At 41.4% G+C, this 120,052-nt stretch overlaps 9 protein-coding genes across 9 annotated transcripts; all 9 read left to right on the top strand.

The window, feature by feature from the left end:
* Positions 1–3,413: 3,413 nt before the first annotated feature.
* Positions 3,414–7,463, top strand: LOC132592970 (vomeronasal type-2 receptor 26-like). The gene is made up of 4 exons (XM_060281277.2): positions 3,414–4,268; positions 4,969–5,196; positions 5,942–6,068; positions 6,562–7,463. The coding sequence occupies exons 1-4, from the start codon at positions 3,432–3,434 to the stop codon at positions 7,461–7,463; spliced, it is 2,094 nt and encodes a 697-aa protein (XP_060137260.2). The 5' UTR covers positions 3,414–3,431.
* A 10,891-nt stretch (positions 7,464–18,354) lies between these two features.
* Positions 18,355–24,126, top strand: LOC132591135 (vomeronasal type-2 receptor 26-like). The gene is made up of 4 exons (XM_060281276.2): positions 18,355–18,501; positions 19,514–19,741; positions 20,721–20,847; positions 23,225–24,126. The coding sequence occupies exons 1-4, from the start codon at positions 18,355–18,357 to the stop codon at positions 24,124–24,126; spliced, it is 1,404 nt and encodes a 467-aa protein (XP_060137259.2).
* Positions 24,127–30,216: 6,090 nt separating this feature from the next.
* Positions 30,217–38,662, top strand: LOC118095642 (vomeronasal type-2 receptor 26-like). The gene is made up of 4 exons (XM_035136887.3): positions 30,217–31,053; positions 32,321–32,548; positions 34,169–34,295; positions 37,761–38,662. The coding sequence occupies exons 1-4, from the start codon at positions 30,217–30,219 to the stop codon at positions 38,660–38,662; spliced, it is 2,094 nt and encodes a 697-aa protein (XP_034992778.3).
* Positions 38,663–42,780: 4,118 nt separating this feature from the next.
* LOC132592969 (vomeronasal type-2 receptor 26-like) lies at positions 42,781–53,140 on the top strand. Its single transcript, XM_088655644.1, has 4 exons — positions 42,781–43,626; positions 44,135–44,362; positions 45,968–46,094; positions 52,239–53,140. The coding sequence occupies exons 1-4, from the start codon at positions 42,781–42,783 to the stop codon at positions 53,138–53,140; spliced, it is 2,103 nt and encodes a 700-aa protein (XP_088511770.1).
* A 2,424-nt stretch (positions 53,141–55,564) lies between these two features.
* Positions 55,565–67,775, top strand: LOC118095332 (vomeronasal type-2 receptor 26-like). The gene is made up of 6 exons (XM_035136501.3): positions 55,565–56,008; positions 57,563–57,740; positions 59,845–60,696; positions 61,471–61,698; positions 62,056–62,182; positions 65,593–67,775. Exons 1-6 carry the CDS (start codon positions 55,788–55,790, stop codon positions 66,492–66,494), a joined length of 2,508 nt encoding a protein of 835 aa, XP_034992392.3. The 5' UTR covers positions 55,565–55,787; the 3' UTR covers positions 66,495–67,775.
* Positions 67,776–68,644: 869 nt separating this feature from the next.
* Positions 68,645–76,502, top strand: LOC132593142 (vomeronasal type-2 receptor 26-like). Its single transcript, XM_060282239.2, has 5 exons — positions 68,645–68,932; positions 71,975–72,832; positions 73,496–73,723; positions 74,992–75,118; positions 75,604–76,502. Exons 1-5 carry the CDS (start codon positions 68,669–68,671, stop codon positions 76,500–76,502), a joined length of 2,376 nt encoding a protein of 791 aa, XP_060138222.2. The 5' UTR covers positions 68,645–68,668.
* A 6,273-nt stretch (positions 76,503–82,775) lies between these two features.
* On the top strand, positions 82,776–91,115 carry LOC132593141 (vomeronasal type-2 receptor 26-like). Its single transcript, XM_060282238.2, has 4 exons — positions 82,776–83,630; positions 84,381–84,608; positions 89,967–90,093; positions 90,217–91,115. Exons 1-4 carry the CDS (start codon positions 82,794–82,796, stop codon positions 91,113–91,115), a joined length of 2,091 nt encoding a protein of 696 aa, XP_060138221.2. The 5' UTR covers positions 82,776–82,793.
* Positions 91,116–95,778: 4,663 nt separating this feature from the next.
* LOC132592968 (vomeronasal type-2 receptor 26-like) lies at positions 95,779–101,703 on the top strand. The gene is made up of 4 exons (XM_060281274.2): positions 95,779–96,633; positions 97,677–97,904; positions 100,567–100,693; positions 100,817–101,703. Exons 1-4 carry the CDS (start codon positions 95,797–95,799, stop codon positions 101,701–101,703), a joined length of 2,079 nt encoding a protein of 692 aa, XP_060137257.2. The 5' UTR covers positions 95,779–95,796.
* A 4,950-nt stretch (positions 101,704–106,653) lies between these two features.
* On the top strand, positions 106,654–117,459 carry LOC132592967 (vomeronasal type-2 receptor 26-like). Its single transcript, XM_088655493.1, has 6 exons — positions 106,654–106,775; positions 107,727–107,904; positions 108,778–109,638; positions 112,156–112,383; positions 114,008–114,134; positions 116,558–117,459. The coding sequence occupies exons 2-6, from the start codon at positions 107,761–107,763 to the stop codon at positions 117,457–117,459; spliced, it is 2,262 nt and encodes a 753-aa protein (XP_088511619.1). The 5' UTR covers positions 106,654–106,775; positions 107,727–107,760.
* Positions 117,460–120,052: the final 2,593 nt, after the last annotated feature.

Raw genomic sequence — 120,052 nt, 5'->3', positions numbered from 1 at the left:
GCATGAAATACTGTACCTACGGTAGATTTCTCCTTGGTTATTAACAGGTCTATGATTAAATCTGCTCCTCCTCAAAAATCCCCCAGCAACAAGAGAGAAGTGATCTCACTGGCAACTGGCAACATAACACAAAGGATACTGCAACTTAACCAGAATTACTTAAATAGTGTCTGGGATACTCCCAGATTGCATCCTCTCAGGAAACTTAACTACGATCCAAATGAGACAATTTTTATCGTGGAGAAGCTGATAATACTATTGCCAGAGAAATCATGGTTTCTGTGTAGAACAAACAGTTGCCCTTGTATGGATGCTGCTTTTAATCGTCTTGCTGCTAGAACTGATTTCTTACAATGTATGTCAAACTCACATAGCAAAATGCAGGCACCAAAGTCCACACCGTCCACTTCACATGTATCATCAGCCAGGAGAGTTCCTCATTGGTGGCATTGTTTTCCATGGTGGCTTCATCTCCTCTCCAGCAACATTCACTGAGGAACCCCCACCAGCGCTGCCTGAAGAGCTTGTGTAAGAACTAAGTCACTCATTTATTACTGCAGAGGAATGATCACGTAGAATTGCAGCCTCAGCATAACAACTTAGACTGCAAGCTTCTACCGATTGACCTAGGGATAACCACTTTTGATTTCATTGGGACATATGCTGATGTAAAAATACATAGGAATGTCTTCTGAATTAAGAGAATACTCTAGAAGATCCCATTTATTGATAGGGAAATGAATATAAATGTATTGAAATGTATACTGGTACATATCTATGTGTCTGAGATAGCCCTTTTAAACAGCCAATTTTGATAGACTTTATCTGAACAGGAGTGTTAGTGAGAATGAATTAAAAAGCTTTATAGAAGCTGAATGCTCATATTGTTTCATTTCCTGATCTTAGGCTTATAATATGAAGTATAGAATTCTGTGAATTGCAACCACCATCTCTGCCTCATTAGTAAGGAAGGGGTCATTGCAGGAGAGAGCTCAGAAACTTTGTAAATGTCAGAAAAAGTCTTCAGATGTTTCAGGGAAAGACCCCAGGAGTTCAAAGTTCCTACGGGCACCACATTAGCAACCCTTGGTCTAGAAACCATTGGCCTTACCAGAATGGAGAACTGGGACAAAACTAACAAAATGAATTTCAGTAGGGACAAATGTCAGGTTCTGCACTTAGGCAGGAAATACCAGCTGCACAAATATAAGATGGGGAACACCTGGTTTGCCAGTAGTACCTCTGAAAAGGGTCGAGTCTGCATCAACAGAAGCATAGTGCCTCAATAAAACAAAACAAAAAACCCAGAAGAGATCTCTTCTGCATTGCGCAGAACACACCTAGTGTATTGTGTTTCGTTGTGCTCAGCAAAATTTAAGAAGGATACTGAGAAGCTACATGTGCAGAAGAGGCGGCCACATATGATCAAGGGTCTGGAAGCGAATCCTTATGAGGAAAAGTTGAGTGGGTTTGATATATTTAGCTATGAAATTAGAAGACTGAGGGGATATAGGATAGCCATTTTCAAATATCACAAGGGCTGTCACCAGGAAGATGCAGCAAGCTTGTTTTCTCTTGCTGCAGAGGGTAGGACCAGAACCAATGGATTCAAGTTGCAAGAAAGGAGATTCTGTGTAAATATCAGGAAGTACTTGCTGATTATTAGAACTGTTCAGCAGTGGAATGGACAGGGAGTTAACTCCACTGAACTCTGTAAGATTAACTATTCCTAATCATATCTGTTCCTTCTGATACTGTTTTCAAATCTCATTCTAGGGTGGTGCCTAAGCTTTACCAGCACATCGTGGCCTTGGCATTTGCAGTCAAGGAGATCAATGAAGACCCTCACATCTTACCCAATATCACCTTGGGGTTTCACTTATATGACAGCTATAAAAATGCAAGGAGCACGTATCTTGCCACACTGCTGCTTTTATCCAGGGTGAAGAAATTTGTCCCAAATTATATATGTGGTGTTGAAAATAATCTGGCTGGGGTCGTTGGGGGACTTGATTCTGAAATCTCCTTTTATGTGGCAACAGTGTTGGATATCTATAAGATTCCACAGGTAAGACACCCATGTACAATACCTCTCTTAGCTTGCATAGAGAATGAGGCTGAATTCACAGCACCAGTTCAGAGTGTATTCCCACTTCAGGGCGAGGATGAAATTGGGGGCAGAACCATGCACTCCACCCTCACCAGCCAGTTTTGGATATGAAGCATTTCCTGCTTAATGAAAACGGTAACTGAATTGAGTTGCAGGGGAAGCGGGGGAATTGCTTACAGGATAAAAATTCACAAGGAAGTCCAAGAAGAATTATTATTCCTCTTCAGAACACCACACCCAAAATGTGAATCTTTAGGGGGAAAGGGCTTTCAAGTTAAACATACTCTGGAGTTATGGCAAATTGCAGATACCGTCCAGTTCTGCAGGAGAACATCAATAGTTTTGAGCAGCTGGTTACAAAGTGAAATAAGTGTTCCTAGACAAAGTCTAAGAAGTCTTGAAAAAGAGGAGGCAGAAATGAAATCGTGAAATAAATGTTCATAAGTGAAGTCTGAGAAGCCTTGGGAGAGGAGGAGCAGAAATGGAAGTCGTGTCAGTTGGGGTATGTGCATAGTGAAGACAAAAGAAGCTTGAGAGAAGGAATTTGTATCCAACCCAAGTTGCAATTCTGACATGGCTACAGTAAATAATGTCTCATGTAGGGGTAGGCAATCCTCTGTTTAGGGTATGGTGTGTCCCTCCAATCAGTTTTATCCATTATACAAGGTAAAGGTAAAGGTAAAGGGACCCCTGACCATTAGGTCCAGTCGTGACCGACTCTGGGGTTGCGTGCTCATCTCACATTATTGGCCGAGGGAGCCGGCGTACAGCTTCCAGGTCATGTGGCCAGCATGACAAAGCCGCTTCTGGCAAACCAGAGCAGCACATGGAAACGCGGTTTAACTTCCCGCTGTAGCGGTTCCTAGTTATCTACTTACATTTTGACGTGCTTTCGAACTGCTAGGTTGGCAGGAGCTGGGACCGAGCAACGGGAGCTCACCCTGTCACAGGGATTCGAACCGCCAACCTTCTGATCAGCAAGCCCTAGGCTCAGTGGTTTAACCACAGCGCCACCTGGGTCCATTATATCCATCGTACAAGACCCTGCCAAATTTTGAAAGTATGCCCATTTCGGGTCAACAGAACAAATGTGTAAAAAACAGGAATGGGAGATGATCCCAATTTCCAGACCATATGCATGTTTGTCATTTATGTAAATGAGAGAGGGCATGCAATGCCTGGTGGGTGGCCAAGGGCATATCTGACTAACAGGATTCACTACATAATGTATATGAGTAGTTTGAAAGAATTCTGCAACTATTACTTTGTCTCTTCTCTTCCTCCATTCCCGCTTTAGCTCATTTACGGCTCTGCTCCAGTGATGAATGATAAAAGCCCAGGGCTTCGCTTCTACCAGATGGCAGCCCCAGAAGCCCTTCAGTATAAGGGAATTCTCTCTTTGCTTCTGCATTTCAGGTGGACGTGGATTGGAGTCATTGCAACAGACAATGACAATGGAGAAAGATTTGTGCAAACCATTTCCCCAATGTTTACCAAGAATGGTGTCTGCTTTGCATTCCTAGAAAGAATCCCCAATTTTACTTTTATTTCTGAAATTTTTGGCATGGTAACACAGGGGGCAATAATAAGCAATAAAATTTTTAGCAGCAAAGCTAATGTAGTGGTTGCCTCTGGAGAATCTTATTCCATGGCAACTTTTATGGTCCTTTCATACATATCAAACCATGATGACATAACAAAGAATGTAAAAAGTAAAGTATGGATAACAACAGCCCAGGTTGAGTTTGCTTCATTTGTCTTTCAAAGGTATTGGGATTCAGGAATATTCAATGGCGCTATAACCTTAGAAATTCACTTCAGAAACCCACCAGGATTTCATCAGTATGTTCTGCACAGAAACCCTTCCAGCACAGATGGGGACGGTTTTATCAGGGACTTCTGGCAACAAGCCTTTGAATGTGTACTCCCAGATATCAGTTCAGACAAGGTTGAGGTGAATATGTGCACAGGAGAAGAGAAGCTGGAGAGCCTTCCTGGATCACTTTTTGAAATGAGCATGACAGGCCACAGTTACAGCATCCACAGTGCTGTCTATGCCATGGCCCATGCTTTACATGCCATGTCCACATCCAGACTCAGACACAGAGTAATTGCATATGGAGGGAGTGGGAAGAATCCAAATCAAGAGTTTTGGCAGGTAAAGGCTGAACATCCTCAACTTGCAGAGCCCTGTTCCTTCCTGACAATGTATGGGTTCCCAAAATGCTTTCAGCTTGCTCTTTCCTCTCAGAGGTCAAACACTTGCACTAGTGCATGAGGAAGAGGAACCCAGAATTGAATTTATAATTCTGAAAACAAAGTAAGAGGTGGCACTGATATGATAGTATCCTAGAAGATTCCCCGTATATTGTTCGGCTTGCAAATGGCAGTAGACCCTATGGGAAAGGGAAATGATGGTTGTGTCCTTCTTTGAGCAGGTACTGCCCTGTGTTCGAGCAGAAAGCATTGGTATGAGGGAAGCTTTACAGCCCAGTGAGGTGCCACTGCATTCATATATAGGAAGTAGTGGTAATGGTTGAGAGAGATGTTCAGCATTCCCTCCATCCCATATCAACAAAATCCTTCCTTAGAGCTGGTGGATACACACCACTGCCGTGTCTTCCGAGATGTTCGGGGGCGGGGGGAGAGAGAGAGAGAGAAAGAAAATTGATGTGTGAGAGAAATTGTGTGAAAGAAAGTTTATTGACTCTCTCCATGCTTGGACCTGAATCCACTGGCAGTTGATGGAATCACACACACACCCATTTGTTGTAGGTTCTTCCCACAGAAAAAAGAACTACTCCATCCTGGAAGCTGCAATCTTTTCCAAACCCTTGTCTTTTCTGTTTTCAATCTAGCTCCATCACTTTCTGAGAAATATCTCATTTAACAATACGGCAGGAGATGTGGTCTTCATCAACCAGAATGGAGAGGCAGCATCTAGCTTGGATATTATGAATTGGATTATATTTGCTAACAAAAGTTTGCAGAGAGTGAGAGTTGGGAGGATAGATCCGCAGGCTCCACCAGACCAATCATTATTCCTTGATGAAGATGCCATCACATGGCACAGTTGGTTTAACCAGGTAGAGTTGCATTGTTTGCTAATTCAAAAGAAATTCAGTATTGAATAAGCAATCATTATCCACTTGCAGGTCTACTCACTGTCTTGAGTCGTAAATTGATGAGTGGTGTATGACCAACACATCCAGGTAAAGATTAAGAGCCAAAAGCTTACTACTAGAAGCCACACACAGATTCAAGGCAAATATTTTATTAATGAGGATACAAAACATTTTACTACCGTACAAAATGCAGTTAAGCAAGGCTAACAGTGTAAATATTCCTTAGGTTATCCTAGTTCAAATGAAAATAAGAAAAACTAGATTACCTCACCTTAATCCCAAACATTTGCAGACCCCACTACAAGTGCATCCATGAAAATGTGGGTTTTGCATCACAAAATTCTTCATTTGAATGTGGGTCATTAGGTCCAGGTGAAATATCAGTTTTTCTATGAAAACGCCTGGAGACAGGAGGGCAGGTTTTCTTCCAGTCAAATGGAGCCTCTGGGTTCATTTCCCCAGCACAAGAGGCTATACATGCTCAGAGACCATGAAACTTTGAAGTGGATTTGGAACACTTTCCCTGGCAGCATCGGATGGGTCCTAGAAATTGCTAATAATAATAAGAAAAGGAGCAATGGCTCTTTTTATAGCCATTACATATTACTGAAATGCTGTGTCAGTTTGGTAACTTAGAGAAAGGACCAAGAACATAAAGGATTAAAAGTCTATTGTTGAACCTTCTGCTGTTTCATTTATGCATTAGACTCAGCCTCTTTCGGTCTGTACTGAGAGTTGTCTTCCAGGATCCAGCAAGAAAGTGAAGGAGGGACAGCCCCCTTGCTGCTATGATTGCATCCCATGTGCAGAGGGGAAGATTGCAAACCAGGATGGTAAGAGAAATAAATATATTAAATAGATTCAGACTCAGCACTTAGCATTAAAAGGTGCTGTAAGGATGGCTGAGTTGAAGATTCAAAAGAGGAGATGATCTACTGTGTGTGATCCTACCTCTTTGTGATCATTGCCCTTCAGATAGTCTAAATATGTTAATCATATGAGAATGACTATGCATTGAGAGTAGACAGGTGATATGTGATTCAAATCAAATGTAGAAGGGGCTTTACATTCTTTGACTTACAGAGGCGGCAACCAGGCTACTGTAATGATATGTTACAAAATCAGGTGGAGGAATGACCCTGGCTCTGCAGTTTATAGACCAATAGCTCTGAACCAATTATATACAACAATACCACATTACAGAGTATCAGACATTATGAAATATGTGTTTTAATTTGAGCAGAGCTCTTTTCTTCTCAGACAGAAAGTCAACATCGGACCCAACAAGGTGATATGAGCTAAAGACCATTTCCTTATTTTCTCCAGATATGAATGACTGTAATAAATGCCCAGACAAAGAATATCCAAGCAAGAACCGGAATGCATGTCTACCCAAGGATATCAGCTTCTTGTCTTATGAAGAACCTTTGGGAATCAGTTTAGCTTGTTTCTCTCTTTCCCTTTCCTTGATCACAGCTCTTGTACTAGGTACATTTATGAAACACCACGACACACCCATTGTCATTGCAAACAACCGGAACCTCACCTACGCTCTCCTCATCTCTCTCCTGCTCTGCTTCCTTTGTGCATTGCTCTTCATTGGCCGACCAGAGAAGGTGACCTGCCTCCTCCGACAAACAGCTTTTGGCATCATCTTCTCAACCGCTGTTTCTTCTGTCCTGGCAAAAACTTTAACTGTGGTTTTGGCCTTCCTGGCTACAAAACCAGAATCCAGGATGAGGAAATGGGTGGGGAAAGGACTAGGCCACTCCATTCTCCTTTCCTGCTCCATGGTTCAAGCAGGGATATGTACTGTGTGGCTGGCAACCTCTCCCCCATACCCAGATGTGGACATGCACTCAGTGACAGAAGAAATCATACTAGAATGTAATGAAGGGTCTGTGACAATGTTTTACTGTGTCCTCATCTACATGAGCTGCCTGGCAACTGTAAGTTTTGCTGTGGCTTTTCTCGCCAGGAAGTTACCAGACAGTTTCAACGAAGCCAAGTTCATCACTTTCAGCATGTTGGTCTTCTGCAGTGTTTGGCTGTCCTTTATTCCTTCCTATCTGAGCACCAAAGGAAAATATATGGTCGCTGTGGAGATCTTCACCATCTTAACCTCCAGTGGTGGGTTGCTGAGCTGCATCTTTGCCCCCAAATGTTTCATAATCATTCTGAGGCCAGAGCTGAACAATAGGGAACAGCTAATTAGGAAGAAAAATTAAAGAAATAATAACCTGCACTTTGCTGTATTTTGTGCTTTTCTTTTTATGTGCAGTAGGATATTTGCAAACAAGTGTTCAGCAGTTGTGTTATATAATTTTTTCTAGACATGGTCATTAATGTTAGCCAATCATAAATATTGTCTATTGAATTCACTCGGGAGCAGGAAGGGAAAAAACGCTCCCAGATGCAGGAAGGGAAAAATGCTCAGCTACGCTCCCAGATGCACCCCTTCCCACCAAAAGCCTTTGCTAAACTGTAAAGCAGTTAAAAGGCAGAAAATGCCCAATTAGGAAGTAATCAGCAAAGAAAAAAGCCTCCGAAACAAGACCCCCCCCCCACAGGTACAAGCCCTGATCCCCGAACGTTACCACTCCCAGGGAGAAGGAACCTATTCCGCTTCTGTGGACAAACCAGGAAAAGCCGAAAGGGGCGAGCGGCGAGGTGCTGCCGGCTCAAAGCCCAAGGTAGTCAGCTGAGCGAAGGAGGACTGGAGGCAATAAGGATGGATGACTCAGGGCTGCCGTGGCTGTTTGAATGCAACTAAACCCCGCCCCCAAGCCAGCCCTATTGGCTGGGTGCAGTAGGCAGGGCGTGGCAGCTGGGACGGCTAACGCAGGGAACCGGCTCCCGCTCACAACTCCCCCCCTTTGAGAGGCTTTGCCGGAGAGACAGCCAGGGAGGGAGCGGGGGGGGAGGACGGGGAGCCGCTTTTGCCATGCTTGTTTTTTGCTTCTATTTTTTGCTCCGGCCCCGCGCTGGGTACGCCCATGAGGGGGTCTGTGATCTGCTTGTGTGTATACAGTCTCTCTCTCTCTCTCTCTCTCTCTCTCTCTCTCTCTCTCTCTCTCTCTCTGTGTGTGTGTGTGTTCATGCATATGTAGGGTGACCATATATACTACTAATTCACATACTGTTTCATTATCTAGTCTTCTTTTACACACCTGTGAAATATGATATTACAAACTATTTTTGAATGGGATACTGAACTGAAAAGCAGTCAATGTTATTGTCTGAAGCAGATGAACTGTAAATGTGGCATGTAACTCTCAATACAGGGTGCTGACTCACCTCTACCAGCACATCCTGGCCTTGGTATTTGCTGTAAAGGAGATCAGTGTAACTCCCCAGATCTTGCCAAACGTCACCCTGGGCTTCCACATTTATAACAGCCATTTCAGTGCAAGCTGGACCTATGAAGCCTCAATAGAGCTTCTCTCCAGAAGGACCAGGGTCATCCCGAACTATAAATGTGATGCTGAGAACACTCCAATAGCAGTCATTGGGGGACCTAATTCTAATGTCTGTCTTCACATGATACCCATCCTGTCTACCTACAAGATACCACAAGTAAGATCTAAATGCATTCACATCAGAATTTCACAGAATTTACATGCAGCCATTCTCTGAAATTCAAACTTACCCTGATTGTGGAACGCATGTATTCAGTCAAACAATGTGTCCAAAAATGCACAGATTAAGGTAAAGTGTGCATAAAAATGCACATTTGTAAAAATAACATTATTTTGGTGTATTTGCAAAAATGTGCATATAAGGCAAAAATAGTATATAAGATTTGTATTTTAGTCAGTAATGAATTTTCATGAGGTTTTAAAAAATGCTAGTTGATGTGATTGTATGGAGAATTAAACATAAGATTTAAAAACACAAAACTGGGATAAATATTGACAGATCCATGCACACATCAAACACAGGGAGAGAGCAGTCAAGAAGGAGTTGCAAGGACTTTGCATCAGATTCAGTCAAAGCTAATTTGGGTGGAATGAGATGAGTTAGGTAGAGACAGTCCCAGATTCAGTCTGGCCCCCAGGAGTGCTCTCAGGCTTTCAGGGACAGGGTCTTGGGTAGGAAGATTTGTCAGCACGTGACTGTACCAAGCAGTTGACTGAAACACACATTCAGATGGAGCAGTAGAATCCCCTAGGCAGAGCATCTGGTGAGTTGAGGATTCAGTCCTGATAGTTGCAGGCGCCTGCTTCACCAGTGTGTTCTTTGCAGGGAATGCACAGGGAAAGTAGACCCCGGCAGGTAAGCAGAGAATTCAATCCTGCAATCTGTAGGATCTGCTTCACCAGTATGGTCCCTGCCAAAAATGAAAAGAAGGTGACCCTGGCAGGATTGTATCCTCTACTCACCATTGGAAAATTCACTCCTGCAGCAGCTATTTCTGATATTTTGAATCACTGTGAGTTTGTACTGTTGTTGTTGTTGTTATATTACAATCACAATAACAACAACAACAACAATGCTGTCATTATTGTGAGCAGCTTCAAGATAAAAATTTGTTCCTTCAACACAAATTTTAAAATGCGCTGCTGTCTCTGTTTGGAAAGCAAATGCGAATATTAGTTCAAAATCACAAGTCAAATAAATATGTTCCTTCCAGGGAATGTGTTGGCAAAACAGTTTCCAACAGGACTGAATCTACTGCTGTCTGCAGTGTCATAGTTTTAGTTCAGCCGTGCCTTTGTGTGATATTGCCTCTCACTGATAGAAGCAATGGGCCTTCATTCACATTAATCCCCCTTATATAAGCATTGAAGGGTAGATTGGATTTCTGTAGATGTTTGGATATAATCACAACACTTTGAGAAGCCTATCATGAAAAATTCAAACACAGAACACAAATACGCACAAGCAAATGTTTTATATTGAGAATCACTTTCTCCCTCTTACTTCTTTTTAAAAATCCTCAGCTCAGGATTGAATTCTAAAATTCCCTTGCACAAAGCTTTCATGGGATCATAATCCTGAACCTTGGATGTATTTTCACCATGTTCTATGATAACATAATTAGAACATTTATATAAATTTCCTTTTTATTTATATTATTTAGCTCCACCACATTCTCAAAAGTATTTCATTTAACAACAGTGCAGGAGAAAAGGTGCACTTTGATGAAAATGGCAAATTACTTGCTGACTTTGACATTATAAACTGGCTCATGTTTCCAAATCAGTCCTTTCTTAGAGTCAAAATTGGGAAGATAGACTCTCTGGGTACCCAGGAAAAATCGTTCATCATTCATGTGGATGCCATTGTATGGCCCAACCAATTTAACCAGGTGGGTTCTCTGCACTTTTCAGGGTTCATTCCATCACCTGCCAAATGGTCAGGAAGAAGATAGTTACCCAAACGGCTGTTTCTCAGTATTCTGTAAATATAGTGAGCCTTGTTCAATCTGAACATTCATATGCCACTTAATGTTCCTTCTGCACTTACAAGGATTCATTAATTCAGAGCGGTAGCACCAACATTCTAGAACCCACCTCCAATTAATATTAGGCATGCTCATTCACTGTATTTGTGGGGGGGGGAGCTAAAACCCCATTTCATTCATTAAGCATGTGATGGCAGGATAGGCAAGTACCAAGTCTCCACATTGAACACTACTGTCAGCTGATTGAAGTGGGTGGCACTGTGGTTAAAACCACTGAGCCTCTTGGGTTTACCAATCAACACGCCAGTGGTTCAAATCCGTGCAATGGGGTGAGCTCTTGTTGCTTGGTCCCAGCTTCTGCCAACCTAGTAGTTCGAAAGCATACCAGTGCAAGTAGATATATAGCTACCACTGTGGTGGGAAGGTAAATGGTGTTTCCGTGCGCTCTGGCTTCCATCATGGTGTTCTGTTGTGCCAGAGGCAGTTTAGTCATGTGGCCAAAGCTGTGGATAAACGCCAACTCTCTCGGCCTGAAGCGAGATGAGCATCGCAACCCATAGTCTCCTTGACTGGACTTAACCATCCAGGAGTCATTTACCTTTACCTTTTTACCTACACAAATACATGAGAGGGGGGAGAGAGAGAGATGGAGCAGAGGAGAGGGAGAACTCACTACTCACACATTTAACATGTGGGCACTCAGCTTTATGTGCTTGGCAAAATTAATAAATAAAATTTTTAAAGGGGGTGGAAGTCTTGGGGGGGGCATCCCACCCACCACTGAATCCAATATGTTATTATTTAACCAAACCAAACCAAAACCCTCTTATTTATCACAAAGTGCCCAGAGTTGTTGAGCTTGGGGGTGTGTGCAAAAGTTGCTTTGCTTTTGGGGGGGATACCCCAAAGCTGTTGCGCTTTTGGGGGGGGGAGAGAACAGAATTAAATGATGAATAATACCTTCGCTGGAACTAACACGCAGCACCAACATATTCTGACAAAGCGCCAAAAAAGCCAGCACAGAACGGGTTAAAAAACGAACGCTGTTACACCCAATCATAGTCTGCCAAAGCGCATGGGGAAAAAACAGCACAGAAAGGGTTAAAAACGATCTTTGGCTACCAGCAACAACAACAACAAAAAAGGATCCTGGTTTTAACAGCGGAGACAAGCTCTAGCGGAGACAAGCTCTAGCGGAGACAAGCTGTAGGAGGAGCGGAAGAACAAATGGGGGGGGAAACAACAACAGCGCGAATGGGCCGATGGGGCGTGTGTCAACAGTGAGGGCTCTGTGTCTCACGTCTGACACGTGTGTCATAAGTTCGCCATCACTGTCCTAAGGAAAAGTGGGACATTTGGGGATCAAATCAGGACATCCCTGGAAAATATGGACGCTTGGAGGGTTGTAGTCTGCTGAGATTTAATTGCATTCCACCAAAATATTGAAGTAGTTTATGAAATGTGCATCTATCTGCATTATTTCCACAAATATGACATTGAATGAGAGATATAGGGGGGAAATGTGGACTAGGGCCAACAGACACTTGCCTTGTGGGAAGGAAGAACAGAGCAAAATACCACATCAGCGCCTGGTTTAGTTGGGTAAAGACAGAGCTAACTGAACAAAGAAACATTCGGTGCTCACTGCTGTTTCAAGGGGCTGGTAGTTTTGCCTTGTTTTCTAAATATTGTTGAATGCTTTGAAGAGTCAAGTAAAAAATGGGATATAAAACAAAAAAGCCTTTCCCCCTACCACCACTGGACTCTAAAAGTCTTCAGTAAACAGGTTTTTGTTTTGTGTTTTCAGACATGGACGACTGTTTTCAATGTCCAGAAGATCAGTACCCAAACATTGGCCAGGATATATGTCTTCCAAAAGATATAAGCTTCCTGTCTTACAATGAGCCTCTGGGAATCAGTTTAGTCACTTTTGCTCTTTTATTGACTTTCACTACAGCTTTGGTTGGTTTTGTTGTTGTTTAGTCATTTAGTCGTGTCCGACTCTTTGTGACCCCATGGACCAGAGCACGCCAGGCACTCCTGTCTTGCACTGCTTCCCGCAGTTTGGTCAAACTCATGTTTGTAGCTTCGAGAACACTGTCCAACCATCTCGTCCTCTGCCGTCCCCTTCTCCTAGTGCCCTCAATCTTTCCCAACATCAGGGTCTTTTCCAGGGAGTCTTCTCTTCTCATGAGGTGGCCAAAGTATTGGAGCCTCAGCTTCACGATCTGTCCTTCCAGTGAGCACTCAGGGCTGATTTCCTTAAGAATGGATAGGTTTGATCTTCTTGCAGTACATGGGACTCTCAAGAGTCTCCTCCAGCACCATAATTCAAAAGTATCTATTCTTTGGCGATCAGCCTTCTTTATGTTTCAGCTCTCACTTCCATACATCACTACTGGGAAAACCATAGCTTTAACTATACGGACCTTTGTCGGCAAGGTGATATCTCTGCTTTTAAAGATGCTGTCTAGGTTTGTCATTGCTTTTCTCCCAAGAAGCAGGCGTCTTTTAATTTCGTGACTGCTGTCACCATCTTCAGTGATCATGGAGCCCAAGAAAGTAAAATCTCTCACTGCCTCCATTTCTTCCCCTTTTATTTGCCAGGAGGTGATGGGACCAGTGGCCATGATCTTGGGTTTTTTTTTATGTTGAGCTTCAGACCACATTTTGCACTCTCCTCTTTCACCCTCATTAAAAGGTTCTTTAATTCCTCCTGCCCTCGTATGGATGGTGGTTTTAGTGGTCTTGCTGCTGAAACTGATTTCTTACATGGGACTAAGCTTCCATGGTTTTTTTAATCACTTGTAAAATATGGTGAATTTTACAACAATATCTTTAGTAGTTCTTTGAATTAAAGGAGGAATTAAAGAACTACTAAAGATATTGTTGTAAAATTCACCATATTTTACAAGTGATTTTTTAAAAAAACCATGGAAGCTTAGTCCCAAGTAACTGCTACGCGTAGGTTTGCAGTCATGTTACGTGGCTGGTGTGAATCCAGGTCTGCTCAGTCAAATCCCAGGATCCTGACTACACCATACTACATATCGGTTTCTCCATTGGATACAAGGTCTTCTATGAAGAACTTCTAACTTCACCAATACACCACTGGTCCCTTAATATGTAATTAAGGAAATTAAAAATAACAGTCCTGAATATGCGACAAACACATTTCCTTCAGCTATTCCACAGGGAATCCCTAGCAATGAATACCTAGATTCCTCCTTGGTTATTAACAGGTCTATAATTAAATCTGCTGCTCCTCAAAAATCCCTCTGCATTTTCACTGGCAACTGGCAACATGACACAAAGGATACTGCAATTTAACCAGGATTCCTTAAATAGTGTCTGGGATACTCTCAGATTGCATCCTCTCAGGAAACTTAACTATGATTCAAATGAGACATTTTTTAACTTGGAGAAGCTCATTATACTATTGCCAGAGAAATCATGGTTTCTGTGTAGAACAAACAGTTGCCCTTCTATGGATGGTGGTTTTAGTGGTCTTGCTGCTGCAACTGTTTTCTTACAAAGTATGTCAGGCTCACATAGAAAGATGCAGGCTACAAAGTCCACACCGTCCACTTCAAACGTACCATCAGCCAGGAGAATTCCTCATTGGTGGCATTATTTCCCAGGGTGGCTTCATCTCCTCTCCAGCAACATTCACTGAGGAACCCCCACCAGCGCTGCCTGAAGAGCTTGTGTGAGAACTAAGTCACTCATTTATTACTGCAGAGAAATGATCAAACCTAGAGTTGCAGCCTCAGCATAACAACTTAGACCGCAAACGTCTACCGATTAACCTAGTGATAACCAGTTTCGATTTCATTGGGACATATGCTGATGTAAAAATACATAGGAATGTTTTCTGAATTAAGATAATTCTCTAGAAGCTCCCATTTCTTGATAGGGAAATGAATATAAATGTATTGAAATGCATACTGGTACATATTTATGTGTCTGAGACAGCCCTTTTGAACAGCCGATTTTGATAGACTTTATTGAAACAGGAGTGTTAGTGAAAATGAATGAAAAAGCCTTACAGAACCGGAATGCTCATATTGTTTCATTTCCTGATCTTAGGTTAAAGTTTGTTTCACAATGATGACATATATTATGAAGTAGAGAATTCTGGTAATTACAGCCACCATCTCTGCCTCATGAGTAAGGAAGGGGTCATTGGCAGGAGAGAGCTCTGAAACTTTGAAAATTTCAGGAAAAGACTTCAGATGTTTCAAAGTTCCTATGAGCACCAGATGAGCAACCTTTGGTCTAGATACCATTGCCCTTAACTGAATGGAGAACTTGGAGAAAACAAAGAAAATGAATTTCTATAGGGACAAATGTCAGGTTCTGCACTTAGGCAGAAAATACCAGCTGCACAAATATAAGATGGGGAACACCTGGATTGCCGGTAGTACACCTGAAAAGGGTTGTGTCGGCATCAACAGAAGCATAGTGCCTCAATAAAACAAAACAAAAAACCCAGAAGAGATCTCTTCTGCATTGCACAGAACACACCTAGTGTATTGTGTTCAGTTGTGCTAACCAAAATTTAAGAAGGATACTGAGAAGCTACAACATGTGCAGAAGAGGCGGACACATATGTTCTAGGGTCAGAAGCCAAACCTTATGAGGAAAAGTTGAGGGGGGTTGGTATGTTGAGCTATGAAATTAGAAGACTGAGGGGATATAGGATAGCCATTTTCAAATATCTCAAGGGCTGGCACCAGGAAGATGGAGCAAGCTTGTTTTCTCTTGCTTCAGAGGGTAAGACCAAAACCAATGGATTCAAGTTGCAAGACAGGAGATTCTGTGTAAACATGAGGAAGAACTTGCTGATTATTAGAACTGTTCAGCAGTGGAATGGACAGGGAGTTAACTTCACTGAACTCTATATGATTAACTATTCCTAATTATATCTGTTCCTTCTGATACTGTTTACAACTCTCATTCTAGGGTAGTGCCTAAGCTTTACCAGCACATTGTGGCCTTGGCATTTGCAGTCAAGGAGATCAATGAAGACCCTCACATCTTACCCAATATCACCTTGGGGTTTCGCTTATATGACAGCTATGACAATGCAAGGAGCACATATCTTGCCACACTGCTGCTTTTATCCAGGGTGGAGAAATTTGTCCCAAACTACACATGTGATGTTGAAAATAATCTGGCTGGGGTCGTTGGGGGACTTAATTCTGAAATCTCCTTTTATGTGGCAACAGTGTTGGATATCTATAAGATTCCACAGGTAAGACAGTACCTCTCTTAGCTTGCATAGAGAATGAGGCGGAATTCACAGCACCAGTTCAGAGTGTATCCCCACTTCAGGGCGAGGATGAAATTGGGGGCAGAACCATGCACTCCACCCTCACCAGTCATTTTTGGATATGAAGCATTTCCTGCTTAATGAGAAGGGTATCTGAATTGAGTTGTGGGGGAATTGCTTACAGGATAAAAATTCACAAGGAAGTCAAAGTACAATAATTATTCCTCTTCAGAACACCACACCCAATATGTGAATGCTTAGGGGGAAAGGGCTTTCAAATTAAACACACTCTGGAGTTATGGCAAATTGCAGATAGAGTCCAGTTCTGCAGGAGAACAGCAATAGTATTGAGCAGCTGGTTCCAAAGTGAAATAAATGTTCATAGACAAAGTCTAAGAAGTCTTGAGAAAGAGGCAGAAAGGGAAGTGTGCTAGGATATGTGCATAATTAAGACAAAAAAAAAATCCAGCAAGAAATGTGTATCTGACCCAAGTTGCAATTCTGATGTGGCTGCAGTAAATAATGTCTAACAGATTGAGGTTGAATCCTGACAAGACAGAAGTACTGTTTGTGGGGACAGGAGGCGGGCAGGTGTGGGGGACTCCCTGGTCCTGAATGGGGTAATTGTGCCCCTGAAGGACCAGGTGCACACCCCGAGAGGCATTTTGGACTCACAGCTGTCCATGGAGGCACAGGTCAATTCTGTGTCCAGGGCAGCTGCTTATCAGCTCCATCTGGTACGCAGGCTGAGTCCCTACCTGCCGGTGGACTGTCACGCCAGAGTGGTGCATGCTCTAGTTATCTCCTGCTTGGATTACTCACTCTACATGGGGCTACCTTTGAAGGTGACCCGGAAACTGCAACTAATCCAGAATGCGGCAGTTAGACTGGTGACTGGGACCACATAACACCTGTCCTGAGAGATCTACACTGGCTCCCAGTACATTTCCAAGCATAGCTCAAAGTGTTGGTGTTGACGTTTAAAGCCCTAAATGGCCTTGGCCCTGTACACCTGAAGGAGCGTATCCACCCCCACCGTTCAGCCCGGACACTGAGATCCAGCGCTGAGGGCCTTCTGGTGGTTCCCTCATTGTGAGAATTGAGGTTTCAGGGAACCAGACAGAGGGTAGCAGCACACGCCCTGTGGAATGCCCTTCCATCAGATGTCAAGGAAATAAGTACAGTAGCTATCCTAATTTTAAAATACATCTGAAGGCAGCCCTGTTTAGGGAAGCTTTTAATATTTATTGCTATATTGTTTTAATATTCAATTGGGAGCCACCCAGAGTGGCTGGGGAGACTCAGCCAGATGGGCAGGGTATATATAATAATTATTATTATTATTATTATTATTATTATTATTATTATTATTATTATTATTATTACTCTGTTTAGGGCATGGTGTGTCCCTCCAGTCAGCTTTGCCCTGCCCAATTGGGAAAGTACACAAAGGGGATTTCTTTGTTTTTTTAAGAATATAATAGGGGAAATGCCCCTCTCAGGTCAACAGAACAAATGTTTTACAAGCAGGAATGGAATATGACCTCAATTTTCAGCCCATCTGCATGTGTGTCTTTTGTATGAATTGGAGAGGGCATGCAATGCCTGGTGGGTGGAAAAGGGCATATCTGACTAACAGGATTCACTACATAATATATATGAATAGTTTAAAAGAGCTCTGCAAATATTACTTGGTCTCTTCTCTTCCTCCATTCCCACTTTAGCTCATTTATGGCTCTGCTCCAGTGATGAATGAGAAAAGCCCAGGGCTTCCCTTCTACCAGATGGCAGCCCCAGAAGCCCTTCAGTACAAGGGGATTCTCTCTTTGCTTCTGCATTTCAGGTGGACGTGGATTGGAGTCATTGCAACAGATAATGACAAGGGAGAAAGATTTGTACAAACCATTTTCCCAATGTTTACCAAGAGTGGTGTCTGCTTTGCATTCATAGAAAAAATTCCAAAATATAGTTTATTTCTGAAATTAATGGAATGCTAGAACAGGGTGCAACAATAAGCCAGAATATTTTTAGCAGCAAAGCTAACGTAGTGGTTGCCTATGGGGAATCTTGTTCCATGGGAACTTTTAGATGGCTTCCTTACCTATCAGAACATGATGACATAAGAAATAATGTAAGAAGTAAAGTATGGATATCAACAGCCAAAGTTGAGTTTGCTTCATATGTCTTTCAAAGGGACTGGGATTCAGGAATATTCAATGGTGCTATAGCCTTTGAAATTCACTTCAGAAACCTACCAGGATTTCATCAATATGTTCTGCACAGAAACCCTTCCACCACAGAAGGGGACGGTTTTATCAGGGACTTCTGGCAACAGACCTTTGGATGTGAATTCCCAGATATCACTTCAGACAAGGTGGTGGGGAATATTTGCACAGGAGAAGAGAAGCTGGAGAACCTTCCTGGATCACTTTTTGAAATGAGCATGACAGGCCACAGTTACAGCATCCACAGTGCTGTCTACGCCATGGCCCATGCTTTACATGCCATGTCCACATCCAGACTCAGACACAGAGGAATGGTGTACGGAGGGAGAAGGAAGAATCCAAATCCACAGTTTTGGCAGGTAAAGGCTGAACATCCTCAACTCACGAAGCCCTGTTACTTTCTGACACTGTATGGGTTCCCAAAATGCTTTCAGCTTGCTCTTTCCTCTCAGAGTTCAAACAGTTGAACTAGTGCATGAGGAAGAAGAACCCAGAACTGAATTTATAATTCTGCAGACAAAGTAAGAGGTGGCACTGATATGATGGTATCCTAGATGATTCCCTGTATATTGTTCTGCTTGCAAATGGCAGTAGACCCTATAGGGAAGGGAAGTGATGGTTGTGTCCTTATTTGAGCAGGTACTGCCCTGTGTTTGAGCAGAAGGCATTGGTATGAGGGAAGCTTTGTGGTCCCATGATATCCCATTCCATTCAAAGATTGGTTTCTGATCATCTCCGTTGCCAAACGTTTCAGTTCCCAAACATTGAAAGCGCAGATTAAGTGTTCCGGTTTACAAACCGGAATTGAAAGAACCAATAGGTATGACTCGGAAATCAAACATTTCAGAAGTTGAAAGTCCTTCCAGAACAGATTACATTTGAATTCCAAGGTTTGACTGTACCATCCTGTGTGTGAAGAGAAAGCATTTGTATAAGGGAAGCTTTACAGCCCAGAGAGGTGCCACTGCAATCATATATACTAAGGTGAGGTAATGGTTGAGAGAGATGTTCAGCATTCCCTCCATCCCATATCAACAAAATCCTTCCTTGGAACTGGTGGTCACACACCACTGCCGCGTCTTCCGAGAAGTTCAGTGAAGGGGAGGAGGAGGAGTAGAGAGAAAAACCTCGCTACTCACACATATTTAACTTGTGGACTTTCATAGGTAGACGGGTTGTAAGGAAGACTGAGAAAGAAAATGTGTGAAAGAAAATTGGTTGACTCTCTCCAAGCTTGGACCTGAATCCACTGATAGTTGACTGAATCACCCCATATCATTTGCTGTAGGTTCTGCTCATAGGGGAAAATGCTCCTCCGTGCATTCAACTGCAGTCTTTTCCAAACCCTTGTCTTTTCTGTTTTTAATGTAGCTCCATCACTTTCTGAGAAGTATCTCATTTAACAATACGGCCAGAGATGTGGTCTTCATCAACCAGAATGGAGAGGCATCATCTAGCTTGGATATTGTCAATTGGATTATATTCACCAACCAAAGTTTGCAGAGAGTGAGAGTTGGGAGGATAGATCCACAGGCTCCACCAGACCAATCATTGCTCCTTGATGAAGATGCCATCACATGGCACAGTTGGTTTAACCAGGTAGAGTTGCATTGTTTGCTAATTCAAAAGAGATTCAGTATTGAATAAGCAATCATTATCCACCTGCAGGTCTACTCACTGTCTTTTGAGTCGGAAATTGATGAGTGTTGTATGACCAGAGCATTCAGGTACCAGATTAAGAGCCAAAGGTTTACTGCTAGAAGACCAATATTTTATTAAGGAGGTTACAAAACAGAAGAACCCTTTTATTACAAAATAAAGTTAAGAATGGCTAACAGTGTGAATAGACTTTAGGGGGATCCTACTTCAGATGAAAATAAGAAAAGCTAGGTTTTCTCTCCCTAATCCAAACCATTCACAGACCCCACTACAAGCTGCATCCAAGCAAATGTGGTTTTTGCATCACACAATCCTTCATCTGATTGTGGGTCATTAGGTCCAGGTAGAATATCAGTTTTTCGGAACTCTACTCCAGGCAGCATCTGATGGGTCCAAGAATAGGTGTAGCCACCTGCACCAAAATCAGTTCTAGAACTGTCTACTCAAAAGTATCAATTATAACAAAATTAACAGGGAAACTACTTCAAAGTGTACCTTAATACAGTGTTTCTCAACCTTTTTTGGGCCACGGCACACTTGTAAGTGAAAAAAATCACGAGGCACACCACCATTAAAAAAGTTAAAAAATTTAACTCTGTGCCGCCCTGTATTATAATTATGACTGTAAGAAACACTTGCCAAATATTGCTTTCCGGCAGGTTAGTGTTGAGTATTGGCGGCCGCCAGGCTCGTTTGCACTGAGCTTTGGTAAAGAGGAGGAGAAATATTGCTTTCCGGTGGGTCAGTGCCAAAGTCACGTGACAATGTAAATCGCCCTTCTTGTCGCTCTTTGTATTGCAATTACACATTACTGAAAGTCTGTGTCAGTTTAGTCACATAGAGAAAGGCCCGGGATCATAAAGGGTTCCAAACTCATTAGTCTCTTGATGACCCTTCTGCTCTTTCATTTATGGATTAGACTCAGCCTCTTTCTGTATGTACTGGGAGATGTCTTCCGGGATCCAGCAAGAAAGTGAAGGAGGGACAGCCACCTTGCTGCTACGATTGCATCCCATGTCCAGAGGGGAAGATTGCAAACCAGGATGGTAGGAGAAATAAATAGATTGAGAGGTGTTTGGGCATTGATTCCAATTATCAAAAAAAATTCACCTTGTAATGTTATCTGTATAGCCATCATTCTTCCATCCTCATCTTTAAATAACTGTTTAGCATTGCATATTCCTGTTGCATAAATTACCACACATCATTTTTTGTCTTGTCTAATGCTATGAAATCCATCCCGAATCTTTTATTTATCAATAGTTTTCTATGTTTTCTTGCAACATGAGTTTCTTGCAAACCAGTAATATCCAAATTTTCTCCTTGTAATATGTGTTCAATTTTATTCCTTATTAATTGATTCTTAGTCCATTTACATTCCAGGTTAAGATTTTCACATTCATTTTTGGTTTTATTTAAATATTTTATAAACAGTCAATTGATATCTTGTTGCTTATCTTCTTCCTGCCATTCTTCCTCCTTTCCAGTCGAATCTGTTTCTCCTCCTCCACCAAGTGCTTCAGGTTTTTTCCTTCCCAGTTCTTTCTCATATTTCCTCCAGAACTTCTCCATGTCTTGTATACTTTTACATCTTTGTTTTTTCCCTTTATATGTGAAAGAGACACCTTCAGAGAACTCCCATCAGTATGTGATCTTGTTGGAGAAGGTTGTATAGAGAGAGTAGTGAGAGGAAAGGATTTGTACTGTTTATTGTTTTTCCAAAGATTCAAGTTTGTATATATTCTGGAGACTGCTGTAAATAAAGTTGTACATAGTGGCAGTGAGTTCCTGCGTCCATTCTACTTGCCAACCTTTTTTGCAGCCAAGAACCTTCCTGTGTATCTGCGCATACTCTGCTGTGTCCAACCGGTTTTAGTTGGCAGTTTACATCAGGTTCAGCCTTGCTGGCCTTCAACAATCTCTGATATAATTCTCTCTCTTATGTCCTCCTCCTCCTCTGGGATCCCTCTATAACGTAAAAACAGCTCCTTTTGCTGCATCTCCATGTTGCCTCCTGTTTTCAGTCATATACTCTTTTATCTTTTCCTGTTCCCTTTTCATCTTTTTTCCTTCTGCTTGTGTCCTTTTTCTGGTTTTCTCTAAGCCTTGGGGTTTTTCCCCTTAACTCTGGCATGGATTTTTGTTAAATCTGCCATCTTTGTCATAAATTGCTTAATCTGTCCCATTAATCCCTCCACAGTCTTGGTGTTCTGTTCTATTTTCCCAGACATTTTATCCAATTGGTCTGTATTTTCTCTTAAATCTTTTCCCCCCCCAAATCCATCAAAATGTCTGCAATAGCCACCTTTGTTTCTGTCTCTATTGCAGATCCCCTTCCTGTCTGTGTGGTCACTTCCTGACACTGATTTTGACTTTGATTTTCAAAAAGAAACTTTTTTTCTTATATTAATTTCCCTTAAATTATTTTATGCATTTACTCTTATGTTTCCCTCTTTTCCTCTGGGACCCCTGCTTCCCCTGTTTCAGTTCCTGCCTTCCTCTCCTTTGTTTAAGAGAGGTAAAGCAAATTCAAATGGATATAGCCAGGGAAAAAACAACTACCGTATTTTTTTTCCATTCCTGCAATTACTTCTTTTCACCACGAGATGTCCTCCTTTCCTTTCTTCTCCTCTCTCCTCACCCGCTCCTCCCTCCTTTCTTCTTTCCCTTTCCTTTCTGCTTCCATTGTTGAATCTATATGGTGTTTCCTGTTAATTAGTTAAGTGAGGTTATCCTCTAAAGCGGCTTAGACTGCCACCATTGGTAATCCGGGGGGGGGGGGGGGGACTGAAGCAAAGGGTAATGAAGAAAGGGGAAAATAAAAAAAAGGTCTCAAAGTCAAAATATTCTTCCGCTTTCTTCCCCAAGCCTAATCCACCGTTGCTGGAGCCTGAGGCTTCTCATCGGGAGTTTGTCATCATTAATAGTGCTTTTCGCTCAGACTCGACCCCACCCCGTTCACATCTTTCAGAGCCTCAGAAAGAGTTTGGAGAGCACAAAATTCAGCGCCACTGAAACCAGTGCCCAGAATTCCCTTTTGAGCCTCTTCTAGGGGTTCACAGTGCCTTTGTGTTTCCCCCTTTCACCCCTTGATGATCAAGACCCGCCCTCCGCAGCCATTTGCAATACCCTGGAAGTCCTAGAAGGGGCTATTTCAATCCTTATTAATGAATGAACACAGGCTGCACCCAGGCTAGTGTAATGATACGTTACAAAATCAGGTGGAGGAAATAGCCCTGGCTGTGCCATTTACAGACCAAATAGCTCTGAACCGATTAAATCCAACAATACATTACAGAACATCAGACAGTATTAAACATGTGTTTTAATTTGAGCACAGCTCTTTTCTTCTCTGACAACTAGTCAACATTTCAGGAAGCTGACATGATATGAGCTAAAAGTCATTTCCTTATTTTTTTCCAGATATGAATGACTGTAATAAATGCCCAGACAAAGAATATCCAAGCAAGAACCGGGATGCATGTCTACCCAAGGATATCAGCTTCTTGTCTTATGAAGAACCTCTGGGCATCAGTTTAGCCTGTTTCTCTCTTTCCCTTTCCTTGATCACAGCCCTGGTACTAGGTACATTTATGAAACACCACAACACACCCATTGTCATTGCAAACAACCGAAACCTCACCTACGCTCTCCTCATCTCTCTCCTGCTCTGCTTCCTTTGTGCATTGCTCTTCATTGGCCGACCAGAGAAGGTGACCTGCCTCCTCCGACAAACAGCTTTTGGCATCATCTTCTCAACCGCTGTTTCTTGTGTCCTGGCAAAAACTTTCACGGTGGTTTTGGCCTTCATGGCTACAAAACCAGAATCCAGGATGAGGAAATGGGTGGGGAAAGGACTGGGGTACTCCATTCTCATTTCCTGCTCCATAGTTCAAGCAGGGATATGTACTGTGTGGCTGGCAACCTCTCCCCCATACCCCGATGTGGACATGCACTCAATGACAGAAGAAATTATACTAGAATGTAATGAGGGGAATGTGGCCATGTTTTACTGTGTCCTCATCTACATGAGCTTCCTGGCAACTGTAAGTTTTGCTGTGGCTTTTCTCGCTAGGAAGTTACCAGACAGTTTCAACGAAGCCAAGTTCATCACTTTCAGCATGTTGGTCTTCTGCAGTGTTTGGCTGTCCTTTATTCCTTCCTACCTGAGCACCAAGGGAAAATATATGGTAGCTGTGGAGATCTTCTCCATCTTAGCCTCCGGTGTTGGGCTGCTGGTTTGCATCTTCTTCCCAAAATGTTATATAATCCTTCTGAGGCCTGAGCTGAACAACAGGGAACAACTAATAAGGAAGAAAAATTAAAGAAATAACAACCTGTCCTTTCCTGTATCTTGTGCTCTTTTCTCTGTGTACAGTAGAATATTTGCAATTACGTATTCAGCAGCTGCCTTATATGATTTTTTTTCTAGATGTAGTGAATGATGATAGCCAGTCATAAAGATAGTCTATTGAATTTACGCTGGAGAAAAGTGTGTGCAGGGAATTAACCTCTGGTGCTCTGAAAAAGTCATTTTCTGTGTTAGGAGACCAAGAAGCTGTCAGCTCCCAGGAATCCTGACAAAATTAAGTGACATTAATTTCTCATCCCCAAAACACGTAAGAACCCTGATGGGCATGGGGTTTGCAAAAGACTCCCTTTTCTAACTATCTCTGTGGTGGCTATAATTTATGATTGAGAAAAGTTTCTCTGTTTGCTGGTGGGAATTTACATTCTGTGATTGAGCTGCTTTATGGCTTTTAATAGAAGGTAAGGGAAGTCAATCATTAATGGGCTGAAGTCAGAATAAAATGTATTCTGATCAGTGTGGTGCAGTGGTTAAGAGCGGTAGTCTCATAATCTGGGGAACCGGGTTTGCGTCTCCGCTCCTCCACATGCAGCTGCTGGGTATAGGTGTCAAGTTCTCCCTTTTCTTTGGTTTGTTTTAACATGCGTTATAGATTTTAATGACTATTTGTGATTTCATTTAATAACATATATACAGCTGCATTTATGTTGCTCACCGGTTTGGTGGTCTTTGATGATGATCTAAAAAGTGTTATATAAATAAACCACACTGTGCCATAATGTGAGCCAAGGACTCAAGTCATGGTGGAGGTTCCAAAAGTTCACTGCATTCACAATACTCTCTAGTGCTCATGATATTACCTAAAACATTATATTCTAATATTTATGGACAGACCACCTCTATTGTTTAATGCACATTCTTTTGGTTTATTTTAAAATATGTTATTGACATTGTTCAACATATGGCAAGTACAAGTCATCAGCTCCTGCCCTGGAAGGCAAACATCTGAATATATTTTTATATGCTGATGACATGGCTGTCATGGCACTTACTCAAAGGGGTCTACACAGCATGCTGGAGGGGCTCGCAGCTTATTGTTCCCAAAACTCTTTAAAGATAAATTATGACAAAACAAAATGGTGGTGTTTACTAGAGCTCGCCACACATTTAGATGGTCTTTAGATGAACACATAAATGAACAGTGTCCGTTTTTAAAATATCTTGGTATTACTTTCCAAGCTACATCTAGCTGGCTTGCCCACTTCAAGGCTGTAACCCTTCTAACACGTAGGACAATCGGTACTTTGCTCAGTTTTTTTTAATACGAGGGGAGGGCAACTGGTGATCCCGGCACTAAAAGCTTTTGTTGGAAAAGTGATTCCCCAGATGCTATATGGGGTAGAACTCTGGGGATGGAATCAGAAGCTGCTGGAACGGCTTGAAATCTTCCAAAAAAATTATCTCAGAAGAATTCTAGGCCTCCCTCAGGGTACTCCAGCAGCTTTCCTAAGAGTGGAAGTAAAATTACCTTCTGTGTCTGCCAGGGCCCACTTAAGATTTCTGTGTTTTATCACCAACCTCACAGATGCCTCGAACACCTCATTGGCTAAACAAGCCTTTGTATCTTGTTTAGGATCTTCATCAAACACAAAGAAACTCATCAAAGCCAACAATCGGACCCTCACCTATGTTCTCCTCCTAGCCCTCATTCTCTTCTTCCTCTGTCCTTTGCTCTTCATTGGCCAGCCCACAAAAATAACCTGCCTCCTTTGACAGACTGCTTTTGGAGTCATCTTCTCAGTAGCAGTGTCTTGCATCTTAGCAAAAACAATTATAGTGGTTCTAGCCTTCATGGCTACCAAGCCAGGGACCAGAATGAGGAGATGGGTGGGGAAACATGTGTCCATCTCTATTGTTCTTTTCAGCTTCCTTGTTCAAATGATTATTTGCAGTGCCTGGCTGATAGTTGCTCCCCCACTCCCTCATTTAGACAAGCACTCAGGGACTAAAGAAATTGTACTGCAGTGTAACGAAGGATCAGTCACCATGTTCTACTGTGTCCTAGGCTTCATGGGAATCTTGGCCATGGTTAGTTTCAGTGTAGCCTTCCTAGCCAGGAAGTTACCCAACAGTTTTAATGAAGCCAAGTTTATCACCTTCAGCATGTTGGTTTTTTGCAGTGTGTGGCTGTCCTTTGTTCCTACCTACCTGAGTACCAAGGGAAAGTATATGGTGGCTGTGGAGATCTTTTCTATTTTGGCCTCTTGTTTTGGATTATTGGGCTGTATCTTTTCCCCCAAATGTTATATCATTTTGCTAAGGCCAGAGTTAAACAGCAGGAGACAGTTTATTCTAAGAAAGAATTATTCTAAGAAAGAATTAAAGCATGAACAAGTCAATAGAGCAGGTCATGTAGCTTGTCTCCCTGACAAAGTACCCTGATACCAACAAGGAACACAGACAGCTATGTGGGCATGAACCATAGCAGAGCCACTCTTCATTCTTCTCTGAATTTAATGTCTCCCCCTCCCCCCATACTAAAGTTTAAAAAGGAACCCTTAGGAACAAATAATTTAAATTTTGAATGGAAAGCTAAAGGTTTCATTTCAGACTACTAAAGATATTGTTGTAAAATTCACCATATTTTACAAGTGATTTAAAAAACCGATGGAAGCTTTGTCCCAAGTAACTACTATGCGTGCTGTTGCAGTCATGCCACATGGGTGTGGTGAATATAGGTCTGCTCAGCCAAATCCCAAGATCCTGACCACCATCCTAATTTTTGGGATCTCCATTGGATACAAGGTCTTCTATGAAGAACTTCTGACTTCTAACTTCACCAATACACCACTGGTCCCTTATTATATAATTAAGGAAATTAAAAATAACAGTCCTGAATATGTGACAAACACATTTCCTTCAGAAATTCCACAGGGAATCCCTAGCACTGAATACCTAGATTCCTCCTTGGTTATTAACAGGTCTATAATTAAATCTGCTGCTCCTCAAAAATCCCTCTGCGTTTTTACTGGCAATTGGCAACATAACACAAAGGATACTGCAACTTAACCAGAATTACTTAAATAGTGTCTGAGATACTCCCAGATTGCATCCTCTCAGGAAACTTAACTACGATTCAAATGAGACTTTTTATTGTCTTGGAGAAGCTGATTATACTATTGCCAGAGAAATCATGGTTTCTGTGTAGAACAAACAGTTGCCCTTGTATGGATGGTGTTTTTAGTCGTCTTGCTACTGGAACTGATTTCTTACAATGTATGTCAGGCTCACATAGAAAGATGCAGGCTCCAAGGTCCACACCGTCCACTTCAAACGTACCATCAGCCAGGAGAGTTCCTCATTGGTGGCATTGTTTCCCATGGTGGCTTCCTCTCCTCTGCAGCAAATTTCACTGAGGAACCCCGATCAGTGCTGCCTGAAGAGCTTGTGTAAGAACTAAGTCACTCATTTATTACTGCAGAGTAATGATCAAACCTAGAGTTGCAGCCTCAGCATAACAATTTAGGCTGTAAACGTCTACCAATTAACCTAGGGATAACCACTTTTGATTTCCTTCAATATACGCTGATGTAAAAATACATAGGAATGTTTTCTGAATTAAAATAATAATCTAGAAGCTCCCATCTCAATAGGGAAATGAATATAAATGTATACTGGTACATATCTATGTGTCTGAGATAGCCCTTTTCAACAGCCGAATTTGATAGACTTTATCTGAATAGGAGTGTTAGTGAAAATGAATTAAAAAGCTTTACAGAAGCTAAATGCTCATATTGTTTCATTTCCTGATCTTAGGCTAAAGTTTGTTTCACAATAACGATATATACTATGAAGTATAGAATTCTGTGAATTACAACCACCATCTCTGCCTCATGAAAAAGGAAGGGGTCATTGCGGGAGAGAGCTCAGAAACTTTGTAAATGTCAGGGAAAGACTTCAGATGTTTCAGGGAAAGACCCCAGGAGTTCAAAGTGCCTATGGGCACCACACTAGCAACCCTTGGTCTAGAAACCATTGGCCTTACCAGAATGGAGAACTGGGACAAAACTAACAAAATGAATTTCAGTAGGGACAAATGTCAGGTTCTGCACTCAGGAAATACCAGCTGCACAAATTTAAGATGGGGAACACCTGGCTTGCCAGTAGTAAATCTGAAAAGGGTCAAGTCTGCATCAACAGAAGCATAGTGCCTCAATAAAACAAAACAAAAAACCCAGAAGAGATCTCTTCTGCATTGCGCAGAACACACCTAGTGTATTGTGTTCAATTGTGTTCAGCACAATTTAAGAAGGATACTGAGAAGCTACAACATGTGCAGAAGAGGCGGACACATATGATCAAGGGTCTGGAAGCCAAACCTTATGAGGAAAAGTTGAGGGGGTTTGGTATGTTGAGCTATAAAAATAGAAGATTGGTGGGATATAGGATAGCCATTTTCAAATATCTCAAGGGCTGTAACCAGGAAGATGGAGCAAGCTTGTTTTCTCTTGCTGCAGAGGGTAGGACCCAAACCAATGGATTCAAGTTGAAAGAAAGGAGATTCTGTCTAAACATCGGGAAAACTTACTGGTTATAGGAACTGTTCAGCAATGGAATGGATATGTAAATGGATATATCAGTTCCTTCTGATACTGTTTACAACTCTCATTCTAGGGTGGTGCCTAAGCTTTACCAGCACATTGTGGCCTTGGCATTTGCAGTCAAGGAGATCAATGAAGACCCTCACGTCTTACCCAATATCACCTTGGGGTTTCGCTTATATGACAGCTATGACAATGCAAGGAGCACGTATCTTGCAACACTGCTGCTTTTATCCATGGTGGAGAAATTTGTCCCAAACTACACATGTGATGTTGAAAATAATCTGGCTGGGGTCATTGGGGGACTTAATTCTGAAATCTCATTTTATGTGGCAACAGTGTTGGATATCTATAAGATTCCACAGGTAAGACACCTACGTACAATACCTCTCTTAGCTTGCATAGAGAATGAGGCTGAATTCACAGCACCAGTTCAGAGTGTATCCCCAGTTCAGGGCAAGGATGAAATTGGGGGCAGAATCATGCACTCCACCCTCACCAGCCATTTTTGGATATGAAGCATTTCCTGCTTAATGAGAAGAGTTCCTGAATTGAGTTTCAGGGGAAGTGGGGGAATTGCTTACAGGATAAAAATTCACAAGGAAGTGCAAATACAATAATTATTCCTTTTCACAACACCACACCAAATATGTGAATCCTTCCAGTAGCACCTTAGAGACAAACTAAGTTTGTCATTGGTATGAGCTTTTGTGTGCATGCAAATTTCTTCAGCACGAAAGCTCATACCAATGACAAACTTAGTTGGTCTCTAAGGTGGTACTGGAAGGAATTTTTTTAATTTTTTGTTTCAACTACGTCAGACCAACACGGCTACCTACCTGTAACCATTATGTGAATGTTTAGGGGGGAAAGGGCTTTCAAATTACACACACTCTGGAGTTATGGCAAATTGCAGATACAGTCCAGTTCTGCAGGAGAACAGCAATAGTATTGAGCATCTGGTTCCGAAGTGAAATAAATGTTGATAGACGAAGTCTAAGAAGTCTTGGAAAAGAGGAGGCTGAAATGGAAGTTCTGCTGTGTGCTGGGATCATGAAGACATCATGAAGACAACAGAAACGCCAGAGAGGAAATGTGTATCTGACAAAAGTTGCAATTCTGATGGGGCTGCAGTGACTAATGTCTAACACAGTGTTAGGCAATCCTCTATTTGGGTCATGGTGTGTCCCTTCATTCAGCTTTACCCTGCCCAATTGGGAAAGTACACACAAGGGGGTTGTTTGTTTGTTTAAGAATATAATATGGAAAATGCCGCTCTCGGGTCAACACAGCGAATGTTTTAGAAGTAGGAATGGGAGATGACCTCAATTTTCAGCCCATCTGCATGAAGGCATGCAAGGCCTGGTGGGTGGAAAAGGACATGTCTGACTAACAGGATTCACCACATAATGTATATGAATAGTTTAAAAGAATTCTGCAAATATTACTTTGTCTCTTCTCTTCCTCTATTCCTGCTTTAGCTCATTTATGGCTCTGCTCCAATGATGAATGATAAAAGCCCAGGGCTTCCCTTCTACCAGATGGCAGCCCCGGAAGCCCTTCAGTATAAGGGAATTCTCTCTTTGCTTCTGCATTTCAGGTGGACGTGGATTGGAGTCATTGCAACAGACAATGACAAGGGAGAAAGATTTGTGCAAACCATTTCCCCAATGTTTACCAAGAGTGGTGTCTGCTTTGCATTCATAGAAAGAATTCCCAAATTTAGTTTTCGTTCTGAAGTTATTGGAATGCTAAAAAAGGGTGAAACAATAAGCCAGAAAATTTTTAGCAGCAAAGCTAACGTAGTGGTTGCCTCTGGAGAATCTTGTTCCATGGGAACTTTTAGATGGCTTCCAAACCTTTTAGAACATGATGACATAAATAATAATGTAAGAAGTAAAGTATGGATATTCACAGCCAAGGTTGAGTTTGCTTCATATGTCTTTCAAAGGGACTGGGATTCAGGAATATTCAATGGTGCTATAGCCTTTGAAATTCACTTTAGAAACCCACCAGGATTTCATCAGTATGTTCTGCACAGAAACCCTTCCAGCACATATAGGGATGGTTTTATCAGGGACTTCTGGCAACAGACCTTTGAATGTGTATTCCAGGATATCACTTCAGACAATGCAGAAGGGAATATTTGCACTGGAGAAGAGAAGCTGGAGAACCTTCCTGGATCACTTTTTGAAATGAGCATGACAGGCCACAGTTACAGCATCCACAGTGCTGTCTACGCCATGGCCCATGCTTTACATGCCATGTCCACATCCAGACTCAGGCACAGAGTAATTGCATATGGAGGGAGAGGGAAGAATCCAAATCAAGAGTTTTGGCAGGTAAAAGCTGAACATCCTCAACTGGCAAAGCCCTGTTACTTTCTGACACTGTATGGGTTCCCAAAATGCTTTCAGCTTGCTCTTTCTTCTCAGAGTTCAAACATTTGCACTAGTGTATGAGGAAGAAGAGCCCAGAACGGAATTTATAAGTCTGCAGACAAAGTAAGAGGTGGCACTGATGTGATAGTATCCTAGATGATTCCCGTATATTGTTCTGCTTGCAAATGGCAGAAGACTCTATAGGGAAGGGAAGTGATGGTTGTGTCCTTTTTGAGCAGGTACTGCCCTGTTTTTGAGCAGAAAGCATTTGTATGAGGGAAGCTTTGCAGTCCAATGATATCCCACTTCATTCAAAGATCGGTTTCTGATCATGTCCGTTGATCAGAAGTTAAGTGATTAAGTGTTCCGGTTTTCAAATCGGAATATAAAGAGCCAATAGGAAACAAAGCCTCAGAAATCAAACATTTCAGAAGTTAAAAGTCCTTCCAGAACAGATTACATTTGAATTCCAAGGTTTGACTGTACTGTCCTGTGTTTGAAGAGAAAGTATTTGTATGAGGGAAGCTTTAGTGCCCAGTGAGCTGCCACTGAACATTTCTCTCAACCGTTACCACAGCTTCCTATATATGAATGCTGTGGTAACAGTTGAGAGAGATGTTCAGTATTCCCTCTATTCCATATCAACCAAATCCTTCCTTAGAGGAGGTGTTGCACATTAATGCTGTGTTCTCCGAGATGTTCAGTGAGGGGGAGGAGGAGTAGCAGAGAGAAGAACTTTGCTACTCACACATACAGTGGTACCTCTACTTACGAATTTAATGCGTTCCAAACACACATTTGTAAGTCGAAAAAATTTGTAAGTCGAATCCCATAGGAATGCATTGGGAGAAAAAATTCGTAAGTCGAAGCAACCCTATCTAAAAATTCGTAAGTAGAAAAAATCCTATCTAAACCGCATCCAAGATGGCGGACGGAGCTCCATTCGTAAGTAGAAACATTCATAAGTAGAGTTATTCGTAAGTAGAGGTACCACTGTATTTAACTTGTGGGCATTCAGAATGAGAAGGGTTGTAAGGAAGACTGAGAGAGAGGCATCCGTGTGAAAGAAAATTGGTTGACTCTCTCCAAGCTTGGACCTAAATCCACTGGCAGTTGACTGAATCACCCCTCACCATTTGCTGTAGCTTCTGCTCATAGGGGAAAATGCTCCTCCCTTCATTAGACTGCAGTCTTTTCCAAACCACTGTCTTTTCTGTTTTCAATCTAGCTCAATCAATTTCTGAGAAGCATCACATTTAACAATACGGCAGGAGATGTGGTCTTCATCAACCAGAATGGAGAGGCAGCATCTAGCTTGGATATTGTCAATTGGATTATATTCGCCAACCAAAGTTTGCAGAGAGTGAAAGTTGGCAGGGTAGATCCTCAGGCTCCACCAGACCAATCATTACTCATTGATGAAGATTCCATCACATGGCACGGTTGGTTTAACCAGGTAGAGTTGCATTGTTTGCTAATTCAAAAGAGATTCAGTATTGAATAAGCAATTATTATCCACCTGCAGGTCTACTCACTGTCTTTTGAGTCGTAAATTGATGAGTGGTGTATGACCAGAGCATTCAGGTACCAGATTAAGAGCCAAACGTTTACTGCTAGAAGACCAATATTTTAATAAGGAGGTTACAAAACAGAAGAATCCTTTTACTACAAAATGCTTAACAGTGTGAATAGACTTTAGGGGGATCCTACTTCAGATGAAATTAAGAAAAGCTAGGTTTTTTCTCTCTAATCCAAACCATTCACAGACTCCACTACAAGCTTCATCCAAGCAAATGTGGTTTTTGCACCACACAATCCTTCATCTGAATGTGGGTCATTAGGTCCAGATCAAATATCAGTTTTTTCTATGAAAAGGCCTGGAGACAGGAGGGCAGGTTTTCTTTCAGTCAAATAGAGCCTCTGGGTAAATTTCCCCAGCACAAGAGCTTGAAGCTCAGAGACCATGAAGCTATCATCCTCACAATCATTTTGACCTTGAAGCAACCTTATATCAAAAAGTGGACACAAGTGGTAAATTGGACTAATTCAATGGATTAATCTTTCCCCAGCTGGAGGTCTTTAACCAGAATCCTAAGTAGAAAAGAAAACTATTTTAAAATAAACCAAAGAAATTGGGATTGCTTTACACTTATTAAATACTGATTTCTGACAGTGAAAGATAATGTATGAATTGATAAGCTCCGGGACATTGAATTTCTTGCTAGAAAGTTGGGGAAAGGAGGCATAATAATACCAGAGGAAGAAACTGAGAACAGACAGCAGCAGGTGCAGGAGAACACTCATCTTCTAAGGGTGGGGGTGGAAGAGGTGGAAGGAGGAGACGTGGTGGAGAATGAGAGATTGAAGGAGGGACCTGAGGATTAAGGTGTGAAGAGCAATCGACTGAGCATTAAGAATGGATGCATCAGTCTTTTTAAAAGAGTGATCCCAAACTATGTATTCAAAAGTATTTTTTTCTTCTTAACATGCTCAGAATTGTTTGGCGAGGAGTGTCATAGGTCTTGCATAGCTTCTTTCCAATTCATGTATTTGTCCAGAATATATTTGTATTAGAATTCACAATGATAGTCTTCCTCAAAAATTAAAAACAAGAACAACAATAATACCATCCCCAATCTCGGTGGGGTTTTCCAGCCACTCTGGGTAGCATTTCCGGAACTGTGCTCCAGGCAGCATCTGATGGGTCCAAGAATAGGTGTAGCCACAGGCAACAAAATCAATTCTAGAGCTGTCTACCAAGGGGATGAAATACTCAAAAGTAACAATTATAACAAAATTAACAAGGAAACTACTTCAAAGTGTACCTTAATAGACAAAGCAATCTTTGCAGAACAGATGGGGCACTGCACATCCTAGAGCAATATAGAGGGGATATCACATGATTTCAAACATTACTACTACTAATAAGAAAAGAAGCAGTGACTCTTTGTATTGGCATTACACATTACTGAAAGGCTGTGTCAGTTTAATAACATAGAGAAAGGCCCAGGAACATAAAGGGTTCCAAACTCATTAGTCTCTTGATGACCCTTCTGCTCTTCCATTTATGGATTAGACTCAGCCTCTTTCTGTATGTACTGGGAGATGTCTTCCGGGATCCAGCAAGAAAGTGAAGGAAGGACAGCCCCCTTGCTGCTACGATTGCATCCCATGTCCGGAGGAGAAGATTGCAAACCAGGATGGTGAGAGAAATAAATAGATTAAATAGATCCAGACCCAGTATTTAGGATTGAACGGTGTTGAGGCATTGATTCCAATTATCACAATTTTTCACCTTGTAATGTTATCTGTATAGCCATCATTCTTCCATCCTCATCTTTAAATAACCGTTTAGCGTTGTATATGTCTGTTCCATAAATTACCACACCTCATTTTTTGTCTTGTCTGATGCTATGAAATCCATCCCTAATCTTTTATTTATCAATAGTTTTCTATGTTTTCTTGCAACATGAGTTTCTTGCAAACCAGTAATATCCAGATTTTCTCCTTGTAATATGTGATCAATTTTATTCCTTTTTAATTTATTCTTATTCCATTTACATTCCAGGTTAAGATTTTCACATTCAATTTGGGTTTTATTTGAATATTTTATAAACAGTCAATTGATATCTTGTTGTTTATCTTCTTCCTGCAATTCTTCCTCCTTTCCAGAATCTGATTCTCCTTCTCCACCAAGTGCTTCAGGTTTTTTCTTCCCAGTTCCTTCTTATATTTCCTCCAGAACTTCTCCATTTCTTGTATACATTTACATTTTTGTTCTTTCCCTTTATATGTGAAAGAGACACCTTCAGAGAACTCCCATCTGTATGCAATCTTGTTATTCTTCATGGTGTCAGTCAGGGTTTTATAATTAGATCTCTTTTTCAGCAATCTCATCAGAATTTCCTTAAGGATTCGTCTCTATTACTCGCTTACCATTCGTGAATTAAAAATTACCAGGCAGTCCCCTGATAATTTATTTTTCTTTGTGTAACTTGATTTCACTCTGAACATTTTATCAATTGATTGCTGCAAATTATCTACATCCAATCCCAACCAATGTGTCATCTCTGTTGGGTTTTTAGTGTGTACATGCAATTCTGCAGCTCCTCACATTGAGCAATTAAGAGTTGGCTTATAACCAAGAAAAAGTAGGTCAAGACAAACTATCTCTAATCTGCCTGGAGATAGCCTTAGTAACAACTTGGTGATTGGTTGAGGGGCCAATAAAGGCAGGCACAATCATGACTCTTAGTGTTGGTTGATAGTGGTTGGAGAAGGTTGTATAGAGAGAGTAGTGAGAGTAAAGGATTTGTACTGTTTATTGTTTTCCCAAAGATTCAAGTTTGTATATAGTCTGGAGACTGCTGTAAATAAAGTTGTACATAGTGGCAGTGAGTTCCTGCGTCCATTCTACTTGCCAACGTTTTGCAGCCAAGAACCTTCCTGTCTATCTGCGCATACTCTGCTGTATCCAAATGGTTTTAGTTGGCAGTTTACATCAGGTTCAGCCTTGCTGGCCTTCAACAATCTCTGATATAATTCTCTCTCTCATGTCCTCCTCCTCCTCTGGGATCCCTCTATAATGTAAAAACAGCTCCTTTTGCTGCATCTCCATGTTGCCTCCTGTTTTCCGTCATATACTCTCTCATCTTTTCCTGTTCCCTTTTCATCTTTTTTTCCTTCTCCTTGTGTCCTTTTTCTGGTTTTCTCTAAGCCTTGTAGTTTTTTCCCCTTAACTCTTGCATGGATTTTTGTTAAGTCTGTCATCTTTGTCATAAATTGCTTAATCTGTCCCGTTAAACCCTCCACAGTCTTGGTGTTCTGTTCTATTTTCCCAGACATTTTATCTAAGTTGTCCGTATTTTCTCTTAAATCTTTTTTATTCAAATCCATCAAAATGTCTGCAATATCCACCTTTGGTTCTGTCTCTATTGCAGATCCCCTTCTTGTCTGTGTGGTAATTTTACTTCCTGACACTGATTGTGACTTTTTTGTTTCCATGTTTGATTTTCAAAAAGAAACTTTTTTCTTATATTTATTTTCCCTTAAATTATTTTATACCATTACTCTTTTGTTCCCCTCTTTTCCTCTGGGACCCCTGCTTCCCCTGTTTCAGTTCCAGCCAGGGGGAAAACAACAACTATTTTTTCTTTCCTGCAATTACTTCTTTTCACCACTAGATGTCCTCCTCCCCTTTCGTCTCCTCTCTCCTCACCCCCTCCTTCCTTCTTTCTTCTTTCCCTTTCCTTTCTGCTTCCATTGTTGAGTTTATATGGTGTTTCCTGTTAATAAGAAAAAAAGGGTCACAAAGTCAAAATACTCTTCAGCTTTCTTCCCCAAGCCTAATCCACCCTTGCAAGAACTCCACCAACATCCACAACAGAACTTAAAAGTTAGGAGAACAGGGGGTTTCCATCTGTATTCTCCCTGCCCCCTTTAACTGACTGGTGGGGGGAGCTTTAATTGGGAACAAAAAGTAGATAACCCATTTCTTCAGCTTGCACTGAAGCCTAATCCAAATCATTTCTTCAGATTTAACACCAAGTACAACCCCCTTCGTTACAGTTATATTATGACAGCAAAAAAAGTATCTTCCAACAGAAGAAAAAATATTTAAGCTCTGAGACTGAGGCAGGGACACAGTTCCCCACTGTTCTTTTTCTTACATACCAAAAAAGGAAAAAGGGGGAAGAAAGAAAGGAAAACCAAATCCTCTGATTGCTGTTCCTCCAAGCGTCCAGTGACAAAAGTTAAAAATTAAAATGTATGAGGAAAAGCCATTGTTTTAACTGCTTTCCTATCAGAAAGTTCAGTTCCAGGTGTGAATATTTCCCTCTACCCCCCTTCCAAACCGGTTGGGGGGGGTTCGCAGTCCCATTTTAAGACAACTGCTTGTCTCACTCTTGCAGTTTATTTCGCAAGATGATATTCTTTATGATTTAAAACATGGTCTTCTCGTTTAGTTGCAAGTTGTCCCAAGCTGGGTAAATGAGACCACAATCCGGGTGAACTTTCTTCATATCAACCCATTTCTACACCAAATCATCCTAATTTTTCCAAATAATCCTTCAGATTTTAAAGTACTTTGCTTTAAATTAATATAAAAGGTTACCGCATCCACGTCTGGAGGCTGAGGCTTCTCATCGGGAGTTTGTCATCATTAATAGTGCTTTTCGCTCAATCTCTACCCCGCCCCCTTCACATCTTTCAGAGCCTCAGAAAGGGTTTGGAGAGCACAAAATTCAGCGCCACTGGAACCAGTGCCCAGAATTCCCTTTTGAGCCTCTTATAGGGGTTCACAGTGCCTTTGTGCTTCCCCCTTTCACCCCTTGATGATCAAGACCCGCCCTCCGCAGCCATTTGCAATACTCTGGAAGTCCTAGAAGGGGCTATTTCAATCCTTATTAATGAATGAACACAGGCTGCACCCAGGCTAGTGCAATGATACGTTCCAAAAGCATGAGGAGGAATGGCCCTGGCTGTGCCATTTACAGAACAAATAGCTCTGAACTGATTAAATCCAACAAAACATTACAGAGCATCAGACAGTATTAAACATGTGTTTTAATTTCAGCAGAGCTCTATTCTTCTCAAACAGAAAGTCAACATTTCAGGAAGATGACATGCCATGAGTTAAAGGTCATTTCCTTATTATTATTTTCCAGATATGAATGACTGTAAAAAATGTCCAGACAAAGACTATCCAAGCAAGAACCGGGATGCATGTCTACCCAAGGATATCAGCTTCTTGTCTTATGAAGAACCTTTGGGCATCAGTTTAGCCTGCTTCTCTCTTTCCCTTTCCCTGATCGCAGCTCTGGTACTTTGTATATTTATAAAACACCACAACACACCCATTGTCATTGCAAACAACCGAAACCTCACCTACGCTCTCCTCATCTCTCTCCTGCTCTGCTTCCTTTGTGCATTGCTCTTCATCGGCCGACCAGAGAAGGTGACCTGCCTCCTCCGACAAACAGCTTTTGGCATCATCTTCTCAACCGCTGTTTCTTGTGTCCTGGCAAAAACCTTCATGGTGGTTTTGGCCTTCATGGCTACAAAACCAGAATCCAGGATGAGGAAATGGGTGGGGAAAGGACTAGGCCACTCCATTCTCCTTTCCTGCTCCATAGTCCAAGCAGGGATATGTATTGTGTGGCTGGCAACCTCTCCCCCATACCCAGATGTGGACATGCACTCAAAGACTGAAGAAATCATACTAGAATGTAATGAAGGGTCTGTGGCCATGTTTTACTGTGTCCTCATCTACATGAGCTTCCTGGCAACTGTAAGTTTTGCTGTGGCTTTCCTCGCCAGGAAGTTACCAGACAGTTTCAACGAAGCCAAGTTCATCACTTTCAGCATGTTGGTCTTCTGCAGTGTTTGGCTGTCATTTATTCCTTCCTACCTGAGCACCAAGGGAAAATATATGGTAGCTGTGGAGATCTTCTCCATCTTAGCTTCTGGTGTTGGGTTGCTGGTTTGCATCTTCTTCCCAAAATGTTATATAATCATTCTGAGGCCTGAGTTGAACAATAGGGAACAACTAATAAGGAAGAAAAATTAAAGAAATAGCAACCTGTCCTTTCCTGTATCTTGTGCTTTTTTCTTTGTGTACAGTAGAATCTTAGCCGGTGTTGGACTGCTGGTTTGCATCTTCTTCCCAAAATGTTATGTAATCATTCTGAGGCCTGAGCTGAACAATAGGGAACAGCTAATAAGGAAGAAAAAATAAAGAAATAACAACTTGTCCAAAGTTAAGTGACATTAACTTCTCATCCCCAAAACACATAAGAACCCTGATGGGCATGGGGTTTGCAAAAGACTCCCTTTTCTAACTATCTCTGAGGTGGCTATAATTTATGATTGATACAGTTTTGGTGCTTAGGATCTTCCTCAAGCACAAAGAGACTCCCATTGTGAAAGGCAACAATCAGACCCTCACCTATGTTCTCCTCATAGCCCTCATTCTCTGTCCTTTGCTATTCATTGACCAGCCCACAAAAATAACTTGCCTCCAAACTGCTTTCCCAGTAGTAGTGTCTTGCATCTTAGCAAAAACAACTAAAGTGGTTCTAGCCTTCATGGCTACCTAGCCAGGTCCAGAATCAGGAGATGGGTAGGGAAACACGTGTCCATCTCTATTGTTCTTTTCAGCTTCCTTGTTCAAATGATTATTTGCAGTGCCTGGCTGATAGTTGCTCCCCCACTCCCTCATTTAGACAAGCACTCAGGGACTAAAGAAATTGTACTGCAATGTAACGAAGGATCAGTCACCATGTTCTACTGTGTCCTAGGCTTCATGGGAATGCTGGTCATGGTCAGTTTCAGTGTAGCCTTCCTAGCCAGGAAGTTACCCAACAGTTTTAATGAAGCCAAGTTTATCACCTTCAGCATGTTGGTTTTTTGCAGTGTGTGGCTGTCCTTTGTTCCTACCTACCTGAGTACCAAGGGAAAGTATATGGTGGCTGTGGAGATCTTTTCTATTTTGGCCTCTTGTTTTGGATTATTGGGCTGCATCTTTTCCCCCAAATGTTATATCATTTTGCTAAGGCCAGAGTTAAACAGCAGGAGACAGTTTATTCTAAGAAAGAATTATTCTAAGAAAGAATTAAAGCATGAACAAGTCAATAGAGCAGGTCATGTAGCTTTTCTCCCTGACAAAGTACCCTGATACCAACAAGGAACACAGACAGCTATGTGGGCATGAACCATAGCAGAGCCACTCTTCATTCTTCTCTGAATTTAATGTCTCCCCCTCCCCCCATACTAAAGTTTAAAAAGGAACCCTTAGGAACAAATAATTTAAATTTTGAATGGAAAGCTAAAGGTTTCATTTCAGACTACTAAAGATATTGTTGTAAAATTCACCATATTTTACAAGTGATTTAAAAAACCGATGGAAGCTTTGTCCCAAGTAACTACTATGCGTGCTGTTGCAGTCATGCCACATGGGTGTGGTGAATATAGGTCTGCTCAGCCAAATCCCAAGATCCTGACCACCATCCTAATTTTTGGGATCTCCATTGGATACAAGGTCTTCTAGGATGAACTTCTAACTTCTAACTTCACCAATACGCCACTGGTCCCTTATTAGCTAATGAAAGGGAATTAACAATAACAGTCCTGAGTATGTGACAAACACATTTCCTTCAGCAATTCCACAGGGAAAACCTAGCACTGAATACCTACTTTCCTCCTTGGTTATTAACAGGTCTATGATTAAATCTGCTGCTCCTCAAAAATCCCTCTGCGTTTTCACTGGCAACTGGCAACATAACACAAAGGATGCTGTAACATAACCAGATTTACTTAAATACTGTCTGGGATACTCCCAGATTGCATTTTCTCAGGAAACTGAACTACCATTAAAATGAGACCATTTTTATCGTGGAGAAGAAATAATGGTTTCTGTGTAGAACAAACAGTTGCCCTTGTATGGATGGTGGTTTTAGTGGTCTTGCTACTGGAACTGATTTCTTACAATGTATGTCAGGCTCACATAGAAAAATGCAGGCTCCAAAGTCCACACCGTCCACTTCAAACGTACCATCAGCCAGGAGAGTTCCTCATTGGTGGCATAGTTTTCCATGGTGGCATCATGTCCTCTCCAGCAACATTCACTGAAGAACCCCCACCAGCGCTGCCTGAAGAGCTTGTGTAAGAACTAAGCGACTCATTCATTACAGCAGAGTAAAGGTCACTTAGATTTGCAGCCTCAGAATAATGACTGAAACTGCAAACCTCTAGCCATTGACCAAGAGATAACCACTTTTGATATCATTGGGACATATGCTGATGTAAAAATACATAGGATTGTCTTCTGAATTAAGAGAATACTCTAGAAGATCCCATTTCTCGATAGGGAAATGAATATAAATCTATTGAAATGTATACATATTTATGTGTCTGAGATAGCCTTTTTGAACATCCGATTTTGATAGACTAACAGGAGTGTTAGTGTAAATGAATTAAAAAGCTTTACAGAAGCTGAATCTCATATTGTTTCGTTTCCTGATCTTAGGCTAAAATTTGTTTCATAATGACTTTGTAAATGTCAAGGAAAGACTTCAGATGTTTCAGGGAAAGACCCCAGGGGTTCCAATGTTCCTATGGGCATCATATTAGCAACCCTTGGTCTAGATACCATTGGCCTTAACAGAATGGAGCTATTTAGCTATGAAAATAGAAGACTAAGGGGATATAGGATAGCCCTTTTCAAATATCTCAAGGGCTGTCACGAGGAAGATGGAGCAAGCTTGTTTTCTCTTGCTCTAGAGGGTAGGACCCGAAGCAATGGATTCAAGTTGCAAAAAAGGAGATTCTGTCTAAACATCAGGTACAACTTGCTGATTATAGGAACTGTTCAGCAGCGGAATGGACAGGGAGTTAACTCCACTGAACTCCACATGATTAACTATTCCTAATCATATCTGTTTCTTCTGATACTGTTTGGAAATCTCATTCTAGGGTGGTGCCTAAGCTTTACCAGCACATTGTGGCCTTGGCATTTGCAGTCAAGGAGATCAATGAAGACCCTCACGTCTTACCCAATATCACCTTGGGTTTTCACTTATATGACAGCTATAAAAATGCAAGGCGCACATATCTTGCCACACTGCTGCTTTTATCCATGGTGGAGAAATTTGTCCCAAACTATATATGTGATGTTGAAAATAATCTGGCTGGGGTCGTTGGGGGACTTGATTCTGAAATCTCATTTTATGTGGCAACTCTTTTGGATATCTATAAGATTCCACAGGTAAGACACCCATGTACAATACCTCTATTAGCTTGCATAGAGAGTGAGGCTGAATTCACAGCACCAGTTCAGAGTGTATCCCCAGTTCAGGGTGAGGATGAAATTGGGGGCAGAACCATGCACTCCACCCTCACCAGCCATTTTTGGATATGAAGCATTTCCTGATTAATGTGAAGGATACCTGAACTGAGTTGCAGGGGAAGTGGGGGAATTGCTTACAGGATAAAAATTCACAAGGAAGTCCAAGTACAACACTCCCAATATGTGAATGTTTAGGGGGAAAGGGCTTTCAAATTAAACACACTATGGAGTTATGGTAAATTGCAGATACGGTCCAGTTCTGCAGGAGAATAGCAATCATATTGAGCATCTGGTTCCAAAGTGAAATAAATGTTGATAGACGAAGTCTAAGAAGTCTTGAGAAAGAAGAGGCAGAAATCGAAGTTCTGCTGTGTGCTGGGATCCGTCATGAAGATGACAGAAACTCCAGAGAAGAAATGTGTATCTGGCCCAAGTTGCAATTCTGATGTGGCTGCAGTAAATAATGTCTAGCGCAGTGTTAGGCAATACTCTCTTTAGGGCATGGTGTGTCCCTCCAATCAGCTTTACCCTGCCCAATTGGGAAAGTACACAAAAGGGGTTTGTTTGTTTGTTTGTTTGTTTGTTTGTTTGTTTGTTTGTTTAAGAACATAACAGGGAAAATGCCCCTCTCAGGTCAACAGAGTGAATGTTTTACAAGCAGGAATGGGAGATGACCTCAATTTTCAGCCTATCTGCATATGTGTGTCTTTTGTATAAATGGGCATGTCTGACTAACAGGATTCACCAAATAATGTATATGAATAGTTTAAAAGAGCTCTGCTTATTTTGTCTCTTCTCTTCCTCCATTCCCTCTTTAGCTCATTTATGGCTCTGCTCCAATGATGAATGATAAAAGCCCAGGTCTTCCCTTCTACCAGATGGCAGCCCCAGAAGCCCTTCAGTACAAGGGGATTCTCTCTTTGCTTCTGCATTTCAGGTGGACGTGGATTGGAGTCATTGCAACAGATAATGACAAGGGAGAAAGATTTGTGCAAACCATTTTCCCAATGTTTACCAAGAGTGGTGTCTGCTTTGCATTCATAGAAAGAATTCCCAATTTTAGTTTTATTTCTGAACTTACTGGAATGCTAGAACAGGGTGCAACAATAAGCCAGAAACTGTTTATCAGCAAAGCTAATGTAGTGGTTGCCTCTGGAGACTCTAGTTCCATGGCAGCTTTTAAATGGCTTCCAAACCTATCAGAAGATGATGACATAAAAAATAATGTTAAAAGTAAAGTATGGATATCAACAGACCAGGTTGAGTTTGCTTCATTTGTCTTTCAAAGGAACTGGGATTCAGGAATATTCAATGGAGCTATAGCATTTGAAATTCATTTTAGAAACCCAACAGGATTTCATCAGTATGTTCTGCACAGAAACCCTTCCAGCACAGAAGGGGACGGTTTTATCAGGGAATTCTGGCAACAGGCCTTTGAATGTGAATTCCCAGATATCACTTCAGACAAGATGGAGGGGAATGCACAGACAAGATGCACAGGAGAAGAGAAGCTGGAGAGCCTTCCTGGATCACTTTTTGAAATGAGCATGACAGGCCACAGTTACAGCATCCACAGTGCTGTCTACGCCATGGCCCATGCTTTGCATGCCATGTCCACATCCAGACTCAGACACAGAGTAATTGCATATGGAGGGAGAGGGAAGAATCCAAATCAAGAATTTTGGCAGGTAAAGGCTGAACATCCTCAACTGGCAAAGCCCTGTTACTTTTTGACACTGTATGGGTTCCCAAAATGCTTTCAGCTTGCTCTTTCCTCTCAGAGGTCAAGCATTTGCACTAGTGCATGAGGAAGAAGAACCCAGAACTGAATTTATAACTCTGCAGTCAAAGTAAGAGGTGGCACTGATATGATAGTATCCTAGATGATTCCCCCTATATTGTTCTACTTGCAAATGACAACAGACCCCGCCTTTTCTTCTGAGAGCTTCGGGGAGGGGAGGGAGGGGGGAACCTCACCACTTACACATATTTGTGGACATTCAGAGGATTGTAAGGAAGGTGTAGAGAGAGAACTGTGTTAGTTGACTCTCTCCGTGCTTGGACCTGAATCCACTGACAGTTGACTGAATCACCCCTCATCATTTGCTGTAGGTTCAGCTCATAGGGGAAAAATGCTCCTCCCTGTATTAGACAGCAGCCCTTTCCAAACATTTGTCTTTTCGGTTTTCAATCTAGCTCCATCACTTTCTGAGACGTATCTCATTTAACAATACGGCAGGAGATGTGGTCGTCATCAACCAGAATGGAGAGGCAGCATCTGGCTTGGATATTATCAATTGGATTATATTTGCCAACCAAAGTTTGTGGAGAGTGAGAGTTGGGAGGATAGAACCGCAGGCTCCACCAGACCAATCATTGGTCCTTGATGAAGATGCCATTACATGGCACAGTTGGTTTAACCAGGTAGAGTTGCATTGTTTGCTAATTAAAAAGAAATTCAGTATTGAATAAGCAGTCATTATCCACCAGCATGTTTACTCACTCTCTTCTGAGCTTCAAGACCAAAGCATTCAGGTAGCAGATGAAGAGCCAAAAGTTTACTGCTAGAAGCCACACAAGGAAACAAGGCAAATATTTTATTAAGGAGGTTACAAAACATAAGAACCCTTTTACTACAAAATACAGTTAAGCAAGTCTAACAGTGTGAATAGACTTTAGGGGGATCCTACTTCAGACGAAAATAAGAAAAGCTAGGTTTTCTCAGCCTAATCCAAACCATTCACAGACCCCACTACAAGCTGCATCCAAGCAAATGTGGTTTTTGCATAACACAATCCTTCATCTGAATGTGGGTCAATAGGCCCAGGTGAAATATCAGTTTTTCTGTGAAAAGGGCTGGAGACAGGAGGGCAGGTTTTCTTTCAGTCATATAGAGCCAGCTCACAAGAGTTTGAAGCTCAGAAACCATGAAGCTATCATCTTGATGATCCTTTTGAACTTGAAGCAACCTTATATCAAAAAGTGCACACAAGTGTTAAATTGGACAAATAAAATGGATAATTTCTACCCCCATTGGAGGACTTCAACCAGAATCCTAAGTAGAAAAAGAAAACTATTTTAAAATAAACCAAAGAAATTGGGATTGCTTTACACTTATTAAATACGGATTTTTTTATTTCTGACAAGAGTGAAAGATGATGTATGAATTGATAAGTCTCAGGACATTGTCTTTCTTCCTAAAAAGGTTGGGAAAGGAGGCATAATAATACCAGAGGAAGAAACTGAGAACAGACAGCAGCAGGTGCAGGAGAACACTCATCTTCTCAGGGTGCTGGTGGAAGAGGTGGAAGGAGGAGAAGTGGTGGAGAATGAGAGAGTGAAGGAGGGACATGAGAAGAAAGGGGTGAAGAGCAAGCGACTGAGCATTAGAAATGGATGCATTAGTCTTTTAAAAAGAGTTATATCAAAATATGTATTCAAAAGTATTTTTCTTTTCTTAACATGCTCAGAATTGTTTGGCAGGATGCCAAGGAGTGCCATAGGTCTTGGATAGCTTCTTTTCCATTCATATTTTTGTCTTGGAATTCACAAAAATTGTCTTCCTCAAAAAATAAAAACAAGAACAACTATAATATCATCCCCAATCTTGGTGGGGTTTTCCAGCCACTCTGGGTAGAATTTTCGGAACTCTTATCCAGGCAGCATCTGATGGGTCCAAAATCAGTTCTAGAGCTGTCTACCAAGGGGACAAAATACTGAAAAGTAAAAATTATAACAAAATCAATAGGGAAACTAGAGTAACTTCAAAGTGCACCTTAATAGACAAAGCTATCTTTACAGAACAGATGGGGCACTGCACATCCTAGAGCAATATAGAGGGAATATCACATAATTTCAAACATTACTATTAATAATAATAAGAAAATAAGCAATGGCTCTTTGTATTGCAATTACACATTACTGAAAGTCTGTGTCAGTTTAGTCACATAGAGAAAGGCCCGGGAACATAAAGGGTTCTGAACTCATTAGTCTCTTGATGACCCTTCTGCTCTTTCATTTATGGATTAGACTCAGCCTCTTTCTGTATGTACTGAGAGATGTCTTCCGGGATCCAGCAAGAAAGTGAAGGAGGGACAGCCCCCTTGCTGCTACGATTGCATCCCATGTCCAGAGGGGAAGATTGCAAACCAGGATGGTAGGAGAAATAAATAGATTGAGAGGTGTTTGGGCATTGATTCCAATTAAAAAAAATCACCTTGTAATGTTATCTGTATAGCCATCATTCTTCCATCCTCATCTTTAAATAACTGTTTAGCATTGTATATGTCTGTTGCATAAATTACCACACCTCATTTTTTTGTCTTGTCTGATGCTATAAAATCCATTATCACAATTTTTCTTGCATATATTATACTGCCCCTCCCCCACCCCCTCCCAAAGATTCCCCTGCCACCAAGGAATCCTCAGGTGCAGTAGGACAGAGGAGGAGGCAGTCTTTTTTCTCATTGAAGCCCCACCCCACCCCCACCTTGGTAAATATGTGTAATATGTGTTCAATTTTATTCCCTTTGAATTTATTGTTATTCCATTTACATTCCAAGTTAAGATTTTCGCATTCATTTTTTTGTTTTATTTAAATACTAGCTGTACCCGGCCACGAATTGCTGTGGCTCCGTCAGGGCCTCCGTTGTGCAGGAGAGGTGGATGAGGTAACAACACCCCTCTCTCTGGACTTCCGGTTTGTCGCCCGATCTGGCCGGCGGGGTTTGTCTCGAGTGCCGAGACAGCCCGGCTTTGCTGAGGGGGGGGGGAGGCTGCGAAAGCGCCGCAGCGCCCCAAAAGAGTTCCAGATAGAGAGTTCTGGAAACAAAGCTCCAGCGGTGCCCCATTTTTTAGCGATTCCCCGATCCTCTGGTGAGCTCTAATAAGAGCCCCGGAGAGAAAGGGTTGCAGTCGCGGGGGCCATTTTGGAGACCAGCGTTACCTCAGCGAAGTGAAGCTTCGAGCCGGTGGTGGTGAGCGGCAGATTCTTCCAAATTTGCTGATTCAGAAAATTGAAACCCGTGAGTAAAGCTTGAAAATATTACGATATTGGACTATAATTTGGTAAACGGGAGTAAGGGGAAAAAACGGAAGCCACCTTCTCCCACTGATTGATTTAAGAAGCAGTGTAATAAAAAGGGAGACCAGTGCCGGCGAAAAGCAGTATATTATTTGAACTCCTTCAGAGACTATTTTAAAGAATTACCTCCGGAGGTAAAGGGGTGAGATTTATTTCAAGGCTGATATTCCCTGCATTTCAAGAAAGGGAGAGCTTCTCTCTACCCCGAAATCGGCAGCCCGGAGAGGACAATAAGCTGATTGTGAAGATGGATGTTAACAAGGATTTGATACTTAAAAACTTTTTGATTGACTGTCTGAAATAATTTTAAAGTTGAAGTTACATATTATGGATTGGATATACAGTTTCCAGTTTGGACTTGTGACAATATATGTCTTTTGTAACCATCTCCTGGTTCTCAAGCCTCGCTCCACCCTCGGCAAGCTGGAAAAATGGCAACAAAAGACCACACATCTGCGTTCAAGGACAAAGTGATAAAACTCTTATGGGAATTCAGAATAGAGACGTATAAGACTCAGCAACAACTGCTGGAAATAAACCAAGACCTACAGGAGCTCAGAGAACGGGATTTGCCAAATGAAAAGGAGCAAGATTTGCAAAAAGAGGACTTGTTTAAAGAAAGAACACAAGAATTACAGGAAAAGGTTTTAACTGAAAAAAGGGCACAAGATGAGGAATGGTCGTATGAACTGAGTGATGGGAAAAAGGAAAATAAAAAGAATAAAGATGGATCACAGGAGTCAGCAATGCAAGAGTTACAGGAGAGACAGAACACCCATGAGAAAAATGGACAGCAAAGAAGAAAAGAAGACTGGGGAGGGGGAGACAGAGGGGTTTGGATTTTGAAACAGGTCAGGAGGGGGGTGGGTTGAAGGAAGATTGAATATTTAACTATTTAGGATAGACAAAAAGGACTGATAATTGGACTGACGATTTTGGAACTTACTGGACTGGAAGGGAAAGGCCGTGACCGGGGTGGGGAGGGGAAAATCACGATAGTTAAAAATTTGTGAAAGTAAGAATAATAAAGAGGTTCTTTGGAGGATAAAAAATAGGCAGGTCAAAAAAAAAGTAATGAGTAGATTTGATTATGAAAAGATTCGAAAATATTAATTTAGTTTGATTAAAGAGGATTTAAAAATTGGGATAGTTTTTATAACATAAGGTCAATTTTTTTTGTGGTAATAGAATGGGAATAAGAATAAGAATACTGCTAAATAAGAATTGAAAATGGAAATCGGGGTAGGGGGAGGTTGGGGAAGTCCTTTTTCTTTTATTTTTTATTTTTTTCCTTTTTAGTTTCATTTTTTCTTCTTTTTCTTTTTTCTTATCTTTTTCTTTTTAGGGGTTTTTTTTTCTTTTTGCTCCCCCTCCATTTTTCTCGTGGTTTTTTTTTCTTTTGTTTGGATAATTGGCTGGATGGATGCCCCCCCCTTCGTTCCCTCTCTTAGAGCCTCTCGGTGGCAGGGGGGGTTCCGGGGAGGGGAGGGAGGGGTGGGGAGAAATTCAACCATAAAATGAAACACTGCTGGCTGCCTACCTTTCGGGGGTCCCTCTGGTGGGAGGAGAGGGCCCTGGGAGGGTGGACGGAAGTCAGTGGGGAAAAAAATGTTATGTATTTTTTCTTTTGTATGTTTGTTCTCTTTATAATATAAAATCAATAAAATATAATTCAAAAAAAAAAACCAACACCCCTCTCTCTGTTTCCCCTGGTGAGTGACGTCATGTTTTCCCGACGCCATGTTAACCTCCACCCAGACCCCTCTCTTTCCCCTCCTCACATACCTACATTTTGTGGAGGGTTTTGGCAGTTCCCCCGTTGAATCCCTATGGTTGAGGGGGTAGGCGGGCGAGGTGTAGTCGCTTCGGGGAGGCAAAAATGCCGGGGCTGGGATGGAGAGGAGAGGTGAGGGCGTCGAAGGGAGAGGATCTGGCCCCTGGTCTCCCAGAAGGAGTTGTCCAAGATATGGAGATATTGGGGGGGGGCTGTCAGTTCCCCCCATTGGATTCCGGCAGGGAGGGGGAGGCAGCCCAGTTGTAGGTCCTGACCAAAGGTGGACATGTGGAGGCCGCTGGGGAGAGGGGATGCATTGGGGGGGGGAGGACCCTTTCTCTTTCCTTTCTTTTTAATTTAAAACGGCTAAAGAGAAGAAGTGTGTCAGTCTTCGGAACAGATTCCGAGAGGCTGTTGGGGAACCTGAGAGGTTGTGGTTGAGCAGGAGAACCCGGTGGCCCCTCTGACTGGGGGAGCGGGCATGGGAGCATGCGGCGGGTAGAGCGGTTCTTCCACTTTCTTGCCACTAATACCCTGGCCGCAGTCATTGCATACAGCAGTAAAGATTTTGTTTCTTTTTGGATTTCTGGTGGTAATATATTTAACAAAAATATTTCCGGCCTTTTCTTGATTGGTTGTTTAAATATTTTTTTTTATTTCTTCATGTATATTATTCCAATATCTTCTGATCTCCTGGCAAGTCCACCACATGTGGTAATATGATCCAGTATCTTTTTTACAACGCCAGCATTGGGGGCTCGGCCCTCCGTACATTTTTGCTAATTTGGGGGGGGGGGTGAGATGCCACCTATAAAACATCTTCATGTTGTTCTCCTGCAGACTATAGCATGCTGTGAACTTCATATTATCTGCCCACATTTTCTCCCATTGCTCTATTTGAATGTTGTGGCCAAAGTCTTGGGCCCACTTGATCATCACCACTTTAGTCTGCTCTTCCTTCGTTTCCCACTCCAGGAGGTAATCATATACCAAGGAAATATTCTTCTTTTTAAACCTGATTAAATTTGTTTCAAATTTTGATGTTTCAGTTGCCAATCCTTCTTTTATGTCTAATTTAAATTTTTGATTTAATTGAAAATATTGAAGCCAATCTGTTAGATATTTTTTAATTTCCTCATATTTTTTCAACACTAATTTTCCTTCTTTAATTTCTAATACATCTCTATATGTTGGCCAATCATTTCTCATATTTTTTTTTTTCTTTTCACCGCTATGGCTTCCAGCGGTGATGTCCAAAGTGGGATTTTGGACTCTAATATTCCTTTATATTTTGTCCAAATTTTAAACAAGGATTTCCTTACTATATGATTTAAGAGCCCCCTGTGTGCCTTGATTTTCCAATATATTAGATAGGAGTGCCATCCAAATCTCGCATCATGGCCTTCCAAATCTAGAATATCTGTTCTTTTTAATTTGATCCACTCCCCCAACCAAATTAGGCCTGCTGCTGCGTGATAGAGTTCTAGGTCAGGCAATGCAACTCCTCCTCTCGTTTTTCTATCAATCAAAAGTTGGTGCTTTATTCTAGGTTTCTTGCCGTTCCACACGAACCTTGCTATCTCCCTTCTCCACTCTTTAGAGCATTTAGATCCTCCTAATATTGGGATGGCTTGGAATAAAAACATCATTTTTGGCAAGATGTTCATTTTAACTGCCGATATTCTCCCCCATAGTGATAGATGAAGTTTGTTCCATGTTTCCATATTTCTTTTTATCTCCTTCCATGTTTTGTTGTAATTGTCTTCGTATAAATTTAAATTATTGTCTGATATCCAAATTCCCAGATATTTCCCTTTGTTTGTTATTTCTAATCCTGTCTTTTCCTGCAATTCTTTTTTCTCTTCCTGTGTTAGGTTTTTGGTTGTCATTTTTGTTTTTTGGAAGTTTATTTTCATTCCCATTAGTTTTCCAAAATTTACAACTGTTTCCATCACCGCTGGTATACTCTGTCTTGAGTTGTTACAATCAAGTCATCGGCAAACGCCTTTGGTTTGTACACCCTCTCCCCGACTCTTATTCCTTTTATAGTATCTTTATTTCTGATTTCCTGTAGAAGGGGTTCTAATGCTAGAATGAAGAGCAGGGGTGATACTGGACAGCCCTGCCTTGTTCCTTTGCCAATTTTGATTTTCTCTGTCACATTACCGTTAACTAATAGTCTCGCTGATTGTTTATCATATATGGCTCCAATTCCCTTTTTAAACTTTTCCCCGATGTTCATTATTTCTAGTTGTTTCCTTATATACTGCCAGAAGACATTATCAAATGCCTTTTCTGCATCCAGGAGTAGTAGTGCTGCTTTCCTTTCGTTGTTAACTTCCAGAAATTCTACTATATCCACAATGTTCCTTGTGTTGTCTGTTATCAATCTCCCTGGAAGGAACCCCGCTTGATCTGGGTGTATAACCTCCTGTATGGCCTCCTTTAGTCTGTTGGCAAGTATATTTGCAAAGATCTTATAGTCGCAGTTAAGAAGCAAGATTGGTCTGAAGTTTGACAACAGCTCCAAATCTCCTCCTTGCTTGGGGATAAGGGTAATATACGCCTCTGACCAAGAGTCAGGCATGCTGCCACTCTCTAAGATTTTGTTCATAATCTCCTTAAGCGGTGTTATCAATATTTCCGCCAATTTTTTATAATATTCCAATGGGAGACCATCGGGGCCTGCTGATTTGCCTGTTTTTAATTTCTGTATTGCTCTCATTATTTCAGTCTCCGATATTGGGGCGTTTAGTTTTTGCAATTCCTCTTCTCTTATGTCAGGTATTTTATGTTGTTGTAAATATGTTCCTATCTGTTCTTCTTTGCCTACCTCTGGTTTATATAAGTTTTCATAGAATTTCACAAACTTTTTAGTTATTAAGAAACGGTCATCTATTGTTTTCTCTCCCACTCTTATTCTATTTATTTGTTTTCCCAGTTCCCTCTTTTTCATTTGCCACGCAAGATATTTTCCGGGCTTATTCGCAAATTCAATTTTTTTCTGTCTAAACCATCTTATTTTTTTTTTGGAGAGCACAAAATTCAGCACCATTGAAACCAGTGCCCAAATTCCCTTTTGAGCCTCTTCTAGGGGTACAAAGTGCATTTGTGCTTCCCCCTTTCATCTCTCGACGATCAAGACCCGTGCTCCACAGCCATTTCCAATACCCCAGAAGTCCTAGAAGGAGCTTTCTCATTCCTTCTGACTTACACAGGCTGCACCCAGGCTAGTGGAGTGATACGTTACAAAAGCATGAGGACGAATAGCCCTGGTTTTGTCATTTACAGACCAAATAGTTCTGAAACGATTATATCCAACAATACATTACAGAGCATCAGACAGAATTAAACAGAGCTCTTTTTTTCTCAGACAGAAAGTCAACATTTCAGGAAGTTGACATGATATGAGCTAAAGGTCATTACCGTATTTTTTTCCCCAGATATGAATGACTGTAATAAATGCCCAGACAAAGAATATCCAAGCAAGAACCGGGATGCATGTCTACCCAAGGATATCAGCTTCTTGTCTTATGAAGAACTTTTGGGAATCAGTTTAGCTTGTTTCTCTCTTTCCCTTTCCTTGATCACAGCTCTTGTACTAGGTATATTTATGAAACACCATGACACACCCATTGTCATTGCAAACAACCGAAACCTTACCTACACTCTCCTCATCTCTCTCCTGCTCTGCTTCCTTTGTGCATTGCTCTTCATTGGTCGACCTGAGAAGGTGACCTGCCTCCTCCGACAAACAGCTTTTGGTATCATCTTCTCAACCGCTGTTTCTTGTGTCCTGGCAAAAACTTTAACTGTGGTTTTGGCCTTCATGGCTACAAAACCAGAATCCAGGATGAGGAAATGGGTGGGGAAAGGACTAGGCCACTCCATTCTCCTTTCCTGCTCCATAGTTCAAGCAGGGATATGTACTGTGTGGCTGGCAACCTCTCCCCCATACCCTGATGTGGACGTGTACTCAGTGACAGAAGAAATCATACTACAATGTAATGAGGGGAATGTGGCCATGTTTTACTGTGTCCTCATCTACATGAGCTTCCTGGCAACTGTAAGTTTTGTTGTGGCTTTCCTCGCTAGGAAGTTACCAGACAGTTTCAACGAAGCCAAGTTTATCACTTTCAGCATGTTGGTCTTCTGCAGTGTTTGGCTGTCCTTTATTCCTTCCTACCTGAGCACCAAGGGAAAATATATGGTAGCTGTGGAGATCTTCTCTATCTTAGCCTCCGGTGGTGGGCTGCTGGTTTGCATCTTTTCCCCCAAATGTTATATAATGATACTAAGGCCTGAGCTGAACAATAGGGAACAGCTAATAAGGAAGAAAAATTAAAGAATTAAGAAACCTGTCTTTTCTGCATTTTGTGCTTTTCTCTGTGTGTACAATAGAATATTTGCAAACATGTGTTCAGCAGCTGCCTTATATGATTTTTCTAGATATGATGATTGATGATAGCCAGTCATAAATACAGACTATTGAATTTACGCTGGAGAAAAGTGTGAGCAGGGAATTAACCTCTGATGCTCTGAAGAAGCTGCTTCATAAATTGCTCAGCAAAGCACCCAAGAATGTGAAAATGTTTTTTTATATAGCAAGTGACGATGAGGGGAAATGAGAATACAGATATAGATAACAATGTGAAACAGAACTAAATAAAATAAAATGGGATAATTTTTAAAAGACTTGGAATTCGTAACAACTGGATGGAGTTAACTTTCACTTTATCTCTGGCTGAGCGGAGAAAAATTGGAGCTTGGGGACTTGCCAGGGCTTTGTCACTCTTTTGTGAGTAATAATAGCTAGGCTTCTTTTCAGTTTGACGGAGAAGGGAGAACTTGGAGATGTGCCAGGGCTTTGGCGGGGTGCAAGGCTACTCCTTTCCCTAGGCTGAAAAAGAGCAGTGATGGAGCTTTGCAACTACTTCCTGAGTTGAAAAAAAAGGAAGAGAGATTGCTTTAGAACAACATTGAGACAACAATGCCACAAGGCACGATGGGGATCAGGAATAACCAAGATAGACATAATATTTGGCAAGGACAAAAAGTAATAATTTGGTTAAAATAAATACCACACACAGGAAGAATAAAGGAGAGCTTCATTTGCGGATTCATGAATTATTAAATGAGTCAACACTGAGGTTAAAACATTGTAACTGTTGTATAAGGGATTATCATTAAGATTGGAACTGAATAACAGTCTGGAGGCAGAATTAAAAGCAGAGACATCACCTTGCCGACAAAGGTCCGTATTGTTAAAGCTATGGTTTTCCCAGTAGTGATGTATGGAAGTGAGAGCTGGACCATAAAGAAGGCTGATCACCGAAGAATTGATGCTTTTGAATTATGGTGCTGGAGGAGACTCTTGAGAGTCCCAAGGACTGCAAGAAGATCAAACCTATCCATTCTTAAGGAAATCAGACCTGAGTGCTCACTGGAAGGACAGATCCTGAAGCTGAGGCTCCAGTACTTTGGCCACCTCATGAGAAGAGAAGACTCCCTGGAAAAGACCCTGATGTTGGGAAACATGGAGGGCACAAGGAGAAGGGGACGACAGAGGATGAGATGGTTGGACAGTGTTCTTGAAGCTACGAACATGAGTCTGACAAAACTGTGGGAGGCAATGGAAGACAGGAGTGCCTGGCGTGCTCTGGTCCATGGGATCACAAAGAGTCGGACACAACTAAATGACTAAACAACATCAATTAAACCTTGAAATCTAGTAAATGGGGGGGGCAACCAAAAGTGTGTGACTGGCTATCTGTTTGATTGGTATTTGGATTGGTATTGTAATTTGGTATTGATATAATAAGGCTTACATTGGATTTTTGTAACTGAAAACTAATAAAAATTATTACAAAAATGGAGAGGGAATGTTTTAAACAAAGGAGTTCTGTATACTAAGATATTTTATTTTTATTTTTTTGTCAGTGAAAGTATTGTCAAGAAATTGAATGTAACTATCACTTCATGTTTCCACTGTGGGAAATAAATGTGTTTAATTTTGTAAGAGTTAACTCTGTGAAAATTTCAAGCTGGAGATGGGAAATTTAATGCATTTTTATTCACCATTTTATGCATCTCAGCTCTGAGCTCCTTCAGTTGCTCATCTAATAATTGCTGCATGGTGCACTCAATGGGGGTGTTCAACAGTATATTTGCCACCCTAGCAGTCTCTGCCTTGGACACTTGTGTCTCTCTCCTTATCAGAGGAGCACATTATTTCCCACAGTTTCCCACAGATTTCGGTTTCACTTTGAAGCCAGCACTTTCACAAAAGGGATGAAGAGTTAAAAGTAATATAAAATAAAATTCTTAACGATCAATGCACCCTTCCCAGTATTTAATCTTTCTTAGTTGAATATAATAAAAAATGCTTTTGTTTTGTTTTCAGCCTGTTAAAACTGACCTCTTATGCAAGCTGTCACCTCACATACCAAGCAAAATTTCCAATTAGCAGACAGATCACATGTCATCATTTATCACAGTCATTAACCACCACATAGTTCTGTCAATGGAGTGTCAGCAGTAGATGACTAGTCAACCATCTTTGCTCCCAGAAGTCTTCACTCTCTTGGTCTCCCATTCAGGATGACTCCGAGAAGACTTTGGCTGAAAAGCGATAAACATGTTTTCTTTAGTAATATTGCAAAGAATCTACAATCAAGTGATTACCTCACCTGTAATTATCCCATTATTCATAATAGCATCCTTCCCACACCCTTAGGACTTATTTTGGCTACATGCAAAATGCTAAAACTATTAATAAGTAAGGTCTGATTAATAACTATGAACTATTCAGAGCTGGTTATATAGAAACACAGACTCATCATTGTGGTGACCCTTTTTTATATATTGTACTATTCTGGTTTGGCATCATCTGTGGAAGTGACCATTCAAGTCAGGCTTTGGTACTCGGGATCACTTGAATAGCAATGACAGAATAGTTAAATTTGTGCCAGAAACAAAGAACCCCTTGCAAGATGGTAGTATTTTTATTGCAGGTGGTATTACTTCCACTACAGGGTTTGTGCAAGTTTCTTCCTCTTCCTCTGTGTTCTGTCAGAGAGCCTGTCCATATTCTTCACAAATATTATCAGGCAGGTGACCTCATCATTGCTGGTATTATTTCTCAGATCTATATATTTTCAGACACCGTGACCTTTGAAAAACACCCATCTCAGGAGCTTTCAGATGACCCTATGTAAGTAGTTGAGTTTTTCAAAGCCATATTCTAAAATGACCTATTCCTCGGGGTTGGACTTCCACTGGATATAGCCAGTGGGCTGGCAAATTATTGGAGCTTCAGTTGTTCTATTAATTCATTTAAGTCTACCTCCATTTGATCTTGTGTTTACACATGTTGTTTGTCTTTACGTGGTCATCTTGTGTCCCTGTGGGATACCATGAGTAAATGCAGCATGGAAGTTTAACAAACCTACAATTTTTCATGTGGCTGGCAGATTTAAAGTATTTTGACTGCAATATAGAGTCACATTTTGATTGGCATCTTAAAAAAAGAAATCTTATGATTCACTTGGGGTTTTTAAAATAAATAAATAAAAGATCTTCCTATATTGATTAAGCATCTAAACATAGGCATAAGAATTCAGACCAAAAAATGCCCCCCCCCCAAGACACCTTAACATAAAGTGCAATTTCACTTCTAAGGGCACTGCATACATCCAGTACATGAAGCCATAAGGATGTTCCTTGTTCATCCCCCCTCTAGTCTGCAGGGTTTACCTTGAAGATTCAGAAGTTTGTATCAGCAAAGGAATGCTTCTTTGAATGTTGTGCAGTGCCTGGCATCTTTACCCTAGTATTCTGCCTGACAAGGTAGCATTTCTAAAGATATGTATTTCACTGCTGAATTTTTATGATGATTTTTTAAAGATAAATGCAACATGATGTGATCATGCAGAAAATTAAATTAGGAAAAAAGAAATGAAACATTCCTTCAGCTCTAACACACAAAGAGCAACCCTGAAGGGGTTGCTAGGGCTGTGCAGCAGATTCAGCCAATGCTTGAATCTTGAAATGAATCAGGCAATTTTGGGTGGATCTGGACTTTGACTGAGTTAGGTGGAAGCAGCCCCAGATTGCCCCAGATTGGGTCTGGCCTCTCAGAAGCCTTTGGGACAGTCAGGGTCAGGGTGTCAGGTGCCCTACCCAACCCAGCCTTTCCCAGACTATGATTTTGAGAACAGCAGCAGCATCTGGGAAGAGAGGAGCTCCCAGTACGTTTCCGAGCACAATTCAAAGTGTTGGTGCTGACCTTTAAAGCCCTAAACGGCCTCGGTCCTGTATACCTGAAGGAGTGTCTCCACCTCCATGTTTAATTTTACTGTTTACTATTGGATTCTGACGGATTGCTGCTTTGTTTGATATAAACTATTTTAAAGTTATTGTGACTTTTATATTGGATTAGATTGTTACTATCAATGCTTGATGTTTTATTATGTTTTCATGCGTTGGAAGCCGCGCAGAGTGGCTGTGGCAACCTAGCCAGATGTGCAGAGTATAAATAAAATTATTATTATTATTATTATTATTATTATTATTATTATTATTATCATGCACCCCAGTTCTAATCTTATGACAATATACTGTATTGTGATGCACCCTTCAACTCTCAATACAGGATGATGACTCAGCTCTATCAACACATCCTGGCCTTGGCATTTGCTGTAAAGGAGATCAATGGAAATCCCTGTGTCTTGCCCAATGCTACTCTCGGATTCCACATGTATAACAGCCATTTTAGTGAAAAGTGGACCTTTCAAGCTTCAATAGAGCTTCTCTCAAGAAGGGCCAAATTCATCCCTAACTACAAGTGTGATGCTGAAAATACTCCAGTTGCAGTCATTGGAGGACCAAACTCTTATATTGCACCTAACATGGCACCCATCCTGTGTACCTACAAGATACCACAAGTAAGATTTAAATATGGAACATAAATACGCATGTTTAAGAAGCCATTCGAACTTCTCTTGCATTTCAGAAATTATGCTATTGTTCTACATTTTGTCTTCTCATATTCCTGTTTAATACGTAAAGCTGAAGATACAAGATTGTAGAGCGGATCTATGTATATCAGGACACCCAAAAAGTGCTTTCAATAACCATGGACAGTTTTACAGATTCATGCTTCTCCTAGTCAATATCGGTTTTACAAGAAGGTGTTTGAATGTGTCTCTTTCCCAACATTTTGAACATAGTAAAGTGCTTTTGGTACACTCACTCTACTATTCTGTCTGACAAACTAATTGATTGTTCATGCAATCTACAGTAACTTCAATAGGTTCACGGGTATGCTGGTATGCTAATAATTCTAATTTCTATTTTCTGTAGACGTCACAAATCCATAGTAGGGATGGAGAAGAGGATTTAGCTAGTGGGTCGCACCTTGAGTTTCCCATTCCATAGACCACCTTCATAGGGACAGAGGTGCCCATCTGTCGGTCATCTGATATTTACCTTGTGGTTTCAAGCAGTTTCTTGAACTTTCCCATCCCTAATATAGTATATAATGTGAAACCTTGGAAATGTGCTTATGGTTTGTCCAAGATGGCATGTTGGGCCAATCTCCAAGGCCTGGCAGAACAGAGGTTTCCCACTCCAGATCTGTAGTGTGCAAAGTGAGAATTTAACACAATTTAATGTATTAAAACCCATAACTATACTCCATTCCAATATATGTACAAAGTTCATTTGAATCTAAAGAAAATTCCCAGCACATTCGTCATATCAAATGTGTGTACTTTACGTCTGGTGCAGTAGGAATAAATAGATGTGCATTCAATGTATTCTGCACAAGCTCTTCATCTAATGTAAAGCAGCATTCATGTATCCTGGATGGAATACAAAAAAAAACAAAAAAACCCATAACATCACTTATAGAAATACTGTTGCATTTTTTAAATACTATTATTTCAAGGAAAGGTTGCAGATTGTCTTCCATATCTGATTCTAGAGTTATTTCTAAAGTGATATGATCTTAGAATCATAGATTCACAGAGTTGGAAGAGACAACAAGGGTCATCCAGTTCAACCCCCTGCCAAGCAGGAAACACCATCAAAGCATTCTTGAGATATGTCAAGCCTCTGCTTAAAGACCTCCAAAGAAGGAGACTCCACCACACTCCTTGGTAGCAAATTCCACTGCCGAACAGCTCTTACTGTCAGGAAGTTCTTCCTAATGTTTAGGTGGAATCTTCTTTCTTGTAGCTTGAATTTATTGCTCCGTGTCCGCTTCTCTGGAGCAGCAGAAAACAACCTTTCTCCCTCCTCTATATGGCATCCTTTTATATATTTGAATATGGCTATCATATCACCCCTTAACCTTCTCTTCTCCAGGCTAAACATACACAGCTGCCTAAGCCACTGGGCAAACTTTGAGGCAAGTATGTCATAGGCCAGATTCCTGATGATGAGAGGATGGCACAAGGCACATATGCAGAATTCCATACGGTTCTTGGTTTTGTCACAATGAATAGGCACCAGAACATCAGTACAGTCATACCTCGGGTTGCGTTCGCTGCGGGTCATGTACTTTCGAGTTAAGTACTCGGCAGACCGGGAAGTGTTTACTTCCAGGTTTCGCTGCGTGTGCATGCACAGAAGTGTTCTGTGTGCTGTGCGTGCACACATAAGCGCTCTATCAGCGCTTTGCACATGCGCTAAAGCACTGCTCGGGTTGAATACTTTTCGGGTTGCAAACAGCACCCCAGAACAAATTGTGTACTCAACCCGAGGTACCACTGTAGAAAGGATAGCCAGAATAGAAGCACTCAGCTATTTTCTCCCTATGCCTATCAGCCTGTTTGGCTTTATCATAAATTTCCAACAAATGATCCACAACGTTGAGTAATCTTAATGTATTGCCTCCTGCTTCTAAGGCATATTTTCTAAGCCTGTGTCACATTTGCAAATTCATGTTAGGAGTGGATATAAGCTAATGTAAATCACAGTTTTTTTCAAATCTAACCCAAATCATTCTCTCTCATATTCCTTTAACATTTTTGAAATATTATTTAGCTCATATACGGCTCTGCTCCAGTTCTGAATAAAAAAACTGATGGGATTTTCTTCTACCAAATGTTCCCAAATGTGAGCCACCTATATGAAGGCATTCTCCAATTACTGTTGCATTTTGCATGGACATGGGTTGGGATGCTTTCTCAGGATGATGATACTATAGAGAAGTTTAAAGAGGAGATGCTCCCATTGTTTTCCAAAGGGGGAATCTGCTTTGACTTCATAGAAAAATTCCCCAAACAAACTTCTTCCAGTGATTTTGGTGACATGGTAGAAGAGGGCTTTAAATCTATCAAAGTTGTTATGGAAAGCACTGCCAAAGTTGTGGTTGTATATGGAGAAATTCAGAGTATAATGGCAATGAGAACAATGCACCAGCTTTTACAATTTGCAAATATATCAATGAAGTTCCAGGCAAAAGTCTGGATTATGACAGCTCAGATGGATTTCACATCATTTTCGTTCCAAAGAAGTTCAGACATAAATTTCCTCCATGGTGCTATATCTCTAGCAATTCACTCAAAGGAGGTGTCAGGATTCCATAAATTTATTCAGCATAGGAACCCTTACTCAGAAAACAATGATGGTTTTATAAGGAACTTCTGGGAAGAATCATTCAGCTGTACATACCCAGATTCTTTTCTAGACAAGATGAACAAGAAAGTCTGCACTGGAGAGGAGAAGCTAGAGACCCTTCCCATGTCTGTTTTTGAAATGTCTATGACAGGAAATAGCTACAGCATCTACAATGCGGTCTATGCAGTGGCACATGCATTCACTACAAGGCATTTATCCCAAGTCAAACACAGAGCAATGGCAGATGGAGTAAGATTGGACCAACAACCATGGCAGGTAATGTCCTGCTCATGATTTTAAAGATTGGGGTGTACTCCCATATTTGTAGGTGCAACAACTTCCCATTGCATGCATCTCCACCCAAGACATTTAGCAACTATTCGCTGATTTTATGGCAAGCAGAGATAGGTGAGACTTAGAAAGCTCTTTTCAGTTTAACTCAAAATTTCTGTATGGTAGAACAAGGGAGGAAAGACCTGATGTGAGAGCTAGGGGAAAGTATCATTTCCTTTCTCCAATTCCTGCCAGTATATCCCTTGGAGTTGAGTGAATACACTGAGGGGCAAACACAGAAGGTTGAACAAGAATGCCACATCCTATGAAGAACCAGCTTCTCGCCCCTCCTTTGATAATTTTCACTTCAAAAAAAATCTTTACTCATAGAATGTTAGAAGAGCCTGTTGGATCAGGCAATGGCCCATCATAATTATGGTGATGATGATGATTCATTTCATTTCTGTACCACGTCTGGGAATTCCAAGGCATTTCCTTTTTTGTGGGTCCTACATGCCCACCTTTTGGGGGGGGGGTTATATGGGCAGCTGCTCCATGGCACTGTCTCAATTCCATTCCTGCTTCTTATGGGCAGCAACCCCGGACATTTTGCCACCTCCTACAATAAAGTTCAACCAGGATTAGCCTACATACATACATCCTTTCAAAGAAACATAATCCAAATCTCCATGTCTGATAGATTATAACCTTGATGTGTATTTGCATCCTTTGCACCTTTAAAGTACAGCCTCCTATTTTTTCACCCTCATAAATTAGCTCCATCATGTTCTCGGAAGTATTTCCTTTAACAACAGTGTGGAGGAAACAGTGTCCTTTGATCAAAACAGGGAATTAGTTGCTGGATTTGACATTATAAACTGGGTCACATTTCCAAACAAATCCTTCCTCAAGGTCAAAGTTGGAAAGATTGAGCCAATGGTTCACCAGGACAATGTCTTCATCATTAATGAGGATGCCATCGTATGGCCCAACCAGTTTAAACAGGTAGTGACTGTGCACATTTTGGGAGCTATTGAATAAGTTCTTCAATGTTCAAAAAGTCACATTGTCTCCAGATTTTGAAGTGGTTGTTAGACTGCTGAAGAAAAATGTACAGAATTCAAGCAACACTGTCATAATGCGTATTTTGTCTCATGTTTTCTGAATGTGGACAAAGGACTCCAGTTATAGGAAAGTAAGTTCAACACATAAATATGATGTGCACTCAATAATTCATTATATTTCCTTCACTTCCTTGACCCATTCCTTCACTGCAGAGGAATAATAATGAACTAAAAGCTCGACAACCTATTTTTGGATTATTATTATTTTTTAAAAAACTACTTTATCATTTACTAACAGATATCCCCCATTTCCATATGTAATGATCACTGCAGTTCAGGTTATAGAAGAGCTAAAAAAGAAGGGAAGGCATTTTGCTGCTATGATTGCTTTCCATGTCCAGAAGGGAAGATCTCAAACAAGAAAGGTAAGGAATGTCATATGTCGATGTGTTCTTTTTAACAGTTGTCACCTATTTAATAGATTGATGCCTTCTATTTTGTAAATAGATTGACTACAATCCAGCTTGCTCCCATCAGTGTTTTAAATGCTTAAACTAATTGCTCTAGCATTCAAAATTGTGAAATACAGTGGTGCCTCGCAAGACTAATTTAATTTGTTCTGTGAGTCAAATCGTTTTGCGAAAATTTCGTCTTGCAAATCCCGTAGAAATGCATTGGGGAAAAAATTATTATTTTTTGCCCATAGGAATGCATTAATTGAATTTCAATGCATTCCTATGGGAAACCGCGATTCGCTAGACGAATTTTTCACAAAACAAATTCATCTTGCGAGGCAACCTCCAATCGTAAAACCCATTCGTCTAGCGAAAAATTCATCTAGCAGGGCATTCGTCTAGCGAGGTACCACTGTATTAGTATCCACAAAGCATATGTAAAGGGTTAATTGCAAGAACTATAGAACTCTGTGATGTCACACACTCTGTGGCAGTGGTGGCATTTATTTGAAGGGTCTAACAGTTAGAACAGGAGGTTTGTTGTGTGCTGCTGTTGTCTGCCTAAGATAAGGTTACCAAACGTCCCCTTTTCCTGGGGACAGTCCCCGGATTTACAAATCAGTCCTCATACAAAATCCATTGAAGTTGAAAAGTGCCCCCGGATTCATTGAAAAAAATCTGGTAACCTTACCTTAAGGGTTATCTGAAGAAGCTTATACCCAGAACAAACTTAGTTAGTTTCTAAGGTGCTATTGGACAATTTTCTTATTTTTTTTAAATTTTCCATAGATTAAACTGTTACAGTCTGTAACAGTTTAATCTATGTAAAAAGCTATTAGCAATTGCAGTATCACTTACCTGAATTGAACATAATAATCTGCAACTGCAAGAATACTAAGACAAAGTTATTTGTTCTTTCAACTTTAAACAGAGAGTTTCTTGTGTAGTTTTTATAGGAGGGAAAGTAGAAATAAGAAAAGGGTCAAACGACCCAGGGCTGTCTTCCACATACTTCACATGAGGTAACTTGGGTGGCCGAAGAAAATATCAGACAAATTCATCCAGGATAAGAATATTAGTGGGTTGGATCAGTTGAAACAAAAAGACTGTGCAAGCCCCAGCCCCAAACACACAAATCAAAAGACACAGAGGCCCCTGACACCTTCAGGCGCTAGCAGGATGGCTGAGATTTGTTTATATTTCTGGATTTGCTTGGAACCCATGAGAAAGCAGGCCCTTGATGCCATCAAACTCAGATTATGCAGGAAGTAGAATGGTGCTGGAGGAGACTCTTGGGAGTCTCATCGACTGCAAGAAGATCAAACCTCTCCATTCTGAAGGAAATCAGCCCTGAGTGCTCACTGGAAGGACAGATCGTGAAGCTGAGGCTCCAATACTTTGGCCACCTCATGAGAAGAGAAGACTCCCTGGAAAAGACCCTGATGTTGCACAAGGAGAAGGAGATGACAGAGGACAAGATGGTTGGACAGTGTTCTCAAAGCTACCAACATGAGTTTGTCAAAACTGCGAGAGGCAGTGGAAGACAGGAGTGCCTGGCGTGCTCTGGTCCATAGGGTCACGAAGAGTCGGACACGACTAAACGACTAAACAACAACAGAATTTCATATTATAATTACACTGGCACCTCAGGTTAAGCACTTAATTGGTTCCAGAAGTCCGTTCTTAACCTGAAGCGCATGTTCCCATTGAAAGTAATGGAAAAGTGGATTGATCTGTTCCAGACGATGATAAACACCCCCTAGAACAGCAATTTAACACAAATTTAACTGTCTAACGAGACCATTGATCCATAAAATGAAGGCAATAATCAATGTACTGTACTATAAAATAAATAAGACAATATTGTAGATGAAAAAAATAACATTTTTTTCCCTTTCATGCACTGATGATAGTCATCCACACGATCCCCAAAACAATAGCAGTAGGCAGAGTCCCCCAGAAGTCCCCCAAACGAAGGCACAAAGCAGAGACAAAAGCACAGGGCAGACTCACATAAACAAATTCCAAAATCTCTTGCAGAATCCCAAAATTTTCCCCTCCCCTCCCACAGGGTAAGTGGGCTTACCTGGCTAGGTGCCACCCATCTTGCTACAGCTGGGGGGGGGAAGGGTTGGTAAAGGGCTTTTCAGCCCAGGCTCATCTTTGTTTTCTTAACAGCTTCACTGCTCTTGGTCTTCGTTAACCTAACGAGCAATACATTTTCCATAATATCCTAACTAGACTAAAGGATGCCGAGAGACAAAATATTATGGCAGCTGTAAACAAAATTTGCTCCCCTATATTCTATGATTTAAATATCTTAGATAGCAGATCCAATTACGTCACTAAATTAATAATCCCAGCCCAACGTAGGGCTTTTATGCTGGCCCGTTTGAATGTTTTTCCCTCGGCATTTGTCAGGGGAAGATATCAAAACATTCCTAGAAACAAGAGATTCTGCAGATGCTCTATGAATGTCCCAGACACTGTAGAGCTCATTGCCCATTGTACAGTACGCTCCGTCAACGCGTGCTGTCCCCTCTTTTGGGTGGTCTGGAATCCCAGCAAGGTGAAAGTGTGGGATTCTGCCTATCTGATGTTGACCAAAGGGTAACGGGGGGGGGGGGGGTAGCCGAGTTTTTGGTAGCAGTCCTCCAAGGAGCAGGTTAACAAGGAAAACCACAGATTGATTATATATATATATATATATATATATATATATATATATATATATATATATATATATCCAACTGCTGCCTTTTTATATATATTTCAAGGCTTTTATATGTTATTTTCTCTTTTATGGTTTTATTTGCAAAATGCCTAATAAAGGTTTGATAAGTACCTAACTTTGGGGCTGGGATGTGACCTGCTGGGCATCCTGCAGATGTCGGGGCCTGGCTCTGGGCATTTGTGGGGGCCTTGGAGAGCTCCTGCAGCTGAAGGCTGATCGCAGAGCCTCTGTAGGCCCCTCGGATGTCAAGGCCTGGCTCCGGGCAGTTGTGGAGTCCTCCGAGAGTTCCCATGGCTGGAGCCCAGTCACAGAGCCTCCGCAGGCCCCACACATGTTGAGGCTTAGCTCCAGGCATTCATGGAGGCCTCCGAGAGCGCCCACTGCTGGAGCCCAGTCGCAGAGCCTCTGCAGGCCCAGCGGATGTCCGGGCTTGACTCCGGGCAGCGGTGAGGCCTCTGACAGCTTGGAAAACCTCCCGGTTAAAAACGTTCATAACCTGAAAAAACGTAACTTGAGGCGTTCGTAACCAGAGGTACCACTGTACTACAAAATTAACATTTGATATTTCAAGTTCACTACCCTCATACAGAAACAGAATGCCATACTTAAATATCACATTATGTCTATTTTTCATATTTTATTTCAGACATGGATGATTGTTTTCAATGTTCAGAAGATCATTATCCAAACATTGGCCAAGATAGATGTCTCCCAAAATACATAAGCTTCCTGACTTACAATGATCCTCTGGGGATCACCTTGACCACATTTGCAGTTTTATTTTCTTTAATCACAACTTTGGTTCTTGGAATATTCCTCAAGCACCAGGACACTCCCATAGTCAAAGCCAATAATCGAAACCTCACCTATGTTCTCCTCTCCTCTCTCCTCCTCTCCTTTCTTTGTGCTTTGCTATTCATTGGCAAACCAGATTCACTGACATGTCTCCTACGACAAACTACTTTTGGTGCAATCTTCTCAGTGGCAGTTTCCTGTGTATTAGCCAAAACCACAATTGTAGTTCTAGCTTTCATGGCTATCAAGCCAGGCTCTAGGATGAGGAGATGGGTGGGGAAACAACTGGCAACCTTTATTGTTCTTTCCAGCTTCCTTGTTCAGACTGTTTTTATTACTGTGTGGCTGGCTACCTGTCCCCCATTCCCAGATGTTGACATGCACTCAGTCACTGAAGAAATTGTATTGGAATGCAATGAAGGGTCAAATATCATGTTTTACTCTGTTTTGAGCTTCATGGGTTTCCTGGCCATTGCCAGCTTAACTATGGCTTTCCTAGCTCGGAAGTTGCCTGATAGTTTTAATGAAGCCAAGTTTATCACTTTCAGCATGTTGGTCTTTTGCAGTGTGTGGTTGTCTTTTGTCCCAACTTACTTGAGCACAAAAGGGAAACACATGGTGGCTGTGGAGATCTTCTCCATCTTGGCCTCTAGTTTTGGATTACTGGGCTGCATCTTTTCCCCCAAATGTTATATCATTTTGCTGAGGCCAGAGTTAAACAGCAGGGGGCAGCTTCTCATAAGAAAGAGTTAAAGAATGAACAAGTCTATTTGATGTAGCAAATCATAGCTGAACTAAATCTCCTTGTATTCATTTTGCTTCTTCTCAGAATGCCTCAACCCAACAAAGCAAACAGAGCAGCCCATGTAGCTGTTCTCCCTGGACTTTCTCCTGACAAAGTACTATGATTAAGGGAAGCAGTGACTCCTGTGACCTAGAGGAGTCATAGACCTGGGAGGGACCTTAATTCCACATTTTGGGGGGAAAAAACATTGGTTACAAGGTCTTCTATAATGAGCTTCTAACTTCTTCCTTTCCCAATACAACAGTGCTCCCTTATTATCAAGTGAAAGGGAAATTAAAATAACAGTTCTGAATATGTGACAAGCACATTTTCTTCAACAATTCCAGAGGGAATTTTTAGCACGGGGTGAATAATTACATTGCTTCTTGATGATTAACGAGGCTATAATTTGAGCTGCTGTTTCTCAAAAAAAACAATGGGGACTTACAGTGGCCACTGGTGAACCTAATGCAGAGTATACTAAACTTAATCAGAATTAATCAGAGTTGTGATCCACAAGTCTGATTTTGGATACTCCGAGATTGCATCATCTCGGGAAAATAAACTACCATTTAAATGAGACCATTTTTATCTTGGAGAAGATAAAACGTTGTTTCTGCATAGAACAAACAGTTGTCTTTGTATTGAGAATGCTGGTTTTGGTTTTCTTGCTGCTGGAACTGATTTCTTACAATGGATGTCAGGCTCACATAGCAAAATGCAGGCTCCAAGGTCCACACCGTCCACTTCACATGTATCATCAGCCAGGAGAGTTCCTCATTGGTGGCATCGTTTCCCATGGTGGCTTCATCTCCTCTCCAGCAACATTCACTGAGGAACCCCCACCAGCGCTGTCTGAAGAGCTTGTGTAAGAACTAAGTCACTCATTCATTACTCCAGAGGAAAGATCACAGCAAGAGTTTCAGCCTCAGAATAATGACTAAGGATGCAAACCTCTACCCATTTACCTAGGGATAACCACTTTTCATTTCAGTGTGAGATATGCTGATGTAAAATCCATAAGAATCTTGTGCGAATTAATACTGTAGAAGCTCCCATTTCTCAATAGGGAAATGAATATAAATGTATTGAAATGTATACATATTTATGTGTCTGAGATAGCCCTTTTGAAAAGCTGATTTTGATAGACTTTATCTCAACAGGAGTGTTAGTGAGAATGAATTAAAAAAGACTTTTCAGAAGCTGAATGCTCATATTATTTCATTTCCTGATCTTAGGCTAAAATTTGTTTCACAATGACGGCATTTAAATGAAGTATAGAAATCTGTCAATTACAACCACCATCTCTGCCTCATGAGTAAGGAAGGAGTCATTGCATGAGAGAGCTCAGAAAATTTGTAAATGTCAGGAAAAGACATCTGATGTTTCAGAGGAAGACCCCAGGGGTTCCAATGTTCCTATGGGCACCACACTAGCAACCGCTTGTCTAGATACCATTGTCCTTAATAGAATGGAGAACTGGGACAAAACTGACAGATTGAATTTCTATAGGGACAAATGTCAGGTTCTGCACTTAGGCAGAAAATACCAGCTGCACAAATATAAGATGGGGAACACCTGGCTTTCCAGTGGTATGTCTGAAAAGGATAAAGGAGTCAACAGGAGTATAGTGCTAGAATCAAAAGAAGTAATAGAACAGCTCTATTCTGCCCTGCTCAGACCACACCTGGAGTACTGTGTTCAGTTGTGTTCAAGATACTGACAAGCTGCAACGTACGCTGAGGAGGGTGACATATACGATCAAGGGTCTAGAAACCAAACCTTATGAGGGGAGGTTGAGGGGGTTGGGTATGAAAATAGAAGACTGAGGGAATGTAGGATAGCCATTTTCAAATATCTCAGGGGCTGTCACCAGGAAGATGGAGCAAGCTTGTTTTCTCTTGCTGCAGAGGGTAAGACCAGAACCAATGGATTCAAGTTGCAAGAAAGGAGATTCTGTCTAAACATCAGGAAGAACTTGCTGATTATAAGAACTGTTCAGCAATAGAATGGACTGGGAGTTAACTCCACGGAAGTCGATATGATTAACTACTGTGCTGATATGTAAAATGATAAATTAGTTCCTTATGATATTGTTTGCAACTCTCATTCTAGGGTGGTGCCTAAGGGTTACCAGCACATCATGGCCTTGGCATTTGCTGTAAAGGAGATCAACGAAGACCCTCACATCTTACCCAATATCACCTTGGGGTTTCACTTATATGACAGCTATATCAATGCAAGGAGTACATATCTTGCCACACTGATGCTTTTATCCACGGTGAAGAAATTTGTCCCTAATTATATATGTGATGTTGAAAATAATCTGGCTGGGGTCATTGGAGGATTGGATTCTGAAATCTCTTTTTATGTGGCAACTGTTTTGGATATCTATAAGATTCCGCAGGTAAGACACCCATGTACAACACCTCTATTAGCTTGCATAGAGAAAGAGGCTGAATTCACAGCACCAGTTCAAGGTGTATCACCAGCTCAGGGCGAGGATGAAATTGGAAGCAGAACTGTTGCCTTATTGGCTTCAGCTGGGTTCCTTGTGTTGCGCCCGGCAGGGAGAAAGACAGTCAATAACGACACCGAGGGTTGAATTCAAAGAAAGAGTTTATTTCTCTATATAGAGAAGGCACTTGGTGATGCTTCACAACAAGAGAAAAGAAAGTTTGCCTGAGGCTTTTATCCACTTTTGGGCTCCTCTACCCCCTCCCCATGAATCCACTCTGTAAGTATGCACACGTAAGAGGGTCATAGGTTAAACATACACATACAGGAAGATCCGTGTCCTGTCCTTATCATAAACACATGCTGACATTGTAAAACTCAGCAAAGCGACCCTATACCATCAGCCTTCAGCAAGGCTGTTTGTGCGTCTACTAATAATACGTCATCTCCTGATGCAGACTTTGTGCAGGCTCTCTGGCAAGGCCATTCGTCTAGCAGGATCTCTCTGCTCTGATAAGGAGAGGGCATCCTGTCTCACTGTTCCTTATGCTTACATTACACTTTGGCACAGAGAGAGGCACTGAAAGGCACTTAATGGATTTAAAGAGAAAAGCAAGCATCTAAAGAATATCGGGGGGGGGGGGGCTGAGCCGCACAGTCAGAATTATACAGGGCAAACAATGCAAACTATATGATCCGATTTACAATTAGCAAATCTTCTTCTCTACATGATATTCTTGTAAAGAAGCTGGTAAAATGTGGGCTAGACAATGCTAGCATTCAGTGGATTTGTAACTGGCTTACTGACTGAACCCAAAGGGTGCTCATCAATGGCTCCTCCTCATCCTGGAGAGTAGTGACTAGTGGGGTGCCACAGGGTTCTGTCTTGGGCCCAGTCTTATTCAACATCTTTATCAATGACTTAGATCAGGCATGTCCAACAGGTAGATCGCGATCTACCAGTAGATCACTGGACGCCTTTAGTAGATTACTGCTAGATCACTGGCTCCCCCCCCCAAAGAAGCTCAACAGCTTTGGCTCCCCTAAAAAAAAGCTAAACATTTTTGCCCTGCACTCCCCCAAAAGAGGGCTTTCCTCCTCCCTAAGAAAAACTCAACAACTTTAACCTGACCCCCCCCCCAAAAAAGAGGGTAGATCACTGCCAGTTTTTAAACTCTGCGAGTAGATCGCAGTCTCTTGGGAGTTGGCCACCCCTGACTTAGATGATGGGCTTGAGGGCATCCTGAGCAAGTTTGCAGACGACACCAAATTGGGAGGGGTGGCTAATACCCCAGAGGACAGGATCACACTTCAAAATGACCTTAACAGATTAGACAACTGGGCCAAAGCAAACAAGATGAATTTTAACAAGGAGAAATGTACGGTACTACACTTGGGCAAAAAAAATGAAAGGCACAAATACAGGATGGGAGACACCTGGCTTGAGAGCAGTACATGTGAAAAGGATCTAGGAGTCTTGGTAGACCACAAACTTGACATGAGTCAGCAGTGTGATGCAGCAGCTAAAAAAGCCAATGCATTTCTGGGCTGCATCAATAGGAGTATAGCATCTAGATCAAGGGAAGTAATAGTACCACTGTATTCTGCTCTGGTCAGACCTCACCTGGAGTACTGTGCCCAGTTCTGGGCACCACAGTTCAAGGAGGATACTGACAAGCTGGAACGTGTCCAGAAGAGGGCAACCAAATTGATCAAAGGCCTGGAAACTATGCCTGATGAGGAACGGCTTAGGGAGCTGGGTATGTTTAGCCTGGAGAAGAGAAGGTTAAGGGGTGATATGATAGCCATGTTCAAATATACGAAAGGATGTCATATGGAGGAGGGAGAAAGATTCTTTTCTGCTGCTCCAGAGAAGCGGACACGGAGCAAAGGATTCAAACTTCAAGAAAGAAGATTCCACCTAAACATTAGGAAGAACTTCCTGACAGTAAGAGCTGTTCGGCAGTGGAATTTGCTACCAAGGAGTGTGGTGGAATCGTCTCCTTTGAAGGTCTTTAAGCAGAGGCTTGACAGGCATATGTCAAGAATGCTTTGATGGTGTTTCCTGCTTGGCAGGGGGTTGGACTGGATGGCCATTGTGGTCTCTTCCAACTCTATGATTCTATGATTCTATGATTCCTACAGAACCATATACAATACACCACCTTCAGATCCTTGGGAAATAAAGGTTGGACAGAATTAATATAAAATGAAATAACCTAAATAAGGGGAAAGAAAGGCTGCAATAGCAGGGGAAAAATGTCACCCCCTCAATCTCTTACACACATCTCAAGGACATCCCAAAGGCCAATTTTGGGAGAGTGGGTTTCTTCATCACCAGCCATGACACCATACCCAATATGTGAATGTTGGGGGGGGGGGAGACTTTAAAATTAAACACATTCTGGAGGTATGACAAATTGCAGATATAATCTAGTTTTGCAGGAGAACAGTAATAATACTGAGCAGCTGGTTCCAAAATGAAATAAATGTTTATAAATGATGTTTGAGAAGTTTTGAAAAAGAAGAGGCAGAAATGGCAGTTCTGCTGTGTGTTGAGGTATGAGCATTGTGGAGATGAAAGAAGCTAGAGAGAAGAAATGTGTATCCGACCCTAGTTGCAATTCTGACATGGCTACAGTAAATTATGTCCAATGCAGGGATAGGCAATCCTCTTTTTAGGGCATGGTGTGTCCCTCCACTCATTTTTGCCCATGGGAGACGCTGCTGCCAAAAAAAAAAAAAATTGGAACATTTTCCCTCTCTGGTCAACAGAACAAATGTTTAAAAAACAGGAATGGGAGATGTCCCCAATTTTCAGCCCATCTGCCTGTGTGTCTTTAGTATAAATGGGAGAGGGCATGCAATTCCTGGTGGGTGGCCAAGGGCATATCTGACTAACATGATTCACCACATAATAATGTATATGAGTAGTTTGAAAGAACTCTGCAAATATTACTTTGCCTCTTCTCTTCCTCCATTCCTGCTTTAGCTCATTTATGGCTCTGCTCCAGTGATGAATAACAAAACCCCAGGGCTTCCCTTCTACCAGATGGCAGCCGCAGAAGCCCTTCAGTATAAGGGAATTCTCTCTTTGCTTCTGCATTTCAGGTGGACGTGGATTGGAGTCATTGCAACGGACAATGATAATGGAGAAAGATTTGTGCAAACCATTTCCCCAATGTTTGCCAAGAGTGGTGTCTGCTTTGCATTCATAGAAAGAATCCCCAATTTTAGTTTCATTTCTGAAATTACTGACATGTTAAATCAGGGGGCAATAATAAGCCAGAAAATTTTTAGCAGCAAAGCAAGCGTAGTGGTTGCCTCTGGAGAATCTTATTCCATGGCAACATTGAGATTGCTTTCATACTTTTCAGAACATGACGACAAGAAGAATGTAGAAAGTAAAGTGTGGATAATATCAGCAAAGGTTGAGTTTGCTTCATTTGTCTTTCAAAAGTACTGGGATGCAGGAATATTCAATGGTGCTATAGCCTTTGAAATTCACTTTAGAAACCCAACAGGATTTCATCAGTATGTTGTGCACAAAAACCCTTTTCACACAGATGGGGACGGATTTATCAGGGACTTCTGGCAACAGTCCTTTGAATGTGTATTCCCAAATATCACTTCAGACAAGGTGGAGGGGGATATTTGTACTGGACAAGAGAAGGTGGGAGACCTCCCTGGATCACTTTTTGAAATGAGCATGACAGGCCACAGTTATAGCATCCACAGTGCTGTCTACTCCATGGCCCATGCTTTGCATGCCATGTCCACATCCAGACTCAGACACAGAGGAATGGCAAAAGACGGGAGAGGGGGGAATCTGAATCAACCGTTTTGGCAGGTAAAGGCTGAACATCCTCAACTGGGAAAGTCCTGTTACTTCCTGACACTCTATGGGTTCCCAAAATCCTATCAGCTTGCTCTTTCCTCTCAGAGTCCAAACTTTTGGGAGGGTGTATTAGGAAGAAGAACCCAGAACTGAATTTATAATTTTGCTGACAGAGTAGGAGGTGGCACAGATATGGTGGTATCCTAGATAATTCCCTACATATTGTGCTGCTGGAAAATGGCAGCAGACCCTATGCAAAATGGACATGATGGTTGGGCATTTCTTTGAGTAGGCACTGCCCTGTGTTTCAGGAGAAAGTATTTGTATGATGCAAGCTTTGCAGACAAATGAGATGCCACTGCATTCATATATAGCAGGCTCAACATTTTTGACCTGATCCTCCATAAAAAAGCTCAACAACTTTGACCTGAACCCCCACAAAGGGTTGTAAGGAAGTTTGAGAGAGAGGCATGTGTGTGAAAGAAAATTGAGAGAGAGGCAGGCGTGTGAAAGAAAATTGGTGGACTCTCTCCAAGCTTGGAGCTGAATCCACTGACAGTTGACTGAATCACCCCTCATCATTTGCTGTAGGTTCAGCTCATAGGGAAAAAATGCTCCTCCCTGCATTAGACTGCAGTCTTTTCCAAACCCCTGTCTTTTCTGTTTTCAATCTAGCTCCATCAATTTCTGAGGAGCATCTCATTTAACAATACGGCAGGAGATGTGGTCTTCATCAACCAGAATGGAGAGGCAGCATCTAGCTTGGAAATTATCAATTGGATCATATTCACCAACCAAAGTTTGCACAGAGTGAGAGTTGGCAGGGTAGATCCTCAGGCTCCACCAGACCAAACATTCATCCTTGATGAAGATGCCATCACTTGGCACAGTTGGTTTAACCAGGTAGAGTTGCATTGTTTGCTAATTCAAAAGAGATTCAGTATTGAGTAAGCAGTCATTATGCACCCGCAGGTCTACTCACTGTCTTTTGAGTCGTAAATTGATGAGTGTTGTATGACCAGAGCGTTCAGGTTAAGAACCAAAAGTTTACTGCTAGAAGACCAATATGTTATTAAGGAGGTTACAAAACAGAAGAATCCTTTCAGGTACCAGAGTATGAGCCAAAAGATTACTGTAGCTAGAAGCTATGCAAGGAATGAAGGCAAATATTTTATTAAGGATGTTACAAAACTATATATTTTAACTAAAAAATAAAGTGAAGCAAGGCTAACAGTGTAAATATGGCTTCGGGGAATCCTACTTCAGAAGAAACTAACAAAAGCTAGGTTCTCTCACCCTAATTCCAACCATTTACAATCCTCACTGCAAGCTGTATACATGCAAATATGGGTTTTGCATCACATTATCCTTCATCTGAATGTGGGTCATTAGGTCCAGGTCAATTATCAGCTTTTCTTTGAAAAGGCCTGGAGAGAGGATGGCATGTTTTCTTTCAGCCAGATACGGCCTCTGGGTACATTTCCCCAGCACAAGAGGGTATGCATGCTCTTGTGGGTATGCATGAGAGGAAAGGTGTGAAGTTTAGCCTGTTCTGAAGAAAACTTTCCAGAATGGAAGGAGAAGACTGTGACGTCATCTCAATTACCACTGCAACCAGCAGGTGGCACTGCCCTGGAAGAAGCAGTTGGAACTTTTGTCCTGTGATGTTTGGACTGAGTCCAGAGGCAAAGACTTATGATACACAATAACCCTTTGACTGCAGACGGGGAATGAATCCTAACAGGGTTTCCCCAGTGACTCTGGGTGGCACATTCAGAACTCTTCCGCAGGAAGCATCTGATGGGTCCTCTGGCACCAAAATCAGTTCTAGAGCTGTCTACCTAGCGGACAACATACTCAAAAGTAAGAATTATAACAAAATCAACAAGGAAACTAGAGTAACTTCAAAGTGTACCTTAATGGACAGAGCAATCTTTGCAGAATAGATGGGGTACTGCACACCCCAGAGTAATATCAAGGGAATATCACAGAACTTCAAACATTACTACTACAAATACAAAAAGAAGCAATTGTGATACATATACATATAGCAATTACATATGACTGAAGTGCTGTGTAGTTTAGTAACATAGAGAAAGGCTCGAGAACAGAAAGGATTTGAAACTCATTAGACTCTTGATGAACCTTCTGCTCTTTCATTTATGGATTAGACTCAGCCGCTTTCAGTCTGTACTGGGAGTTGTCATCCAGGATCCAGCAAGAAAGTGAAGGAGGGACAGCCCCCTTGCTGCTACGATTGCATCCCATGTGCAGAGGGGAAGATTGCAAACCAAGATGGTAGGAGAAATAAATAGATTAAATAGAGCCAGACTCAGTATTTAGGATTGAACGGCGCTGTAAGGAAGGCTGAGTTTAAGTTTCAAATGAGGAGATGGTCTACTGTGTGTGTGATCCTACCTCTTTGTGATCAGATAGTCTAAATATGTTAATCAAATGAGAATGACTATGCATTGAGAGTAGTTGGGTGGTATGTGATTCAAATCAAATCTAGAAGGGACTTTTCATTCCTTCTGACTTACAAAAGCTACATGCAGGCTAGTGTAATGATACGTTACAAAATCAGGTGGAGGGATAGCCCTGGCTGTGCCATTTACAGACCAAATAGCTCTGAACCAATTAAATCCAACAAAACATTCCAGAGGATCAGACAGTATTAAACATGTGTTTTAATTTCAGCAGAGCTCTTTTCTTTGACAACTAGTCAACATTTCGGGAAGCTGACATGCTATGAGCTAAAGGTCATTTCCTTATTTTTTTTCCAGATATGAATGACTGTAATAAATGCCCAGAAAAAGACTATCCAAGCAAGAACCGGGATGCATGTCTACCCAAGGATATCAGCTTCTTGTCTTATGAAGAACCTTTGGGCATCAGTTTAGCCTGCTTCTCTCTTTCCCTTTCCTTGATCACAGCTCTGGTACTTGGTACATTTATAAAACACCACAACACACCCATTGTCATTGCAAACAACCGAAACCTCACCTATGCTCTCCTCATCTCTCTCCTGCTCTGCTTCCTTTGTGCATTGCTCTTCATTGGCCAACCAGAGAAGGTGACCTGCCTCCTGCGACAAACAGCTTTTGGCATCATCTTCTCAACCGCTGTTTCTTGTGTCCTGGCAAAAACCTTCACGGTGGTTTTGGCCTTCATGGCTACAAACCCAGAATCCAGAATAAGGAATTGGGTGGGGAAAGGTCTAGGCCACTCCATTCTCCTTTCCTGCTCCATAGTCCAAGCAGGGATATGTACTGTGTGGCTGGCAACCTCTCCCCCATACCCTGATGTGGACATGCACTCAATGACTAAAGAAATCATACTAGAATGTAATGAAGGGTCCGTGGTCATGTTTTACTGTGTCCTCATCTACATGAGCTTCCTGGCAACTGTAAGTTTTGCTGTGGCTTTCCTTGCTAGGAAGTTACCAGACAGTTTCAATGAAGCCAAGTTCATCACTTTCAGCATGTTGGTCTTCTGCAGTGTTTGGCTGTCCTTTATTCCTTCCTACCTGAGCACCAAGGGAAAATATATGGTAGCTGTGGAGATCTTCTCCATCTTAGCCTCCGGTGTTGGGTTGCTGGTTTGCATCTTCTTCCCAAAATGTTATATAATCCTTCTGAGGCCTGAGCTGAACAACAGGGAACAGCTAATAAGGAAGAAATAATAAAGAAATAATAAACCTGCCCTTTACTGTATTTTGTGCTTTTCTTTGTGTGTACAGTAGAATATTTGCAAAGAGGTTTTCAGCAGCTCCCTTATGTAATTTTTAGTAGACTTAGTGATTGATGATAGTCAGTCATAAATATTGAGTATTGGACTCACTCCAGAGAAAACAGGAGATTAACATCTGATGCTCTGTAAAAAAAAAACATTTTCTGTGTTTGAAGACCAAGAAGCTGTCAACTCCCAGGAATCCTGTCCAAGTTAAGTGACTTTTGAATGGAGGAATCATCCTCTTTCCCCAAAAAGACATAAGAGCCCTGTTGGGCATGGGTTCTGCAAAAGCCTCCCTTTCATAATTATAGGTGGCTATAATTTACAACTGAAAAAGATTTCTATGTTTGCTGGTGGAAATTTACATTCTGAGAGTTAGCTGCTTTCTAGCTTTAAGAAGAAGAGAAGGAAAGTCGGTCATTAACGGGCTGAAGGCAGAACAAAAAGTATGCTCTAATTGTTTGAACCAAGAAATTTTTAAACAAAGGAAATCTGTGTGCTAGGAAATTTTATTTTCCTCTTTTTTATCAATGAAAGTGTTGCCAAGAAATTGAAAGTAACTTTACTACTTCTTATTTCCTCCATGGGAAATAAATGTGTTTAATTTTGTAAGAAATAACTCTGTGAAAATGATTGGGTGGAGATGGGGGAGTAATCCATTTTCATTCACATTTTATGCATCTCAGCACTGAGCTCTTTCAGTTTCTCAACCAAGAATTGCTGCTTGATACTCACACTCAATGGGGTGTTCAACAATATTTTTGCCACCCTAACAGTCTCTGCCTTGAACTCTTGTGTCTCTCTCCTTAAAATCTAACACTGCAACCTAACTATAAGGTCGGAGATATGGGATTGGTCAAACCTGGAAGGAGCTAAAATTGCCCTAAGTAAAATCCTGAGAATAAGCATAGTTCATATTGTCTCTCTCCTTAGGGATGAGCACATTCTTTTCCACAGTTTTCCACAGATTTCAGTTTCACTTTGCAGCCAGCACTTCCACAAAAGGGATGAAGAGTTAAAAGTAATATAAAATGGAAATTGTTAACAATCAGGACACCATTCTCTGTTTATAATCTTTCTTTGTTCTAAACAGTAAAAATGACATTTTGTTTTCTTTTCAGCCTGTTAAAAATGGCCTCTTCTTATGCCAACTATCAGCTCACATTCCAAGTGAAATTTCCACTTAGCAGACTGATCACATCAGTTGTAATTTATCACAGTCTCTAAAGTAATTTAGGAATAGCAGTTTAGCTTACCTAATACTCTTTTAATTAATCTTTGGGACTATTATGTGGCATCTGAGCACAATGGTGGTTCGTCAGTGTACATCACTCACTCCACCTAAAATTGTATGCCCGCAACCAGGGAGAGGAAGCGATTGAGGAAGATTGGAAAGATTTTAAACTGTATTTAAAAAAAAAATATGCTAAAGTGATGTATTAGATTAGAAATCAAGCTTTAAACAAACTGTGGAATGAGTGAACATGATATTTCGTAAGATGAAAATGAGTTTTTTATTAGGTGAATAATTTGAAACAGAATTTGCTAAATAGAAATGTATTCATGAACCAATGGGAGGGGAAACTCGAGGAGGTCCCAATATACACTGTGATGTGAGAAAAGATTTATATGTGTTTTTTCTTTTTTCTTTTTGTCTTTTTTGTGTTTTTCATTCTTTTTGTTTCTATTTTTCTGCTTTGTTTTTGTTTTTATTGTATTGTAGTATTTTACTTGTTGAGAAATTAAATAAAACATTATTTTTTTAAAAAAAATTGTATTGGTCTTCAGTGTATGAAACAGCTTTGTTTTAGAGCACTAGAGGATAATCCCTTTGATCTCACTATTTTAATAAGGAGGATCTCCCCTTTTAGAAGCAATATGTCTGAAAAAACTGAATATGAGATGTAACTGGACTAAATCTCCCTGTATTCATTTTGCCTCAACCCAACAAAACAGTTTCCCAAACCCAAGAGAGCAGCCCATGTAGTTGTTCAACCTTCACTTTCCCCTGATTAAGGGAAGCAGTGGCTCATGTCCCCGGAAGGGACCCTAATTCCCAGATGCTGACTACCCTAATTCCCAGATGCTGAATAACAGTTCAGAAAATATGGGACAAACATATTTTCTTCAGCAATTCCAGAGGGAATCCTTACCATTGGATGAAAAACTATATTCCTGCTTGATGATTAACTGGGCTATAATTTGAGCTGTTTCTTCTCAAAAAACCCTGTGGACTTACAGTGGTTTTGGATAATCCAATATTGTGTTGTCCTGGGGAAATAAACTACCATTTAAACAAGACAATTTTTATCTTGGAGAAGAGAGTGCTATGGTTTCTGCATAGAACAAATAGTGGTCTTTGTATTGAGAATGGTGGTTTTAGTGGTCTTGCTGCTGGAACTGTTTTCTTACAAAGTATGTCAGGCTCACATAGAGAAACTCAGGCTCCATGGTCCACACCGTCCACTTCACATGTATCATCAGCCAGGAGAGTTTCTCATTGGTGGCATTGTTTCCCATGGTGGCTTCATCTCCTCTCCGGCAACATTCACTGAGGAACCCCCACCAGCGCTGCCTGAAGAGCTTGTGTAAGAACTAAGTCACTCATTTATTACTCCAGAGGAATGATCAAACCTAGAGTTGCAGCCTCAGAATAACGACAAAGGCTGCAAACGTATGCCCATTTACCTAGGGAAAAGCGGGACATTTGCTGATGTAGAAATCCATAGGAATCTCTTGTGAAATAAGAGAATATTGTAGAAGCTCTGATTTCTCGATAGGGAAATAAATGTAAATGTATATAGATTTGTATGTCTGAGATAGCCCTTTTGAACAGCCATTTTTGATAGACATTTTCTGAACAGGAGTGTAAGTGAGAATCAATTAAAAAAAAACCCTGTTCTGAACCAAAGTGCCCTTATAATGTCATTTTCTGATCTAATCTAAGGTTTGTTTCAAAATGATAGTATACATTATGAAGTATAGAAATCTGTGAATTACAACCACTATCACTGCCTCATGAATAAGGAAGGTGTCATTAGAGGGAAAAAGCTGAGAAACAATGTAAATGTCAGGGAAAGACCTAGATGTTTCAGGGAAAGACCTCATGGGTTCCAATGTTCCTATGAGCAACACAATAGCAACACAACCCCTGGTCTAGATATCATTGGCCTTTACAGATTGGAGATCTGGGGCAAAACTAACAAAATGAATTTCAGTTGGGACAAATGGCAGGTTCTGCACTTAGGCAGGAAATATCAGATGCACTAAACTAAGATAGGGAAAATCTGGCATGCCAGTAGCACATGTGAAAAGGATGAAGGAGTCTGCATCAACAGAAGTATAGTGCCCCAATCAAAAGAATTAATGGAGCAGTGCTATTCTGCCATGCTCAGACCACACCTGGTGCCTTGTGTTCAGTGGTGTTCAGCACTATTTAAGAAAGATATTGACAACCTTCAACAGGTGCTGAGGAAGGTGACACATATGATCAAGTGTCTGGAAACCAAACCTTGTGAGGAAAAGTTGGGAGTGGGTGGATATTTTTAGCTATGAAAATAGAAGGCTGAGGGGAAGTCGGATTGCTATTCTCAAGTATCTCAAGGGCTGTCACCAGGAAAATGGAGCAAGCTTGTTTTCTAAACATCTGGAAGAACTTGCTGATTATAATAACTGTTCAGCAACGGAATCGAGAGGTAGTTAACTCCACTAAACTCTGTATGAATAACTAGTCTGTTGATATGTAAAAGGATATATCAGTTCCTTCTGATACTGTTTGCAACTCTCATTCTAGGGTGCTGCCTAAGCTTTACCAGCATATCATTGCCTTGGCATTTGCAGTAAATGAGATCAACAAAGACCCTCACATCTTACCCAATATCACCTTGGGCTTTCACTTATATGACAGCTATATCAATGCAAGGAGCACATATCTTGCCACACTGCTGCTTTTATCCATGGCAAAGAAATTTGTCCCAAACTATATATGTGATGTTGAAAATAATCTGACTGGGATCATTGGTGGACTTGATTCTGAAATCTCCTTTTATTTGGCAACTGTTTTGGATATCTATAAGATTCCACAGGTAAGACACCTATGTACAATACCTCTATTAGCTTGCATTGAGAAAGAGGCTGAATTCACAGCACCAGTTCTGGGTGAGGATGAAATTGGGAGCAGAACCAGTTCCTTGTAAAAAAAAAAAGTACAGAATAAAAATAAAATAACCTGAACAAGGGGAAAGAAAGACTGCAATACTTGAAGAAAAAAATGTCACACAAACCTCAAGGCCACTGATATCCCAACGGCCACTGAATGTTTAGGGGGAAAGGACTTTCAAATTAAACACACTCTGGAGGTATGAGAAATTGCAGATACTGTCCAATGCTGCAGGCGAAAATAATATAGTGGTACCTCGGTTTATGAACACAATTGGTTCCGGAAGTCTGTTCATAAACTGAAGTGTTCATAAACTGAAGCGAAATTTCCCATTGAAAGTAATGGAAAGTGGATTAATCCGTTCCAGACAGGTCCGCAGAGTACTCAACCTGAAGCGTACTTAACCCGAAGCATGGGTGTAATTGGTTCTGGAAGTCTGTTCATAAACTGAAGCAGTCATAAACTGAAGCGAACTTTGCCATTGAAAGTAATGGAAAGTGAATTAATCCGTTCCAGATGGGTCCGTGGCATTCTAAACCGAAAATTCATAAACCGAGGTGTTCATAAACCGAGGTTCCACTGTAGTACTGTGCATCTGGTTCCAATGTGAAATAAATGTTCATCAGTGAAGTCTGAGAAGCATTGGAGGGGAAAGAGGCAGAAATGGAAGTTGTGGCAGTTGGGGTATATGCACCATGAAGACAAAAGAAACTTCAGAGAAGAAATGTATATCTGACCCATGTTGCAATTCTGACACGGCTACCGTAAATATTGTCTCATGTAGGGGTAGACAATCCTCTATTTAGGGCATAGTGTGTCCTTCCAATCAGTTTTATCCATCATACAAGACCCTGCAACTATGCATAGGTTTTTGGTTCGGTGTGTTTTTAAAAATAGGAACAATTCCCCCCCCCCAACCCGTCAACAGAACAAATATTTCACAAGCAGGAATGGGAGATGACCCCAATTTTCAGGCCATTTGCATGTGTATCTTTTGTATAAATGAGAGAGGCAATGCAACCTCTGGTGGGTGGCTAAGGGAATATTTGACTAACAGGATTCATCACATGATGTATATGAATACTTTGAAAAAACTCTGCAAATATTAATTTTGACTCTTCTCTTCCTCCATTTACTTTTTAGCTCATTTACGGCTCTGCTCCAGTGATGAATAACAAAACCCCAGGACTTCCCTTCTACCAGATGGCAGCCCCAGAAGCCCTTCAGTATAAGGGAATTCTCTCTTTGCTTCTGCATTTCAGGTGGACGTGGATTGGAGTCATTGCAACGGACAATGACAAGAATAAAAATAAAATAACCTGAACAAAGGAAAAGAAAGACTGCAATACTTGAAGAAAATATGTCACACACACCTCAAGGACACTGATATCCCAAAGGCCACTGAATGTTTAGGGGGAAAGGACTTTCAAATTAAACACACTCTGGAGGTATGAGAAAATGCAGATACTGTCCAATTCTGCAGGAGAACAGTAATAGTACTGTACAGCTGGTTTGAATGTGAAATAAATGTTCATAAGTGAAGTCTGAGAAGCATTGGGGGGGGGAGAGGCAGAAATGGAAGTTGTGGCAGTTGGGGTATGTGCATCGTGAAGACAAAAGAAGCTTCACAGAAGAAATGTATATGAGACCCATGTTGCAATTTTGACAGGGCTACAGTAAATATTGTCTCATGTAGGGGTAGACAATCCTCTATTTAGGGCATGGTGTGTCCCGCCAATCAGTTTTATCCATCATACAAGACACTGCAACTGTGCATAGGTTTTTGGTTTGGTTTGTTTTAAAAAATAGGAACAATGCCACCCCACCCTCACCCCCATCAACAGAACAAATATTTCACAAGCAGAAATGGGAGATGACCCCAATTTTCAGCCCATCTGCATGTGTGTCTTTACTATAAATGAGAGAGGGCCTGCAACCCCTGGTGAGTGGCAAAGGGCATATCTGACGAACAGGATTCATCACATGATGTATATGAATAGTTTGAAAAAACTCTGCAAATATTACTTGGTCTCTTCTCTTTCTCCATTCCTGCTTTAGCTCATTTATGGCTCTGCTCCAGTGATGAATAACAAAACCCCAGGGCTTCCCTTCTATCAGATGGCAGCCCCAGAAGCCCTTCAGTATAAGGGAATTCTCTCTTTGCTTCTGCATTTCAGGTGGACGTGGATTGGAGTCATTGCAACAGACAATGAAAATGGAGAAAGATTTGTGCAAACCATTTTCCCAATGTTTACCAAGAGTGGTGTCTGCTTTGCATTCATAGAAAGAATCCCCGATTTTAGTTTTATTTCTGAAATTACTGGAATGATACGACAGGGTGCAACAATAAGCCAGAAAATGTTTATTAGCAAAGCTAATGTAGTGGTTGCCTCTGGAGAATCCTATTCCATGGGAACTTTTAGATGGCTTCCTTACCTATCAGAAGATGATGACATGATAAATAATGCAAAAAGTAAAGTATGGATAATAACAGCCCAGGTTGAGTTCGCCTCATTTGTCTTTCAAAGGAATTGGGATTCAGGAATATTCAGTGGTTCTATATCCTTTGAAATTCACTTCAGAAACCCACCAGGATTTCATCAGTATGTTGTGCACAGAAACCCTGCCACCACAGATAGGGACAGTTTTATCAGGGACTTCTGGCAACAAGCCTTTGGATGTGTACTCCCTGATAGCACTGCAAACAATGGAGAGGGGAATATTTGCACCGGAGAAGAGAAGCTGGAGAACCTTCCTGGATCACTTTTTGAAATGAGCATGACAGGCCACAGTTACAGCATCCACAGTGCTGTCTATGCCGTGGCCCATGCTTTACATGCCATGTCCACATCCAGACTCAGACACAGAGAAATTGCATATGGAGGGAGAGGGAAGAATCCAAATCAACAGTTTTGGCAGGTAAAGACTGAACATCCTCAACTGACAAAGCCCTGTTACTTTCTGACACTGTATGGGTTCCCAAAATGCTTTCAGCTTGCTCTTTCTTCTCAGAGTTCAAACATTTGCATTAGTGTATGAGGAAGAAGAGCCCAGAACTGAATTCATAACTTTGCAGGCAGAATAGGAGGTGACATGGATATGATGAGATCCTAGATGATTCCCCACATATTGTGCTGCAGGAGACCCTATAGGAAAGGGGAATGATGGCTGAGTCCTTCTCTGAGCAGCCATTGCCCTGTATTTGAGGAGAAAACATTTTTATGAGGGAAGCTTTGCAGCCCTCTGAGATGCCACTGCATTCTCAGATAGGAAGCAGTGGAATGGTTGAGAGAGATGTTCGGCATTCCCTCTATCCCATATTAACCAAATCCTTCCTTAGAGCAGTTGGTCACACACCACTGCCGTGTCTTCTGAGATATTCAGGAGGGTGGGAAGAGAGAGAGAGAGAGAGAGAGAGAGAGAAGGAGAGAGACCTCAATACATATACATATTTATGGGCTAAATGAAGGGTTCTAGAAAGGCTGTGAGAGAGGCATGTGTGTGAAAGAAAACTTATTGGCTCTCTCCATTCTTGGACCTGAATCCAGTGACAGTTGACTGAATCATCCTCCACCACTTGCTGTAGGTTCTGCCCACAGGGGGAAATGCTCCACCCTGCATTAGACTGCAGTCTTTTCCAAATCCCTGCCTTTTCTGTTTTCATTCTAGCTCCATCACTTTCTGAGAAATATCTCATTTAACAATACGGCAGGAGATGTGGTCTTCATCAACCAGAATGGGGAGGCAGAATCTAGTTTGGACATTGTCAATTGGATCATATTCGCCAACCAAAGTTTGCACAGAGTGAGAGCTGGCTGGATAGATCCACAAGCTCCTGCAGACCAAGCATTCATCCTTGAGGAAGATGCCATCACATGGCACAGTTGGTTTAACCAGGTAGGGTTGAATTGTTTGCTAATTCCAAAGAGATTCAGTATTGAATAAGCAATCATTATCCACCTGCAGGTCTACTCACTGTCTTTTGAGCCGTAAATTGATGAGTGGTGTATGACCAAAGCATCCAGATACTAGATTATGAACCAAAATCTTACTGCTAGAAGCCACACTTGGATTGAAGGCAAATATTTTATTAAAGAGGTTACAAAACAGAAGAATACAATGTAAATATGCCTTAGGGGGATCCTAATTCAGACAAAAATAACAACAGCTAGGTTGTCTCAGCCTAATCCCAACCATTCACAGACCACACTACAAGCTGAATTCATACAAATGTGGTTATTGCACCACAGAATCCTTCATCTGAATGTGGGTCATTGTTGTTGTTGTTTAGTCATTTAGTCGTGTCCGACTCCTCGTGACACCATGGAGCATAGCACGCTTGGCACTCCTGTCTTCCACTGCCTCTCACAGCTTGATCTCGTCCTCTGTCGTCCCCTTCTCCTTATGCCCTCCATCTTTCCCAACATCAGGGTCGTTTCCAGGGAGTCTTCTCTTCTCATGAAGTGGCCAAAGTCCTGGAGCCTCAGCTTCAGGATCTGTCCCTGCAGTGAGCACTCAGGTCTGATTTCCTTAAGAATGGATAGGTTTGATCTTCTAGCAGTCCATGGGACTCTCAAGAGTCTCCTCCAGCACCATAATTCAAAAGCATAAATTCTTCAGCCATCAGCCTTCTTTATGGTCCAGCTCTCACTTCCATACATCTCTACTGGGGAAACCATAGCTTTAACTATACGGACCTTTGTCGGCAAGGTGATGTCTCTGCTTTTTAAGATGCTGTCTAGGTCTGTCATCACTTTTCTCCCAAGAAGCAGGCATCTTTTAATTTCGTGACTACTGTCACCATCTGCAGTGATCATGGAGCCCAAGAAAGTAAAATATCTCACTGCTTCCATTTCTTCCCTGTCTATTTGCCAGGAGGTGATGGGACCAGTGGCCATGATCTTGGTTTTTTTGATGTTGAGCTTCAGACCATATTTTGCGCTCTCCTCTTTCACCCTCATTAAAAGGTTCTTTAATTCCCATTCACTTTCTGCCATCAAGGTTGTGTCATCTGCATATCTGAGGTTGTTGATATTTCTTCTGGCAATCTTAATTCCGCCTTGGGATTCATCTACTCCAGCCTTTCGCATGATGAATTCTGCATATAAGTTAAATAAGCAGGGAGACAATGTACAACCTTGTCCTTTCCCAATTTTGAACCAATCAGTTGTTCCATATCCAGTTCTAACTGTAGCTTCTTGTCCCACATAGAGATTTCTCAGGAGACAGATGAGGTGATCAGGCACTCCCATTTCTTTAAGAACTTGCCATAGTTTGCTGTGGTCAACACAGTCAAAGGCTTTTGCATATTCAATGAAGCAGAAGTAGACGTTTTTCTGGAACTCTCTAGCTTTCTCCATAATCCAGTGCATGTTTGCTATTTGGTCTCTGGTTCCTCTGCCCCTTCGAAATCCAGCTTGCACTTCTGGGAGTTCTTGGTCCACATACTGCCTAAGCTTGCCTTGTAGAATTTTAAGCATAACCTTGCTAGCATGTGAAATGAGCGCAATTGTGCGGTAGTTGGAACATTCTTTGGCACTGCCCTTCTTTGGAATTGGGATGTAGACTGATCTTCTCCAATCCTCTAGCCATTGCTGAGTTTTCTAAACTTGCTGGCATATTGGGTTCAGCTGGAATATCATCACTTCCACTGGCCTTGTTATTAGCAGTGCTTTCTAAGGCCCATTTGACTTCACTCTCCAAGATGTCTGGCTCAAGGTCAGCAACCACACTACCTGGGGTGTATGAGACCTCCATATCTTTCTGGTATAATTCCTCTGTGTATTATTGCCACCTCTTCTTGATGTCTTCTGCTTCTGTTAGGTCGATAGCTGCCAAGTTTTCCCTTTTCTCGCGAGGAAGCCTATTCAGCATAAGGGAAAATCCCTGTAAAAAAGGGATAACTTGGCAGCTATGGTTAGGTCCTTACCACTTTTGTCCTTTATTATGGTAATCTTTGTATGAAATGTTCCTTTCATATCTCCAATTTTCTTGAACAGATCTCCGTTTTCCCCCATTCTATTGTTTTCCTCTATTTCTTTGCATTGCTCATTTAAGAAGGCCCTCTTGTCTCTCCTTGCTATTTTTTGGAAATCTGCATTCAGTTTCCTGTATCTTTCCCCATCTCCCTTGCATTTTGCTTGCCTCCTCTCCCCCGCTATTTGTAAGGCCTCGTTGGACAGCCATTTTGCTTTCTTGCATTTCCTTTTCCTTGGGATGGTTTTCGTAGCTGCCTCCTGTATAATGTTACAGGCCTCCATCCATAGTTCTTCAGGCACTCTGTCCACCAAGTCTAAATCCTTAAACCTGTTCCTTACTTCCACTGTGCATTCATAAGGGATTTGATTCAGATTGTATCTTACTGGCCCAGTGGTTTTTCCTACTTTCTTCAGTTTAAGCTGGAATTTTGCTATAAGAAGCTGATGATCTGAGTTACATTCAGCTCCAGGTCTTGTTTTTGCTGACTGTATAGAGCGTCTCCATCTTTGGCTGCAGAGAATATACTCAATCTGATTTCGATGCTGCCCATTTGGTGATATCCATGTGTAGAGTCGTCTCTTGTGTTGTTGGAAAAGAGTGTTTGTGATGACCAGCTTGTTCTCTTGACAGAACTCTATTAGCCTTTGCCCTGCTTCATTTTGAACTCCAAGGCCAAACTTGCCAGTTGTTCCTTTTATCTCTTGATTCCCTACTTTAGCATTCCAATCCCCTGTAATGAGAAGAACATCCTTCTTTGGTGTCATTTCTAGAAGGTGTTGTAAGTCTTCATAGAATTGGTCAATTTCAGTTTCTTCAGCACCGGTAGTTGGTGCATAAACTTGGATTACTGTGATGTTAAAAGGTCTGCCTTGGATTCGTATCGAGATCATTCTGTCATTTTTGAGATTGCATCCCATTACAGCTTTCGCCACTCTTTTGTTGACTATGAGGGCCACTCCATTTCTTCTACGGGATTCTTGCCCACAGTAGTAGATATGATAGTCACCCGAACTGAATTTGCCCATTCCCTTCCATTTTAGTTCACTGATGCGCAAGAAGTCGATATTTATTCTTGTCATCTCATTTTTGACCAGAAACAGCTTACCTTCATCCATGGTTCTTACATTCCAGGTTCCTATGCAATATTTTTCTTTACAACATCAGACTTTCCTTTTGCTTCCAGGCATATCTGCAACTGAGCGACCTTTCGGCTTTGGCCCAGCCGCTTCATCAGCTCTGAATCTACTTGTACTTGTCCTCCGCTCTTCCTCAGTAGCATTTTGGCCGCCTTCCGAACTGAGGGGCTCATCTTCCAGCGTCATAAATTTTATATGCCTGTTGTCTTTGTCCATGGATTTCTTTAGACTTATTAAATACTGATTCCTGACATAGTGAAAGATGATGTTTGAATTGAATAGCCTCAGAGTTTTGTATTTCTTGCTAGAAAGGTGGGGAATTATAATACAAGAGGAAGAAATTATAATACCAGGGGAAGAAATCGAGGACAGCAGCAGATGCAGGAGACCACATATCTTCTAAGGGTGCCAGTGGAAGAGATGGAAACAGGAGAAGTGGTGAAGATTGAGAGAGTGAAGGGGGGGCAGAAGAAGAAAGGTGTGAAGAGCAAGAGACAGAGCATTAGGAATGGATGCATCAAACTTTAAAGGAGTGATCTGATAATATGTTTTCAGAGGTATATTTTGTTCTTAACATGCTGAGAATTGTTTTGCAGCATTCCAAGGAGTGTCATAGGTCTTGGATAGCTTCACTCCAATTCACGTATTTGTCCAGAATATTTTTGTATTACAAATCACAAAGATTGCATTCCTCAAACAACAACAACAACAACAACAACAACAACAACAACACACCCCAATCTGGGTAGGTTTTCCCAGCCACTCTGGATGTCTTATTCGGAACTTTTCCCCAGGCAGCATCTGATGGGTCCAAGAATAGGTGTAGCCACTGGCACCAAAATCAGTTCTAGAGCTGTCTACCTAGTGGACAACATACTCAAAAGTATCAATTATAACAAAATTAACAGGGAAACTAGAGTAACTTCAAAGTGTACCTAAATGGACAGAGCAATCTTTGCAGAACAGATGGGGCACTGCACATCCCAGAGCAATATCAAGGGAATATCACATAACTTCAAATATTACTGCTACTAATCATAGCTGCCAAGTCTCCCATTTTTCGCAGGTGCTCATCCAGATTTTTCAACGGGAGACTTGGCAGCTATGCTACTAAAGCCCATTACGCTCCATAGAGGGTAATGGGGGTTGCGGAAGAGCTTAAAGAAATCCGGGAGGGAGTGGGCTGAAGTATAGGCTGAGTCATGAGGGCATGTAACAGCATTTTGATTGACAGGCTGACCCCTACTTAAGCCCAAATTACTTTCGTTTTCAACTCACTCTCGGCAAGACTTCGAATCTCCCACCCGTCCGCCGCCGTTTCTATAGGCTTTAGCTGACATTGCTTTGCCTTTTCAGGGGCCACCTGTATTCAGGGGCCCAGTAGGAATTTTGCCACTTGGCTGATTGGCTGTTGCAATTTTGCTTTTGCCTACTGCTTAGCAAATTGTCACAACTTGTTAGGTTTTGGTTAATAAATTGGTTATAGGAGGGGGCATGGCATTAAATTGCCTACCCCCCTATCTTGCTCCTCATAGAAGTATTCCGTTAAAGGAATCCTGGGGCTCAGGGAATCTAGTCCATTCATCCTGCCATAGGCAAGGATGGTGCAGCCATTACAGAGCTGAGCCTTGGGGAACATTCCTGGGTCGAGAGGAGAGTGTCTGTGAACAGTACCTCCACTCCCTTGGGGTGTTTACTTGACTTACCTACGCATAGGTAAGTCGGAGCTGGTCCTGACCCAAAAGGAGGTCAGATGGAAATGGTCCTGCCCAACCCGGGCAGATGGAATGGTCCTGACCCAACATGGTCAGATGGAAATGGTCCTGTCCCTTAGAGTGGACAGATGGATTAACCAAAACCTAAGCCAACACTCAGAATTAAATTGTATTATAAATAAAGCAGTGGCCAAAATAATGCCAAAAATCCAAACCTAAAATATCGTGTGAGTTGTGAGTTATTTAGGGGGGATTTCTGGGAGCTTCGTCATGCAATACAAAGAGAAGCAATTGCTCTCTGTATAGCCATTACATATTACTGGAGTGCTGTGTCAGATTAGTAACAGAGAAAGGCCCGAAAATAGAAAGGATTCCATACTCATTAGACTCTTGATGAACCTTCTCTTCTTCCATTTATGGATAAGACTCAGCCTCTTTCGGTCTGTACTGAGAGTTGTCTTCCAGGATCCAGCAAGAAAGTGAAGGAGGGACAGCCGCCTTGCTGCTACGATTGCATCCCATGTGCAGAGGGGAAGATTGCAAACCAGGATGGTAGGAGAAATAAATAGATTAAATAGATCCAGACATAGGACTTAGATTAAATAGAACATTAAACATTTCAGTAAGCTGACATGATTGAGCTAAAGGTCATTTCCTTATTATTATTTTCCCCAGATATGAATGACTGTAATAAATGCCCAGACAAAGACTATTCAAGCAAGAACCGGGATGCATGTCTACCCAAGGATATCAGCTTCTTGTCTTATGAAGAACCTTTGGGCATCAGTTTAGCCTGCTTCTCTCTTTCCCTTTCCTTGATCACAGCTCTGGTACTTGGTACATTTATAAAACACCACGACACACCCATTGTCATTGCAAACAACCGGAACCTCACCTACGCTCTCCTCATCTCTCTCCTGCTCTGCTTCCTGTGTGCATTGCTCTTCATTGGCCGACCAGAGAAAGTGACCTGCCTCCTCCGACAAACAGCTTTTGGCATCATCTTCTCAACCGCTGTTTCTTGTGTCCTGGCAAAAACTTTAACTGTGGTTTTGGCCTTCATGGCTACAAAACCAGAGTCCAGGATGAGGAAATGGGTGGGGAAAGGACTAGGCCACTCCATTCTCCTTTCCTGCTCCATAGTCCAAGCAGGGATATGTATTGTGTGGTTGGCAACCTCTCCCCCATACCCTGATGTGGACATGCACTCAGTGACAGAAGAAATCATACTACAATGTAATGAGGGGTCTGTGGCCATGTTTTACTGTGTCCTCATCTACATGAGCTTCCTGGCAACTGTAAGTTTTGCTGTGGCTTTCCTTGCTAGGAAGTTACCAGACAGTTTCAACGAAGCCAAGTTCATCACTTTCAGCATGTTGGTCTTCTGCAGTGTTTGGCTGTCCTTTATTCCTTCCTACCTGAGCACCAAGGGAAAATATATGGTAGCTGTGGAGATCTTCTCCATCTTAGCCTCCGGTGGTGGGCTGCTGGTTTGCATCTTCTTCCCAAAATGTTATATAATCCTTCTGAGGCCTGAGCTGAACAACAGGGAACAGCTAATAAGGAAGAAATAATAAAGAAATAATAAACCTGCCCTTTACTGTATTTTGTGCTTTTCTTTGTGTGTACAGTAGAATATTTGCAAAGAGGTTTTCAGCAGCTGCCTTATGTAGACATAGTGATTGATGATAGTCAGTCATAAATATTGAGTATTGGACTCACTCCGGAGAAAACAGGGGATTAACATCTGATGCTCTGTAAAATAAACATTTTCTGTGTTTGAAGACCAAGAAGCTGTCAACTCCCAGGAATCCTGTCCAAGTTAAGTGACTTATGAATGGAGGAATCATCCTCTTTCCCCAAAAAGACATAAGAGCCCTGTTGGGCATGGGTTCTGCAAAAGCCTCCCTTTCATAATTATAGGTGGCTATAATTTACAACTGAAAAAGATTTCTATGTTTGCTGGTGGAAATCTACATTCTGAGAGTTAGCTGCTTTCTAGCATTAGGAAGAAGAGAAGGAAAGTCGGTCATTAACGGGCTGAAGGCAGAACAAAATATATGCTCTAATTGTTTGAACCAAGAAAGTTTTAAACAAAGGAAATCTGTGTGCTAGGAAATTTTATTTTCTTCCTTTTTTTGTCAATGAAAGTGTTGCCAAGAAATTGAAAGTAACTTTACTACTTCTTATTTCCTCCATGGAAAATAAATGTGTTCAATTTTGTAAGAGATAACTCTGTGAAAATGATCAGGTGGAGATGGGGGAGTAATCCATTTTTATTTACATTTTATGCATCTCAGCACTGAACTCTTTCAGTTGCTCAACCAAGAATTGCTGCTTGATACTAACACTCAATGGGGTATTCAAAAATATTTTTGCCACCCTAACAGTCTCTGCCTTGAACACTTGTGTCTCTCTCCTTAAAAGCCCTTTGATCTCACTATTTTAATAAGGAGGATCTCCCCTTTTAGAAGCAATATGTCTGAAAAAACATATTGGAAAAGACCCTGGAAAAGACCCTGATGTTGGGAAAGATGGAGGGCACAAGGAGAAGGGGACGACAGAGGATGAGATGGTTGGACAGTGTTCTCGAAGCTACGAACATGAGTTTGACCAAACTGCAGGAGGCAGTAGAAGAATGGAGTGCCTGGTGTGCTATGGTCCATGGGGTCACGAAGAGTCGGACAGGACTAAACAACAACAACAAACATGTCTGCAAAAACTGAATATGAGATGTAACTGAACTAAATCTCCCTGTATTCATTTTGCCTCAACCCAACAAAACAGTTTCCCAAACCCAAGAGAGCAGCCCATGTAACTGTTCAACCTTCACTTTCCCCTGATTAAGGGAAGCAGTGGCTCATGTCCCTGGAAGGGACCCTAATTCCCAGATGCTGACTACGTATTTTGGAAACCCAATTGGTGACAAGGTCTTCTATAATGAGCTTCTAACTTCCAACTTCAACAATACACCACTTGTCCCTTATTATCTTATGAAAGGGTAATAAAAATAACAGTTCTGAAAATATGTGACAAACATATTTTCTTCAGCAATTCCAGAGGGCATCCTTACCGCTGGATGAAAAACTATATTCCTGCTTGATGATTAACTGGGCTATAATTTGAGCTGTTTCTTCTCAAAAAAAAACCTGTGGACTTACGGTGGTTTTGGATAATCCAAGATTGCGGCATCTTGGGGAAATAAACTACCATTTAAACAAGACAATTTTTATCTTGGAGGAGAGAGTTCTATGGTTTCTGCATAGAACAAATAGTGGCCTTTGTATTGAGAATGGTGGTGTTAGTGGTCTTGCTGCTGGAACTTTTCTCTTACAAAGTATGTCAGGCTCACATAGAGAAACTCAGGCTCCATGGTCCACACCGTCCACTTCACACGTATCATCAGCCAGGAGAGTTCCTCATTGGTGGCATTGTTTCCCATGGTGGCTTCATCTCCTCTCCAGCAACATTCACTGAGGAACCTCCACCAGCACTGCCTGATGAGCTTGTGTAAGAACTAAGTCACTCATTTATTACTCCAGAGGAATGATCAAACCTAGAGTTGCAGCCTCAGAATAATGACAAAGGCTGCAAACGTATGCCCATTTACCTAGGGAAAAGCGGGATATTTGCTTATGTAAAAATCCATTGGAATCTCTTGTGAATCAAGAGAATATTGTAGAAGCTCTAATTTCTCGAAAGAGAAATGAATATAAATGTATATATATTTGTATGTCTGAGATAGCCCTTTTGAACAGCCGTTTTTGATACATGTTATCTGAACAGGAGTGTAAGTGAGAATCAATTAAAAAAAATAAAACCCTGTTCTGAACCAAAGTGCCCTATAATGTCATTTTCTGATCTTAATCTAAGGTTTGTTTCAAAATGATGGTACAGTATACATTATGAAGTATAGAAATCTGTGAATTACAACCACTATCACTGCCTCATGAATAAGGAAGGTGTCATTAGAGGGGAAAAGCTGAGAAACAATGTAAATGTCAGGGAAAGGCCTAGATGTTTCAGGGAAAGACCTCATGGGTTCCAATGTTCCCATGAGCAACACAATAGCAACACAACCCCTGGTCTAGATACCATTGGCCTTTACAGATTGGAGATCTGGGGCAAAACTAACAAAATGAATTTCAGCTGGGAAAAATGGCAGGTTCTGCACTTAGGCAGGAAATATGCTGCACAAATCTAAGATAGGGAAAATCTGGCATGCCAGTAGCACATGTGAAAAGGATGAAGGAGTCTGCATCAACAGAAGTATAGTGCCCCAATCAAAAGAATTAATGGAGCAGTGCTATTCTGCCATGCTCAGACCACACCTGGTGCCTTGTGTTCAGTGGTGTTCAGCACTATTTAAGAAAGATATTGACAACCTTCAACAGGTGCTGAGGAAGGTGACACATATGATCAAGTGTCTGGAAACCAAACCTTGTGAGGAAAAGTTGGGAGTGGGTGGGTATTTTAGCTATGAAAATATAAGGCTGAGGGGAAGTAGGATTGCTATTCTCAAGTATCTCAAGGGCTGTCACCAGGAAAATGGAGCAAGCTTGTTTTCTAAACATCTGGAAGAACTTGCTGATTATAATAACTGTTCAGCAATGGAATCGAGAGGTAGTTAACTCCACTAAACTCTGTATGAATAACTAGTCTGTTGATATGTAAAAGGATATATCAGTTCCTTCTGATACTGTTTGCAACTCTCATTCTAGGGTGCTGCCTAAGCTTTACCAGCATATCATTGCCTTGGCATTTGCAGTAAATGAGATCAACAAAGACCCTCACATCTTACCCAATATCACCTTGGGCTTTCACTTATATGACAGCTATATCAATGCAAGGAGCACATATCTTGCCACACTGCTGCTTTTATCCATGGCAAAGAAATTTGTCCCAAACTATATATGTGATGTTGAAAATAATCTGACTGGGATCATTGGTGGACTTGATTCTGAAATCTCCTTTTATTTGGCAACTGTTTTGGATATCTATAAGATTCCACAGGTAAGACACCTATGTACAATACCTCTATTAGCTTGCATTGAGAAAGAGGCTGAATTCACAGCACCAGTTCTGGGTGAGGATGAAATTGGGAGCAGAACCAGTTCCTTGTAAAAAAAAAAAGTACAGAATAAAAATAAAATAACCTGAACAAGGGGAAAGAAAGACTGCAATACTTGAAGAAAAAAATGTCACACAAACCTCAAGGCCACTGATATCCCAACGGCCACTGAATGTTTAGGGGGAAAGGACTTTCAAATTAAACACACTCTGGAGGTATGAGAAATTGCAGATACTGTCCAATGCTGCAGGCGAAAATAATATAGTGGTACCTCGGTTTATGAACACAATTGGTTCCGGAAGTCTGTTCATAAACTGAAGTGTTCATAAACTGAAGCGAAATTTCCCATTGAAAGTAATGGAAAGTGGATTAATCCGTTCCAGACAGGTCCGCAGAGTACTCAACCTGAAGCGTACTTAACCCGAAGCATGGGTGTAATTGGTTCTGGAAGTCTGTTCATAAACTGAAGCAGTCATAAACTGAAGCGAACTTTGCCATTGAAAGTAATGGAAAGTGAATTAATCCGTTCCAGATGGGTCCGTGGCATTCTAAACCGAAAATTCATAAACCGAGGTGTTCATAAACCGAGGTTCCACTGTAGTACTGTGCATCTGGTTCCAATGTGAAATAAATGTTCATCAGTGAAGTCTGAGAAGCATTGGAGGGGAAAGAGGCAGAAATGGAAGTTGTGGCAGTTGGGGTATATGCACCATGAAGACAAAAGAAACTTCAGAGAAGAAATGTATATCTGACCCATGTTGCAATTCTGACACGGCTACCGTAAATATTGTCTCATGTAGGGGTAGACAATCCTCTATTTAGGGCATAGTGTGTCCTTCCAATCAGTTTTATCCATCATACAAGACCCTGCAACTATGCATAGGTTTTTGGTTCGGTGTGTTTTTAAAAATAGGAACAATTGCCCCCCCCCCAACCCGTCAACAGAACAAATATTTCACAAGCAGGAATGGGAGATGACCCCAATTTTCAGGCCATTTGCATGTGTATCTTTTGTATAAATGAGAGAGGCAATGCAACCTCTGGTGGGTGGCTAAGGGAATATTTGACTAACAGGATTCATCACATGATGTATATGAATACTTTGAAAAAACTCTGCAAATATTAATTTTGACTCTTCTCTTCCTCCATTTACTTTTTAGCTCATTTACGGCTCTGCTCCAGTGATGAATAACAAAACCCCAGGACTTCCCTTCTACCAGATGGCAGCCCCAGAAGCCCTTCAGTATAAGGGAATTCTCTCTTTGCTTCTGCATTTCAGGTGGACGTGGATTGGAGTCATTGCAACGGACAATGACAATGGAGAAAGATTTGTGCAAACCATTTTCCCAATGTTTACCAAGAGTGGTGTCTGCTTTGCATTCATAGAAAGAATCCCCAATTTTAGTTTTATTTCTGAAATTTCTGGAATGCTACAACAGGGTGCAACAATAAGCCAGAAAATGTTTATTAGCAAAGCTAACGTAGTGGTTGCCTGTGGAGAATCTTATTCCATGGCAACTTTTAGATGGCTTCCTAACCTATCAGAATATGATGACATAAGAAATAATGTAAAAAGTAAAATATGGATAACAATAGCCCAAGTTGAGTTTGCTTCATTTGTCTTTCAAAGGAACTGGGATTCGGGAATATTCAATGGAGCTATAGCATTTGAAATTCATTTTAGAAACCCACCAGGATTTCATCAGTATGTTCTGCACAGAAACCCTTCCAGCACAGAAGGGGATGGTTTTATCAGGGACTTCTGGCAACAGGCCTTTGAATGTGAATTCCCAGATATCACTTCAGACAAGGTAGTGGGGAATATTTGCACAGGAGAAGAGAACCTGGAGAACCTACCTGGATCACTTTTTGAAATGAGCATGACAGGCCACAGTTACAGCATCCACAGTGCTGTCTACGCAGTGGCCCATGCTTTACATGCCATGTCCACATCCAGACTCAGGCACAGAGGAATGGTGTATGGAGGGAGAGGGAAGAATCTGGATCAACAGTTTTGGCAGGTAAAGGCTGAACATCCTCAACTGTGAAAGCCCTGTTCCTTCCTGACACTTTTTGGGTTCCCAAAATCCTATTAGCTTTCTCGTTCTTCTCAGAGTTCAAACATTTGCACTAGTGTATGAGGAAGAAGAACCCAGAACTGAATTCATAACTTTGCAGGCAGAATAGGAGGTGGCATGGATATGATGAGATCCTAGATGATTCCCCACATATTGTGCTGCAGGAGACCCTATAGGAAAGGGGAATGATGGCTGTGTCCTTCTCTGAGCAGCCATTGCCCTGTATTTGAGGAGAAAACATTTTTATGAGGGAAGCTTTGCAACCCACTGAGATGCCACTGCATTCTCAGATAGGAAGCAGTGGAATGGTTTAGAGCAGGGGTCTCCAAACTAAGGCCCGGGGGCCCGCAGATGGTCCGGGAATCAGCATGTTTTTACATGAGTAGAATGTGTCCTTTTATTTAAAATGCATCTCTGGGTTATTTGTGGGGCCTGTCTGGTGTTTTTACATGTGTAGAATGAGTGCTTTTATTTAAAATGCATCTCTGGGTTATTTGTGGGGCATAGGAATTTGTTCACCCCCCCAAAAAAAAAATATAGTCCGGCCCCCCACAAGGTGTGAGGGACAGTGGACCGGCCCCCTGCTGAAAAAGTTTGCTGACCCCTGGTTTAGAGAGATGTTCAGCATTCCCTCTATCCCATATTAAACAAATCCTTCCTTAGAGGAGATGGTCACACACCAGTGCCGTGTCTTCTGAGATATTCAGTGGGGTGGGAAGAGAGAGAGAAAGAGAGAGAATGAGACCTCACTACATAAACATATTTATGGGCTAAAAGAAGGGTTCTAAGAAAGACTGCGAGAGAGGCATGTGTGTGAAAGAAAACTGATAGGCTCTTTCCATGCTTGGACTTGAATCCACTGACAGTTGACTGAATCATCCCCCCCCCCCACTTGCTGTAGATTGTGCCCACAGGGGGGGGGGTGCTCCACCCTGCATTAGACTGCAGTTTTTCCCAAATCCCTGCCTTTTCTGTTTTCATTCTAGCTCCATCACTTTCTGAGAAATATCTCATTTAACAATACGGCAGGAGATGTGGTCTTCATCAACCAGAATGGGGAGGCAGAATCTAGTTTGGACATTGTCAATTGGATCATATTCGCCAACCAAAGTTTGCACAGAGTGAGAGCTGGCTGGATAGATCCACAAGCTCCTGCAGACCAAGCATTCATCCTTGAGGAAGATGCCATCACATGGCACAGTTGGTTTAACCAGGTAGGGTTGAATTGTTTGCTAATTCCAAAGAGATTCAGTATTGAATAAGCAATCATTATTCACCTGCAGGTCTCCTCACTGTCTTTTGAGCCGTAAATTGATGAGTGGTGTATGACCAAAGCATCCAGATACTAGATTATGAACCAAAATCTTACTGCTAGAAGCCACACTTGGATTGAAGGCAAATATTTTATTAAGGAGGTTACAAAAAAGAAGAATACAATGTAAATATGCCTTAGGGGGATCCTAATTCAGACAAAAATAACAACAGCTAGGTTGTCTCAGCCTAATCCCCACCATTCACAGACCACACTACAAGCTGCATTCATGCAAATGTGGTTTTTGCACCACAGAATCCTTCATCTGAATGTGGGTCATTGTTGTTGTTGTTTAGTCATTTAGTCGTGTCCGACTCTTCATGACGCCAAGGAGCATAGCACGCCTGGCACTCCTGTCTTCAACAGCCTCCCGCAGTTTGGTCAAACTCATGTTCATAGCTTCGAGAACACTGTCGAACCATCTCGTCCTCTGTCATCCCCTTCTCCTTGTGCCCTCCATCTTTCCCAACATCAGGGTCTTTTCCAGGGAATCTTCTCTTCTCATGAAGTGGCCAAAGTACTGGAGCCTCAGCTTCAGGATCTGTCCCTGCAGTGAGCACTCAAGTCTGATTTCCTTAAGAATGGGTAGGTTTGATCTTCTTGCAGTCCATGGGACTCTCAAGAGTCTCCTCCCGCACCATAATTCAAAAGCATCATTTTTTGGCGGTCAGCCTTCTTTATGGTCCAGCTCTCACTTCCATACATCACTTCTTGGAAAGCCATAGCTTTAACTATATGGACCTTTGTCGTCAAGGTGATGTCTCTGCTTTTTAAGATGCTGTCTAGGTTTGTCATCACTTTTCTCCCAAGAAGCAGGCATCTTTTAATTTTGTGATGGCTGTCACACGATCTGCAGTGATCATGGAGCCCAAGAAAGTAAAATGTCTCACTGCCTCCATTTCCTCCCCTTCTATTTCCCAGGAGGTGATGGGACCATGGCCATGATCTTGGTTTTTTGGATGTTGAACTTCAGGCCATATTTTGCGCTTTCCTCTTTCACCCTCATTAAAAGGTTCCTTAATTCCTCCTCACTTTCTGACATCAAGGTTGTGTCATCTGCATATCTGAGGTTGTTGATATTAGGTCCAGGTAAAAAAGAATCAGTTTTTCTATGGGAAGGCCTGGAGACAGGAGGACAGGTTTTCTTTCAGTCAAATAGAGCTTCTGGTTACATTTCCCCAGCACAAGAGGGTAGACATGCTTAGAGACCATGAAGCAACAAAGTGGATTTCTTCACAATCATTGTGACCTTGAAACAACCTTACATCTAACAGTGCAGACAAGTGATGAGTTGGACTAATTAAATGCATTATTATTTTCCGCTGGAAGACTTCAACCAGAATCCTAATCCTAAAAAAGAAAACTATTGTAATATAAACAGAAGCAATTGGGATTTCTTTACACTTATTAAATACTGATTTCTGACATAGTGAAAGATGATGTATGAATTGAATAGCCCCAGAGTTTTGTATTTCTTGCTAGAAAGGTGGGGAAATTATAATACCAGAGGAAGAAATCGAGGACAGCAGCAGATGCAGGAGACCACTTATCTTCTAAGGGTGCCAGTGGAAGAGATGGAAACAAGAGAAGTGGTGAAGATTGAGAGAGTGAAGAAGGGACAGACGAAGACAGGTGTGAAGAGCAAGAGACAGAGCATTAGGAATGGATGCATCAAACTTTTAAAAAGAGTGATCTCAAAATATGTTTTCAGAGGTATATTTTGTTCTTAACATGGTGAGAATTGTTTTGCAGCATTCCAAGGAGTGTCATAGGTCTTGGATAGCTTCACTCCAATTCACAAATTTGTCCAGAATATTTTTGTATTAGAAATCACAAAGATTGCATTCCTCAAACAACAACAACAACACACCCCAATCTGGGTAGGTTTCCCCAGCCACTCTGGATGTCTTATTTGGAACTTTTCCCCAGGCAGCATCTGATGGGTCCAAGAATAGGTGTAGCCACTGGCACCAAAATCAGTTCTAGAGCTGTCTACCTAGTGGACAACATACTCAAAAGTATCAATTATAACAAAATTAACAGGGAAACTAGAGTAACTTCAAAGTGTACCTTAATGGACAGAGCAATCTTTGCAGAACAGATGGGGCACTGCACATCCCAGAGCAATATCAAGGGAATATCACATAACTTCAAATATTACTACTACAAATCATAGCTGCCAAGTCTCCCATTTTTCGCGGGAAACCCCCCACCGTAATCCCCAATAGGAAAAAAAACCATAAATCCCCCGATTTCCTACCTGCCAGGTTGGCTCCTTCTGCACATTTCTGGACATGCGCAGAACCGATTTCGGGTGCCGCTCTGCCCATGTCTGGGCACCAGAAATCGGGCAACGGCAGCACCGGAAGTTGCTAATCCCAGATTTTTCAATGGGAGACTTGGCAGCTATGCTGCTAATACAAGAAGCAATTGCTCTCTATATAGCCATTACATATTACTGGAGTGCTGTGTCACATTAGTAACAGAGATAGGCCTGAGAACATAAAAGATTCCAAACTCATTAGACTCTTGATGAACCTTCTCTTCTTTCATTTATGGATTAGACTCAGCCTCTTTCGGTCTGTACTGGGAGTTGTCTTCCAGGATCCAGCAAGAAAGTGAAGGAGGGACAGCCCCCTTGCTGCTACGATTGCATCCCATGTGCAGAGGGGAAGATTGCAAACCAGGATGGTAGGAGAAATAAATAGATTAAATAGATCCAGATTTAGGACTTAGATTAAATAGAACATTAAACATTTCAGTAAGCTGACATGATTGAGCTAAAGGTCATTTCCTTATTATTATTTTCCCCAGATATGAATGACTGTAATAAATGCCCAGACAAAGACTATCCAAGCAAGAACCGGGATGCATGTCTACCCAAGGATATCAGCTTCTTGTCTTATGAAGAACCTTTGGGCATCAGTTTAGCCTGTTTCTCTCTTTCCCTTTCCTTGATCACAGCTCTGGTACTAGGTACATTTATGAAACACCACAACACACCCATTGTCATTGCAAACAACCGGAACCTCACCTACGCTCTCCTCATCTCTCTCCTGCTCTGCTTCCTTTGTGCATTGCTCTTCATTGGCCAACCTGAGAACGTGACCTGCCTCCTCCGACAAACAGCTTTTGGCATCATCTTCTCAACCGCTGTTTCTTGTGTCCTGGCAAAAACCTTCACGGTGGTTACAAAACCAGAATCCAGGATGAGGAAATGGGTGGGGAAAGGACTAGGCCACTCCATTCTCCTTTCCTGCTCCATAGTTCAAGCAGGGATATGTACTGTGTGGCTGGCAACCTCTCCCCCATACCCAGATGTGGACATGCACTCAATGACTAAAGAAATTATACTAGAATGTAATGAAGGGTCTGTGATAATGTTTTACTGTGTCCTCATCTACATGAGCTTTCTGGCAAGTGTAAGTTTTGCTGTGGCTTTCCTCGCCAGGAAGCTACCAGACAGTTTCAACGAAGCCAAGTTTATCACTTTCAGCATGTTGGTCTTCTGCAGTGTTTGGCTGTCTTTTATTCCTTCCTATCTGAGCACCAAGGGGAAATATATGGTAGCTGTGGAGATCTTCTCCATCTTAGCCTCTGGTGGTGGGTTGCTGAGCTGCATCTTTGCCCCCAAATGTTACATAATCATTCTGAGGCCAGAGCTGAACAATAGGGAACAGCTAATAAGGAAGAAAAATTAAAGAAATAATACTGTATTTTGTGCTTTTATCTGTGTGTACAGTAGAATATTTGCAAACACATTTTTGACAGCTGTCCCATTTCCATATGTAATGATACCTGCAGTTCAAGTTATGAAAGAGCTAAAAAAAGAAGGGAAGGCATTTTACTGCTATGGTTGCTTTCCATGTCTAGAAGGGAAGATTTTAAACCAGAAAGGTAAGGAATGTCATAAGTATAAGTGTTCTATTTAACAGTTGCCACCTCTTTAATGGATGGTGTGACGTTTTTACGCTGTTTGTTATAGCTTTATCAACCCGACCCATCAAGGATTAACTCAGACTCCGTGTCGACTGACTGGACATTCTAGGAGGTGGAGGGGAATGGTTGAATGTTTAAAGAGAAGGGACAGCCGTTTGGTCAGTTGAGAGGGTGCTGGTGAGTGGGAGTGGGAGGGTGGTTGTAAAGAAGATCTAGGAGAGTAGGTTTAGGTTAGGTAGTCGTTAGGTTATCTAGTACATGAGTAACAAGGTTATTACCATTGAAACTAAGCTTGTACAACAGGAATACCTTGAAGCAACCATTACGTTCTTGAGAAATAAGATTTCCAGTGTTAAAGTGCCAATCAGAAAATCGTCTGTGTTATTTGCCAGCCAAGGTACATGAAACTCATTCATGAGGACACCCATTAAGAGGACAACATTTCCTTCAAGAGTGAAACTGTTAGTTTGTATCTTTGGGGTGCACCAAGAGGGCGAGCCTTGCACACAGACCCAGGGTGTCCTAAAGTTACCTCAGGGAAGGGGAAAGCTTTTACAGGAAGGGATTCTTAGAGGCAGAACTCCCTATCCTGTGGACACAAGGGATAGTCTCAGATACAGCCCTGAACTTTAATAGCTACCTGGCCACGGTTGTGCTGGAAGAGGACTCTCTTTTGTATAAAAGAAGACGAAATAGAAAAAAAACCCTTGAGTGCAGGAGGGAATACAGAAAGGCTAAGGGGAGCAATAGGGGGGAGGCTCGGCTTACCCCAGACCACCCCTATTACTTCTGTTAATAACAGGAGAGGTAGAATAAATATGACGGAAGCAAGGGTCTTTCGTCGCAGATGGTATATTCTATTTCATAAATAGATCGACTACAATCCAGCTTGCTCCCATCAGTGTTTTAAATGCTTAAACTAATTGCTCTAACATTCAAAATTGTGAAATGTTAGCATCCACAAAGCATATGTGAAGGGTTAACGGCAAGAACTGTAGAACTCTGTGATGTCATACACTCTGTGGCAGTTATGGCAGTTACGGTAGTTGAACGGTCTTAACAGTTAGAACAGGTGGTTTGTTGTGTGCTGTTTCCGTCTGCCTAAGAGTTATCTGAAGAAGTGTGCATGCACACGAAAGATTATACCCAGAACAAACATAGTTGGTTTCTAGGGTGCTACTGGACAATTTTCTTATTTTATTTATATATTTATTTTTTGCAAAGATTAAACAGTTAGAGCAGCAGGTTTGTTGTCTGCTGCTTCTGTCTGGCTAAGAGTTAATCAGTCTGTAACAGTTTTAGCTGTGTAAGACATAATAGCAATTTAAGTATCACCTACCTGCATCGAACATAATAATATCCAAAGGCAAGAATACTAAAGCAAAGTTATTTGTTCTTTAAAGTTCAAACAGAGTGTGTCTTATGGAGTTTTTATAGGAGGGAAAATAGAAATAATAAAAGGGTCAAACGATCCCGGGCTGTCTTCCACATACTTCACATGAGGTAGCTTGGGTGGCTGAACAGAATATCAGACAAATTCATAGAGGATAAGAATATTAGTGGGTTGGATCAGCTGAAACAAAAAGACTGTGCAAACGCCAGCCACAAACACACAAATCAATAGACACAGAGGCCCCTGACACCTTCAGCTGCTAGCAGGATGGTTTCGATTTGTTTATATTTCTGGATTTGCTTGGAACCCATGAGAAAGCAGACCCTTGATGTCATCAAACTCAGATTATGCAAGTGGTAGAATTTCCTATTACACTATTCTTACTGCAAAATTAACTTTTGATATTTCAAGTTCACTCATTCATGAACAGAATGCCATAATTAAGTACCATTTTATGTTTATTTTTCATATTTGATTTAAGACATGGATGACTGTGTTCAATGTCCAGAAGATCAGTACCCAAACATTGGCCAGGATATATCCTCTGGGATATATACCTCTGGGGATCAGCTTGGTCACTTTTGCTCTTTTATTGATTTTCACTACAGCTTTTGTGCTTAGGATCTTCATCAAGCACAAAGAAACTCCCATCGTCAAAGCCATCAGTCGGACCCTCACCTATGCTCTCCTCCTAGCTCTCATTCTCTCTTTCCTTTGTCCTTTGCTATCATTGGCCAGCCCACAAAAATAACTTGCCTCCTTCGACAAACTGCTTTTGCAGTGATCTTCTCAGTAGCAGTGTCTTGCATATTAGCAAAAACAACTACTGTATGGTGGTTCTAGGTTTCATGTCTACCAAGCCAGGGTCCAGAATGAGGAGATGGGTGGGGGGAAATCTGGCCATCTCCATTGTTCTTTTCAACTTCCTCATTCAAATGATGATTTGTAGCGTCTGGCTGATAGTTGCTCCCCCACTCCCTGATTTAGACAAGCACTCAGGGACTAAAAGAAATTGTACTGGAATGTAAGGAAGGATCAGTCACCATTGCAGTGTGTGGCTGTCCTTTGTTCCTACCTACCTGAGTACCAAGGGAAAGTACATGGTGGCTGTGGCGATCTTTTCTATTTTGGCCTCTAGTTTTGGGTTACTGGGCTGCATCTTCTTCCCCAAAAGTTATATGATTTTGCTGAGTCCAGAGTTAAACAGCAGGGGACTTCTTATTATGAGAAAGAATTAGAGAATGAATTCGTCTATTTGTCAACACTGTCCCCCAAAGCCAATACAGCAGCCAGTGGAGATGGTCAACTTGGACTTTCCACTGACATGCAAGTAACATGAAACTAAATCTTAAATGCAAATTTAATGTGTATCTATTCTCCCTGTCCAGTTTTTTTCTTTGAGAAACAAAACTAAGTTGGCTGGAAAAAAATGTCTGGAGCTCAGGATGGAGAATATCTCACTCCAGTTGCCAAGCACATTCCTGGATGTGTAGCTTACACCACACCAGGGCTGAACACTGGGTAACTCCTGGGAAGGGAGTTGGGTATTTCTCAACTCCAAAAGAGTGTCATGACATCAGCATGGGCTGGTGGAATGCGGAACTGGATCCTTGCCCTAGTGCCATGCAGTAGTCAATAAAGATTTGGACTGATTTCACCCAACTCTAGTATGTGTCTGAGTTATCTTCACCATTGTCACAGGGCCAGAGAATGTGCCTACCTGGATGATTCTGTTTGATTCGCTATTAGGGTCCAAATTTCATTTCTTTGGCTGCCTTGACTATAATGGGGACTCTAAAAATGTCTATAATAGTTTCCGTTTCTATATAACTAGATGGAATTTGCAAGGAATTTGCAGGGAAACATGCTGAAAGCCAGGTAGAAGCCCTAACCTAAGCTAGACAGAAATATAGCAACAAGGAAGCCCGATAGTTTTAATTTATAATTATTATTGACTTAAGGTAGAATCATAGAATCATAGAATCATAGAGTTGGAAGAGACAACCAGGGCCATCCAGTCCAACCCCCTGCCAAGCAGGAAACACCATCAAAGCAATCTTGACATATGGCTGTCAAACCTCTGCTTAAAGACCTCCAAAGAAGAAGACTCCACCACACTCCTTGGCAGCAAATTCCACTGCCGAACAGCTCTTACTGTCAGGAAGTTCTTCCTAATGTTTAGGTGGAATCTTCTTTCTTGTAGTTTGAATCCGTTGCTCCGTGTCCGCTTCTCTGGAGCAGCAGAAAACAACCTTTCTCCCTCCTCTATATGACATCCTTTTATATATTTGAACATGGCTATCATATCACCCCTTAACCTTCTTTTCTCCAGGCTAAACATACCCAGCTCCCTAAGCCGTTCCTCATAAGGCATCGTTTCCAGGCCTTTGACCATTTTGGTTGCCCTCTTCTGGACACGTTCCAGCTCATCAGTATCCTTCTTGAACTGTGGTGCCCAGAACTGGACACAGTACTCCAGGTGAGGTCTGACCAGAGCAGAATACAGTGGTACTATTACTTCCCTTGATCTAGATGCTATACTCCTATTGATGCAGCCCAGAATTGCATTGGCTTTTTAAGCTGCTGCATCACACTGCTGACTCATGTCAAGTTTGTGGTCTACCAAGACTCCTAGATCCTTTTCACATGTACTGCTCTCAAGCCAGGTGTCTCCCATCCTGTATTTGTGCCTTTCATTTTTTTTGCCCAAGTGTAGTACTTTACATTTCTCCTTGTTAAAATTCATCTTGTTTTTCATTTTTCTAATTTTTCATTTTCATTTCATTTTCAGGTCTTTCATTTTTCTAATTTTTTTTTGAAAATTCAATAGTACACTGAAAAGAAGAAGGGACCTAGCATCTATCTCTCCCACTTGAGAAAAGACTTTGGCGGAGATATGATAATCATGTTTTCCTTAAAATATTACACAGAATCTGTAATTCAAAGCAAGTGATTACCTCACCTGTAATTACCAGATTATTCAGAATTACATCTTCTCCCCTTCCCTAGGGACCTCTTTTGTCCACATGCAGAATGATGAAACTAAGACTGCAAGGTCTTATTAATAACCATGAGGTATACATGGTTGGGTCTATAGATATACAGAGGCTCATCAGTATGGCTTTGAATCCGCTAAGTGAGTCATCATTCAAGTTAGTCTCAACTGCTCACAATCACTTGAAGAGGTGAACTTGTGCCTAAATGAATAATCCCTTGCAAGATGGTAGTGTTTCGGTTGCTGCTGCTCTTACTGCCACTGCAGGGGCTGTGCAAGTTTCTTCATATTCCTCAATGTTCCCTCAGAGAACCTGCCCCTATTCTTCACAAATACTATCAGTCAGGAGACCTCATCATTGCTGGCATTATTTCTCAGATCTACATATTTTCAGAAAGCCTATCCTTTGAAAAACACCCATCTCAGGAAATTTCAGATGACCATATGTAAGTAGTTGAATGTTTCTTAAAAAACATATTATATACTGATGAAATGTGTCTGGTCTGCTCACTTTTGCATGCATTTACTCCTAAATCTCTTTCCCCATCTTTCTGCATTAATCTGTTTCTTTGTTTTTTTCAAAAAGAACAAACATTCCACAAACAAAAATAAATTAACATTTGTTTTAATTTTGCCACATCAAATACTCTTTAATTCACACAAACTTTATTGAAGAATTTAAAAACATTTATATAATGTTAGCTTCCAGGACAACGGCTTGTACAGATGTCAAGTCTTGCATGCAGACATCCACATGGCATCAAAACAGGCTTGAAACATATTTTACATTATAAATTAAGCTCACATCCACAGGATATACTTAAAACTGGGGCATTAAGATAATTTCTCCATAGTGGCTGCTGTAACCCTATGTATTTTTTAGCCCCTTCTAACATAAACCCAAACAAAAACACTATTTGCTTATTACGGAGGATATTCTGTGTGAATGAAGAACATGCACACTACAAATAACATTTGAACAGCAGATATTAAACATACAAAACATCTCATCCAGATTCCCTAGAGGAGAGAATAAATAAAAACACCTTACTGAATTATGTCTTCTGTAGATATACCAAGAGACTGCCTATGAAGTCCTGGAAGTTGAGGTGGTTTTAAGAGAGGTCATAGATTCATGAGCCAGTTTACTTTTACACGCCTGTGAAATGTGAGATTACAACCTGGTTTTGTACAACATTTGAACTGGATACTGAACTGAAAAGCAGTCAATGTTATGATCTGAAGCAGATGACCTTTGATGCAGCATGTAACTCTCAATACAGGGTGCTGACTCACCTCTACCAGCACATCCTGGCCTTGGCATTTGCTGTAAAGGAGATCAATGGAACTCCCCAGATCTTGCCCAACGTCACCCTGGGCTTCCACATTTATAACAGCCATTTCAGCGCAAGCTGGACCAATGAAGCCTCAATGGAGCTTCTCTTCAGAAGGACCAGGGTCATTCCTAACTATAAATGTGATGCTGAGAGCACTCCAATAGCAGTCATTGGGGGACCTAATTCTAATGTCTGTCTTCACATGACACCCATCCTGTCTACCTACAAGATACCACAAGTAAGATCTAAATACATTCACACGTGAATTTCATTGAATTCACGCTTTCAGAAGCAATACATGAAATGCATCCATTCTTTGAATTTCCCACTTCTCTGGATTTTGCAAAGCAGTTCTCCAGTCAAATAATGTGTCCAAAAATGCACAGATTAAGGTAAACTCTGCATTAAAAATACATGTTAGTAAAAATATCCTTAAAATGCATTGTATCAGTGATTATTGCTTTGCAAAAATGTGCATATTAGGCAAAATTTGCATACAAGTTATGTATTTTATGAGAAATTTTCCTGAGGCTTAAAAAAACTCTAATTGATGTGGTTAAATAAGAAATTTAAGAGAAATATTGACAGATCCTCTCATTCCTAACACACAGATGAGTCAGATTTAGCCAGAGCCCAAATCCTGAATTGGACAAATTTGGGTGAAACTAGATGAGTTAAGCAGAAACAGTCCCAGATTCGGTCTGGTCTGCAGGAGTGATCTGGGGCTGTTGGGACACGGTCTTGGTAGGAAGAATAAGATTTGTGTTCACGTGGCTGTACAAAGCAGTGGATTGAAGCACACTCTAAAACTGAGCAATTATATACCCTAGGCTGAGCATCTGGTGAGTTGAGGTTTCAATCCTGCTAGTTGCAGGGGCCTGCTTCCTCAGTGTGTTCTTTGCAGGAAATGCACAGGGAAAGTAGACTCCAGTAGGTGAACAGAAAATTCAATCCTGCAGTCTGCAGGATCTACTTGATCTACTTAACCATTATGGTCCTGGCCAGAAATAAGCAGAAGAAAGAAAACAAAAGTACACACAAGTAATTGTTTCATATTGAAAACCATTCTTCTCATCTTTCTTTTTTATTTTTATTTTTTTAAAAAACTTAGCTCATATATGGCTCTTCCCCAGTCATGAATAAAAAGTCTCAAGGAGTTTTCTTCCACCAGATGTTCCCAAATGGGGACCATCAATATAGAGGAATTATCCAGTTATTGCTGCATTTCCAGTGGACATGGATTGGAGTGGTTTCTCAAGATAGGGAAAATACAGAAGGTTTTATAGAGAATGTACTTCCAATGTTTTCCCAGAGTGGCATCTGCTTTGACTTCATAGAAACATTCCCAAAGTTAACATCTTCCAGTGGTGTCACGGACATGGTGAAGGAAGGCTTTCACACTATCAGTGTTATTATGGGAAGCACTACCAATGTTGTGGTTGTACATGGAGAAATTCATTCCATGATGGCATTGAAAATGGTGCCCCAGGTTTTAAACTTTGAGCATCAACCAATGAGGACCAAGGGTAAAGTCTGGTTCATGACAGCCCAGATGGACATCACATCATTTCCATTTCAAAGAAATTGGGACATAAGTTTCCTTCATGGTTCTCTGTCCCTTGCAGTTCACTCAGTGGATCTGTTAGCTTTCCAGAAGTTCCTTCAGATCAAGAACCCAAGCGCAGAAAAAGAAGATGGTTTTATCAAGGACTTCTGGGAAGAGTCATTTGAATGTTCATTCCCAAGTTCTGTGACAGATAATATAGGTAGGCAAATTTGCACTGGGGAGGAGAAGATGGAGGCACTTCCTGTGTCTGTTTTTGAAATGAGAATGACTGCCCATAGCTACAACATCTACAATGCAGTCTATGCAGTGGCACATGCTTTGCACATCAGACATTCATCCCAATTCAAGCAGAGGGGAATGGCAGAGGGAGAAAGATGGGAGCTTCCAAATCCACAACCATGGCAGGTAATGTCCTGATCAGATGGAAGCTGAAGATACCTACGTATCTTTTGGTGCAAGAATAATGGGCGAGTTTTCTCAACCTTCCATGAGATTAACAAGAAAGTTATCTCATAGAAAAATTTTAAAAAGTTAATCTCATAGAAAAACATACTTCAAGCCTTTTATTTTGCCTCCACAGCAGAGATTAACAGAAGTCCTATCAGTTTGTCAAATAATTCTTTTCCATCCCTTCACAATCAAGGTAGCAGGTGCAGCTGTGCTTTTTTTGTTTTGTTTTGTGGAGGGAGTTGCAAAACATTGTGCTGCTCTGTATGTAATTCATTCCTTGAGGAGGATGGGAGAAGATGGTAGCATCATTTATTTGATTAAAACTTTGGTTAGGTTTTGTTTTTGTTTTGTTTTTTGGTAAATAATTTTTATTCATTTTCAATTAAAAACATTTAAATTAATAACAAACCAGATTGAATCTTGCCACCAATTATACAATCTGCATAAAATAATTTCAACAAGGTTTCCCATGTTCTGGATGTCAGGAGAGATGCCCCCCCCCTTTCTCTGTTGTTTTCCCAATTTCCCAATTCTTATCTTAACCTATTATCATATCTCCACAGTCGCCGGCTTATGACTCCTGAATCGTATTGAGCCCTTGTTGTCCCTCAATAAGTTCTTTTTCCTTTTCCTTTTTTTCCTTTCAGCACAGACCCCCCCCCTTCCTTTCCACCATCCTGTCTCCAGATCTGGGCTGTTTTCCAACTCTCAGTTGTTTAACAAGCTGTTATTCCAAAGTCTTTTGAAGAAAATTAGTATCAGTATCATAGGGTAAATTTCACAGTCTGCAATCATTTGGTGATTGATCAACTTTTCCAGAAACCAAACCTGCCCCCCAGCCCCCCCCCCCCGGAGGGGCAGCCAGATCCTAGCTTAACCTTCACTTGAATGAATTTTTCCCCAAGTTAAAATCCAAATGGTATTTTCAACTCACTCGAAAGGGGGTGGAGTTCGTTTCTTTCTCTTCTGTGCCACACCAACAGACACCATTTTCTCAGCTCCTTCATCTTTTGCTAAGTCTAATTAAAACATACCACAGGGACTGCACAGCCAAATAGTGAGTTAAGATTAAAAGTCCTCCTGCCTTCCATTTAAATAATTAGTTCTTTCTTGGTGAGGTTCGGCATATAACAGCAGATGTAGGTATATAGAAGGAAAATTAACCGCTCACCTCACATTAATGAAAACACAACAATAGGAGTCGTTTTCAAATCCCAACCTTGACATCAAGTGACTGGTTCATTTAGCAGATCTTTTTTATCTCCTTCTTTCCAGAACACACCTATTTCTTAGTTCGAATTTTAATAATTTTTAGAAACAGGGATCCTTGGCTCGTAAGACTGACTCTGGAGAGTTTCCAATTCGTGAGTTGGTTCACCCAGTGTCCTTGCCCCCTATCTTGATGTGGATTGTAGATAACGGACAATCTGTGGGTGACACAGCCCCCCCCTCTACCCTGGGGGAGTCAGCAGGGCTAATTACCCTCATATTAACCCTGAATTACTGGCACGAGTGGGGGGCCAATCTCTTGGGAGGCACTCATATCTCATGTCCGGAACTGGTACCAAAACTTTGGTTAGTTTTAAGTTCATCTGTTCTTTGGTGGAGATTAAAATGCCTGACATATTAAATCCGTGTGACTTCTATTGTTGATGTTTTATTTAGCTGTATCATTTAGGTCTGATTATGTATTGCACTTCACTCTAGGATTTCTAAGTGTAGAGTGGGCTTGAAATATGTTTTTAAAAGCAAAACAAAATAAATAACCAAGTTGGGGCTAGGGTATCAAATATTTCTTCAGAGTGTCTCACATTGCATAGAAAGCTGCTTTATACCAAGTAGAGAACTCTGGTCCATGTTGATCAGTATTGTCTACACTGACTGGCCGCAACTCCCCAGTATTTCAGGCAAAAGCCTTTCCCAGCCCTACATGGAAAGGTCGGGGATTGAACCTGGAACCTTCTGCATTTAAAGCATGAGTCACCAGTGAGCCAATGCCCTTCCCCAGGTGCCTTACTGGAGAAGGTGACGAGGGTATCACTGCCCCTTTTCCTTGCAGCTTTGCAAATACCGGAAGCAGCAACAGGGCTGCCAACCATATGGTTGGCAGTCGTGATATCTCACTCCACAATAGATACATCCATACCACAGACTTAAACAATGAGGATTGTGGTCTTTTAAAGGTAGTAGAGGTCTCTTGATGAAAAAATCAACCTCTGTTGATAAGCCTACAATGTGCAAGGTTCTTTAGTGTAAGCCAAAACAGTGAAAGTTAAAGTAGTGGTGCAGATGTGACCAATATTCCATGATGTAGGATTTTATGTGACCTTTTGCTGTTTCTAACATTAGCTTGCACAAAGCTTTCAAGCGATCATAATCCTGAGCCTTCCTGTTGCATGTATTTTCACCACATCGTATGATAGCATAGCTTGAATATATATATAAATCTCCCTTCTTATTTTCATTATTTAGCTCCATCACATTCTCAGAAGTATTTCGTTTAACAACAGTGCTGGAGAAAAGGTGCACTTTGACGAAAATGGCAAATTAATTGCTGACTTTGACATTATAAACTGGCTCATGTTTCCAAATCAGTCCTTTCTTAGAGTCAAAATTGGGAAGATAGACCCTGTGGGTACCGAGGAAAAATCGTTCACCATTCATGAGGATGCCATTGTATGGCCCAACCAATTTAACCAGGTGGGTTCTCTGTACCTTTCAGGGTTCATTCCTCCACTTGCCCAATGGTCAGGAAGAAGATAGTTAATCAAATGGCTGTTTCTCAATATTCTGTAAATATAGTGAGACTTTCATGTTCCACTTAATGCTCCTCCTTCTACACTTACAAGGAATCATTAATTCAGAGCGGTAGCACCAACACTCTAGAACCCACTCCCAATTAATATTAGGCATGATCCTTCTCTTCTTCTTCTTCTTCTTCTTCTTCTTCTTCTTCTTCTTCTTCTTCTTCTTCTTCTTCTCTCACTCTCTCTTTTCATTTGTTAAGCATGTGATGGCAGCATAGGTAAGTACCAATATCTCTCCACATTGAACACTACTGTCAGCTGATTGAAGCAGGTGGCGCTGTGGTCAAAACCACTGAGCCCCTTAGGCTTGCCAATCAAAACGTCAGTGGTTCAAATCTGTGCAATTGGGTGAGCTCCCATTGCTCTGTCCCAGCTCCTGCCAACCTAGCAGTTCGAAAGCATACCAGTGCAAGTAGATAAATAGCTACCACTGTGGCAGGAAGGTAAACAGCATTTTTGTGCATTCTTGCTTCTGTCACGGTGTTCCGTTGCACCAGAAGCGGTTTAGTGATGCTGGCCAAATAATAATAATAATACATTAAATACATACACATTACCCGGAAAGCTGTCTGTGGACAACGGCGGCTCCCTCAGCCTGAAGAGAGATGAGTGCCACAACCCCATAGTCACCTTTGACTGGAGTTAACCATCCAGGGATCCTTTGCCTTCACCTTTTTATCTACACAGATACAGGGAGGAGGAGAGAGCAATGGAGGGGGAGATGGGGGAGGGAGAGGGGGAGGGAGGGAGAGAAAGAGAACTCGCTACTTACACACATTCAACTTGTGGGTATTCAGCTTTACACACTTGGCAGTATTAAAGAGGTGACAACACACTTCTTCCAATAGACATTTACTTTTGTATTGAATTTGATTAAAATAGTCATTTTAAGTGTTTGTGTTGCACAGTTGCTGTTTTGTGTTGTTACTGAAAAGTGGTAAATAAATTTATTAATTTATAAATAATGTATTTATTTATGAGATTATTGAGGCACTACAAATCTGAAGGCCTGTCTCTTTTGGGAAAAAGATAAGCAAAAGTTCCCTCTTGGTACTTCTGCCACGCTCAGAAACCTGGGGAATAGCAGTCTGGGAAAGGATGTTCTCTGTGGCAGCTCCCAAAATATGTCCCCTTCTCCACAGTCGCATGTCAAACATCCTCATTTTATAATTACTATTGATTGCTGAAGATGCACGTCTTTAACCTGGCCTTTGACAATTAATGACAATTAAGGCCACCTCTGTTGTTTGATGTACAATCCTTTGGTTTGTTTTAAAATGTGTTATTGATTTTAATGATGATTTATGATTTGATTTAATAACATATATATGACTGTATTGATGTTGCTAACTGGTTTTGTAGCCTTTGATCTAAAAAGTGGTATATAAATAAGCCATACCATAATGTGAGCCAAGTTCTCAAGTCATGGTGGAAGTTCTAAAAGTCCACTGCATCCACAATACTCTCTGGTGTTCATGCTATTACCTAAAACATTAAATTCTGATATTTATGGACAGACCAGGCCCATTTCTATATGCAATGATCACTGCAGTTCAGGTTACAGTCGGACCAAGAAGGAAGGGAAGCCATTTTGTTGCTATGATTGCTTTCCATGTCCAGAAGGAAAGATTTCCAACCAAAAAGGTAATAAAGGGTTTTTTAATGTTATATATAGATGTATGTATGCCAACTATGTAAAATATTATTTTGACCCAGGTGGCACTGTGGGCTAAACCACTGAGCCTAGGGCTTGCTGATCAGAAGGTCGGCGGTTCGAATCCCTGTGACGGGGTGAGCTCCCGTTGCTTGGTCCCAGCTCCTGCCAACCTAGCAGTTCGAAAGCACATCAAAATGCAAGTAGATAAATAGGAACCGCTACAGCGGGAAGGTAAATGGCATTTCCATGTGCTGCTCTGGTTTGCCCAAAGCGGCTTTGTCATGCTGGCCACATGACCTGGAAGCTATACGCCGGCTCCCTCGGCCAATAATGCGAGATGAGCACGCAACCCCAGAGTCGGTCACGACTGGACCTAATGGTCAGGGGTCCCTTTACCTTTATGGTATATAAATGTTCAAGGAGGTCACTCTGGGCTACTAATGGGTCTTGTGTTTTATTTAATCTGTATATGCTCTCAGCTCAGATAAAGCCTTACCAAGCACCAGGTTCAGGCAAACAGAGCCCTTTCTGTCATCAAAACAAACTTTCCGATCTGTTTAAACCATGAGCCAGAACTTTCTTGTCAAAATCTTTCCTCTATTCCACTAATCACCTTCATCAAGCACACAGATTCACCCTTAAAATAAGCTGAGTAACAGGCTGCAGTTCAGAAAGGGTAGAAACACCAATTCTGGTCTCATATCCTCCAACATTTCTCTGATCAAAATAGGGATGTCCTATTCCATAATAATAATAACTTTACTATTTATACCCCATCCATCTGACTGGGTTGTCACCCTGGGTGGCTTCTAACATATAAAGCATGATAAAACATTAGACATTAAAAAAACCTCCCCGATACAGAAGGCTCGGGGGGGGCAGGTAACTCCATACCCTCCAACATTTCTCTGATGAAAATAGGGACATCCCGCCAGACCCTCCAAACATTTCTCCTATGAAAATAGGGGTGTCCTAAGGAAAAGTGGTCAGGGATGTGGGTGGCGCTGTGGGTTAAACCACAGAGCCTAGGGCTTGCCAATCAGAAGGTCGGCGGTTCAAATCCCCGCGACGGGGTGAGCTCCCATTGCTCGGTCCCAGCTCCTGCCAACCTAGCAGTTCGAAAGCACGTCAAAGTGCAAGTAGATAAATAGGTAGCGCTACAGCGGGAAGGTAAATGGCGTTTCCGTGCGCTGCTCTGGTTTGCCAGAAGCGGCTTTGTCATGCTGGCCACATGACCTGGATGCTGTACACCGGCTCCCTCGGCCAATAATGTGAGATGAGTGCCACAACCCCAGAGTCGGTCACAACTGGACCTAATGGTCAGGGGTCCCTTTACCTTTACCTTTAAGGAAAAGTGGGGCATTCTGGGATCAAATCAGAAACCAGGATGGTGTTAGGGATGTGTAAACTGATCTCTCTACACACACAGAAGCCTTGACACTGCGATGGTTTTATAGTCCTTACTTATTGCTGTTTATATAACCCAGGCGGGAGCCCACGTAATTCAGTCTTCCTCGGAGCTGTCAGTTGGGACCACTGACTTCCTCTTCTGACTAAAACACAGAAAGCGCGGGATCTTTACAACATTTTCCCTGTGTTCCCGAAGTCTCCCAAGACGCCTTGAGTGTGGAGATTCATGCAACCGCTCCGCCTCCGACCCTGAACTTAACCCTTGCAACGCCTATGAATCTGCCTGTTCTCTCCCCTGTGTCTCTTCTCTCTCCGTTCCCTTCCAGACCAAGTCCTCCCCCCGCCCAGGCTGGGAATACAAATCACCCCTGCTCGCTCCGTTGCCTCCTTCCCCTTCAGAAACTCCATCTTCAATCCCATCCTCCTGCCTCTCATGCAGCTCAGTCTCACGGGTGTAGATTATGTCAGGGACCTCAGAATGCTCTGAGGGCACCCTGACAGATGGCTTCTGTAAAGCGGGGACATCCATGGAAAATAGGAACACTGGGAGGGACAGTAGCCTGCTGAAATTTAGTTGTATTCCACCAAAATACTGAAGTAGTTTACAAAGTGTGCAGCTATTTGCATTATTTCCACAAATATGACACTGAATCAGAGATGGTCAGATGTGAGGGGAGCAATGTGGCCTAGTCTATGAGAGCCAACAGACACTTGCCTTTTGGGAAGGAATAACAGAGCAAAAGGAGACAAGCAAAGACCACATCAGGGCCTGGTTCAGTTCGCTAAAGACAGGGCTAACTGAAGTAAGAAACATCTGGTGCCTGCTGCTGGTTCAAGAGGCTGGTTGTTTTGCTTTGTCGTCTGCTGTGTTTTCTAAATGTTGTTGACTGCTTTGAAGAGTCGAGTAAAAAAAGTGGGATATAAAATAAAATGCTATGGAAGCCTTTCCCCCTACCACCAATGAACTCTAAAAGTCTTTGTTTTTGTTTTTTATTTTCAGACATGGATGACTGTTTTCAATGTCCAGAAGATCAGTACCCAAACAATGGTCAGCATATATGTCTTCCAAAATATATAAGCTTCCTATCTTATGATGAACCTTTGGGGATCAGTTTGGCCACTTTTGCTCTTTTATTGACATTCATTACAGCTTTGGTGCTTAGGATCTTCATCAAGCACAAAGATACTCCCATCGTGAAAGCCAACAATTGGACCCTCACCTATGTTCTCCTCCTAGCCCTCCTTCTCTCCTTCCTTTGTCCTTTGCTCTTCATTGGCCAGCCCACAAAAATAACCTGCCTCCTTCAACAAACTGCTTTTGGAGTGATCTTCTCAGTAGCAGTGTCTTGCATCTTAGCAAAAACAACTATAGTGCTTCTAGCTTTCATGGCTACCAAGCCAGGGTCCAGAAAGAGGAGATGGGTGGGGAAACAACAGGCCACCTCCATTGTTCTTTTCTGTTCCCTGATTCAAGCCATTCTTTGTAGTTTGTGGCTGGCAACATCTCCCCCATTCCCAGAATTGGATATGCATTCTGTGACTAAAGAAATTGTACTGGAATGTAATGAAGGATCAGTCGCCATGTTCTACTGTGTCCTAGGCTTCATGGGAATGCTGGCCATGATCAGTTTCACTGTGGCTTTCCTAGCTAGGAAGTTACCAGACAGTTTTAATGAAGCCAAGTTTATCACCTTCAGCATGTTGGTTTTTTGCAGTGTGTGGCTGTCCTTTGTTCCAACCTACCTGAGCACCAAGGGAAAGTACATGGTGGCTGTGGAGATCTTTTCTATTTTGGCCTCTAGCTTTGGGTTACTGGGCTGCATCTTCTTCCCCAAATGTTATATCATTTTGCTGAGGCCAGAGTTAAACAGCAGGGGACAGCTTACCATAAGAAAGAGTTAAAGCTTGAACAAGTCTATTTGATGTAGCAAATCATAACTGGACTAAATCTCCTTGAATTCATTTTTCTTCTCAGAATGCTTCTTTTTTCAAAAAAAATTGTATATATTTTATTAGGATTCTAATGTTACAATGATAGACATTTTATGTTACATCACAGGACTTCTTATGTTTATGTTACATCACAGGACTTCTTATACTATGATTTTCATCATAAATACAAGAATAATATGCAAACAACAATGGGGGGAAGGGGGGGGAGAACGAGACAAGAGTATTCCAAAATCATATACATACCACCACTTTGGACTTCCTGTCAAGCCCCGTTGTATATTCTAATTTTACAAATGAATGTACTCTTGTACATTTTTCTTTCTTTCTTTTTTTAAAAAAATAAACTTTATTGAAATTCAAATCAAAACAAACAAATCATACAAATCATCTTGTAACAAAACTTACAAATAAAAATATAAATAAAATCTAATACAGGAATCCACTGAAGTTTATCTATATATTCCTTTTACTCAATCATATTAAATGAATCAGACATTAAACAGACATAACAACAAAACAAATAAACAAAATTATCCTCTCCAACCATTAAGCTTCCACTTGTCCTCTCGGGTTAATTAACTATTTTAACTAATTACTGCTTCCATTACCACAATATAATTCCCTGTTACTTTCCTATATATATATATATATATATATATATATATATATATATACATATAAATACGTCCAAACATTTCACTTATAATCCCTTATACATATATATATATATATATATATATATATATATATATATATTCTTATATTTATGAACAACACGCAACGCGGCTGCCCAAAAGAGCCCCATATAGTGCTTTATGGGGACGAAGTGCTTAGCAGCTCCCTAATCCCGACTCTCCTACTCTCCGGTAAGCTCGAGAAGAGCCCCGGGAAGAGCGGGGTGGTAGTCGTGGGGGCCATCTTAAGCGTCATCATTGTCCTCGCAGTAGCGAAGCTTCGTGCTGGCGGCGGAATGCAGTGGATTCTATCGCAATTAAAGATTTAAAACCTGGAAACCGTGAGTAAAAAATCTAAGAAGAGTTTAAAAATTGAAAGATTTAGCCACGGATGAGCTTAAAAAAGGAAGTCGACCTCTCCTAATTGTGAGACTGTGATACAGTAAACTGATCCCCTGCCGGGAAGAGAAAGGAAGCATTTAATTTATTAACAATTGGACTTTGAGCCCTCGCAGGAAGCCAGATCCAGGGCCCCGGAGGCTTCTGCGATTGACTTTGAGGACTAGAAATTGCAAAAAAATAAAAGTGAGCTGATTGAAAGAATATTAAAGGACAAAGTAACCAGATCAGGCAACAAAATGGATTACAATGTTTCGGAATAAACCCTCCGCCATTTCCTGCGGTGTAACTGGTGGGTTTCCCACGGGACTGGAACAGATAAGATGGCCTCAGACCCAGCAGCTGAAAAAGATCAGCCTTGGCAAAAAATATTTGCAGAGCTGCGTGACATTAGAAAGGGACTGAACTCGTACACCACCTTGCTGTGGGAATGCGCTTTGTCGCGGGAACACAATGAACAACTAAGAGAGGTGAACAGAGAAAGCAGCACGGATAGAAGAATTGACATAGAAGTTGAAAAATTGGACGTGGAGGATAAAAAGGAAGCACCAACATTGAACATTTTCACGACACATGAAGAATTGACACAACAGGAAGAGGAAGAAGAAGAAGAATGGCAGAATGTTCCACAAGTGGGAGATGTGGAACAGAAAAAGGACTGGACTCAAGAACTTCTCAAGGATGGACCAGAGAGGGCTCTTACCCTCCCAGTGAGAGAGGGAGGACAGGGTACCCTCTGGGAAGGTAGACAGAAAGGTATAGGTGGGAAACTGCAGAAGTGGGAGGAAAGGGTTTTGTGGAAGCTTTGGGAAAGGGTGGGAGTGGGTTAATAGAATGTAAATGTAGATAGAGATGGATGATATGGAATGGCCTTATACTGGTATGTCATATGGACTTCGCTGTAAGCTTTTGGAAAATCTGGATCTGGGGGAAGGGGGGAGCAATGTTATAATGGTCTGAAATAATAGCTGATTTAAGAGTTAATATTAGAATGATGATTCATTGTTAATAAAAATTATAGGCAGAAGGGAAAACATTTATAGAATGAATAAAGGGAATTAGAAATATTTGACATGAAATATTAGATAAAGGTGATTGCAATAGTATATGGAAGAAGGGTTGAAAATAAGAACAAATGATTGAGAGAATAATATGTAAGATTAGCAAAATTACAATGAATACTGTTTAAACAATATCGTAACAGGGACCCAAGGTGGGGGAGGTTGAGGGAGTCCAAAGGGTGATGATCAAGATTTAAGTTAGAGATTTTGTCTTTGATATTTTTTGTTGTTTGCATTTTTGTTTTTGTATTTTATATTTTTGTACTGTGTATTTTTGTGTTTTGTATTTCTGTATGTGTGTGTTGGAAAATCTTCAATAAATATATTTTTTAAAAAAATGAAATAATAACAGCGAAGAAGAGGAACTCAAATGGAAAATGGGGTAAATATAAAGATCTAATAGAAGAA

Source organism: Zootoca vivipara, chromosome 12 (assembly GCF_965207765.1).
Source record: "Zootoca vivipara chromosome 12, rZooViv2.hap1.1, whole genome shotgun sequence".
Taxonomy (NCBI): Eukaryota; Metazoa; Chordata; class Lepidosauria; order Squamata; family Lacertidae; genus Zootoca; species Zootoca vivipara.
Note: the sequence above shows the minus strand (reverse complement) of the source record. Positions and strands in the feature narration are given on the sequence as shown.

Coding starts and splice junctions, on each gene's coding strand:
- LOC132592970 (XM_060281277.2), top strand. CDS start 3,432: ATGAATGATAAAAGCCCAGGGCTTCGCTTCTACCAGATGGCAGCCCCA. Junction 5,197..5,941: donor GGCACAGTTGGTTTAACCAG/GTAGAGTTGCAT, acceptor TTTATGCATTAG/ACTCAGCCTCTTTCGGTCTG. Junction 6,069..6,561: donor GAAGATTGCAAACCAGGATG/GTAAGAGAAATA, acceptor TATTTTCTCCAG/ATATGAATGACTGTAATAAA.
- LOC132591135 (XM_060281276.2), top strand. CDS start 18,355: ATGAGCATGACAGGCCACAGTTACAGCATCCACAGTGCTGTCTACGCC. Junction 19,742..20,720: donor GGCACAGTTGGTTTAACCAG/GTAGAGTTGCAT, acceptor TTTATGGATTAG/ACTCAGCCTCTTTCTGTATG. Junction 20,848..23,224: donor GAAGATTGCAAACCAGGATG/GTAGGAGAAATA, acceptor ATTTTTTTCCAG/ATATGAATGACTGTAATAAA.
- LOC118095642 (XM_035136887.3), top strand. CDS start 30,217: ATGAATGATAAAAGCCCAGGGCTTCCCTTCTACCAGATGGCAGCCCCG. Junction 31,054..32,320: donor CAAATCAAGAGTTTTGGCAG/GTAAAAGCTGAA, acceptor TTTTCAATCTAG/CTCAATCAATTTCTGAGAAG. Junction 32,549..34,168: donor GGCACGGTTGGTTTAACCAG/GTAGAGTTGCAT, acceptor TTTATGGATTAG/ACTCAGCCTCTTTCTGTATG.
- LOC132592969 (XM_088655644.1), top strand. CDS start 42,781: ATGAATGATAAAAGCCCAGGTCTTCCCTTCTACCAGATGGCAGCCCCA. Junction 43,627..44,134: donor CAAATCAAGAATTTTGGCAG/GTAAAGGCTGAA, acceptor TTTTCAATCTAG/CTCCATCACTTTCTGAGACG. Junction 46,095..52,238: donor GAAGATTGCAAACCAGGATG/GTAGGAGAAATA, acceptor TTTTTTCCCCAG/ATATGAATGACTGTAATAAA.
- LOC118095332 (XM_035136501.3), top strand. CDS start 55,788: ATGGTAGTATTTTTATTGCAGGTGGTATTACTTCCACTACAGGGTTTG. Junction 60,697..61,470: donor TGGACCAACAACCATGGCAG/GTAATGTCCTGC, acceptor CTCATAAATTAG/CTCCATCATGTTCTCGGAAG. Junction 62,183..65,592: donor GAAGATCTCAAACAAGAAAG/GTAAGGAATGTC, acceptor ATTTTATTTCAG/ACATGGATGATTGTTTTCAA.
- LOC132593142 (XM_060282239.2), top strand. CDS start 68,669: ATGGCCTTGGCATTTGCTGTAAAGGAGATCAACGAAGACCCTCACATC. Junction 72,833..73,495: donor TGAATCAACCGTTTTGGCAG/GTAAAGGCTGAA, acceptor TTTTCAATCTAG/CTCCATCAATTTCTGAGGAG. Junction 73,724..74,991: donor GGCACAGTTGGTTTAACCAG/GTAGAGTTGCAT, acceptor TTTATGGATTAG/ACTCAGCCGCTTTCAGTCTG.
- LOC132593141 (XM_060282238.2), top strand. CDS start 82,794: ATGAATAACAAAACCCCAGGGCTTCCCTTCTATCAGATGGCAGCCCCA. Junction 83,631..84,380: donor CAAATCAACAGTTTTGGCAG/GTAAAGACTGAA, acceptor TTTTCATTCTAG/CTCCATCACTTTCTGAGAAA. Junction 90,094..90,216: donor GAAGATTGCAAACCAGGATG/GTAGGAGAAATA, acceptor TATTTTCCCCAG/ATATGAATGACTGTAATAAA.
- LOC132592968 (XM_060281274.2), top strand. CDS start 95,797: ATGAATAACAAAACCCCAGGACTTCCCTTCTACCAGATGGCAGCCCCA. Junction 96,634..97,676: donor TGGATCAACAGTTTTGGCAG/GTAAAGGCTGAA, acceptor TTTTCATTCTAG/CTCCATCACTTTCTGAGAAA. Junction 97,905..100,566: donor GGCACAGTTGGTTTAACCAG/GTAGGGTTGAAT, acceptor TTTATGGATTAG/ACTCAGCCTCTTTCGGTCTG.
- LOC132592967 (XM_088655493.1), top strand. CDS start 107,761: ATGGAGCTTCTCTTCAGAAGGACCAGGGTCATTCCTAACTATAAATGT. Junction 112,384..114,007: donor GGCCCAACCAATTTAACCAG/GTGGGTTCTCTG, acceptor ATTTATGGACAG/ACCAGGCCCATTTCTATATG. Junction 114,135..116,557: donor AAAGATTTCCAACCAAAAAG/GTAATAAAGGGT, acceptor TTTTATTTTCAG/ACATGGATGACTGTTTTCAA.